The following is a 144179-nucleotide window of genomic DNA, read 5'->3' on the forward strand; positions in this document are numbered from 1 at the left end:
TTTATGGGTTCTGTGAATAGTGCATGGAACCCATTAATGTGCTGAAAGGTGGCTGAAAAGTCAAATATTACGGCTACTGTTCATGAACAGTAACTGTAATAGTGAAATTTGTCTCCTAAAACGCGTGCAAAAAAAAAAAAAAGAAGAAAGAGTAAAACGCTGAAAACGCAGACTTGGGTAGAAATAATTTCTACCCAAACGCACACTTAATAGTATTCAATTTGGAACTAAGCCTGCATCCTGTTTCAAATTTGGATAGAATGATGCCATTTGAATTAATAAGTAAACCATCCAACAAGGAACAATTTATGTTAATTTTTAAATTATTTATTTGAAGAGATAAGATTTTAACTTATGATATTCACTTTATAATGATAATTTTTTTATCATTTAGTTAAGATACAAATTGGAGTATGAGTGAAATACACTATATTACTTGTTTTTTATTACATGATTTAATAAATAATGTGATGGAAATATGGAATATACGAGAACAATCCTATGAACCAATATTATCTTTTATTTTGTCACAACATTTCATAAAAAGTATAAGTAGGGGTCTTCGCGATGCGATGCAGTGCGGTTTTGGGACATTTTTAGCACTACATTTTGCAGTGCGGTTTAGTCAAAATCATAACTGCACTGTATTTCATTTTTGCGGTCACATGTGCGGTGCGGTGTATAGTTTAGCCAAAATCATAGCCACACCACGCCTCATTTTTGCGGTCACAGGTGTGGTACGGTGCGGTGTATAAAAATTCACCGGCTATTATCCATGAAATTCTAAGCGATCAAACAACAAGAAGACATTATAAAACTCTCAAAAGTGAATGAAAGCAGTTCAAAGTATCCATAAGGCATTGTAGGTAACATAAATTAACTCTGAAATCCCAATAACACGTAGTACATATCTAAACCTAGATTTAGCACCAAACAAAAACAAAGAAAACCTACAAAAATTAAACTTAAATATCTAACATAGCTACTGAGTACTAAGTTGACCCATCACTTCCAAGTGCCAATATACCAACGGCAACAATCAATAAAAAAATAATATAATTAACAAGTTTGTCATATACAAGCGACCAATAGATTAACTTTAACAAAAGAAAAAAACTTGAATTGAACACGTATAGGGAGATAAATACCGTAATAGTAGAAGCAACTAGTGCAAGTGAGTAGTCTATTGGCAATTCAAGTGGAAGTGTGGTGGCTAGGGTCTGATTTCTAAGGGCTGAGAGAGTGATAAGATTTTTTATTTTATTTTTAATACTAATAGAACACTGAGATACGGTTAGAGTATTAAATTATTAATGTATTGATATTTTGTGCTTATTATATATATAATATAAAATAAATAAATAAATATATTAATATATATAGAGGGTACGGTGTGGTGTGATTTGTGCTATTTTCATATTATAAAACCGCAAACCGCACTACATCAAGCCTTGTGGTGCGGTACGATTATGCCATTTTGCGGATATTTTTGATGCGATTTTTGCGGTTTGGTGAACATTCCTAACCATTGTTATTATTATTGGAGTATCATATAATATTTATCAAATTTTATTACTTCAGTGGTACAAAAGGGTAAATATCATATATAGAAGTCATAATTTTTAAGTGAATCAATATGATAATTCTCGTAACCTTCCAAAAAAAAGAAAAAAAAAAAGAAAAAGAGAGATAATTTCTAACAAATTCTATTCCCCCGCGTAACTGAAAATCATGTAATGAACAAGTCATTGTCCAATTAGTTTTTTCAGCTTTAGCTGAAAAAAAAAAAAGTTTTTTCAGCTTAGCTGTTTGTTTTTCAGCTTTAGCTGTTTGTTGGATTTGCCGCTTCATGCTCTCTTAAATTCATCTCCTTTTTCCAGCTAACACCCATCATCATATATCCCATGTAGACGTGGCAAAACGGGCGGGTCGGGTCGGGTTCGGGTCGGGTCAATCGGGTTTGCGGGTTAAACGGGTCACGGGTCAAAACGGGTCATTTTTAAAACGGGTCAATCGGGTTGCGGGTCAAACGGGTCGCGGGTTGAGTCGGGTTGTGAGTCGGGTCGAGTTGACCCGTATTTTTCAAACAATTTTTTTTTTTTTTTTGAAATAGATGCAATCTGTCAATTGTTTATGAGTTCCTTAATTGTGATTAGATTCTCACTAGTGATATTGTTACCAATTACCACTAAACACTTGAATTGATACCCAAATTTGGTGCAACTCCTATTCCAGCTTTCTAGAAACTAATCTTGGTATAATCTTTAATTTATTTAAAGTAGGAAGAGAAAATAAAGGTGGCAAGTAAAAAATAACAAACTATAATGGAGTACATAACATATTAAGTAAAAAAGAATAAGTAAATATTTTATAAAAATTACACCTCAATCTAAATCTACTCAACATTGGTAAACGTGGCAAAATGTGCGGGTCGGGTTCGGGTTCGGGTCGGGTCGGGTCAATCGGGTCTCGGGTCAATCGGGTCGCGGGTCAAAACGGGTCACGGGTTAAAACGGGTCATTTTTAAACGGGTCAATCGGGTTACGGGTCAAACGGGTTGCAGGTCAAACGGGTCGGGTCAAAACGGGTCTGACCCGTTTTGCCATGTCTAATCCCATGCCAACCAGATCTCACAGTTTTCTTAAAAAAAAAAAGAAAAAACAGATCTCACAATAATAAAACAACCATTTTTCTTCTCAAAAAAAAAAAAAAAAAAAATAAAACAACCATTTTACTAATACCAATAATAATATCATCTTGATGATATTTCAACACCGTTTCTGTTTCCTTTTTTGACTCTTGCAAATCTTAATCCAAAAAAAGGAATAAAATAATAATTAAAGAAACAGATAAACGAAAGCTCTCAGAACGAGTCAGAACTCTCTCAGTGCCAAAGCACCCAACTCTCTCTCTACTCTCTACTATAAAAGAGATCAATAAAAATGACCCAACACCCTTAATTTTTTTTTTTCCTTCACTCAGATCACTCTCAGGGAAAAAGGGTACACTTCAAATCCTACTCTCTATATTTCTGTTTTGATTTTGCTTCATATATTTCTTGAACTATTTGGAGTTAAGTAGTGTTATAGTGTTTGAGATCTTTTCTGGGTTTAACTTTTTCTTTACGTTTTGTGCTTCTGATTTCGTTTGCTTGCGCTTCTGATTTCGTTTGCTTGCTCTGTAGTACTGATCTTGGGTGGTGAAAGTTTGGTCTTTTTTTTTTTTTATGAAAGATTGATTCTTGCATTGATGGGTGTTGCTCTCTTTTGTTAAAGTTGTAAGCTTTTTTGCTTTGGAGTCTTCCCTCTTACTGTTTCAATTTATGTTTTGAATCTCACTAGTCATACTATGGAAGTTGTTTATCCATTAGCATATTACCATCTTGAACCAAATCTGTGATTTTCTTTTCCACTATGAGGTTTCAGCATTTTTTCAAATAGTATTTACACAACTTATATTGATTCACATTTGGATGGATTATTGAAATTTATGATAAAAAATTCTTGGTCTTTTTGGTAAGACTGGTTGTTCTGGTTACTTGGATTTAACCATCAGAATTATGTTGAACTTCGGTTTTTGGGGGGAAAAAAGGAAAAAAAAAAGACTTAGAGATTCTGAAACAATTAAAGAGCTAAGTTGAAATTGAATTTCAGGAGGTTTGTTTTGTGGGTTTGCTTATTATTATTATTTTTTTGTTATTGCCCCTTCCAGGTCTATATCAGAAGGAAGTCTACACCTAGAAAACATGGCTCAGGCAAAGTACTCCCGAATTGATGGGAGGAAGTCTTCAAGTTACTGTTCGACTATATCTATAGTGGTGTTTGTTGCTTTTTGTCTAGTTGCGATTTGGACTTTAATGTCATCCATTGCTCCGGATCAAAATCCAGACTTGGCTTCTGAGGACGCTGGAAATGAGGTGAAACAAATGGTAACTGAAAATGGTTCTAGGAATTTCAAGGGCAGTTCAGGTGATTTGCTGGAGGATTCAACTAATGAAGATGGGAACACTGGGAATGAGCAAAACATAGTTGAAAGGGAGTCTGAGAATAGAGCTGAGGAAAATCAGGACGAAGGGGTGAAGGTGAACTCTGATGATAAGTCTGAGTCTGAAGAGGAGCCTAAGAGACAGGTTGAAAATGATGGGGAGGGAAAAACTGGAGACGGGGGAACAGACGGAGGAGTTGGTGAAGTGATGGATGCTAAGCAGACAGAATTTGATGATAATAAATCAGAGTTGGTTGAGGGTGAGAAAAAATTGGAAACAGAGGAAAGTAATCTGACTGAGGAGAAGAAAGTTGATCAGCCTGAGATCTTCCCTGCTGGTGCCCAGTCAGAACTATTGAATGAAGCTACTACTCAAAATGGGGCATTTTCAACCCAAGCAACAGAGTCACAGAATGAGAAGGAATCACAACTAGCTTCAATAACTAAGGACCAAAGTGGCTATAGCTGGAAAGTCTGTAATGTCACTGCTGGGCCAGACTACATCCCTTGCCTTGACAATTTGAAAGCAATTCGAAAGCTTCCAAGTACGGGCCACTATGAGCATCGAGAGAGGCACTGTCCGGATGAAGCTCCCACTTGTCTCGTTCCTCTACCTAAAGGATATAAAATCCCAATTCAGTGGCCTAAAAGCAGGGATAAGGTATACCCAACATCTAGTTGATCAATGAAAAACTATTTAAAGTTTACTTGGTGTTGAATATTGTTTTTCTGGTGTGTTATGCAGATATGGTATTATAACGTTCCCCACACCAAGCTTGCAGAGGTTAAGGGGCACCAAAATTGGGTTAAAGTTACTGGTGAATACCTCACTTTTCCTGGAGGTGGAACTCAGTTCGTAAAGGGCGCTCTTCATTACATTGATTTTGTTCAAAAAGTGAGCCCTTGTCACTTATATGTTCTGCTCTGGCCATGCTGTGAATAAAGCAGATTTGTTTATTCTGATTTCATATTAGTTCATATATAGGTGCATCAACAATATTAGGTTCAGGGAAGTAGAAAGCATTTTAATATACTGTGAATGAGGTACTTTTGTATCTCATTTCAACATATCCAAATGCTCCTTCCTTTGTCTTTTTATATTTGCGTTTCATGTGAAAAGATTTCGTGTTTTTCACTGATTTTAAACTAGTTCAGTTCTCTAAGCTCAGGACTGGATTAAACATGAACTGGAACCATACATCTTTTATTCTACACTACACCTGAGTGGTGAGTGCTCACCGGGGCAATTCTTATTTCTATGCATACACTGGTCTACTGCAGGAAGTACAGATCTGCTTTTAACTGTATATGAATCACAGCAGAATGAATAAAAGGAGAATATTCCTGCCCCTTTCCTTTTGTGATAGGCGAAAAGACTCATAAATTTACTTGATTTCTTGATGAGCACGCTGGAAGGTTCTTCTGTGTCCTCTTCTGGACTTACCAGGATCATCTTAATTTTGATTTTCCATTTTTGTTAACCGAACAAAGCTTCTGTTGAATTTATCAAATGCGCTGGTCTGTTCTCTTGATTTTCTGTTCTTGCTACTTTTGCTTATCATCAACCTCATTTTCCCTATTCATGTCATGTCATGTCCTGTTCTTTATTCACATTTCACCAATTTTATATAATGTTGACATGATCATACTTCTGTTATCCAGAAAATTTTCCAAACACAATCTACTTGTCTTTAGTTTTCCTATATTTTTATTATTATTTTTAGTTTGGCACTCTGATTTGCAAGGATAATCTGCTCGTGGGATTCTATTCCTTCTCTGACAAGTATAATTCATTATATTTCTATGGACAATGCAGTCTCTTCCTGATATTGCATGGGGAAAAAGAAGTCGTGTATTATTGGATGTTGGGTGTGGAGTGGCTAGCTTTGGAGGTTTTCTTTTCGATAGAGACGTTCTTGCAATGTCATTTGCTCCCAAGGATGAGCATGAAGCTCAAGTACAATTTGCACTTGAACGAGGAATCCCTGCCATATCATCAGTTATGGGCAGCAAAAGACTTCCTTTCCCTGGGGCTGTATTTGATGTTGTCCACTGTGCACGCTGTAGGGTCCCTTGGCATGTTGAAGGTAATGTTTACATCCTCTTCAACACCCCCCCCCCCCCCCCCCCCCCCCTCCTACTTCTCCCAGTTAATTTTTGTTAGAGATAAAATTTGAGGTACATTGCAGGTGGTAAGCTTCTCTTGGAGCTAAATCGTGTCTTGCGACCTGGAGGTTATTTTGTCTGGTCTGCCACTCCGGTTTATAGGAAGAATCCAGAAGATTCTGGCATTTGGAAAGGTAGAACTGTTTTCATTTAGATTCCTCTAAAAAAAGATGGACTTGAAGTTGACTTTTAGATGCCCTTCCATTTTTCTTTTTGTTGTAATTGATGGCAGCAATGTCTGAGCTAACAAAGTCAATGTGCTGGGATCTGGTGGTGATTAAAAAGGACAAATTCAATGAAGTGGGTGCAGCAATATACAGGAAACCAACTTCCAATGAGTGCTATGACAAAAGACCAAAAAATGAGCCTCCCCTCTGCAAAGAATCTGATGACCCAAATGCAGCCTGGTATTTTCTACTTTCCCCATGGTTTAATATAGTGGTTTAATAATGGTATCAGTGGTGTCTGGTACAAATATTGGCTGTTATAAGTTAAAATAGACACTTAACTGATTATTGGGCTATAAAATGTAAGGTTTACTGTGCACAAATCCAATTGACAAGTTCATTAAATAGATAGCCATATAGGATACAGATCTGTCACGTTTAGTGGGATTAAAGACATTTGTTACTGTTATAAAGCAGTTATAATTATCTTTTCACTAGGTAATGCTCACATACCCGATGGGATTTGAACCACCCTATTCACCTGACACCCCATACTTCAGGGGGGTAGAAGCCCCATTTGGCTCAAAGGCCATCTTAAGGAGTTCACAAAATATGAGATGCTTTACTGACTATCATTTTCTACTTTTAGTCTTAGAAGTATTAACGCATGCAAATTAAAGAAGTCTTGAATTTCTTATGTGAGGTAAAATAAGATCATGGTGCACCTTAGAAGAGAGTTTCTATTTCCTTGAAGTAACCTTCAGTTTCTTAGGGAAACTAATAATCTTTCATTAGTTTTACATGGAGATATTATAGTGACGCAGGACAAAAGCTTGAATCGGCTCTGATAAAAATTATTTAGGAGTTTACCACTAAATTTTATTTCTTGATGAGATCTTGAATTATTCTTGAATAAGTTTTGATGTTTGAGGGTTTACGTAATGAATGGATGGAATCTTGAATATGCTTGATATTAAAACAGTGGATAGAAGCTATAGAACAAGTAATAAAAAAAATAGCTTTTCCTAAGCAATCACACAGGTAGGAGATGGCAATCACACTCTCAAAGCTTAAATAAGTGGTTGGAATTCTATTAAAATTGTCACTATCAATTTTATTTATTACAATAAAGCCTTTATCTAGGATATTGCTAAAGTTTTACCAAGAAGAGACAAAGACTCAAACTAATTACTAATAGCAAAGAAAAAGTGTTATACGAACCTCTAAACCACATAGGAAAAGGATTCAAAAAACAAAATAAGACTCATGGGCCTTTGGTATGATCAAGGACAGACCACTTTAGAACATTTGGAATTTACCAAATTGCGCTTATTCTAATTTAACTTAATTAAAAATGAACCAGCAACTTTCTATCCTAAAGAAACTTAATACTAGACTCTGTAATAACCAAAGTAGCTTATGAAAGGTGCCAAGAAGATGCTTCATTAAAACTATCTTTGGATTTAATTCTTTTTCCTCGAATTCTTTACTCTGCATCTGTTCTGGAGTTTTGGAAGTTGCAGATTTTTGAATTAAGTGTCCATCATATTGTGCAACAAATATGCATTTTCTTTGTATTGGTAATGGGAAAAACAGAAAAATGACAATAGGAAATAGCTGAAGCACGGGTGTAATTTTTTTCTTCAAAAAATGAGTATCTTTATTTATATCTTATCTTCTTCTAAGCAAGTTCACCTGCTTCAGAATTTCTCGACTTACTATGGAAGCATCTCTCTGCTCTGGAAATGCTCCTCAAATATTTTTATTAGTGAAAATTTTCACTAAGTGTTTCTGTGAGTGTTTTTGTTCAGGAATGTACCACTGCAAGCATGCATGCACAAAGTACCGGTTGAAAAATCAGAGCGAGGGTCTCAGTGGCCTGAACAGTGGCCACTAAGGTTGGAGAAGCCACCTTACTGGCTTAATTCTCAAGTTGGAGTCTATGGTAAAGGTGCTGTGGAGGATTTCACTGCTGACTACCAGCACTGGAAAAATGTTGTCTCCCACTCATATTTGAATGGGATGGGAATCAACTGGTCTTCCGTGAGGAATGTTATGGACATGAGAGCTGTATATGGAGGGTAAGAAATCCTACATTTTTTAGTATATTTTTTTCTTTCTCTGATTGGTATGTTATGCACAAATATACTAGGTCTTATACCCATGAACTCATCCTAAACCTAGCACCACACTCACATAGTTGAGTTAGAGCTCATTGGCTTTTGAATACTTTCTTTCCATCATTGGTGCTAATGAGCTCTAGCTCAAATGACACTTTTTCTCCTATAAGAATGGAGGGTAAGGTCACAAATTCAAAACCCATTGGGGAGCATGTGTAACAACAAAAAAGCCTTAATCCCCAAACTATAGGGTTGTATCTCAACAGATTTATTGGGGTCACATATATTCTTCTTCCCCATTCTAATCACTTGGTGCATGTTTAATTTATACAAAAACAACCAAGCATTGGTTTCAAAAGTTTGGGGTCAGTTATGGATCCTCAATAAAGTAGTTATGTGGGACACATGTATTTTTTTTGTCATTATATTCCGTTTGAAGCCTACTCTCTATTGCATATTTAACTTATCAATTAAAAAAAAAAAAAAAAAAAAACTTGGCAGGCCCTAGAAAATGGGTAGATATCCTTTTGGTACTAAATATCTGATCATCTCTCATTAATTCGAGCAAAATGTGATTATTGTTGGTTAAATGATAAGTAGGCGGAGCTAGGGGGGGCCATGGGCCCTAGCTTTTGAAATTTTCCATTAATCTTCGTTTACATTTGGTAATAAATCTAAAAATTACACAAAAATGTATTCACCCCCTTGAGAAAATTTCCTGGCACCGCCTTAACATTCCTTTTTTCTTATGTAGTAAGAAGCTAAGCGAGGCTCATTTTCCTTTTGTTTTCTGTATCTTTTTGACTATTTCTTTATAATTTATATAATGGATGCTTCTTTTAGGTTTGCTGCGGCACTAAAAAACTTGAAAGTGTGGGTAATGAATGTAGTCCCAATTGACTCTCCAGACACACTCCCAATAATATATGAGCGTGGTTTATTTGGAATATATCACGACTGGTGTGAATCATTTAATACCTACCCCAGATCCTATGATCTTCTCCATGCAGATCATCTCTTCTCCGGTCTCAAAAAGAGGTTTGTTATCTTATATGTTACATTTCTTGCTGTTTTAGTCCTCAACACTGACCTCCAATGATTAGTTTGACTTAATGTGTTAATAATTATCTGGTCACAGGTGCAACTTAAAGGCAGTGGTTGCAGAAGTTGATAGGATCCTCAGGCCAGAAGGAAAGCTGATCGTACGGGACAGTGTTGAAACCATACGTGAAGTTGAGAACATGGCCAAATCTTTACAGTGGGAAATCCGATTAATTTATACGAATGACAAGGAGGGATTGATCTGTGCCCGGAAGACAATGTGGCGTCCCACAAAGGTCGAAACAATTATGTCGGCTATTTCTTAAGCATGATACTTAAGTTTAGTCTGTCCAAGGCTGCTGTGCTACTGATACTACTAGCACTCTAGCCCATTTAGGTATTATTATTCGTCCTCAAGCTTTTTCAGTCAATGAGGCCATACCTGCAGTTCTATATTTAGATGTAAATTATATACGGTTGATTATTCTTTTAGTCCCAGTAATGTACTTCACTATATTTATTCCTTCATCAATTATAGACAAGATTTAATGATAAAGAGCTATCATTAGAAATGGACGTCATAGGTTAAAACTCTTTTAAAAAAAAATTATAGACAAAATCGGACCATATTTTTTGATATCTGCATGTTGTCTTTAATATGAATGAAAGTTTAATACTTTTTAATGGTAATTAGGCACGTGTTTTTGGAATTGTATAGATTGGTATTAATACAGAATTTGTACCCGTCAGGGAGCAGTGTTGTGTCGGGAGGCTTGGGATGAGCTGTTGATCCAAACATCCTGGTTTTGAATCCCCACTAGGAATTTTTTTAGATTACTTGAGACATGGTTTGGCATCTGAGGTCATGTATCCGGGATTTAATTCCCAAGGATGGGTCCAAAGGGGCCTTGGTGAGGTTTTATGTTATAAAAGAAAAAAGTAAGAAAAACTTCATAATGTTCCTTGTTAGAATTTTTCTAGGTTCTTAAATATCATTTTGTGGATTATATATCCCCCAAAGACTTTGCATCTTCGTCTTGTCCTAAAATTGCTGTGGCATCTGAAATCAACCTATTCTCTATCTTAGTTGCTTTTTTCATTGGCAAGATAGGTGTGCCAGAATTTGATAACTATCATGTGTGGAAGCTAAATGTGGGTGCTAAAGCAAAATAGGCTGAATTTTCTTTTGATGAGAATCAAATTTAATGTTATGCAGCTTAGATCCCTTCAGTTATTGAACATAGAGCCTTTTCATTTGTGTAGGTCGGGGTCCACTTAAATATACTCATGGGTTTGTTTGGTATTAAAATAGAGCTAAGTAGAATTTTAGTTGTTGAGTTTTTGCGATAAAGAACTTTAATTGAAAGGGATTTAGGGTTTTTAATGGTCTATAATTAAAAGGTGGGTTGGGGGGGTGGTTAAAGCTCTCTTTTCTGAAAATTTTCAAAATCATAGAAAGTTAGGGGATTCTACTAGTTTTTCTTTGGAGTGGTTGAAAAGTGCTTTATGGGGGGAGAGGGGAGGGGGTTAAATTTTAAGGGGATTCTTAAAGCTGAAAACAACTTTTAAGGCCAAGCTTAGGGGTCCGTTCACTCCGTTGCAGAGCCATACAGTGCTTTTTGTACCGAAAAGGAGCCGAAAATAAATTGCAATGTGTAGAAAGCAACTAAAAAATTGCTTTAGGAGGGAGGGAGGTGTCCTTTAAGCTGAAAACAACTTGAGGGCTAAAGCTTAGATTTGGAGTTTTTAGGGGGGTGGGGAAAAATTATACAACTCATTGTTCATATTTTATAACTCTACAACTTTAAAGCATTAGGCCTGTCTGGTGGTAGATTTCAAGCATCGTTATTCAAAATAATGTGAAAATTGTGGTTTAAAAAGTGTTGTAGAAATATGTGTTTAAAGTATTCATAATGTAAAAAATGTGTTTGGTATCATGTTGCAAATAACATAGTTTAAAATGTGAAAAAACATAATTGTGTGTTTGGTATTTTTTTTTTTTTTTTAAGCTAACATATACAATTAAAATTATTTTATTTTATTTCAAGAGAGAGACAGAAAGAAACTCCCTCATTTTACCGTTACAAACCTCTCCTCTAGGACTGCAAATACCCAATTCACCATACTTTGCCAAACACTCAAAACACTAAGGAGCTTTTCAATTAAAGCTTTATATCACAAAAGCTCTATTTATAAAACTCCATCGTTATTGCCAAAGCTTTAAAACTTTACTTTCTATAATAATGCCAAAGGCGAAGTTAGTATTTATAATCTTTGGCAAATTACAGTGATAAAGTGTTTTAAAATTGTTATCCCTATAATTTGGTTATTGGGAACCATATAGATAAGAAGTTTTTGTTTTTGTTTTTGTTTTTTTTTTTTTGGTTGAGGAATATAGATAAGAAGTTTTTAAATGTGAGAAATGACAAGAGATGACTTAATAAAAATGTTTTGTATTTTCATACTTTAATAAAAAATGCTAAGATTCATTTTATTATTATTATTAACTCTCCATCCCTCTAAAAGTAGGTGGGCATTGAGTGTCAAATTAAAAAAATATAAAGAATTAATATTTATTTCAAAGAGAAATGCTAGGTCCACAACCTTCCACAAAAGGTTATAGACGTAGCATTTTTCGTGTCAAATCATTATCTATACTATCTATAATATGTGTTTTAGATTTTTGCTATTGTGTCTCCTTATGGATAAATTATAAGGTCCATATGGTAGATAAATGACGTGGACTATCATTCCATTAAAATATTCACACTTGTTTAAAATTGCTAAGTTAGATTTAAAAAAAAAAAATAGAAACTAATTACTGACTCAGCAATTTTAAACAAGTGGGAGTCTTTTAGTAGAATGGTGAACAAGTGACGTAGTCCACCAGAAGACTGTATAATTTCTCCTCCTTATGGCTTTTAAATAATTGTTAATTATTAAAATATCTAGGGTATTGCACCGGGTGCAATTCACCCTACCATCTCTCACCCAAAAAAAAAAAAAAAAATACTTTTTACTTTTTTTTACTTTTATTTTATTAACTTTTTTAATCAATGGTTGAGATGAAAAATTACTTTTTGCAACAATTAATTTCAACCATTAATAGGAATTGCATCAGGTGCAATACACTAGGTATTGCGCGTGATCTCAATCCAATATATTTCTTTCAAAAACAGTTAATCATAATATATACATATATAAAAAAGTTAATCATAATATATTTTCTTCAATAAAAGTTTGTGAATAAATTTTAATATACATCACATTACAAAATAATTATATAGCGTTTGGACTTTACGACATTTTCTTTCAAAAACCTAGAATGGTACATCGAAGAGCTTTAATGTTGAAAATTAGAATTACAGCTTTAACTTGAAGTTGTTTTTCAGTTTTCTTAAATGTGTAAGGATACCAAAAGTCTCGTAGCTTAGTAGGATTACTTGCTTTTCTTTATGAAAAGAACAAGGATTCAAGTCTCTTGTACCAATTGTTGACGCTATCGATTTTTTAATTTAACTTTATTTTTATACGGTCTAGCAGCATATGCAGTCATTCGTGTACTGTGCAGGCCTATCTAACTTTATTTTAATATATATTACGAATGTAGCCAATGTCAATTTCTTAGCAGAACAATCCCACCTTTGATAATGTAGCAGTTGTGCACATAATTATGGTGTATGAGCCCGTGTAAAATTTTCCGACAGCAAGACTTTCAAGGAAGATATGAGCATATCTTATATTTTTATTAAGTGAGCATTCCCATACCCAGGCTGACAAAATAATCTTAAACTACTTCATTCACAACTTCCCCATCATTCTCATCCTTTACCTTGTCTCTGTTACTTGGAATGTTGGAATAATTGTACTTAGTTCATTTTGAGTCCTTGATTTTGGAAGATCCTAGGTGGACCAAGGGATCTAGCGACATTGAGAGCAATGTCAAAGATGAATGACTTGTTGATGGAGACAGTAGTGACTTTTGGTGGAAAGTAAATATTTCCATTTGATATGGTTTAAATTAAATGTTACAAATATAAATATTTACCTAGCACCGCTTCATTAAAAAGAGGTAGTTAATGAAATGTTAGATTTAAGAAATAAAATCTTAATTGTGAAATGGGCTATTCCTATTTCAAATAAATTGAGAGGATTCTATAATTTTTGGGGAAGAAGTAAACTGCTTAAATATTCAGTTCTTTAACCTAGTACAGCAAAGTTTTTTCCTGTGCAAGAAAATTTACAGGGCAAAGTCTTACCGCAGGTTCCTTTAGTGTTACAAATTCTAGGATAGTTGGGTTGTATGCATGCATCTGTTATTGTTATTTCAACACTTGTGTGGCTTGCACAAGATTCCATGAATATTGAAATCACAAGAGCATGTGCATTGGGATAAATAGTACAAGAATTGCTCTAGTTAGTGATGATCACTAGCTCTGATGCAAGGACATAAAAGAGTACAAGTTGAGGCATAACAGATTCTACATCACAATAAGCGTAAGATGTTTTTCAAAGGTGAAAATGTTGTTTCTCAAACATTCTAATATAATTGAAGACTTTAATGGGACCTTTTTCATAGATCCACTTGAAAAAAAGTTAAAAATTAGTTTTTTGTGTGGTCGAGTTCTAGAACAGCAATGCATAGCTGAGAATTCAAACTAGGGGCAGATGACAAATTAACTCTACATTTGTCAGTTTAAGATTAAATATTTTATATGGACATTAAAGCATTTTGATTACTGAATTAGTAGTTAGTAAGACATGGAGCACTTTGAGCAAGAATGGACCCTACCACTTTGAGAAAGAAGTGCATTGTACACATTCCAACTCCTTTTGTCCCAGATTAGCCTGCACAAATGTTAAATATAGTCTTTCATCCGACATTCCTTCAGCTAACTGCAATTAAAAATTGTGAGCTCACAAGCACTTCAAGGTTTGGTGCAGCAGGCTTCTTCTTTAGTATATTGAAAAAGCTCAAATAGCCCCTTTTGACAGCATGGTAATGTTATATCATTTTCAATGGCTAAATTCTGGTTTGATCTTCTTCCGGGGTAGAATAAATATTCGCATGGATTGATTTAATTATTATTTCTTACATCTTAAGTTGGGAGGGAGATTTGATCCTTGGATATCTTTGTTGGAAACAAACAAAAGGAAAATATGTCAATTGACCTATAAGTCCTTCGTGAATAATTTCAGAAGTAATATTTTTTTAATATGTTGTAAGAGCGAGGATTTTGATTTTGTCTATTATAACTGACCTATGTTTTTCCTGAAGAAGAGAAAAGGACCATATACCTTGTATCTTAATTAAATTTTGTTGCTTCACTGACTCTACTTAGCTTTGGGGTGCCCCGATCACTAGTCTTTACACAAAATATTAATTGATTTCCCAGTGACAATGCTGATAAGTGATGACCATTATCCTTTTGAGGTAAAAGCATTTCTTTGTTGGCAAAATAGCATACAAAAGTGCCTAGATGCTTCTTTCGACTCCTTTAAATTTTTCTCAAGCTTTTCTTACTGAGGCTTGCTTGGCTTTTGAACTATCTAAAATTAGTGAAAAGGGTACTCTCCTCGTGTTTGCATGATTGAGAGATAATAATAATACCAGAGTTAGGTGGGGTTTCTATTTTCTAAACTGAAGGCTTATAGGGCTTTAGGGAACATTTTTTATTATTGACACATGCTTCATCAATTCTAGTGTAGAAGTGGATATTTACCCATGCATGATTCAATGCAGTCATGTAAAACCAAAGAGGATGCATTTGCAATGTATTGAAATGATTACCCTTGTATATGTCGAGACTCAGACAAAGCTTCAAGGCGATTTTGATTGAGTTTTAAAAACTCTGATACTGAACATGTTATGAGCACGCTAACCAATGCTATGTATTTTCATGCGCGACATGAAATCAATCTCATGGCATGCATTATATGTAGGGAATATGTATGCTTACAAAAAAGTGCAAACCAAAATGGTAAAATACTGTTTCATTAATGTCACATATTGTCTAAGTGGCATTACTAATTATATTGCTTGATTAAGTCTGACAGCAAAGATTTCTTACCAGACAGAAGATTAAACAATTGTAGTACTCAACCAATTTGGGGTACCGAATATTAAACTCCCTCAAATTCCTCAATCTCACACACACAGATTCTATTTCTATATTAGACAATGAGAGCAACAACATGAGCTGCTCAGAAGATTAGTATTATCAAATACCCCATTGTCTGCCATTAAGTCATCTTTTCTCAAACACACAAGTTGGCAGTCTCCATACATTACTCAACATGTCTGCTGCAACAGTCTATCTAAAGCTGCAAGCTTTGAAAGTTAAAGCAGAGCTCTGTTCATTTCCTGAGTATTCAACATGTTAGGTTCTTGGAGGCACAAGTGCTTGCTCTTTACTCTTCTTGCTTTCATTGTTCTTTCAGAAGCATCAAGATTGCCTAAGGAATACTGGGAACAGATGCTACCTAAGAAGCTCCCATGCCCTTCCTCCTCTCCCTCCAAAGGCACCAATTCTCTATCTAAATCATCTTCCAAAGCCTTGAAGGCCAACAGAAACCTTCCTTCATCAGATGGAAAGGTCTAGTTGTGATTTGAAGAACTCTAATTCGGCATTTCACTCTTAGTTGTAAGAAACGCAATTTTAGAGTTGCACTGATGAGAAGGAAGCATGCAGAGTTTTGTATACTAGCCTTTTACAACGATTTTGAATTGATCTGATGTGCTCATCATCAACAGACTCACACTCCTGTAGATTTGTTTCACTTGGTCAGCAGGTATAGTATAGTCTCTTGTAAAGATAGTTGAATTGGAGTCCTCATGAACAGAACGAGTTTACAAAAGATAATTTCAGGATGGGGAGGATAAAACAGCCAGATTTTAATCGATTTACTTCTCTTTGCTTGAGAGACATTGCTCGAAATGATGAAACTAAATCACCTTACCATGGTGATAATCATTATTATTCTTCAATTTAATGTCTCTTAGAATCTGTATTTTCCTCAAAAAATAATGATATAATAGTTAACAAAGTGTACTGTCTTGATTTTCATTTTCCCACCTTTTTGTGTCCCTGTAGTGTTTTAGATGATCTATATCGGATTTCTTGTGGTAGTTACAATTTTCCAAACTCTCGCAAGAGCATAACAATATGTAATAATAATATGAATTTGTGGAAAACTGATGCCCAACACCTATGATATGTTTCCAAAATTTTTTGTTACATCATGACCCTGACAAGTATGTTGTAGGATAATCATGCCAATATAAAGCTGGAAGATAGACCAGGAAGTGACAGAAGTGATGAATCTCATCAAAATATATTCTGATGAACTAGAGTAGATAAAATTCATCTTAGGTGATGGCAGTTGATTGTAATTTGGATTCTTACACGTTTTGTACATACCTATCAACAGCCTCTTAAGTAATCCAGTGATGTATTCCTTCACCATGTTAAAGTGAGGTGGAAAGTTCAATTCAGTAGTTGTAAACTTAACATGCTATCAGAGCCAAACTGACAAATATCTGTCTTAACCAAAATGGCCTCCTCCTCATCTACTTCAGCCAACATCATTGATTCTGACAAAATCTTCTTAACACTTCATTCACAACCATCACCTTCATACACCATTTGATAACTATTAAGTTCACAAGAGACAATTATCTCTGGTGGAAAGCGCAAGTGTTCCATGACCAAAGGATCAACATCTTTATGGATTTGTTGATAGATCAAACCCGAGTCCACCACAGGTTATCACCATTCAATCAAATTGTGAAACTAATGCCATATATCCTCAATCATACCTACACATAACGGTACCTACAAGACCAAATCGTCCTAATTTCACTCATCTCATTTCTTTCAAAAAACGTTATTGTGATTTTATATAATATCTAAAATCTGAAGTGTAGTATTTATTATTAATGCATCCTGTTGAGCCATATCAGTGTAGTATTTCGTTCCACTTCAGTTAATTTGATACATTTCAGTCCACTTTGGTCAATTTAGTCAATTTTGGTCCACTTTAGTTCATTTTAGTCCACTTCGATCTTTTCAGTTCACTTTGGTGATGCTTTGGGAGTAGAGGTTTGTGTAAAAAGAGGAGTTGCTTCATTGACAATTATGTCACATTTTTGTAATGAGATTAGTAGGTTTTTGATAAAATTACATTTTTCTGATGTTATTAAAGTCTTGTATTTTTTTTTTCCTTAGATAAATGGTGAATTTACTTATATATGCTTCTTTTTTAGGACATTTAAGATATATAGAGGATTCTTCTAAAAAAAGATATATAGAGGATAAATTGTTTATAAGGAATGTTAGAAATAAATTCTAACCACACATTACATTATTTATAAAATATCTCGCCTATATAATAATTGAATGTAAAATGCAATATGTTTCTTTGAAAGAAAAAAATTTACAAAATTTAAAATACTTTTAAATAACAAATATAGATAGCTTAATTTAGAAAATCTATATTGTATTAACCATTCTTTGTTAGAAAATAATTACATCATTTTAAAGGTTTTAAACTAATATTTATAAGTCTTGTCTACTATTTTTATTTTCAATTAACCAAAAAAAAATGTTAATTTTTTCCACGTCCCACAGGTCTGCAACTAGTGTAGTTAAATGTGTGACCTTGTGAGAGGTTTAGCTAACCGTAGAACTCATTGTCATCTCAATATCCAGTGCTCCAACTATGCAGATTTGATATCAGCTTGCCTCCTTTAAGAAAGAGAACCTCTCCATAGCTGATTATTTTTACAAATTCACTAGTCTTGTAAGAATTCTTACAGAAAATTATAGAGAAAGTAGAGTTTTGGGAATTTTCTTCTATTGTATGTTGCAATAATGAATCTATACAAGCATCTCTGTTATATACACTAAGAAAACAGAAAAACTAACTTTCCCTCTCTCTTTTTCCAAACTCTATGCTAAGTTAGTTACAACACGTGTGATAAAGCCACGTGTGTTTTACACGTGAATAGTTAGACTACTTAAACTACTTGCAATTTAGCTAACTCTTCTGTCGTTTAACTGCTGTGTTGATCTTCAGGTTCTTCTTTTCTTTTCTTCCCTTTTGATCTTTAGAACTTTGACACTCCCCTCAGGATGAGAACCAGAACTATGAATGTTTACAATGCTCATCTTGGAAAGTAGAGAAAAAAGTTGTTGAGAACTTAAGTGCTTTTGTAAGAAAATCTGCTAACTGAGAATGTGTTGGGTGTATAGAACAACCTGTTGATGTTGTCTTGTATCTTATCTCTGACTGCATGACAATCTACCTCTGTGTGCTTAGTTCTTTCATGGAACACTGAATTCTCACCTGTTAGAGTGTGATTGACATGACTTTATTCTGTGTCTTAATCCTGAGTTAGTGGTGCTTCCCAAATTTAAGTGTAAGATGGCATTCATGGGCTCAGGCGCTCATAGCACTCACCAACAAAGTCATAAACTCATCATTGGATGCCTAAACAATAGTTTGATGATGGAAAGCAAAGAAAAAAAAAATGAGAGTTGTATTTATTTTCATCTTTAAGGCTAATGTTATTTGGAAAATCCGTGCACATATAACAAAAGAAAAAATTGATGACTTAGGTTTTCAGCCGTGGCTTGAATCAAGGCGTGCTTTCAATTGAAGAATCTCCAAATTGAAATGGTACTATTTCAGAGGGTTTGGAAATTATAATTTTATCTGAGTAATGCTATACTCATAATATTTTTATAACAAATCTTAAATGTTAAATTATTATTAGTTATAATTTGACTCCACCATTAACATTATTTTGTTATTAACTAACTTATTATCTATGTCCCCCCAATAAAAAACTTATTATCTTTGTGAAATTATTTTAAAAATATTATGTACGTAGTACTATTCTTCTCATCAGGAGGATAAAAAATTAAATATGACAATGATTAGAATGTGATTTGCGTCAAGAAGGAAAGAGGATAGTTGAAGGGATTTTTCATCCCTTCGGTCTCGTAAGTCGGTAAGTCACAGGTGGGCCTATCTGTTGCCCAAGGAAGGAGAAGGAATGGTGGGCTTTAATGCCACCAATACTCCTTCGTGCAAGGCCCTTGGGTTTTAAATTTTTTTTAAAGATCATATCCAACAAAATTGACCTTGCAAGCAAGTTCCCTTTTTCCGTAAATTGATAGGATATTAATTTTATATATATATATATATATATTTTCTATTCTTTAATAATTGTTCTAAGATATCAATTATTTTTTAGTGTAAACATGATTAATTTGAATCTCATATTTTTTATTAAATGACAATATATTTTATTAGTTGAATTAATTGAAATCCATTTTATAGCGTTAGTTTATAGTGTAATTAAAACATTAAAACTATTGGGGTAACTGATCATTTACCATATTCTAGTTATTTTCAACCTCATTAACGGAATAAAAGTAGGGAGGAAAAAGTGTACCTCGCAATAAGTACTAGTTTAAAACATGTTCAAAAGCAATTTAGTGTCATACCAAAAAGTTCATTAGCACTTCCACTTCGATCATCTAGTCTAAGTCCAACTAATTATTGGCATCCAAAAGAGATATATCAATAACTCTAATGTCTGTGAAAGAGGGAGGAAGAGAGAATTAGAAAATTCATAGGTTTACTGGTGTAGCAATAGAAAGAAATAGATAATTGGAAACTACACTAAACCAAATGATCACAATCAATAAGAAATCAATATAAAAGACTTGATCTTGATCGGACTCCTACGTCTTCATCAAATATATAAACTTAAATACAATCACACTCTTAATTACTACATCTTCCAATATTCAAACTATAATTCACAAGACAAATACAATTGACAATACACACACGATAGTATATAATAAATACAAATATTATTTCAAGACAGACCCAAATGGCGTCAAACTTTCGAAACAATTTTTAACTTCCAAAGGTTGTTAGTTGATTGCTTACTTGGAAATAATTTTGCCCATCATAACACCATGTCAAATTCGATTGTCAATCGATACCAATATATTACCAAGGAGCAAGTAATTATCTCCCATTATCCACGAGTTTCAGTAACTGGTCATTCATGCTATCATATTCAGCAGTTGTACTGGTAGAACCACCAGTGCCAACATCAATATCGAAAGACTTATTAGTTGCACTGAGCAAGTATACAGTCTTGTTCGCATAGACATCAGTGTTTTCCGATGGCTTTTTTTCCATTTTTTTCAATCTCTCCAGCTCTGCTGCCACCTCTTTCATTGAAGGTCTATCATCCCCTCTCAACCTTAGGCACCTTTTTGCAAGATTAGCAACTTCCTTTAATTGCTCAATATTACCATCATTAACAATGTGAACTTCAACAATTTGAAGTAAGCGGTCCTCTTTTATGGCAGAAACAAAGGATGTTGCTAAATTTCTATCAATTTCAGGCCTATCAAATGAAAGTGCCTTCTTACCTGTGAGTAGCTCTGCTATAACAACACCAAAACTATAGACATCACTTTTTTCTGTTAGATTGCTAGTTTGTAAGTATTCTGGGTCCAAATACCCCAAAGTTCCTTGCACCAAAGTGGTCAATTGTGTTTGATCAAGAGGAACTAGCCTTGAAGCTCCAAAGTCAGCTACTTTTGCTGTATAGTTATCATCTAACAATATATTTGCGGTTTTAATATCTCTATGTATAATTGGCATAGAAGTTGCAGAATGCAAGTATGCAAGTGCTTCAGCAGTTTCTGTAGCAATCTTCAGACGTTTTTCCCAAGAAAGTAAGGATGATCGGCCTTTATCATGTATGTGGTCACAAAGAGTTCCGTTTGTGATGAATTCATAAACAAGTAAAGGCACTTCTGTTTCTAGACAACAACCAAACAACTTAACCACATTCCTATGGTTAATTTGGGTAAGCACAATCACTTCATTTATGAATTGCTCAATTTGACTCTGATCACCAATTTTAGACTTCTTAATGGCAACAACTTTGTTATCAGATAGTACTCCTTTATACACTGTTCCATAGCCTCCTTGGCCAAGGACTGTACTCTCGTCATAGTTGTTGGTGGCCTTTTTTAACTCTTTTGCAGTAAAGATTTTGGTTGTCATAGAACTTTCGTGATTAGAGACTTGTTGTCTTAACAATAAACCACCATTTTGCTGGAAGAATTTTTCTTTGAGCTTGAGGTGCTTTCTTCTTTTTAGACCCCAATATATCCAAGAACCTCCCAAAAGCAATATTAAGAGGCTTACGCTGATACCTGCACATATTCAAACTTGCATTTTCATTAAGTAGAACGTTTTAACTTCTTTAAATTTGTTAATACCACTGTCTCTGTAATGGCACAAATTTTGATACAGTAGAGAAGTATATTTAACATACGTATCGTATGAAGACGCAATCAAGATTGGAAGTAGAATAGTTTACGACTGCCACAAAAACATAAACTCCACTATGAGCGGCTCTCAAATCAGGTAAGGACAAATTATATCAAAATTAAAAATATACAATTGAAAGAGAACTGGTGAACCAGGTTTTGAATTGACATCCTTTTATAAAACCAAGTTGAGTTCCTTTGTTAATTATGAAGAAGACATTAGCGAAGCTAAGAATGCATAATTTTTTCTTCAAAAAAATCATGGCATTTATATCAAAGATTGGACCTCCCACGAGCAAGTATTAAGAGGCAATCTGTATGGTTTTTGAACTTGTTTGGATAGCGAACCTAGCTAGTTGAGAATCAAAAGCATCGTTTATATAACCAAATGCAGGAACTGTTTTTTTTTTTTGAATGTCTAAATTTCTTATTTTCATCAAAATATCTTATTTTTGCATAGTCTATGACAGTGAATTCAAAAAAAAAAAAAAAAAAAAAGCATAATAAACAAGAAGAAGAACATCGGATTGATAACATCTGTCGGTGAAGACCTCAACTTCTCACCAAGTCAATTGAAAAACAAAAAACCAACCCTCAAGTCTAACCTTAAGGGTCTGTTTTGATAGTAGAGTTTAAGTTTTATTTATTTTTTATTTTTAAATAAATAACTAAAAATAGTTTTAGCTTTTAGAGCGTTTGACAAATTATAAGATAAAATGCTTTGAAGTTGATACCTCAGTTAGGTAACGGATTGAAAAAAAAAAAAAAAAAAAAAAAAAAAAAAAATATATATATATATATATATATATAAAAGAGATGATATCAGAGGATATAATTGAGAAGTTTTGTATTTTCATGAACTCAATTAATTCAATTTAGTGCTAAAATTTATTTAATCACTGTTAATATTATGAATATCATCATCATTTATCATATTCATTTGAAATAAAGAGTTTTAAACGTTAAAACCCTGAATTTCAATATTGGTGTTTAGAACCACATAGATAAAACACAATAAAAGATATAATTATAATTGAACTATTACTTGAATCTCAACATTTAATTTAGTTGAAACCTCCTAATCCCCTCCAACATAGAGATCTAAGTCATTTTTCACACTAACGACGATGTCTGGTGAATAAAATTTGGGACATTTGCATTTATGTCATTTCACACTCTATCCGGATATTCTCATGGAAATATAAAATATTTTCGTTAGAGCATCAGCATCTGGGCTTCTATCTGGGTTTCAGTGGTTCCAAGTAGTTTTCAATTTTGGTGGTTCCAATTTTGTTGGATTTTGGTGGTTCTGATTTCAGTGATGTTCCTGGATTGGTGGCAGTAGCTTGGGTTTTGTTGGTCATTTGTGGGCTTTATGTTGGTGGTGGTGGGTGATGGGCAGTGAGGCAGTGGTGGTTTGTTTGAGTTTCATTAGCTTTTTTTGGGTTTGTTCATGGTGGTGGTGGTGGCAGTGATTGGTGGGTTTTATTTGGATTTTGGGATTTATTTGGGTATTGGCTTTGAGTTTTTGTTTGGGTAATTGGGTTTCACTTGGGTATAATGTTTGAGTTTGAACTGACAGCTGTGCTGGAGGTGGTTGAGATAAAGAAAGAAAGTAAGAGTCAATAAGGAAGAGAGACAAAAATTAGAGAGAGGAGAGAGATGGGAGAGAAGAGATGATTTTGGGTTATATTATTTTATAGCGTAGATATATTATTTTAATGTGTTTGCATGATAAAATAAAAATTGAGATATTGAGTGTATTGTAAAGTAAGATATTATAATTATTGTTTTTAAATTCGAATCAGACCGATTGGTTTGACTAGGTTAACTGGGAATTGGTCCTATAAGAACCCAATTCTGCTGGCAGGACTTAAACATGCTCTCAGCAAGTGAAATAACATGTCCATCATGCAAACTATTGGGCCACACATATCTTGTTGGTTAGGAATGAAAAATTAATAAATTTAAACCAATTTAAATATCAAATATATTAAAAAAATTAAATGACACATTACAGTTTGACTCTGACCTCAAAAATTTTGAACATCTTCAAATTTTTGTTTCATTAAATGGTCTGAGTTTCAAAATCAAGGTTATAATAGATAAAGTATATCTTTAAATGGTAAAATATGATATAATTTGCAATTGCATGCTCTTACACTTCATTCATTCTTAAAAGTTTTCTTTATTTATTTAATGGGCTGGCTGAGAAAAATCATATAGATTCTTTTATGGTAGATTAAATCATTACATCACAGAGGATAACTTTACTTAAAAAAAAATAAAAATTAGAGAGATGATAACGATGATTCTGGTGTCCAGCAGACAACGTGAGTTACGTGACCGGAGAAAGAGGCCAATGGGCAATGGCAATCCATAATAAGAATATAAAAAGTTTCGTGATATTTCTCTGTTTGGAATCTTTGGATCGATACATCGCAGACTTTGACTTGTGTAAATATGTCGTTTTGTTTAAAGAAGCGATACGTTTTGTCAAAAAAGAAGAAAAAAAGAAGCGGTACGTGACATATTGTCGGGTATTGTAGCAGGTGGGGACTAGGGAAGTCTGTGTTTCTCCTTTGGTTGAAACTTGAAAGAAAGTGACATGTAGTCATAGTGCATTATCAGAAAGAAAAAGTGAGAGAGCATGAAAAAAAAAAAAAAAGATCGATATTTTGTTGGCCAAATTATACTTTTTGTCAGTTTCAATTTGTATCTTTTATATTATCTCAATTTTAAATTAATTGATTTCAAATTTATCTTTTAACTAAAACAACTTCTATGCATAAAATTGAATTTATTTTAAAAGTTGAAGGATGAGTTTGACTATATAAAATTGAGTATTCTGTTAATAATAATAATAATAATAATAATAGTACAAGAGTAAATTCATTACCTTAGTCCTTAAGATAGAGAACAAAAAATGACTAACAAATGTTTAGGAACTAAGTTAATTTTAGAAACCAAATTAATCACTTTTGAAATTTATTGAACCTGATTGGTATCAATCTAAATTTGAGGGTAAGTTAATAATAATAATAAAACAATTCTTATATGTATTATTATACTTACACAGTGCAACGATAGATGTCTTAATAAGTTGGTTGCCAGGGATGCGTTGACAGCCTGTTCGTACTGTTCGGTCGCCCTTTCCATTCTCTTCGTGTATTGGTTCGTACCCCTCCCAACAAGTGCAATTGTGACCCCCATTAGTGTTATTGCATATTTGGTCCTGGTAGCATGGGTTTGATTTGCATTCATCAATATCTGAAACACAGTTGCAGACCATGTATCAGAACATGAACAACCTTTGTGCTCCTTTAGGTTTTTCTTTAGGGAAGAAATGGATAATATTGCTTTTTATTCTGATACTATATTAAATTGTTGATTGTCTCAAAAACTTAAATTATTGGAATATAGTTAATTTAACCAATTAACCACGTACTTTTAACAAGTTGCAATATTCATAGTTAGTCAATAACTAGTGTAATGCATGGAGAATTGGGAATATTAACAACTTTTTCCCTTTTTTGTTAATATGTTTTTATTATGATTAAGTTTTTATGAAACTATATATTATAATATTTTTAAAAAATATGATGTGACAAGATTCTGATGTGTTAGTACTTAAATATAAAATAGATTTCAACACTTAATTAAAAATATATATCAGAATAATGATATGTAAAATTATAAAAAATTAAAAGATAATGTGACAAACTATTATAAATTCAATTAAAAAATTCAAACGTTTTCAGTTTTATATATGCTAGTCGCTAACCTTTGCGTTGCATAAACTTTTTTTCCTTAAAGTTAACACTTATATATACATTATAACTAAAATTAATTTCTCTATTATCAAGATGAATATTTTATTTTCTCAAGAACTCTAAAAGAGAAAGAGATAAATAATCATTCCCAAACAATATTTAATTACGGAATTAAGTGCGTCATCAAAGTACATTTGAAAATTATAATTATTACCCAAAACAAACTTTCTTAAAATCCAAACTTCTTCAATCTATAACCAAAAAACATGTTGCAGATCGAAAATTTTATAAATTAAGGGGGGGTGGGGGGAATGAAACAAACACTTTGACACAAAATCTAATAAAACATGATTCAAAACCAAAATGAAAAAACCAAATCACATCAAAATCCAAAATTTCACTCTAATATCCAAAATAAAGAAAAGTATTTCAAAATTTATAACAAACCAAAATTAAAATGAGATTAAAGAAATAAAAGATAAAATTATCGAAATGGAAACATATATCTGTAAATTTTATTATATTAAAATAGCACAAATTAATTAAAATTTTTATATAAAATAAATATATATTTCAAAAATATTATTGAAACTTTAGTGAACCATTTGAAACTTTAATAGAGTTTGATCTAAATTAAATTACCAAAATGCAAATATATATTGAACCACTTGCCATATGGTAAGCAATGTGTAAATTTTACTATATTAAAATACAAAATTATAATTGATCAAAATAATTGAAATAAATTTTAAATTACATTTTAAAATTCTTGAATTTTTTTTGAAATATAATTTTAGTTGGAGTAAAATTTTAAACTTTTTAAAATTTAGCTAATAGAGTTTTACCTAAAATTAACTATAATTGAACTATATATATCCTAATTAATAATAATATATCCTAATCAATTGATGCGGTCACGAATTTTAGAATCAACTTTTACATTTTCAATTAATTTCATACTTATCAACCAAAAACAAAACAAAAAAGTCACAAGTTGAAACTTTGTTAAAAAAAAAACTAATATATATATTAGGTAGTACCTGTGCAAGCTTTATCGATGTATGCGTTCCCTTCAAAACCTGAGGGGCACCTGCAAAAATACCCAGGACCGTTGGTTGAATTGGAACATTCACTATTATTTGCCTTACATACATAGCCTTTTAGATTTCTAGGATCTTCGCATGTCTTATTTGCAATTGTCCAATCAAGCACCACAGGAACGGTTGATATATTTTGTAAATTTTGAAGATCTGAAGAGGTGTTAAATTCCTCTTTTTTCACTACAAAAGCGTAAACACATGAATTGTCGTGGGATTCCATGCCATTAAAGGGAGAGATATCCACATAGAAATTTACTACTCCTTGTGGTATAGAAGTCTCACAACAGCCCTTGCCAGAGCAAGGCCATTTAACGTCACTGCTACTACGGTCACAGCTTGATATGCATGCACTCGGATAGATACCTGAAGCTTTAACATACGCAAATATGTCACAACCAACAGCAATGAATATGTTCTTCCTGTCTGAGATGGGAAACTTTGACCATATGCTCTGCATCTGTGATAGTGAAGAACCATTGTTGAAACAAAGACGGGTTAAAGGGTTTGAGACTAGCAGCTCACCATCATCGAGTGATATGTTGAGGACTTCTATGTTAGTATTGGCCAGAACTGGTTTTGGAATCCCAGACATGTTTTTACAATCGATGTGAAAAGATTCATCAAGGTAGCAACCCCAGCTTGTTCCAAACGGGTAGGGGATTTTAACACTTCCACAATTCATTTGGCTTTGGCATCTCGGATCGAGTTGAAATGCTGCTGTTACTGCTGAAATTATCAACAAAAGTAGCAATCGTTGGTGCAAAAGCAGTCCATGTAAAGCCATGGTTTTGCCTTTTTCGGTGTCTCTGTTCTTTTGTAAAATTTAGACTGTCTTAATTTGTGCTATAGACAGCCTAGAATGGCCAACTTTATAGAAGGCAAGTAACTCTTTGGGGAGACTAGCTGGCACTGAATGTAGGTGTATACATGGGTCGCTTGGGTGATCAATTATTGGCCAAAAGCGAGAGAGAGAGAGAGAGAGGCATAAAGAATAGGAGTTAGAGGATCCTATGTTATCCGGAATAGTGATAGAATTATTGAGAAGCTCGTGCTAAATTACTAAATTTACCTTTTCAATTCAATTTAGAGCTCGTTTAGTTGTTCTTTAACAAAATCCAAAAAGAGCTTTAGGAGCGATAAAGTGTTTTTTTTTTTTTTTTTGGGAAAAGAAAAAAAAGAAAAAGAAAATAAAAGGGGGTGTCTGCTGGCAAGAACGTAGAGAGCTTTCTATGTCCCATAAAATTCTTCTCTATTTGGTTGGACTTACGGAAAAGTGGAAGGATAGAAAATGGTAGGAAGATAAAAAAGTGAGAGCACAGAAATTATTTTAATTTATCTAATTTTTATTTAGTTGGGAGTAGAAAAGTAGAGGGATGAAAAAAGTGAGTTTGTATAAATTTATTTATATACCCTTGTTAAAAAATGATGGCCAATTAAAACAAAAAAGTGACCCAAAAAAAAGAAGCAATCACCCAATTTATTAAAAAATAAAAATCATGTCCCTAAAAAAAATCATATCTTGTTAAACAAAAAAAAAAAAAAAAAACTATCACAGCCCAAGAAATTAAAAAAGAAAAAGAAAAAAAAGGCAATATTCAGGAAAGGGAAAAGAAAAAAAGAAAAAAAAGAAGAAGGAAGAAGTGCTCAGGAAAGCACAAAAATTTTTTAAAGATAAAATAAAAAATAAAATAAAATAAAAAAAAAAGAAGAAGAGAAAGAAGAAAGTAATTGGACGAATTGTCCATGTCCATTTGCATATGGGCATTTTCACCATTAAATAGTCTTATTTTCTCCCTTTAGTTCTCTCTATTTTGGTGAGAAAATTTTTTGATAGACTTAGAGAGAAAACACCTAAAACTCACAATTTATTTTTCTTCCTCTTCACCCAACCAAACACACTTCAAAAAAGTTTTTTCTTCCTATTTTTTCTCCAAAGTTTTCCATCCATTCTATTTCACCTCCAAATAAACACACCATTAATATAAACTAAAATTTGATTTTTTTTTAAAATTTAAAATTTATTGTTCATGCTCTATAAATCTAGAGCTTTAAACATTATTCACTATTATTTTAACAAACATTCAAAATATTGAAGACTTTTTCAATCAAAGCAGTATGTCGCAAAAATTTACTCATATACCCTTGTTAAAAATGATGGCCAATTAAAACAAAAAAGTGACCAAAAAATAAAAGCAATCACCCAATTTATTAAAAAATAAAAATCTTGTCCCAAAAAAACCAAAAAAAGAAAAGAAAAACAAAACAACTATCATAGCTCAAGAAATTAAAAAAGAAAAAAGAAAAAAAGAAAAGGCAACATTCAGGAAAAAAAGAAAAAAGAAAAAGAAAAAGGAAGAAGTGCTGAGGAAAGCACAAAAATTAAAAGAAGGTAATTGGACGAATTGCCCATGTGCACTTCATTTTTATCCATTAAATAGCCATATTTTCTTTCTTTAGTTTTATCCTTATTTTGGTGAGAAAACTTTTTGGTAAACTCGGAGAGAAAACACCTATGTTTCATCATTTATTTTCCTTTCTCTTCACCCAACCAAATACACTCTAAAATTTTTTTTTCTTCCTATTTTTTTCCAAAGTTTTTCATCCATAATTTATTTCACATTCAAACAAACACACCCTTAATGTAAGCTAAAATTTGAATTTTTTTTTTTTTTAAATCTGAAATTTATTGTTCACGCTCTATAAATCTAGAGCTTTAAACATTATTCACTATTATTTTAACAAACGTTCAAAATACTGAAGACTTTTTCAATTAAAGCAGTATGTCGCAAACATTCTATCACCGAAGTCTACACAACACTGACAACAGTGTCATTCGGATACTTTTGATATAGGTAGTCATTATTAAGTTGGAATCCATTAACATTTTAAAAATTGTTCTTTTATTGATATAAAAAATAATACCATGTCATGTAATTGATATTCTCACTGATGAGGGTAAAAGTTTGGCAGTAATAAGACATGGTCTTTTAACTGACAACCCCAAGACCTGGGGGTACATTACACCTATTCAATTTTCACACGATTCAGGGTGAATTCTTATGGGGTGTTAGGTGTGTTTACATATGCGCACGTTTTAGAATAAAATCGTCACTTAAAGTCACGATATCAGTTAAAAATGCATGTGTAAGTTATTTCCCAAAATTTTCACACAATATCGGTTCTTTCTATTTTTTTAGTTTAAAAGTTGAATTTATTTGCAAAACTCTCATAGAAGTTTAAAGTCGGATATTTAATTCTCTTTAAAATATGGGGGGTTACATGATTTCTCACCTATGCAGGGCCTTCGATGGTCTGCCTCAATCTCTGAAAGTAGAATTTCAAGTAGCATGAATTATCTGACTTGCTAAACATTGTCTCTAGCGATGCCTCTTCCTTTGTCCATGTGCTAGTCTGCCAGATGTCTATCCTTTTGTTAGCTTAATTGAATTAAAAGGGAAAAAAAGAGAGAGTAAACGGTACGTTTTAACAGAATGAACTTGTCTGCAACATGCTAAAATAACTCCAATTATTCTGTCATATAGTCTATATGGTCAAAGCTAAACAATATATACATTACTATCAATTAATGCAAATGTATTACGATGAATTAACTAATTATCTCCCTTCATGCATCTAAGGGTTTCAATACATAGTTTCTCCTGCTATTGTACCAAACACATTGAGATGATTTCTTAAGTAGTTAATATAATTTATAAAGATCATCAATTAACCCAAAGACATCAATAAAGACATCATAAACCAGTAAGAGAACTTTTGTTTTTAGACAACAACTTAATACCTTAAGCACACTCATATCAATTATAATTTTGATGAGAACAATTCTTTCATACCCCTATTTAATCAATTTTATTATTAAAGGTCTTGATTACAAGTTCTTAGAGTTTAGATAGTGAAAAGTCTATGTTAATTGACTTTATTTAGTGACAAATTTGTATGTATTTTTTTAATTATTTTAATATATATTTTTGGGACTTAGATGTATTTGAGGTAGATTGTACTTGAGCCCCTTTACTTTTGTGAAAGCTACATTCAAAGTTATCTTGTGACATCAGGCGACCTGATCTGCACACGAATGACACGTGACAAAAAGCCAGGATTAGAGTGTTGATTAGGCAAGTCGTGATCATCTCACGACTAGCCAGGCCACAACAAGGTCACGAGTTGCACAACTAGTGTACTCTGTTCTTTGAACTTTTTCTGTCCACTGTAATTCTGCCAATACACACGCTATGAGCTATTGTGTATGGTTGGGCCTTTAGAGAAGGGTTATAGCAAACTCTAGAACATAAGTTGAATATCCAAGGGGCCACATTTTTAAGAAAAGAGAGAGAGAGCTTTTAGTTTTTGAGCAAAAACACTCTACATCTCTTTTCCATCTCTTTTAATCTTTGATTGAGATATGTATTCCCTTCATCTCACACCAATACACAATGCCTTGTGAACTGTGAATGAAGTTTTTGGAAACTTAGGAAACCACCTTCAAAATCCAATTTATTTTATGATTTCTCCATTGGCGCTTCAATAGAGGGTCTCTGGTAAATTAGAAGGAGAAAGGGCTCAGTGAGGCTGTTTGCTAGCTGGAGTTTAGAGGGCTCAAGTACACTAGGTTTATGGGTTTGGAAGGTTCATAGTGTCCTATGTTCTGCAACTATATTGTCTAGTGGAGATTTCCAACAATATGGTTTGGAGAGAGGTTTTTCTGCTTCGAGATTTGAGTTTTCCTCAACACTTCTTGATATTTATCTTTGGTTTGCATACTTTTCCCTTATTTTCATATTTCCTTTTATATATTGTGCTTGTTATAGCTTAGTTATTGTTTTTATGTAAATTGGCTAATAATTTATATTAGATTAAGGGTCCGTTTGGATTGAACTTATTGTTACTGAAATTGAAAACTGAAAGTACTGTAGCAAAATAATTTTTATATATGTGAATAGTATCATGAGACCCATTTTTAATATTTTTTAATGCATGAACAGTGCTGGTTGTCCCTTGGAACGCATGAAGTGAGGGGGAAAAAAAAAAAAGTGGAAAAACGCAACTTTGGATTCAACAAAAAACGCTGAATCCAAACGGCACCTAAATTGTTAGTTTATCTTAAAAGTGATTAAGCTGTAAAAAAAGCATGGTTTAGGATTTTAAATATTTGTTTGGAGTAAATTAGCATTTTTCAGATAGCAAAATACAATGACCCCATACATCTTTAAGGTGAATTTCTACAATTAACCCTTTTTTCTTTTGTTGCTGAATGTATAGACAAGAATTATAAGTGTACAACATAGGATTGATGAGTCATAAAATTAAAAAAAGAAAAAAGAAAAAAGAAAAAAGAAAAAAAAAAAGAGGAGGATTGATGACTTTTTCTGCAAATGAAGACCTCGACTCCCCCCGCCTAGTAAAAGAAAAGAGAGGAAAGAAGACTTGAAGTCTAGCATAAAGTCATTGCTGACGTCCTTATAATCGAGTGTTTTAATACTTGCTGACGTTCTTTTAGCATATGGACTGTGACTGATAAAAATCAAATAAGGTATTCTAGCTTTTACCTCATAAATTTTAGTTTTTATGTATAATTTTTTAAAATCTTATTTTTTTTATATATTTTTTTACTTTTTAAAATTTTTAAAAATACAAGTATATTTTATTATATTTTTAGCAAATATTTTTTACTTTTTCAAAATTTTCAAAACTCAGGAATGTTTTACTATACTTTCAGCAAAATATTAAATAAGCTGTTTTTAATTCTTGCATTTAGTATTCAGTCATGTTGTTTAGCAGACACAAGTCACAACGTGACCAAAGGGACCAAGGGCAATTCCAAAAGCAAAAAAAGGTACGTGATATTTTTCCATTTTGATAGGGACCACAGTGTTTTTATTCCAAAAGCAAAAATAAAAGTGAAATGAATTGTGGAATGAACGATTGTGGTTCGGTTGGTGGGGACTACAATGTTTGTCATTTGGTTGAAAGAAAGTGATGTGTTATGGTGACGTGCGTATAATTTAGGGTAAGTTTGGTTTAGCTTTTTGATATTGTATTTTTTGAAAAAGTAAGAGTTTTAAAAAGTGATGTATGAAATTGAGTTTTTTGTAAAAACTGTAAAAATGTGTTTTTTTTTTTTTTTTTTTTAAATTGAGTGTATGACTAACACTTATAAAAGTGACAGTTTGAGAGGTAAATTACCAAAAATGATAATGTATATATAAAGAGAATTCTTTGTTTTAATTATCTCTCTTAATGAAAGTTATGGACACAATATTTTCACAAAATTTTACAATAAAGTCTATATGACAAGTTGTTAATGGTAGGAAAAAAAAATATCACTAGTAGGACTAAATGAGAACTAATAACAATTTACTATGTAAACTTTATTATGAAATTGTTATAAAAATATTCTGTCAATAGTACTTTTTTTTTTCTAAAGAAAAATAGTACTAATTTAAAAAGTTTAGAGATATAATAAAATGTCATAATATTTTTACAATACTAATTTAAAATTAATCTTTGTAAAATAAAATTTTATTAACACTTATTTTTTAAATGAGTTCTTTTAGGATTATACATGTACCCACAATTTTTTCTCTACTACATACTCTATAACATTACAATTATGAAAAAAAAATATTTGTGAAATAATCTATGTTCTTACTCTCTATATTTTCTTCCACATTGCTTTACCCAAACCCAAAAACTTTTTTTTTTCTTTCTTTCACTTTTTTCTTATCCCCTCGTCTTCCACATTGCTTTACCCAAAACCAAAAACTCTTTTTTTTTTTTTTTTTTTTTTTCATCCACTTGTTCACTTCTTCCTCATCTTTTTATTTTCCTTTTCTTTTACTTTCCTCCACACAAAGGCTCCCACACACACAACTCTCTCTCTCTCTCTCTCTCTCTCCTCCTCCTCCATATTTTCCATTTATCTTACCAAATTCAAAAGGTTTTTTTGAGATTAGATATGTAAGACGTAAAAATTAAAAAAAAAAAAAGAAGAGAGAGAGAGAGAGAGAAGAGAAGAAGAAAAAGCAACATAGAAAAAGAAGAAGAAGAAGAAGAAGACGAGATGCCACAGCACAACAGCATAGAGGAGAAGAAAAAATCATGAGCAATTTAGGAAAAAGAGAAACCCACTAATGGTAATATTTTTGTTTTGAGAAAACACGTTTGTGCGTTTTGCTAGAGGAAAGTGTAAACAAACGGGCACTTATATGGAGCAAACTGAGCATCGAAGAGCTCAGAGAGAATAACAAATAGATTCACTTTTTGTTTTTTGGAAAAGTAAAATGTAAAACACTTTTTTCTTAGACTAAATAAAAATAAAAGTAAATCTATTATAAATGTTAGCTGCTTATCAATGATTAGCAAATTTTTCACCATAGACAGTGTTGACACTACGCTTTGCAATTTGTATTTAACTTCACATAGAAGGTAAACGGGTAATTTCACATTGGAAAATAGGCATCATAATTGTGGACATTAGATCCTTAATTTCATTTCATCAAAATGATCTTGATGATGTAACGATCAAATCAGCTGGTCATAAACCCTAATCAGACCATCAGATTGAAAGTCAAATCAAGTTTTAATGACTGAGATGCACTATCATAAATTGAGTCCGACTATATGTGATTATGAATAGTTGATTCCAATTGGTTGTAATTATAATCAATTTGAGATTAATGACGTGTCATAATTTGATTGGCTAGGACTACATCTTATGGTAAGGTTGCATACACATGATTAATTAGATAATCAAACATTAATTATTCAATGAGTAATTTGTGTAATTATCTATTTAATTAGAGTAAATCTGGAACTGATTAGGTCTGAAATGGAAATGATTGGAGCCTATTAATGTTAATTGTAAAATAATTTGGGACCTATTAATGTTAATTATGCTGAAATTATTTTCCAACAAATGACATTTTCTCACGATTTTGTTGATATCTCTCAAAATATTTTGAATCTATGAGTGAGGTTAATTTTTCCAGAAACTAGACACTCGAGGCTTCAATTTGAGCACAAAAATGAGACAATTCCAATCAGAATTGAGTAAGATATAATTTTTTTTTAACTTGGCTCTGCGAGCTCTTACAAAAGCTACGAAAAAAAATCGAATTCTAGGTCATTTTGTTTATTCATCACTCCCACCAACCTCCACATTTAATGCACTAGATTTCTCTAAATACTGAAATAGGGTCTAGGTTCATTATTCTCTTTGATCCTTTGTCAACTCTCATTAAATGACCTTCTATTCATATTTTCTCCACCATAATTATATAAACCCTCCCTCTTCTCTATTCCAAGGCACACAAAAACACCATCTCTTCTTCTCTCTTGAGCTCTAGTGAAGTAGAGTAGTCTTGTTACATCTTGGTCTTTCTGAGACTCAAGGTATTGAGTGAGACTCACTCTCCCTCTCCTAGTTATTCTTCTTTACTCCACCCTTAGGACCTCCACCAAGAGTCCTCTCCTCCATTGTATGGATCTTGCATGCAAGTATAATTTATTTCCCTAACTTGTTTTTTTTTTTTTTTTTTTTTTTTTTTTTTTTTTTTTTTTTAAATTACTATGATGAAATTAAGATTATGATATGCTAGTATTTATTTAAATTTCATAAATATGTTTGAATGTTCTTAAATGTTCATATGCATTCTTCATATGTTTTTTGTTATTTATCACATGTTCATGCATAACACTAATTTTGATCTTAAATTCACATAAAAAAATATGGAAAATATGTTTGTTTCATAATTTTCTCAATTTCTTGAATCTAGGATATCACCATTTACACATATTCACTAGAATTTATATTTTTCAATTCAAATATAATGATTAATAAATGACATTCCATTCATATTTTCTTCACTACTACTATTTAAACCCCCTCTCCCATTTCAAGGCACACAGAAACACCATCTTTTCTCATCTCTTAAGTTCTAGTGAAGTAGAGTAGTCTTGTTATATCTTGGTCTTCCTAAGACTCAATGTATTAAGTGAGACTCACTCTCTTTCCCCTAGTTCTTCTTTTCTACTCCACCCTTAGAACCTCCACCAAAAGTCTCCTCCTCTATCATGTGGATCTTGCATACAAGTATAATTTCTTTCCCTAACTTGTTTTTTTATATTACTATGATGAAATTAAGATTTGAGCATGCTAGTATTTATTTAAATTCCTTGAATATGTTTGAATGTTCTTAAATGTTCATATGTGTTCTTCACATGTTCTTGGTTGTTCATCACATGTTCATGCATAACACTAACTTTGATCTTAAATCCACATCAAAAATATGAAAAACATGTTTGTTTCATAATTCTCTCAATTTCTTGAATCCAGGATATCACCATTCACATACATTCATTAGAATTTATATTTTTAATCCAAATGCAATGATTAATAAAGGGAATTAGGATTTATGTGCACACACATTAAATTCAACATGCAATTGATTGATTTGGATTATATGATATGAATGTTGGCCACCATAGTCTAGAATACCAGTTTCACTGGAAAAGGTGGGTGCCTAATACCTTCCTTTCTTATAACGTAGCCCTTAAGCTTAGATCAAGGGTTAGTAGATCAAATGCTTATCCATGTAGTTTTCAATCTCTAGATTTTAACTAGAAAACAAAGTCATGTACTTTATCTTAGATTGTATTTAGGACCAAAGCCATGTAACTTCCTATGATCAATGTACATTCATTCTCAAATCAATAAAATGGGGAATTTTTCAATTATTGTTTTCTAATTTTTTCCAATAATTAAATAAGTGGCAACTCTATTATAAAATCCTTAATCTAAAGGGGAAAATATAATAAATCGAACCTCCATTTTGAGAGGTTGTGGACACAAGGGGTGTTGGATCACCACCTAGTTTTTGCAATGGTTTAGGAATCATACATTTTGATCTTATTACCAGAGATATGAGTTTGGAGTTTAGGTATGCTTTTGGGAAGGTGTTAAACACCCAAGATTGCCTAACCCTAAGGTTTGCCTCCCATTATTGTGTCTTATGTTTTAACATTATTAAAAGTGAATTCAACACTTGTATTCTAACTCACACACACGCTAGGATGCATCTAACATACAACATGGCATCATTCATCCCATAACACATATCTATCCATAAAGTAATAAAGAGCCAAACACATATGAGAAACCTTATCATATATCAAACAAAGCAGCCACCTAAGCATGGCAACAAGCATATCATTATGAAATCATGGAAACCTTTATGTTCAACACCATACAAAGTTTATCACAAAAGATGTGTGTTCATGTCAAAACATGACTTACCTTTACTTACCTTGCAGCACCTCAGCACCTATGGCATCATGAATGGACATGTTGCATGTTCATGTCATCAAAGCAAGAAACAAATATAAAACCCTAATCTAAGCATGTTAAAGACAAACAAGCATATAAGACAGAGACTAAAATACGTATAAACATAAGAAAAAGATTTAAAAAGAGACAAAACATGTGAAACAAACAAAACAAACAACTTAAGAAATTTGAATTAGGGTTTCTAGGCAAACACCTGCGTACGTAGGGTTTAACTTGCGTACGCATGCTCACGACATGCGTGCATGGACTTGTTCAACAACCCTAACCCAGAAATGTGAAGCAAAAAACAAACCATAAACAAAAACCCCTAATTCTAGCAACCAAACATGCTATGAACATAAAAGAACTATAAAACTAACCTAAGAAAACATGCATAAACCTAAACTAAGCAAAGAAACAAGATTAAAATAGAAAATAAAAAAGAAAGGGTTGAAGCTTGATACCTCAAAAAGGAGTTCCCAAGTTTTGATTTTAACCGTTCCCCTCAATCAAATCTATTACAAGTCATTAAACAAGCGATTGGCAACGTTAAACTAAAAGGATTGGGGCCAAAAGAGATCCCAATAAAATAAAATTGACTTAAGGGTGTTTTGTAAAAAATTCCCTTTTGATTCACTATTTTTCTAGTGAATCTTAGGTTTTTTCCCGTGAGATTTCTATGTGTTATGAAAATATACCATGCAAGGCTTTTTATAGTGGAAAAAATGGGTTTGGAATGGTTCTTAGACGATATGAGATTCATTCCAAACCTCAGCCATTATTGTAGAAAACTTGCATTTTCCATGCTTCTAAAACCCTAGTTGTATACATAGGAATGCGCCTATGTATGTATGCTTTGGCCCACATACGTAGGCTGCTGCCCACGTACGTGGGCCGAGGGCCACTTTAGTATTTTATTTTCAAAAATAGATTTTTGTTTATTTAAATGGTTATATTTTTCATTTTAACATTCCTCAAATCAATTTGATATTTGATTGGGCTCTATACTAGCCTTGGGCCTTAGAGTTTGAGTATCATTAGGGAACAGGGGCCCGAGTCATAAGGGGTACAAAATGTGGGATCTACAGAGGCAATAACACGACTCCATCTATACACGTGGGTTTGACCCAATACCAAAAACGGACCGGGGGCGCGGTCTCTCACAAATAGTGGGTTATTAAAAAGTATAAAAGAAAAGTCTAAGAGTCCATTTGGGAATAACTTATTTAGTTGAAAATGAAAACTTTTTGTGGAAAGTATTGTAGATAAAGCTAAAAGGTAGTTGAAATAGTATAGTGAGACCCATAAATAGTACCAAAAAGTGTAATGGACCCATGAATAGTAGCAAAAATAAGCTAAATAGTAAAAAAAAAAAAAAGAAAAAAAAAAGAAAAAAAGAAAAAAGAAAAAAGAAAAGCTTTTTAAGCCAGTGCCAAACGCAACCTAAGTTAGCACCAAATGTAGCCAGTGCATCAGCACATTGATTAACTTCTCCATGCATGTGTTTAATCTAAGTTCTAGGAATGGCCATTAATAGGTTATTGCAATTAGAGAGTAAAACTTCCAATAGATGGTTAGCAGAGATATTTTTCATAAGTTGAAACGATAGAAAGTGTCACGCCCCAAACCCAAGCGGGTCCAAAGCATAAGAAAAAAAACCATCAAGATTAATGGTAAGGGATTTTTTTTTTTCTTTCTTATGATAAAGATAAGTAAACATTTTGAACTTTTCACAGTATAAGTTAGAGGTCTATAACACAATTACAAATGATACAATTGTGAATCATATGTCTCCAATTATACATAAACTATTTCAAAACTCAAATGAATTAACATAAGGTTACGATCCTTCCTAAAATATGCAACCTTAACCATAAAATCTAGACCTACTACACCCAAGGTTAACAAACCTCAAGGGCCCAACCTCCAATAGGATTAGATATGGCCCCGATAAATTAAGCTCCATGACCAAGGTATAGCTAATTGATCTATAAAACTGCATAGTGTACCTTTATACACTGCTCCATATCCTCCTTGGCCAAGGATTGTATTCTCATCGTAGTTGTTAGTGGCCTTTTTTAGCTCTTCTGATGTAAAGATTTTGGTTGTCTCGATAGACCATTGGTTACTAGAGAGTTGTTGTTTTAACAATAGGCCACTGTTTTGTTGAAAGAATTTTTCTTTGATTCTGATGTGCTTTCTTCTTTTCCATCCCCGAATTATCCAAGAACCTCTCAAAAGAACCACAAAGAGGCTTATTATGCTGATACTTGCACATTCTCAAACATGTATTTTCTCACCAAGTAGAACATTTTAACTTTATACTTTTGTTAATACCATTGCCTTCGTAATGGCAAACATTTTGACACAATAGAAAAATAAATATATAACATATGTATCATAAGAAGATGACACCATAAAATTTTTATTTACAGTGTAGTTTGCGGTTGCGATTGCTACAGTAACATATACTATGAGTGACTATCAAATTTCTTTCATCTCAAAAAAAGAAAAAAAAAAAAAAAAAGAAGCACAACTAAAAGAGAACTGGTGAACCAACTAACATCGATCCTTTCTAAAAAGGACAATATTCCTTTGCTAGTTGAGAATAAGAAAATTAGATAAGAATGTATAATTTCTTTAAAAATACCATGGCAAATTTTAAACAATATTTCAACGCAAAGAATATACATGGTTCAACATTGTTCTTATGTCTAAAGGAGCGAACAACTAATAAGTAATAACTCATTAAATGTGAACATAGGATTAAAACTATATTTACATAAAGCAAGACTTAGTTACAGTATTTAGGTGCTATTTCTTAGGAATTTAGGTGCTATTTCTTAAGAAGGGATCCTAAAAAATAGCACCAAAAATATTGTACATAAGTTTTGTCCATTTACATAACCTAACATTATCTGATGTTTTCAAAAAAAAAAAAAAAAAAAAAAAAAAAACCTATCATGTGTAAACTCCTAGAATGCCATTGTATCTTATAGAGCGGCGTTACTCGAACTCTCAAACGAACTATAATTAAGGCCCTTTGACTATAGATCCAAAGTCAAGTATGAGCCAACTTTAAAATGCATTGCCTTTGACCTGTTAGGGCAATGAACCTAGTTGAGAATCAATATCCTCGTTTATGTAACAAAATATTTTATTATTATTTTTAAACATTTTTTTTCTTTTATAATTTGATTGTTACGATAAAATGATTTGAACTATAAATAATAAATGTCTCTATTGTAAATATTAAAAATGTATACGTTGCTATAATGCTTTTGTCAAATTGTTTTTTTAAATATAAGAGATGTAAAAAAGGACATAAGATTTTTTTTTTCTCCTTGAACTCAACTAATTTGATTAATAACTAATATATTTATATAATAATAATTATTGTTATTATTATTTATATATAATGATCTTCATAATGACCATATATGGTTTTTTTCTTTTTGATACAAGATAAAATTCTACTCTAGAATAATCTAAGTGTATATGTGTGTGAAGCTATCTCCTGGAGACTTGAACCCTAGCCCTTGCCCCCCACATTCCACAAGCACTTATACTTGTAGAGTGACCATTGCACCAAGGGAGTGCGGTGGTAACCATATATGGTTATTATGAAGATCATTATTTTATTTTATTATTGCTATTATTTATCTATCATCATCCTCATTTAAATTGATATCTCTTTCCCCTACTTTCTTAAATTTCTCTTTCCCGAAATAATGAATTATAAAAAAAAGGGGGTTGGATATTGAATATCATATTGACAAATATATTAGGATTTTTATTTTAATTTATTAAATCTATTAAAAAGTGAAATAGTACACTAAAGAGTTTTAACATCAAAGTTCAGGATTCCAGCTTTAGTTTAGGATCATCTATTTAAAATTTCGTCCAAACTTGAAGAATTTGAAACCTATTTTTCATTTAAACAAACCAGTTTTTCAAATATACCCTTTTAAACAATGTCCTCATATTTTCTCTATTTTATTAAAATAATTTTTTTTATTTTTTATTTTTTAATTTTTTCTCCCTCAAAATTACTATATTTCATTACTTATTTCTCCCTACACTTAATCCATACCCAACCTGCTAAATTCAAGAGAACCTAGAGAGAGAATTTTCTTGAGGTTGTGTTTGTGACGGTTTGTTGGTATTGAGAAAAATTACAAAATAATTCAGGGTTTGGAGAGCTATAATGACTATTTAGATGTAGAAAATCACTATAGCAAATGATGTGTGTAAATTCGTAATCGTCCAGAATGAAGGAGCAACGTACAACCCTAACAGATGAATGACCGTTAAGGATAATAAATGTCTAGTACTTATGGAAAGTGTTTCTCAATTCCTAAATGAGAACATTCATTTCCAAAATGAAGATGAATGCTATAAAACCAATACCATATGGAAGAAAAAATAGACACTCTGATATCTACAAACTAGCCATATTATTTTCTCAAATTGTATTATTAATTGAGTTTTTTTCACTATTTTTAACTTGATCATTGGAGGGCCTTTGGTCAACATCATACTAGTGTTATTTTCCTCTTTTCTCTGACTTTATTTGTAAATCGATCGTTAAAGAAGCCCTAATATCGTCCATCAATATAGACGAGAATACAACTGACAATTTCTTACATCGTCAACAAATTTATTCTTTAGAGTGCTATAGGGACTCTTTGGGCACAACATTGATATGTAATACATCTTTCACATGGAATGAACTCATGTGAGAGGAATGTTATATATCATCGTTACATAAAAAAAATAAAAAATAAAAAATCATGTGAGAGGAATGTTATATATCATTGTTAAAAAAAAAATAAAAAAAAAAATAAAAATTCAACAGCAGCCATTGGAGCTTCAATTTTTTGTGATAGTCTCTAGAAAATAAAGAGGAACAGCTCTTTTTCAACTTTTAAATGTTTACCACCGAGCGCGTTGGTCAACTGGTAAGGGGTTGTCCTAGCTTAACCAAGGTCTCGTGTTCGAACCTTGAGCATGCAGCTGCGTTAAAACTCGGTTGGGAGAGCTTTGCCGCCCTTGTGGTCCTACCCGGCTCGAATCCGGATTTAGTCGGAGCCCCTGTGGTTCCGGATACCGGGTGGTTTAACCAAAAAAAAAAAAAAAAAACTTTTAAATGTTTAAAGCTAATTAAAGGTTGTGCCCTTTTAGTATATGACATATATGTCTCGGCTGAGAAAAATCATAACCATAAAGAATGTTTTATTATTCTAGCTTTTAAATCGAGTCCAACTGAAAAAACTAAACAGAGAAGATAGATAAAAAGAGGATAACGTTGATTCTTTCTTTTATTACCGTGTCACTTTCTCCAACAAAAGTGTGACAAACGTGACTAATAAAGTTGGTGATATTTCACCGTTTTGATCGATTCTACAGTTACATCACAGACTCTACTTTTGTCGTTTAGTTTAAAGAAGCGGGGCAATTCAGCAAAGAAAAGGAAAAAAGAAAAAAGAAAAAAAAAAAAAGAGAATAAGTGCGTTTGGTGGAGGAGTTTGTGTCACTTTAGGTTGAAAGAAAGTGACATATTTAATAGTTTTTGATGGTTTGATAGGAAGAAAATTTGAAAGAGCATGGAAGAGAGCAAAGGGAAGGTACTGGTTAAATGGATTGAGAGCATTATGTTGGCCATATTATACCTTACTAAGTTTCAATTTCTTTCTCAATCATATACTGTATTTTATCAATTTTATCTCTTTTTTATTAATTATGTAATTTCATCCCTCAATTTTAAAAATCAAATCAATTTTATCTTTAACTAAATCAACTTATAGGCATAAAAATGACTTCATATTGAGTTGAGGGAAAGAATTGAAAAATTAAAGGAACTTCTTTTGGAAGTTTTAAAGATGAGATTGACATAAATAAATGTATAAGACGAAAATTGAAACTAAAAATATATGAGGACCAAAAAATTGTAGTGTGTATTTGTCTCAAATTTTTTTTTTTTTTTTGCAAATTATTTAGCAATTAGCTTTTTTTATTTTATTTTATTTTATAGTTTTATTATATTTATTTTTATAAATAATCTAGCTTTTAGAATTCTATCTTCCCCTTTCTCCTCAAATTTTCATTTTCTTATCTTTCTATCGTGAAGGGGGGGGGGGGGGGGTGTTTGCGGGAGGAGCTACTAAGCTTTCTGATGGGAGTGATGAGAACACATTACCTTGACGAAGTCAATCTAGTGACGAGGTCATCCTTGGCGACGAACAGCCATCACTGACGAGGAAAGGAAAGTCATTCAATGATGCTAGCAAGTAACCTGGGTAGTTACGAAACCAGCAAAACAGACCGTTGGAGCCTAATAAAAGCCTCATAATTGGGCTGGAGGCGTTACTAAAGAGAGGCATTAACACCCCAACGGCTAGCAGTCAAGATCACATATATAAAGTCCTTACATTGGCAGCATAAGGTACATACATACTGATACTCTAAGAAAATATCTATTACTTTCGAGTTTGGCGAATTGCTTTATTGTTCTAACTTTGGCATCGAAGGCATTGTGGCAGGCACCATACCGGTGACCCCTTTTTGAGGATACATTGGTGCTGACAGAAAGTTCCATCTGCCTACTTCGACTGACGAATTTACATTTCATCACTTTCAATGTAAATTTATTAGTTGAATATATTTATTTGAAAGAGTTTATAGTTTTGTTTAATTAAAACTGAGTTATTTTTTAGCATATTTCTATTTGTTGAGTGACAAAGCTTATTGATTGTGATTCGGCATCATTAGGACTACAAATGATTTTCAAAAAGATAATTTTTTTTTGACATGTAAAAAAATTTTATTAAATGTATATTTTTTTGTTATTTTAATCCACGCATGATGCATCACACAAATATTCTGTTAATAATAAAAATAATAGTAGTCCTATATATAATTACACAATACAATAATGATATCCTTAGATTGGCTGACTCGATGGCAACCTGTTGTATCTCGTTCGTACCTCCTTACAATAGTAATTATGAAAGTTGATGCATCTTTCGTTTTTGTCGCAGGGTAAGGGAGAATTTTTGCGAGAAATGCTAGGAATACACACTTTTGCACAATTTTGTGCCACAACTCGCCATGTGGCGAGTTGTTATTGGTTAGAGTGTATTAGTGGATAATGTGAGGACACACTCCAACCAATCACAACTCGCCATGTGGTGAGTTGTGATCAAAATTGTGCAAAAGTGTGTGTCCTTAGCATTTCTCGAATTTTTGCACTCATCAATATCTGAACCACAGTGCAGACTATCAAAAGTTAGCAATACAATCTTTGTACCAGTGCATTCACAGGAAGGGAGCAAAAAAAATTTAGTTTTTACCAATTTAAAAAATTATTTTATCTATTTTAAAGCACAAGTATATTTTACTATATTTTTAGTAAAATATTAAATAAGCGGTTTTCAAACAAATACAAAAAAAAAAAAAAAAAAGGAAAGAAAAAGAAAAAGAAAAAGAAGAAGAAAGAGAGAAAAAAAGTAGCAAATGTATAACTATAATTCTTGCATTTAGTATTCAGTCATGTTGTTTAGCAGACACAACGTGACCAAAGGGGCCAAGGGCAATTCCAAAAGCCAAAAAAAGGGGTACGTGATACTTTTCCATTTTGATAGGGACCACAGTGTTTATATTCCAAAAGCAAAAATAAAAGTGAAATGAATTGTGGAATGCATGATTGTGGTTCGGTTGTTAGAGCATTAGTATTGATGATGCTAAAAAGTTAAATTGCTATTTTTAGCACCACCATATACAAAAAGTGTAACACATTGGTAGAGGTATAGGTAAAATTTTTACCTACTTAGCTACAGTAGCTCAAAAGCTAAAATCAAATAGTATATTTTATTATTTCTCTCATTAAAATAATATATATATATGTATTCCTTGGTTCTAGTTATTCTCTTCACCATCTCTCCCAAGCTCTCTCTTTCTCCACTCTCACCGACATGCCCAGTCCTCACCGCTCACCCAAGCTCTCTCGCTAACAAGCCCAGTCCTCCATCTCACCATTCACCTAACGCCGACAAGCCTAGTCCTCCATCTCACCGTTGACCCAAGCTCCATCGTTGACCCAAGCCCCCTCACCGACCCATCTCTCTCCTAGTCACCCTTTCGCCAACTCCACTGGCATCGCCTTTATCGAACTCAAGAGCATCGCGAGACAGATCAAGGTAGAAACGAGGTAGAGGAATTTGGCTTTGGTGGTGTGGTTGGATTTCATGGGTTTCTCTGGGGTTTCATGGTGGTGGTTTGGCTGGGTTTCATGGTGGTTGGGTTTCGTGGGTTAGTGGTGGTGTGGATGTGTTGGTGGTGATTTGTGTGGTGGTTTTTGGCTAATTTGGATTTTTGGCAGTGGTTTTGGGTAGTTGTTCTTGGCTTGCTAGTTGTTGTTGGGTGGTTGTTCCTAGTTGGCAGTGGTTGTGGATTGTGCCATTGATCGGTTTGAGTGGTGATTTTTTGGTAGTGGGTTGTACATGGTGGCAATCAGTGGCTGTTGGGTGTGATTGGGTTTAGGGTGCGGTGGTTGTTTAGTTTATTGTAATGGATCTATTATTTTATTGTAGTAAATATATTATTTTATTGTGATATTTATATTATTTTATTGTGTTGAAAGCTAAAATAGATCCATTGATGCTGGATGTTTTGTAAAGTGAGTAGGCAAAATAGATAAAGTAGTTTTTTGTGGTGCCAAATAGCTAAAAAAATAGCTCCACCAATGTGGATGCTCTTAGGGACTACAATGTTTGTCATTTTGTTGACGAGAAAGTGACGTGTTGTGGTGACTATTGAGTGTGTATAATTTAAACGGAGAAAATTGAGCATCGAAGAGCTCAAAGAGAATAACAAATCGATTCAGTTTTTGTTTTTTGGAAAAGTAAAAAGTAAAACACTTTTTTCTTAGACTAAATAAAAACAAAAACAAATCTATTATAAATTTTAGCTACTTATCAATGATTAGCAAATTTTCCACCACAGAAGGTGTTGACACCTCATTTTGCAACTCGTATTTGATTATCTAGGAGCTCGTCTCGCAAAGGCCTGGAAAATGACACTTTGAGCAAGGTGTTAAACCAAATTTCCAAGTCACCTTTTACATGTAGAATTGAAGAAGGAAAACATCCTCAGCAGTTTGCTCAGCCAACGTTCACCATGTATAATGGTCGAACAGACCCTGTAGAGCATGTAAGTCACTTCAACCAGAGAATGACTATCCATTCCAGGAATGAGGCCTTGATGTGCAAGGTGTTCTCCTCCCGTTTGGGGCCTGTGGCAATGAGATGGTTTGATAGCCTAGGGGTAGGTTCTATAAATTCCTTTAAGAAACTCACTCGGGCATTTGGATCTCGCTTTATCACGTGCAATAGGGTTCCTCGGCCCTTAGATTCCTTGCTGTCTATGACCATGCGAGAAGGGAGACCCTGAAAACGTACTCAAACAGGTACTAGGAGATGTTCAATAAGATAGACAGTGACTTTGATGATGTGGCTATAAGAACTTTCAAGGTCGGCCTACCTGCCGAGCATGGTTTAAGGAAGTCTTTGACTGGGAAACCCGCTAGCAGTGTACGTCAACTCAAGGATCGAATTGATAAGTATAAGCGGGTCGAGGAAGACCAACAACAAGGGAAGGGGAAGGCTAAGGATATCCCTCAAGAGATGAGGGATTTCAGGTCGGACCGATACAACAATAACTGGTCCTGGAGAGACTTTGCTGGGCAGTTGGGGTTTACCACCACTTGAATGGTTAACACTGTGTTCCGAGGACTAGTACACCAAGTCTTGGAGAAAATCAAGAACGAGCCATTCTTCAAATGGCCAAATAAGATGAGAGGTGACCTCATGAAGCGTAATCAAAGCCTTCATTGCCAATACCACCAGGACTAAAGGCACACCATAGAGGATTGTAAAACTTTGTGGAATCACCTGGAGCAGCTGGTCCGAGAGGGGAGGTTAAAGCAATTTTTGTATCATCCCAGTAGGCAAGGGGACCAGGTTGGGATTGTAGCTTGCTGGTCCCCCATCTTCTCACCCTCACTAGAGGACCTTGTCTAAGTGGTCCTAATCTGTTTAGCCCCCTTTTGGGGCTTAAGCTTTTGGGAGGGGTGGGTTTTTCCTACTTCCACCACCTCCTTGCCCTTCTGCTCCCTCTTCCTTTTATAATCGACGGGATCAACTCGGAGAGGTTGGTTGGGTGGAGGGGTGGGAAGCTTGGTCTGAGCTGCCTTCCCTGGCATGTTTCCCTCAACTTGGGACTCCAGCAGCTCTTGGAGAGTAGACCTAGCCTTGCACTGTATCCCCATAGCTTCTGGGGTAGAAGGGTCTTCTTGGGAGTGGCTTGCTTGGCGGAGAAAAGGTGGCCGACGGCACCAGTTGGGGTTTCAGGGGATAAAGGTAGGTTGAAGACTTCAAAGTCGTCTTCTGAATCAGAAACTTCAACAACCTCTTCCTCTTCCTTAATCATAGGCTGGGATAGGGTTTCCTCTTCCTCGGTAGCACGTTGGAATGACAATGCTACTTTTGGTATGCCTTCAGGGATAGGATCGGTGGTTAGAAAACCCAGAACAACAACACTTATTTGGTGCAGGCGGGGATCTTTTGCCTCTATCTGCCACTTTGGCACTTGAAAGCTGGACGAGATCAGGGTATAGTTTAGGATTAGGTGCGCTGCTCTTAGTTGGTCGTCCTTGTGAACGAACACCTTGGCCTTCAGTATTTTGTCCGAGCTCTCCTGGTTGACAAGATTGAAGTTGGGAATGGCAGTGTGCTTGTCTGTGAAACCATTAGAAAACAATAAAAACATCGTTAGCAAAAAAAAGGGGCACAAGGAAAAATTCAGTTGCAAGCATAATGTAGACTAACGGGGACAGAAGAAGAGGTGATTTTCAAGTAATTAGCCTAGACCTAAAACCCCACCTGATTGCCCCTCTCTCATCGGGCAGGGGAGGCCATCGTGCCACTCCCCCAAAATGATTAAGAAATCCTTGTTCATGCCTTTGTTGGAATTAGGAAGGCATGAGATAAGTCTGACCTCGGAGTACCTGGTTTTTAAGTAATACCCCTGCCCCTTTAGGTGGTGAAGCTTGTAAACCCAGTTAATGTCGTGGTGGGTAAGGTTTAAGCCCATTTTCACGCTAAGGGTGTCAACACTACCTAAGATCCTAAACATATTTGGGGCACATTGGGTAGAAGCTAATCTGTGAGCCCTTAGGAAATCCCTAGTGATTGTACCCATTAGGATTTTCATCCATTCCTCTATAAAGGCAATCATCGGGATTACTACTTACCCCTCTTGCCTATTGGTATGCCAGTCTCCTTCCTACAATACCTAATGAAGACTCTTGGCAGGATTCTATATTGAGCTTTAAAGCTCTATATTCTCCGCGGAGTCTACTAGGTAAGCAAATCTACCTATTCCTAAGAGAGGATTAAAGGTACTAAGAGGGTACTAAGAAGATAAAGAGAAAATAGAAGGGCCGAGGAGGAACAAAGGCTTTGTGAAGAGAAAAATAAAAGGAAAATTAAATAGAAAGGGTTAAAATGACTTACGTGAAGAAGAAAACTCTCCTTGGACTGGCTCTTGGTATTTGTGAGGGCACGAGTAAATCGAATAAGTGTGCAAGTTCAGTGTATGAGTGCTAAAGTGAGGAAAATGAAGTGTTTGGGCAGTATTCATATGAGAGAGAGAGAGTGATAAGCGGGAAAAGTCCCACCTGAGTTCCAACAAAATCCTCAGCAATTGGATCCGCATCTCACCATAGAACGTGGGGAACATGGAGCCACAAAAATTTAATGAGGGCGTGTCTCAGATGCCAAAGCATCAGGAGCGTGCGTTGGGTAGTTAAAAAGGTAGCTACAATGGCAAAGGTGATGTATGATAAGAATAGGGTACTTGTGGCGATATCGAAATCCTCCTTCCTTCCCTAGGAGCAAAATAGGAGAATTTTGAGGGGCTATTGTAAGGTTAATGGGCCCAATAGCATATATTGGGCCAGGGGCCCAGGTCCGAGGACACTTAGTAGCCTAAGGATAGGTAAATGTTGTTATAAAGGTTGGTGTTAATAAATAAAGGAAGGGATCTGGTCTTGATAATCAAAAAGGATGGTTCGAGGAGAGATGCTTCCTCGGCTAAGCAAGGCAGAGGTCAGAAAGTGTGGTCTACCATCCAGGACAACGTTCTGGGAGTTTCTATGGATAAGAATGCACATCATGGAGGCATGGGAGCTATAAAATATCTAAGAGAAAGCTGCTACCACCTCATTAAAGGCACTGTAGCTAACTCTCTGGTCGCATTAATGAGGAAGTGATACTTGAACAGTAATTTTCAGCCTTACAACTACTCCCCGAAGACTTCAGGAAAGTACTGATGGGACAAGGATCTACACCAACGATCTAATCTACATGTGGAAAGTAAAGATGAGAGGAAGAAGATAGTATAAAATAGAAAAAAGACCCTAAGAAAAGGGGATCGGAGGATTGTGAAAAGAAGACTATAGCATTAAGAACTATACTTGTAATCAAATTCAAGAGCTATATACAAGAACTGATCTCCTCGGACTGTACCGAGGATGATTTTCTTTAGATAAAACTAATCTATCTTTGTTTTCTTGTCATTTAGGCCAATTATAATTGTTGTTTAACGCATTAGAGTCTAATTTTCCAACCCATTCTCTACAAATTCATTGTATTGGGCTCTTTGGGCCTAGATGCTTTTATCTTTTGGGCTTAGGACTTAAACCACATCCCTACAATATATATATATATATATATATATATAACCAAATTTGATTAGGACTCCATAATCCTATATTATATTATAAATAGTTTTTTTGGGGGAATTATTCGTTACAATTTCAACTTAGCTTTTCATTTTAAATATATATTTCTTTTTGGATTATTCTTCCAACACCACTCTGTTGTACAGTCTCTTGCATTGATTTTGGTTCTTAGAGCGCCTTCAAAACAAAAGGTATGTAAAGTTTTCTTATTAGGTTTAATGTTAACATATATGAGAGATATTTTGGTTAATTAGAAAAAGTTTGATGAAACATAAACTAAAGAACGCACAATCTTAAAAAAAAAAAATAGTGACTGTATTAGGCAGAGGCTTTTGGAGATTGTTGTTTTCATTTTTGGAATTCTTTACGTTCATGTGTATGTACATATTGGGTTTAATTGAATTGGAATTATCTTTGAAACTTTGATTTTGATTGAATAATGAAAATAGCAAAAGAAATATGTTCCAATATTTGGAGTCTTCTGTATATGTGTTGTTGTAGTTTAAACTTGGTATTTGAATTGTTAAATTGTTAATTCACAATTTCATTGGTCATCTATTAATCATAAATAATAATATTGCTATTTGCAACTATTATGATATGGTATCAATGATGTGATAATTCCGAATGTTTTCCTTTAAAGTTTAGATAGAGTCTATTTTATGATTAAAAAAATTTATAATTAAAAGACTTTTGAAATTACATTTTTTTTAAAACAAAAATTATTTGATACGTTGGATCTTAAATGACTTCTATTAAACTCCATCCTTATGGCATCATTAAAAAGAAAACTTTTATAGATAGGTATTAGGATATTACACATGGTACGGACCTAATTGTAACATCCTATACTATAAAATAAAAATTGGGCCTATGGTTATCTTCTCTTTGCAAAAAAATGGTTAAATTCTCATTAATTGTGATATTTCACTTTTAGGGAAAATTGAAACTCTATTAACTAAGTTTTAAGAAATTTAAAATTCTATTTCAAAAAATTTCCAAAACATTAGATTTTATTTTAATTATTTTAAAAATTTTATATTGTAAAAGAATAAAATTTATACATTACGTACAATCATTACTTCAGTTACCTTCTAAATGATGAAGGATATGAGAATGCAATTTTTAGATCTATTACCAAGATAACATAGATTAGATTGGTAGTGGATAGTAGATTTAATTGCAGTTAAGTATTGTGTGAAGTCATCATCATAGAATAGCTCACGCTGAGATATGTTATGTAGAACCAATGATATGAAAGAAAAAGAATTTTCCTAAACCATTATATTGAACAAAAAATTACTTATTTTCATTCATTTTCAAGTTATAAATTTTTTTTAAGTCAAGTCATAGACCTTTAAGCAAAATAAATACTTTTAATTTTTATTTAACTATCCCGTGCATCGCACGGGTTAGCGACTAATGAGAACTATACAACAAAACCTCACTACATATCTCAAAATCATTCTCCCACTATCACTAGTCTAGCTCTCCCCCTCTTAGCAAGACTATTTTCTCATAACCAAAACTACTGCCCCTTTTTGTCACTTGGGTGAATCACTGAGAGACAGTCATCTCGTCATCATAATCAGAGCTAGAAGCATCATCATCATCATCATTTCCACTAGCCAAAGACTCTACAGAAGGATCATGCTCGGGAGAAGGGATGAAACCGCCGAGGCGAGACTATCGGTGAGCGATGCTACCAATTCTAGTGTTCATCTAACACATCTCATCAAAAAGATGGTCAAGAAGACTACCAAAATCAGCTCGCATATGCTGAAGCTACTCCAAGATAGCAGCAAGTGATGCCTCTACTCTAGAAGAAGAAGATGGAGCCGACAAAGAAGAGGATCGAGAAGCAAAGGCAGCATCCTCAGCAGCTCGGAAAGCAGCCTCCTCCTACTGGGTGGAAGTAGACTCCCGATGAGGCTGCTTGGCCTTGGCTACCAGCTATGCAGTGCTCCTCCACATAGATTCTTGACTAATAGCACCCGTGATCAGAAAGAAAGGGGTAGAAGGAATAGAAACATGTAGGTGTGTGAGAATGCGTGTGATACCTGAAGGAAAGATTAGCTTATCATGTGTGGTAGTGTCTTGATAGATATCTATCATAGATACTATCATGGGGAAGGAAAGTCTATAGAGAGACCTTCTAAGAGAGAATAATGAAAACAAGAACGGGGCTTAGTGATGGTGTTATAGTGAGACCGTGGAGTGAGTACTGTTGGGAAATTTAGACACCGGTTGATATAATTAACAAGTTTTAAACCCAAGTTGTTAATTAGATTTATTATGAATAAATCTTATTAAAATAAAAAAATATCAATATCATGCAAAGTGGAAAAGTAAATAAGACAAGATATGATGACTCAGGAAAACCATTGAAACAAACTAGTTTCACAGTGGAAACCTTCCCAAAAAGCAATCCACTATAGTAAAGAGAAGTTTTAGATCTAGTACAAAACCTTTGTCCCTAGACTCTACAGTCCCCGTAGATAAACTTACAGCAGAAACTTTCTACCGTTTCAGAATCTTTGAACTCTTCAATATATGAACGCCACCCTTTTTGTTGCATGGATCCCAAAACGTGACTAACTGCTTTGCACGAATCCCAGTACGTGACTCACTCACCAACTTGAAGAAGATTGTTGGCTGCAAAGTTCTTCACTTCATCACTTCATCAACAATGAAGATCAAGAAGCACTTGGTTACAAAACCTTAAGGCGCAAAGAGGTACTAGCTTGTTTTAGAGAGAATAAGGCATCGGTCACCTTTTGCATTCGTTCTCCTTGTATTCTCATATGTGACGGCCTCTAAAATAAGCCTTATATAGGTCTAGGGTTGTTTGAAAAGAAACCCTACACAAATACATAAGCTTGGGCCAAAAATCAGATCTGGAAATCTAAATTCTCATAACCTCGATAGATACCTCCATCGATTGAGAATCTGTTGAGCTTCATTCATTAAATCTCGATAGATAGCTATTTGTCAAGCAGTTGTCGAGCTATCTGTCCACAGATGTCGAGTTATCTGTCCAGATTTAATGAACAACTTTTCTTCACTTGTTTCTTGGTCCAATCTTCATGGTTTTAATACTAGACTTGAACAACATGTTTCTTGAAGTATTAAACACATTATAGATCTACCCAAATATAAGTAAAGTGTGTTTTTCAAAGGATTAACCAATTACACAAAATATGTCCTTAACAAGTACAAAGGTCATTACCATATTAAGGATCCTTGGACCCTTAGCGAAGTCATGGGTGGTGAAGTTGAGAGTATCACCCCATAACATAGGTTGCTCACAAAAGTGTGAGGCCAGCTCGTCTCAAGAGATAGAATGGAGATGAGGATGACTAGGATAGTTCGGATGAGCCACCCTAGGAACATGTTTGATATCGGTAATGAGGTCCGGTGTAACTACGATATGTGTTCCTCGGAATACCGAAGTAAACTGAGGAATAGAGGTATTAATTGCATGTATATTGAAGTAAAACTCCTGTATAAACACACGAGGACATCTAGAGGGTTTTTCGCAAAGAGATTCCTAACCTTGAGAGCTAAACGCACCGGGTAGAGGAGTGTTTGGAAAATCAAATAGAACAACCTAGTGTTCTGAGTAAATCGCCCGATCGCAGAATTTCTCCTCAAAATCATTTTGGGATTCTGAATCACGAAACCTATCTCTAATGGGAAGAGAAGAAGAAAATGAAGAACCACAACGAGATATCGGGTTCCTCAAAGGAGTAGATTTCTTCGGTGTCATAGCAGGAAACTAAAGAAGGAGAAACAAGAAAAACACAACAGGAAACGATGCTCAGGAATGAGAGAAAAAAGAAGAATAATACATGGCAATGCATATGCATATTATGTGCAAAAAAAAATGCATCATGGGCAAAAACCCAATCCAAACTACAACACTCACATTTGATAATCAGTCACACAATCCTAGAATGCATGAACATATGAATAGAATGTTGAAACATGCAATGCATGAGCATGTGAGATCATAGTAACAAAACCCAACCCAAATTTTTTTGCAAAAACTCAAAAACCCCAAATTTCCCAAAACTTTCAAAAAACCTAGGTCTAAAAGCATGAGAAAGGAAAGAAATAAGAGATTTAGAGCACATACCAATGAATTGAAGCTTGGAATAGGCCGAAATCTTGAAGGGAAGAAGGATTTTTGTGAAAAAGAAAGGTTTGGATCAAGAGAAAACAAAGAGGTATCAATGTTTGAGATAGAATGAAACCGGATGACTCTTGAGTATATATAGATTTGAACATCTCGACAAATCGAGATGATATCGAGAAGGTGTCGAGAACAAAATCTCAATAGATCGAGAGGTGTCGAGCTAGTATCAAGACTTCTATCAAGCTTGTATAGAGCAGCAAAGAAACATGATTTTTCAAGAGAGAAAAGACATGATATGAATGCAAGTAAGATAAATATAATAACAAACATCATGTAAGTATGTTAAGCACTCAAACACATCAAAAACTCTAAATGCTAAGCATTCCTAGATCCAAAAACTAAACAAATCTAACTGATTTTATTTTCAAAAACAAGTTAAGACAGTTTAGTAAACTTAAACTACCACATGTATTCCTTGTGATGACCAAATCACATTGTACTTGTACTATAGTATCAAAAGTAGCAAAGAATTGCGTGTTGTGTGTGAAACTTTTGCAAGAAAGCACAAGTTTTTCATCATTTGAGAGTAATGATATAGGAGAATCAAGATTCATTCACACATAATCATAACTATTTGAGGGCGACCATCACCTTTGAGGTACATTATATAGCTCCCACATTTCCTAAAAACACTCTTGCAACCATATATAAAAATATTTTGATTCTTTTTGCTTTTCATATTTTTGTATATTTTTCTTTTAAGTATAAAAGGCATATAATGCATGGGCATATAAGAGAGGGGAATAAATACCCATTTATGTTAGCCAAACATCTTTTTCTTGCTGTGCAAGTGCTACACCTTACTGAGCACGACTTTTATGAACTGCACACAGATGTTCTATGATTAACGAGTTTTAGTGGTGAGATTATTTATGCCTTTCTCTTAGTATTTTTTAGTTATTCCCATTAGAAAGAGTGATAAAGTTATGAATGATAAATGATTAACCAAATTATACAAATCACATAACGAGCCACAAAGCTCACATAACTTAGTTGTGCATGCTCATCTAAGTTATAAGAGATACAAAATTAAGAAACTTTGTTTCAATGGGCATCCAAAAGTACAAAAGTAATAGTATACACAAACACACATTTTTTTTTGTATTTTTTTTAAATTAAAAGTATTAAAAAAAAAACAAACAAACAAACAAGAAAAAAAAAAAAAAACAAAAAACAAAAGAAACAATCAAGCATATTAAAAAGCAATAAAACTAGATTGAGTCAAAACTACAAATGCACAACAGAGATGCAAGATAAGTGAAAGAATCACTTAGAGGAGTCTTTTTCCTTCCAAATAGAAGATTTGGATGAAGGAGAATTTTTTTTCCCCTAAGACCTCTACTTAGGTGGATAAGAGGGAGGATTAAACTCATTGAAATTAGATAGAAAAATATCAACTTTTAGAAGTTCTCCAAGATGAGCCAAGGAATTTTGGAATTGATTTTGGCTTCTAATGGATGAAACACTATTACTTTGTTGAGTGGTAAGCCACTTATATCAATTTGGACGAGTGTGTCCTGATGCTCCACAGTGATAATAGAAATGTGGTTTCTTCAGATGAGACTTCTTATTAGGTGAGTGACGATTATTATGCTTAGTCTATTTCTTAACAATTTTAGGAGGTACTCTTAGAATGGATTTGCACTTATCATTTTTGTCTTTACTAACTATTTCTATCTTAGGCTCATTTATCTCAGATTTGGCATTTGAAGCAGGAGGAACAAAAATGAAATTATGTAAAGTACTAGAGGAAGTACTACAAAAGGAGAGAGAGTTATCATACCCGAGACTAATTTTGTTAGATGCGGCCTTTTAGAAATTGAGCATTTCATCCAGCTTGGCATTTGAAGCTCTTTCTTGTTGAGCCTTTCCTTGGAACAATTTTGCATCCAATTTTTTAGTCTTCTCAGTCAGGAAGTTGTTTTGAAACTGTAGTGCTCCTGTGGTTTGATTTGTTTCTTCAACTTTAGTGGAGAGTTCTTTTCGTTCCAACTCCACTTCACTCAGTTTCTTTGTGGCTAGCCTATAAAGATTTTCATGCTTCTCAGAATTCTTGTATAGCTTTGAGTAGGCAGTATGGATGTCATCTTTTTCATCAATCTTCTCAAATTTTAACTCCATAAGTTCTTCTTCCTCATCCACTAGTTCTTCAGATTCCTTGGGGGATTTAATAGTTGTTGTGAAGGCCATGAATGTTCCTTCTTGATCACTGTCCTCCAAATCTGCTTCTAGTCCAATATCACTCAAGGTGGTAGCTAAGGCTTTGCTTTTGCCAGTTGAATTAAGATAAGTAGGACATTCTTGCTTCATATGTCTGTACCCTTGACACACAATACTTTGAATCAGCTGGAGTGTTGCTACTTTGTCCAACTTCTTTGGATTCTCTCTTGAATCCATCTTGAGACTTAGATTGAGAAAATATAGACTGTTTGTGATCCTTGTCACTTGCCTTGACATTCGCAATTTTGATGAACTTCTTGAATTGTCTAGTAATGTAAGATTTAAACTTTGAGTTCTCATCTGCAGACAACTCATCTCCTTCATCATTCTTTGTTTTTAGAGCCATATTCTTGCTCTTACCTCCCTTGCCAATCCTTGCTAAACCTAATTCATAGGTTTGCAGATTTCCAATCAACTATGTCAAAGGAATGGTTTCAATGTCCTTTGATTCTTCTATGGCGGTGATCTTAGCATGGAACCGCTCTAGAAGTGATCTGAGGATTTTTCTTACAATCTTTGGTTATGGAATCTTTTCACCTAAGTTGAAGGCAAAATTCACTGTCTTTGAGCTTGGCATAGAATTTATCAAACTTCTCATCGTCATCTATCCTTATTGTCCATGCTTCCTTAGCACTCTCAATGGATGAGATTTTCTTAAACTCCTCGTTAGTCACAGCATTAAACAAGGCATTCAACGCTTAACTATTGAAATTCATAACTTTGATCTTGTCATCATTCATGATGTTGGTTGTTCAGTTGGTTTTGTCCATCCAACTTCAATAGCTACCTGGACTTTTTCATCTAAGGACTGCAAAATAGCTCTCATGTCTACTTTCTAGTATGCATAGTTAGTACCATCAAATAAAGGAGGTATAATCAAAGATTGTCCATGATCCATAACAAAAGGGTCAATGAATCACACAGCAAAGATTAAAACCTAATCAGAGTGTGCTTGCTTCGATACCACTTGTTGGGTTAAAATAGACTGATCTTGGTTAATTAATTTAATTACCCAAGTTGATTAATTAGGTCAAATTACATGCAAGTTGACTAACTAATATGCAGCGGGCAAAAAAAAAAAAAAAAAAAAAAAAAAAAAAAAAAAAAAAACCTCGATGATTTTTTGACGAATGGGGAAAACCTCTCGCAAAGCAAAAACCCCACAAAGTAAATTCAAGGTCACCACTCCCAAGAATCCACTAATTGATAATCAAGTGGTTACAAGTATGAGGAATCTTACCACTACCTTAGTCTATCCCAAAATACCAACTTACAGTTGAACATTCGCTTTAATACCCAATTGAACTTGATCTTGTAGCAAACTTTTTGCTTTACACAAATCTCCAATCTGTGACTAATTTCTTTTCACGGATCCTAATACGTGACTGACTCTAGTGCCAAGTGAACTTTTTTGCTTGTTTGTTTCATAACATGCTTGTTTGCCCTTTTGTGTGCTATCCTTTGTTTGTTTGCCCTTTTGTGTGATATCTTTTGTTTGTTTTCCCTTTGTGTGCTGTTTTTGTTTCTTTGTCTTTTCTTTGGTTTGTCTGTTGACTTTGAGTTTCTTTTGTTGTTGCATGTACACGCTTGGAGTGAGGGTGAAATTTCCAAGACGCAAGCTAGGAAGGGCAAGAATACAAGCAAGAAGATGCAAGCCCAAAAAAGGCAATGTTTAGTAGATAGGAGGCTTAGCCTCCTCGAGTGGTTTTCTCTCTCTCCCTTTTAGCCTTTTCTTTAGAACCATGTAAAAAAAATGAGAAACAAAGCACAAACCATGCACAAAAATGGCAACAAACTTGATTAAATGCAAGTTAGTACAAAAAAGCTAAAAACTCTAAAAATAAAGTTAAAATAGTATAAACAAGAACACAAAGATATGTTATAGAAGCTAGAGGTCTAATTAGACTAAAATCATGAAATTATGCATGACATGTCAAGTGTGATAGGGTGTGTGTACCAAGGTTGTGTGTGCAATGCATGATCAAGGCATGAACAAGCATACATGGGGAAAAGTGTGTAAAACACACAAACAATGATAGAAACATGTTACAAATAAGTAAACATGGCAAACCCCAAAGTTTGGTACTCATCAGAGTCTAAACAAGTGCAAAAATGCCTAAAGGGCATTTTATCAAACACTTAATATGCACAAATTAACCCTATATGATGAAAAATGCATGAACATGTGAAAATATGCCTTAATACAATTTTAAAAAGCTACATGGGGCCAACTCATCATCAACAATAGAAATGGGACTTAGCCCAATCAACAAAATTGAAAAAATTTTGACATAAATGAAATTTCCCAACTCCCATTCAAAATAAACCCAACCCTAGGTTTTAAGCAATCTAAGGAATAGAAAGAGAAAAGATGTTTGAAATTATCTTAGAGAAGTCTTAGAGTAGAAATCCAAGGGGAAATGGCTGAGTTTTGAAGAAAATTTGAGGTTTGGGGAGAGGAAGTCGTAACGAGCAAAAAGACAATATTTTTGAAAACAGAAATTTCGAGCCCTTTAAAAACTATCTTTTCACGCATTTCATGAGTCAGTGACTTGCGAGCCACTCATGAGTTACTCAGGAAATGTGCAATTGCACAAGGCAAAGTTTCGCGAGTCAGGTCTAAGTCATGAAACTCTCTACTTGAATTTGTGAAGAAACTGAAATTTCCTCAACTATTTTCGTGACTTGGATGGGAGTGCATCCACTCGCGAAACGAGTTGCAAAACTGCCAAACAGCAAGTTTTTATATAAAATTTTTTTGAGATTTTGAGAAAAACTATTAAAACAAGAGTGACAAAAATCACTTCCAAAAACAAATAAAACACTCAAAAATCTTTTTAGGTTTGATCAATAAGCAATTAAGCATACAAACATCATATTTAAACACGTACAATCACATAAATGAAATAGATATTCATTGAACATTAGACTTGTGTGTTGTGTATGAGTATCAAATATGAATTAGTCCATAGTCTAGCATGAAGCCTCAATGATCAATTCAATCAAGTCATACACATATAACAAAAAGTCAAGTGACCTATCTCACTAGTAGAAATGAACTTATATGACGCCTCACAAAGGTGTTTACATTAATTGAAAGCTTTTCATTTGGCTTCCATATTTCATACTTTTTGAGCAATACAACTCAATTTTTTAGCATTGATGCCATGGAATTTTTTATATTTTTTTGAAGAATAAGCCTTTTGCTTTGGCATTATACATTTTGAATACATTTTGCTCCACCTTTTCCTAGTCTAACTAGTTTTTGAAGCAAGACTTTTTCAACTCTTTCTCCTTTTTGGAGATTGACGTTTAAAGAGCTTTTTGATAGAAAAATTAAATGTGAGGAGATATATAAGATCAAGTCTATGCATGTATCAAGATCAATCAAGGCTATTGGCTAGACATTCATGACAAGCTTAAAGATCTATTTACAAAAATCAAACATAGATTTCTAAATATCACTCACATTCAATATGTGCATACATAACAAGTTAAGCTCGTAAATACACTACGCCATAAGTACGTACATACTAGGCCAAACTTTACATGTGATATGACATAATACAAGCGATCAAACTTTCTGGATTTTTAACTTTTTAAGTAGTTTTGGATTTTTACTCACACAAAACAAAAACAATAAAGTAAGATCAACAACTAACAAGATTTTAAATAAAAAAGCAATTAAAAGAAACATCACATGATGAAATGATTGTACCCTTCTATATGAATGAACAAAAGTTAACTATGTAAGGGCCACACCAACTAAAAGAGTTAAGGAATGATACCGACACCGATGGTCTTACGGAGTGACTCAAATCGTGGACCATCAAGTAGTTTAGTGAAGATGTCAGCTTTTTTATTTTTGGTATTGATGAATTCAAGATGCACCACTTTCTCCTCTACCAAGTCACGAATGAAGTGATATCGAATTTCGATATGTTTTGACTTTGAGTATTGCACAAGGTTCTTTAATAGATTAATGGTGCTTGTATTATCACAGAAATTGCACATGGTGTCTTGAGAGATTCCATAATCATGAAGGAGCTTCTTCATCTGTAGGAGTTGAGCACAACAACTACCTATAGCAATGTACTCTGCTTTAGCAGTTGATAAAGACACTGAATTTTACTTTTTGCTCATCCATTACACCAAATTATTACTGAGATAAAAACATCCTCCTAAGGTACTTTTTCTATCATCCATATGTCTGGCCTAATCAACGTTTGAGTAGTTGGCTAAGCAATCTTTGAGTCTCTTGAATACCAAATGCCATAATCAGATGTTCCATTGACATATTGAATGACTCTTTTGACAGCAATCATATGGGATTCTTTTGGTGCTGTGTAAAATCGTGCACAAACTCGAACACCAAAGGATATGTCCGGTCTACTAGTAGTGAGATACAAGATGTTGCCAATAATGCTCCTATATAATGTTGATGAAGTTAATTAAACTATTGGAGCATTGAGGCTTGAGAACAACCTTCTTGTTGAAAAGACCAAGAAACTGGATGCTGAACTGTTTTAGGTAAGAGCACAATTGGAAAGGACTTCAAGTACCAAGCTAGATGAAATGCTCAACTTCTAGAAATCTGCATTTGACAAAATAGGTCTCAGGTATGATCATTCTCTCTCTTCTTGCAGTACCTCTTCTAATACTTTAAATAGAGTGATAAGGGAAAATCCTTTCTAGGAGCACCTCCTAAGGTTGGTAAGAAAGAGACCAAGTAGAATAATCATCGCTCTACCAACAAGAAGACTCAACCAAAGAAACCTCATTTCTGCCATTACTGTGGAGTATCTGGGCACACTTGTCCAAATTGCTATAAGTGGTTAGTCACTTAACAAAGTAATAGTGTGTCATTTTTTGGGAACCAAAATCAACTCCAACTTTCTTTAGCCCCTCTTGAAGAACTTCTTAAGGAGGTCATGTTATTCTTTAATTTCAATGGTTTCAACTCTCCTTCTTATCCATCTGAACAAAGGTTCATGCAAAAGAAAGGCTCTCCATCTAGGTCTCCCATTTGGAAGGAAAAAGATTCCAAATGATTCCATCTCTTTCCTGATCTTATGCATGGTGTGAGTTGTGGTTTGAGTCAGTTTTTTTTATGATACTTTGTTCATTTCCTTGTTTGTTTTCTTTATATTTTGTTTTAAGTTTTTTTTAATAAAAAAGGGGGAAATTTTGAAAAATACAAAAACAATGTGTGTTTGTGTATATTGGTATTTGTGTACCTTGGATGGCCTTTGAAACAAAGTTCTTAACTTTGTATCTCTTGTAACTTAGATGAGCATCTTCAAGCACAACTAAGCAATGTGAGCTTTGTGGCTCTTTCATGTGATTTGTATGATTTGATTGATCTTTTATCTTTTATATCTTAAATCACTCTTTTTGACGGGAAGGACTAGAAAATCCTAAGAGAAATGCATAAATAACCATCTCACCCCTAAAACTCGTCAATCATATAACATCTGTGTGCAATTCTTAAAAGTCGTACTCGGTAAGGTGTAGCACTTGCACAACAAAAACATGATGTTTGGCTTACATAATTGGGTAATTCCTTTCTTCTTATATACCTATGCATGTTATGTCATTTTATGCTTAAAAGAAAAAAATATGCAAAGATCATGTAAGGCAAAAAGAATCAGAATGATTTCAATATAGTTGCAAGCATGTTTCTAAGAGATGTGGGAGTTATATGATGTACCTCGAACATGATCGTCCCTATCTAACAATTATGATTGTGTGTGAATGCATTTGATCCTCCTATATCATTACTCTTCATATAATGATTTACTTTTGCTCTCTTACAAAAGTTTCACACAAGAGAGCAAAAGTTTCACACACAACATGCATACTTTTTGCTACTCTTGATATTATTGTACATGTACAATGTGATTTGGCCATTACAAGGAATACATGTGGTAGTATATGCTCTCTAAACTGTCTAAACTTGTTTTTAAAATGAAATTGGTTAGACGTGTTTAGTGTGTTTCTTTGATCTAGGAATTCTTTGCATCTAGAATTGTTGATGTGTTTGAGTTCTTAACATGCTCTTTGATTGCTTGTTATGGTGTCTATCTTGAGTGTTTCATCTCATGCTGTTTTCCTTTCTGAAAAACACATTTTCTGAACTCTCAATAAAAGCTCGATAGCAGCTCGACACCTCTGTGATCTATCGAGATTCTGTGGGTTTTCTCGATACCTCTCGATAGATAGCCTGATCCATCGAGCCTCTTCTCTGAAGTCTCTATCTCGTTGATAGCTTCTCGACACCTCCTCGATATTGAGCTTGGTTTACCGTCGATACCTCCTCGATTTGTCAAGATATAGTTCTCGACACCTCCTTAATACCTTCTTAATCTATCGAGCTGTGCTTTTCTATATATATCTGAGGTTCGATCAGAAATCATTTCAAACCCAAGTATCTCGATACCTCTCTCCTCTCTCTTGATCCAAACCTCTTCCTTTCACAAAAATCCTTCTTCCTTTCTCAATTTCTGCCTTCTTCAAGCCTTAATTTGTTGGTAAGTCTCTCTATTCCTTCTTTCTCTCAATATTTCATGCATTCATGCATTTTGTGACCTAACTTTTAGGTTTTGGGAAATTTTTGGGGTTTTTGTGGTTTTGCTAAGTTTTTTAGGGTTGGGTTCTGTTAAGATGATCTCACATGCTCATGCATTGCATTCTATGCTCATTATAACAATGTTTCAAGCATTCTAGGATTGTGTGACTGATTATACCTTGTGAGTGCTATAGCTTGGATTGAGTTCTACCCATGGTGCAATGTTATTTATCATGTAACATCTTCATGCATTATCGTGCATTGCACGTTGTTCTTTTCTTCTTTCTTGTGCCTTATTCTCCTGCTGTGTTTCTCTGTTTCTCTTCTCTCTCTTGGTTTAGTTTCCTTCTTATGGCACCTAAAAAGTCTATTCTAAGAACCAGATAAGACGTCATGGTTCTTCTTCTTCTTCTTCTGTTGCTCCCTCTCTTCCTGATTCTGTAAGGTTCCGTGATGAGAAGGCACAAGATGACTTCTTTGAGAACTTTTTTGACCGAGCAATTCATTTGAAACACTAGGTCATTCTGTCTGACTTTCCAAACACTCTTCTACCCGGTGTGTTTAGCAGTCGGGGTTGGGCTTTTCTATGTAAGATGCCCAAGAGGTGTCCTAGTGTGTACATTCCAAAGTTTTACTCCAACATGCATGCCATTGATACCTTTGTACCTAGGTTTACTACAATATTCCGAGGTACACGTATCGTAGTCACTTCAGAGTTCATTTTTGAGGTACTACATGTTCCTAGGGTTGATCGTCCTAATTGCCCTAGTCACCGTCGTCTCAGTTCTATTTCTCAAGATGAGATGGCCTCACTCTTCTGTGAGAAGGCCTTGGTGTAGGGAGAAACTCTAAATTTCTCCACCACTAAGTTTGCTAAGGGTCTAAGGATCCTTAATATAGTGATGACCTTTGTACTCACTCCACAGTCTCACTATAACACTATCACCGAGCCTCATGCTTGATTTCTTCTTTCTCTCATGGAAGATCTTTCTAGAGATTTTCCTTCACATATGATAGAATCTATGATAGATTGCTATCGAGACACCACCACACGTGATAAGCTAATCTTTTCTTTAGCTATCACTTGTATCCTTTGACATGTGCACGTCACTATTCTTCTCTCTTCTCCTTTCTTCCTCATCTGCTCCCCTTTCTTTTTCTTCTAGAGCTAAGGTCTCTCTCGTTGCTATCATGGATCAGCTTCAGCTCATATGTGCTGACTTTGGTAGTCGTCTTGACCATCTTTTTAATGAGATGTGTCAGATGAACACCAAGATTAATCGCATCGCTCGCTGCCAGTCTTGCCTTGGTGGTTTTGCTCCTTCTCGCTTACTCGAGCCAGCTGGGTCTTCTTCGGATGGTGGAGATGATGATGATGCTTCTTTCTCCAAGACTGATGATGAGATGACTCCCTCTTAGTGATTCACCCTTTGTCACATGTGACAAAAAGGGGAAGTAGTTTTGTATATGAAAGTAGTCTTTTTGTTAGGGGGAGAGATAGCATAGAGACAAACTAGTAAGGGGAGTGTGTTTTGAGTGATGTAGTGAGGTTTTGTTGTATCTTTCCTCTCTACATGTACCATGGTCTTGTGACCTTTTTACTCATACATTGTATTGCTTCTTTCTATATATATATATGATGTATGTTCTTCACCTTATCTCACATATGTTGTTTCTTTTCTCTCTTTATACACGTGTTTCTTCTTGTATACAACTTGTCTATGTTTCATACCTGATGCCTTGATGAATCTTGTTTAAGTGTTTCAGATAAGATAGATTGCAAGTTTATCATGCATGATCTATTTTCTTGCAAAGTTTTTCAAGAATTCATTGTATTAGTTAGGCTTATGTACTTTTGGCTTTTTGGCTTTTGTAATAGTTATGGAGTTGTTGTTTTATACTTCTCTCATAATTATGCTTGTGGTTTTGTCACGGATTGCCAAAGGGGGAGATTGTTAGGGTCATATTTTATGTAATTGGCTAATCATTTGACAAAATGCACTTTACTTGTAATTAGATATATCTATGATGGGTTTAATACATTAAGAAATATGTTGTTCAAAGCATATCAAGTGTTCGTATTGAAATTCATGAAGATTGGTCCAAGAAACAAGTGAAGAAAAGCTTTTCATTAAGTCTTAACAGATAGTGCGATAGATGCTTGCTATCGACACTTAATGTGAAGCTTGACAATAGATAGATCTATTGAGACTTACGGTTAGGGGTGTGCTTGGTTCGGTTCAGTCAGTTTTGTATGTGTATGGCCAACCGAAATTGAATATTTCAGTTTGTGAAATTCTCAACCGAAACCGACCGAAATGGTTGGAAACCGTTGGTTTCGGTGGTATTTCGATTTTAGTCGGTTTCAGTCGGGTTTTGGTTTTCCAAAGAGAGGGTCATTGAGATTTTCAAAACCCTAACTTTAATCACATAAAAAAAAAAAAAAATACAAAAAGCAATTAAGCAATAGAGTAATTGAACAAAGCTAATGAATGAAGTTGATACAAAAGCTGATGAACGAAGTTGATACAAAGCGACAGAGAAAGAAAAGAGAAGAGAGAAAGAAAAAACAAGAATCTTACCAAGATTGCCGAACAAACTGGTGCATGTTGTCTCATTGTCTCGGACCCATCTCAACGAGGCATTTCTCACACGCCAGACCCGTCTCTTATCAAGGAAATCAAGCACGTTGTTTCGATCCCCATAATGGTCAAAGCCCATGTCGGCCATTTCGTCGAGGCCCAGATTCTTGAAGCCATTAGGGTCAATTACATTGACGAGAGCGAAGCTATTGCTCTTGCAGATGAGGACAATTTCATCAACAAGCACAAATTTTGTTGCCCATTTGTTTCTGTGCATGAGAACCTTGGAGAAGCATTGAGTAGAGTAAGAGAAGGTGCAGCTATGACTGTGGAGGTTGTGTTCAGTGTGTGAGAGTGAGAATGAGATGAGAGTGAAACGTGTGCTAGGGTTTTTAACTTTTTGTTTTAGTTTAATTAGTTTACCTAATTAATTTAAGTTTAATTAGATATTTAATTAGTTTAATGGGTTAATGGGCTTGATTATTTGCAAGGCCCAAGGCCTAATGCCTTAATGTATTTGAAAGGCCTAGTTGCAGGTTGCCTAATATATTTGCAAGGCCAGCCCAATCTGATTTTATATTATATATATAATATTATAATATAAAATATATTATATATTATTCGGTTCGGTTTCGGCCGGTTCGGTACATACATACCGGAAATCGAAACCGAAACCGAAACTTTGGTTTGTGAGAAATAGAAATCGAAACCGAACCAAATTGAAACCAAACAGAAATTTTGGACATGGTTCGTCCAGTTTCATTCGGTTTTTTCGATTCTTTGGTTTTGTGCACACCCCTACTTACAATTTTCAGTTTTCTAGATCTGAAATTTGGCCTAAGCTTTTGTATTTGTTTAGAGTTTCTTTTCTCACAACCCTAGACATATATAAGGATTATTTTAAAAGCCGTTATATATGGATACAGAGACCAAGAGACTTATTTTCTCTGTGAGAAACTACTGTGTTTGTACGTCATAGGGTTTTGTAACCAAGTGCTTCTAGATCTTCACTGTTGATGAAGCGAAGAACTTTACAGCCAACAACATCTGTTCAAGTTGCTAGAGTTAGTCATATACTGGGATCCGTGCAAAGGGTTAGTCACAGATTGGAGATTTGTACATCAAAGGAAAGAAGATTATTACAAGATTAAGCCCATTTAGGTATTAAAGCGAAGGTTCAATTGTAGGTTGGTATTTCGGGATAGACTAGGGTAGTTAGTAAGATTTCTTATACTTGTAACCGCTTGATTTTTGATTAGTGGATTCTTGGGAGTGGTAACCTTAAAATCACCTAATGGAGTTTTTGCCTTTCGAGAGGTTTTCCCTATTTGTCAACAAATCATCGTGTCAATTTAATTTCCGCTACATTTAGTTTAATTGGTGATTTGTTAGTGCCTTCACGATTTGCATGTAATTGAACCTAATTAATCAACTTGGGTAATTGAATTAATTAATCGAGGTCAAGCTATCTTAACCCAACAGAGGTTATCAAGCTTATCACACAAGTGTCTATTCCTTCTCTTATATTTCTCAATCAAGGAATTAAACTCACACAAGCTATTATGTAACATGTGATTCCTATGCTCTAAACATTTTAGCATGTGTATGAAGATTCTAGCATGTTTCTTTGATTTTAACAATTCTATGAGCTCATTACTAGGACATTCTCTAAAAATGCTAATAGAGTCATTATCACAAACACATGAACAGCAATTCATGTTTGCCTTTTTCATAGCTAAAGGAGGGTCTAGGATCACACAAAGACAATCAAATCTTAATATGTTTACCCACTCTGATACCAATTGAAAGCTCAAATAGGGTGAAGCCACTATTGCTTGTTTAGACCCCCAAATTAAAACTTACGGCTAGATTGCTTTTACCCTATTTAACTAAGTGCGGAACAAGAGTAAGTGTAACACAATGTAACTGGAACAGCTCTCTAAGGCATAAGCAAATACTATAGATAATAAAAGTAAAGCTTAAAGAGTAAGGGAAGAGAGATGAAAACACTATATAATACTGAGACGTGTTATTAAAGAGGAAACCAAAGTACTTGGTGAAAAACCTCTCCATGACCCTCCAAGTCAGATTGATCCACTAGCGAATAAAGTTGGAGTATACGAATATCAAAAAGACCTTCCAAGCCTAATCTACCCAATGTACTTGAACCCTCTAAGTTCTAGCTACCAACGGGCTTCACCGAGCCATGTCTTCACTAGTTATCTGGATCCCGCAATTAGTTTCAAATTGCATCCGCCAATCGATGGCTTCTTCCAATGCTTCCCACACGTACCAACACTTCCCTTAACACTTAGATTGGGTGAGGTAAGTGTTTGGGCTAAGAACCTTTCAATGATTTGTAATTGGAGAGGTAGGAGAAGAGGAAAATTAAGAGAAATTGTGTAGATGATTGTGGGTTTACAATCTCTAACTCTCAAGTGTATTGCTAGGGTTTTTTTATCTGAAAGTCTCTTTACAATTTTGTGGGTAATGTGGGCTTATATAGTGTTGGTAAAGCAATGAGAAAAACACACTTAAAAATGTTCTAAGAAGAGAGTTTCGTGGGTCACTCGTGAAATACAGCCTGGCAAAAGACTATTCAAATTCCAGCATGTGCTTCTCATTGTGGCCTTTCGCGGGTTTTCCACTCGTGATCCAGTCATGAACTTCACTATCTTCACAATTCTTCACCAAACTCTCACACTCAACCTTTACATTAAATCCCACAAACATATAGAGAAATGATTGAACAAAATTTAATCAAATTTAACACGGAATAAAAGCTAACATAAAACATAGTTGTAAATCACAACTTTACAAATCCGATTTCAAGTTGAGAGGTAACTATTCTCTCGCCATTGACAACTTCATTTTCAAATTGTTTATGAGGTTTAAGTTTTTTCTACTTTATCGCTGTTTCTTCTTACATTGTGTTTCTATTTTATCAATTTCATTTTTGTGAACTAATCTATAACGTATTCAAAAGCAAGATAGTGTCATACATAATTTTCTTTTTCACTTCTACTTCCACCATCTAGTCCAACTAATTTTTGGTAACCAAAAGAGATACAGTATATGATTAACTATAAATTGTGTAAAAAGGGAGGAAGAGGAAATTAGAAAATTCATAGGTGCAGCAACAAAAAGAAATGGATAAATGGAAAATGCACTGAACCAAATGATTACAATCAATATAAAAGACTTAATCAGAATCCTACGTCTCCATCATACATATAACCTAATGATACAAGTACTCCCTTAATTACTACAAATTTTAATAGTCAGAACCTAACTGACAAAATACATACAAGTTACAAGGCACACATGATAATATTCAATAAATACTCATCTTATTTTAAGACAGACCCATAGGCTAAGTCCAACTTTCCAAACAACTTTTGAACTTCCAAGATTCTCAGTTGATTGCTTACTTGGTAATAACACCACAGCAAATTCAATTATCAATTGATACCAATATATTAGCGAAAAGTAAGTAATTATCTCCCATTATCTACGAGTTTCAATAATTGTTCTTTCATGCTATCATACTCGGCAGTTGTACTGGTAGAACAACCTTCAATTTCAAAAGAGTGACTAGTTGCACTGAGCAAGTACTCAGTCTTTTTTGTATTGACATCAGTGCTTCCCAATGAATGTTTTTCCATACTCTTCAATCCCTCTAGCTCTGTTGCCACCTCTTTCATAGAAGGCCTATCCTCCCCTCTCAACTTTAGGCACCTTTTTGCAACATTAGAAACTTCCTTTAGTTGCTCAATATTACCCTCATTAACAATGTGAGTTTCAAGAATTTGAAGTAGGCGATCCTCTTTTATAGCAGAAACAAAGGATATTGCTAGATTTCTATCAATTTCAGGCCTATCAAAAGAAAGGGCCTTCTTACTTGTCAGCAGCTCTGCCATAACAACGCCAAAGCTATATACATCACTTTTTTCTGTTAGTTGGCTAGTTTGCAAGTATTCTGTGTCCAAGTACCCCAAAGTTCCTTGCACCAAAGTGGTCAATTGTGTTTGATCAAGAGGTACCAACCTTGAAGCTCCAAAGTCAGCTACTTTTGCTGTGTAATTATCATCTAATAGTATATTTGCAGTTTTCACATCTCTGTGTATAATTGGCATAGAAGTTGCTGAATGCAAGTATGCAAGTGCTTCAGCAGTTTCTGTTGCAATCTTCAGACGTTTTTCCCATGAAAGTAAGGATGACCGGCCTTTATCATGAATGTGCTCACTAAGAGTCCCATTTGTAATGAATTCATAAACCAGTAAGGGCACTTCTGTTTCTAGGCAACAACCAAATAACTTAACCACATTCCTATGGCTAATTTGGGTAAGCACAATCACTTCATTTATGAATTGCTGAATTTGGCTTTGATCACCAATTTTTGACTTTTTAATGGCAACGACTCTGTTATCAGATAGTGTTCCTTTATACACTGTTCCATAGCCTCCTTGGCCAAGGATTGTATTCTCATCGTAGTTGTTGGTGGCCTTTTTCAACTCTTCTGATGTAAAGATTTTGGTTGTCTCGATAGACCATTGGTTACTAGAAAGTTGTTGTTTTAACAATAGGCCACCATTTTGTTGAAAGAATTTTTCTTTGATTCTGATGTGCTTTCTTCTTTTCCATCCCCAAAGTATCCAAGAACCTCCCAAAAGAACTACTAAGAGGCTTATTATGCTGATACCTGCACATCCTCAAACATGCATTTTCTCAGCAAGTAGAACATTTTAACTTTATACTTTTGTTAATATCATTGCCTTCGTAATGGCAAACATTTTGACACAATAGAAATATATATATAAAACATATGTATCATATGAAGATGACACCATCAAAATTTTATTTACAGTGTAGTTTGCAGTTGTGACTGCTACAGTAACATATACTATGAGTGACTATCAAATTTCTTTCATCTCAAAAAAAAAAAAAAAAAAAAAAAAAAAAAAAAAAAAAAAAGAAGCACAACTAAAAAAGAACTGGTGAACCAAGTTTGACTGGACATCGATCCTTTCTAAAAAAGACAATGTCCCTTTGTTGGTTGAGAATAAGAAAATTAGCTAAGAATGTATAATTTCTTTGAAAATACCATGGCAAATTTAAAACAATATTTCAACACAGAATATACGTGGCTCAACATTGTTCTTACGTCCAAAGGAGTGAACAACTAATAAGTAATAACTCATTAAATGTGAAAATAGGATTAAAACAGTATTTACATAACCTAACACTAACACTATCCGGTGTTTTCTCTGAGCAAAAAAAAAAAATCAGGTCTAAATTCCTAAAATGCCATTGTATCTTATAGTGCGGCGTTATTCGAACTATCAAACCAACCATAATTAAGGCCCTTTGACTATTGGCCCAAAGTCAAATATGAGCCAACTTTAAAATGCATTGCCTCTGACTTGTTTATGTAAGAAAATATTTTATTATTTTTTTAAACATTTTTTTTCTTTTATAATTTGATTGTTACAGTGAAAAAATTTGAACTATGTGTCTCTATTATAAGCATTAAAAATGTATAAGTTGTTATAATACTTTTGTCAAATAGTTTTTTAAATATAAGAGATGTAAAGGACATAAGAAGATTATTTTGTTTTTTTTTTTTTTTTCTCCTTGAACTCAACTAATTCAATTAATTGTTAATATTTATATAATAATAATTATTGTTATTATTATTTATATATAATGATCTTCATAATAACCATATATGTTTATTACGAAGATCATTATTTTATTTTATTATTGCTATTATTTATCTATCATCATCCTCATTCATTCATTTATATTGATATCTCTTTCCCCTACTTTCTTAATTTCTCTTTCCCAAAGTAATGAATTATAAAAAAAAAGGGGGGGTGGGGGTTGGATATTGAATATCATTTTGACAAATAAATTAGGATTTTTATTTTAATTTATTAAATCTATTAAAAAGTGAAATAGTACACTAAAGAGTTTTAACATCGAAGTTCAGGATTCCAGCTTTAGTTTAGGATCATCTATTTAAATTTTCGTCCAAACTTGAAGAATTTGAAACGTATTTTCCATTTAAACAAACTAGTTTTTCAAACACACCCTTAAACAACGTCCTCATCTTTTCTCTATTTCATTAAAATATTATTCTTATTCTTTTTTATTTTTCTCCCTCAAAATTTCTATATTTCATTAACTTATTTCTCCCTACACTTAATCCGTACCCAACCTACTAAATTCAAGAGAACCTAGAGAGAGAATTTTCTTGAGGTTGTGTTTGTGACGGTTTGTTGGTATTGAGAACAATTACAAAATAATTAAGGGTTTGGAGAGCTATAATGACTATTTAGATGTAGAAAATCACTATAGCAAATGATGTGTGTAAATTCTTAATCGTCCATAATAAAGGAGTTACGTACAAACCTAACAGATGAATGACCGTTGAAGATAATAAATGTCTAGTACTTATGGAAAGTGTTTCCCAATTCATAAATGAGAACATTCATTACCAAAATGAAGATGAATGCTATAAAACCAATAACATATGGAAGAAAAAAAGTAGGCATTTCGATATCTACAAACTAGCCATATTATTCTCTCAAATTATATTATTAATTGAATTTTTTTCATTATTTTTAACTTGATCATTGGAGGGCCTTTGGCCAACGCCATACTAGTGTTCTTTCCCTTTTTTTTCTTTGACTTTATTTGTAGATCGATCGTTAAAGAAGCCCTAACATCATCCATCAATATAGATGAGAATACAATTGACAATTTCTTGCATTATCAACAAATTTATTTTTTAGAGTGCTATAGTGATTCTCTGGCCACAATACTGATATGTAATACATCTTTCACATGGAATGAACTCATGTGAGAGGAATACTACATATCATCATTACATTAAAAAAAATTTACTCAACGGCAGCCATTGGAGCTTCAATTTTTTGTGATAGTCTCTAGAAAATAAAGAGGAACAGCTCTTTTTCAACTTTTAAATGTTTAAAGCTAATTAAAGGTGGTGCCCTTTTGATTCTCAAAAAAAGGTGGTGCCCTTTTAGTATATGACGTATATGTCTTGGCTGAGAAAAATCATAAAAGAATGTTTTATTATTGTAGCTTTTATATCGAGTCCAACTGAAAAAACTAAACAGAGAAGATAGATAAAAAGAGGATAACGTTGATTCTTTCTTTTATTACCGTGTCACTTTCTCCAACAAAAGTGTGACTAACGTGACTAATAAAGTTGGTGATATTTCTCCGTTTTGATCTATTCTACAGTTACATCACAGACTTTACGTTTGTCGTTTAGTTTAAAGAAGCGGAGCAATTCAACCAAAAAAAAAAGAGGATAAGTGCGTTTGGTAGGGGGAGTTTGTGTCACTTTAGGTTAAAAGAAAGTGACATATTTAATAGTTTTTGATGCGTTTGATAGGAAGAAAATTTGAAAGAGCATGGAAGAGAGCAAAGGGAAGGTACTGATTAAATGGATATAGAGCATTATGTTGGCCATATTATACCTTACTAAGTTTCAATTTCTTTCTCGACCATATACTGTATTTTATCAATTTTATCTCTTTTTATTAATTATGTCAATTTCATCCCTCAATTTTAAAAATCAAATCAATTTTACCTTTAACTAAATCAACTTATAGGCATAAAAATGACTTCATATTGAGTTGAGGGAAAGAATTGAAAAATTAAAGGAACTTCTTTTGGAAGTTTTAAAGATGAAATTGACATAATTAAATGTATAAGACGAAAATTGAAGCTAAAATTATATGAGGACCAAAACATTGTAGTGTGTAATTGTCTCAATTTTTTTTTGCAAATAATTTAGCAATTAGCTTTTTTTAATTTTATTTTTATAAATAAACTAGCTTTTAGAATTCTTTCCTCCCCCTTTCTCCTCATATTTTCATTTTCTTACCTTTCTATTGTTCTTATAAAAAAAAGGGAAAAAAAGAAAAGAAAAGACTAAATCAGTATGCATTTTGATTTCACTTATGTATAAGACCAATAATTAATTTAACAAAGTTTATTAATTAGTAAATCTTTGTGTTTTTTTTTTTTTTTTTTTGGTGGGGGAGGGGGAGCTGCTAAGCTTTCAATGTAAATTTATTAGTGTAATATATTTATTTGAAAGAGTTTATAGCTTTATTTAATTAAAACTGAGTTATTTTTTAGGATATTTCTATTTGTTGAGTGACAAAGCTTATTGATTGGGATTCCGCATCATTAGGACTACAAATGATTTTCAAAGAGATAATACTTTTTTGACAGGTAAAAAAAAAACATATTTAGTTAAATGTATATTTTTTTGTTATTTTAATCCATGTATGATGCATCACACAAATATTCTGTTGATAATAAAAATAATAGTAGTCCAATATATACTTACACAATGCAATAATGATATCCTTAGATTGGCTGATTCGATGGCAACCTGTTGTATCTCGTTCGTATCCCTCCTTACAAGAGCAATTATGACTCCCAAGAAGGTTGTTGCATATTTCGTTTTTGTCGCAGGGAGAGGGAGAATTTTGGCACTCATCAATATCTGAACCACAGTGCAGACTATCAAAAGTTAGCAATACAATCTCTATACTTATGCAGCAACAAACAACTCAAAATAAGAAGAGATTCTTTTTCATGCAACAAATGGGTAATATCTTGTTTACTAAAACTCCAAAAAAGAAAAAAATCAAATCCAAATGTTTGTTAGCTAATACCTTTGCAACCATGAACGAGGTATGGGTTTCCTTCAAAACCTGAGGAACAATTGCAACGGTACCCAGGACCGTTAGTGGAATTGTAACATGTACTGTTTTCTGCCTTACATGCATAGCTTTCTGAATTTCCTTTTGCATCTTCGCATGTCTCGTCTCCAACTGCCCAATCAAGTACCATTGGAAAAGTTCTATTTTGTAAAATTTCCTGATATAGAAGCGAAATGTTGTATGGCTCTTCTGCAACTAAACCGTAATCACATAAATTGAAGTTGGTTTGTACGACATTGTTTTGTTCAACGTCCCAAAAGTTCACTGAAAAACCTGAAACTCCTTTTGGGATAGGAGCCTGACAGCAGCCAATGCCAGAGCATTCAGAATTGTCCACTACACTGTCGTTGTTACAGAGTGCTGCACATCCAGTAGGATATTTCTTTCCCTGTGATGAATAGCCATCAAAAAACCCAAAAATGTTACAACCCACTGCAATGAACTTGTTCCTCGTATACGAGATATGAAAGTTTGACAGAGTGTTGTCTGCTCTAAACTCCGACGTGTTTTCGGGGACACCTTTGGAACAACGGCGGGCTACGGAGATTGAGACTTGCAATTCACCATCCAGTGATATGTTGAGCACAGGTACTTTAGTATAAGACAGAAATGGTTTTGGTGTAGTCTCAGAAGTGTTGTCACAGGTGATGAGGAAAGATTCATTAAGGTAGCAACCCTTTTCTGTTCCAAACGGGAAGGGGATGCTAACATTTCCACAGCTTACGTTTCCACAGCTCGAATTGGGTTGAGATGCTTTTGTTGCTGCTAAAACTATCAACCCAAGCAAAAGCAGTATCTGTTGCTTTAAGAGCACTCCACACAAAGCCATGGTTGTCCTTTTTCTTTGTCTCTGTTTTGTTTTGTGCTATCAACAGCCGTGAATGGCAAACTTTACCTTTTCGAGAGACAAATCACTAGATATAAGTCTGTATTTGGTCGCTTGGGTGAGCAATATTAATTGGCCAAAATCATTAGAGAGAAAGAGAGAAGAATAACAAATAATAGAAATGAGAGGATCCTATGATATCCGGAACAGTAATGGAATTGTTAAACTTATTTTATTAAATGAGTTCATTTTAATCCTAGAAATTTGAGGATCCTATGATACATGAGTGTTAAATAATTAAATTCATCATTTTAATTCAAATTAAAATTCATTTAGTTGTGCATTAACACAATCACAAAAGAATTTTAAGCATTTTAAAGTATTTTACTTAAAAAAATTATGTCTGTTATGAAGAATGAAAACAGCTTTTAACTAGTCCTATAAAACTCTTTTGTAGTTGGATTTGGATCTTTTAAATTTTATAAGGTATTCTACCAATTATATTTCTTTAAATCTTAAAAATTCTTTGGTGATTTAATAGTCTAGATTTTGTTATGTTAGCATTCTATTAATAATATCCTTAATTATTTTGTTTACAACATTATTTTATTATTTTAAGAATATTATCAGTGGAATGTTAACATGGCACAATTTAGACCATTAAATTATTAAAATATGGTTAGAATTTAAGGAAATCTATTGATAGAGTTCCTTAAAAATTTAGAAGATCTAAATCTCTTGTAGTTAAAAAAAAAAAATGAAATCTGAAACTTTTAGGAAAAAATCCACAATATGCTATTCATGCTCTATAATTGAGTTTATAAATCATTGCTGACGTCCGTTTAGCATATGGATTGACTGGGAAAAATCATATAAAATATTTTTATTTTATTTTATTTTTTATTGAAAAAAAACGATAAGCAAATGGATAACGATGATTCTTGTTTTTAGTATCTGCTCGTGCTGTCCAGCAGACACAACGTGACTTACGTGACCAAAGGAACCAATGGCATTACAAAATCCTTAAACCAAGTGGGCATTCCAAAAGCATAGAAAAGGTTCGTGATGTTTCGACATTTTGACAATTGATAACAAAACTTTTTTTGGGTAATGTGTTTGTGGTGTAGTTTAAAGAAGCTGTGCAACTCAGAAAAGAAAAAGGTGAAAGGAAGTGTTGAATACTTGATCGCACTACAGTGTTTGTCGGTTGGTTGAAAGAAAGTGATGTATAGACTATAGACGTAAAACGTCAGTGCGTTAGATTAAATATGGAGAAAAACTGAAAGGGCATGGCAGACAGCGAAGTAGCGAAGAGATGCTAGATTGTGGTCCATCTCATGAAAAATTCTATGAACAACCAATCACTGGAACCTTTGCTAACTGATTACAGGAAACATCTGACATTTCCTAGCAATCGAGTTGATCACATCTACCGTGGAAGCTGATTGTTGCGCGGATGCTCTTGTAAAATTTGGTGCCACCATCTCTCTAGCACTTTCGTTGTATTTTTCTAACCCGCCTCCTGTTGTGGTGGAGTTAATAGCCCTTGATAAAAGGGCATAACTATTGTTTAACTTAAAAACATTTTATAAAGATAGTTTTTCCACGTTTTTTAGTGTTTGGTAGCAATAAAAAAAAAAAAACAAAAAAACAAAAAACAAACAGGTTAACCGAAAGTTATTTTTAGTCAACTGAAAATCCTAATAGTGCTTATTTTTTATAGGTTGTTTTTCAAAAAAATTTCTTGGAAAACAATCTCTCTAACTTTTTCTCTCTTTCCTTTATTTTTTCTCTCTTCACACCCACATTGTCACTAAATTTGCTCTCTTTTCTTCCATAGATCTCTCTCTCTCTCTCTCTCTCTCTCTCTCCATGTTTCTCTTCCCCTTTATAACACAGTTCTTTGATTTGATTTTCCCCCCCCTTACTAATCACTCAATAGCTTCGACTTGCAAAGGAGAAGAGATTTGCAGAAGTAATTATTTCATTCATCTCTACCAAAATCTCAATTCTTTACTTTGAATTTCTAACTTGATTTTCTTTTTTCTCTAAGAAATTTTCGGTTCGATGGATTCCAGACAGAAGTTGCTTCTTTTTTGCACATAAAAGTTCAAAAGAAAAAAAAAAAAAAAAAAGAAGACGAAAGAATGAATGAAGTAAAAGACAAAAATTTTAAACATAGTGCCTATATGGCTCTAAATTGCTTTTACATAAGACAATCTTTATGGTAAATTAATAATATTGTTATCTCTATATATTAAGAGCATTCAAAAAAGTTAGTTATGGCTTCAGAAAATGTCAAAAATTCCCCTAATCTAATTAGATAATCTTTATTCTTTAAAAAAATGGGGTTAAAATTGTAATTCAACAAAATTAAAAAAAAAAAAATACTAGAGAAACCTTTTTCCTAAAAATTAGCACTCTCTATTTAAATATATCTCACGCGTGATATATTTTTTCCTAAAAGCTAGCACACACTAAACCCAGCAGCTTACTTCATTTCAAATTCTAAATTTTAATTTCTTAAAAATTCATTCATGTGTTACCTCACTAACTATAGATAAATTCAAATTGAAAAATTACATTAAACTCAAAAAAAAAAAAAAAAAAAAAACCTCATCGCACGTACGGATATTATGTAAGGGAATTTTTGTTGGCAAATTCATTGTGTAGATATTATGTAGTGATAATATATTATGCAGATACATTATGTTATTACATAATTTAGAGTAATATTGAAGACTTGTGATTGACCATAGTAAACAATTAATGTACCAGTAAAAAGAGTAGACAATTAAAAGTTATTGTTATTTGTACTTGTAAGGACCAGATTTGAATTCTTAGCCCAAGGTATGAATGGACTTAGGCCCAAAAAGCCCAAAACAATGAATTTGTAAAGAATGGGTTAGAAAACTGGGTTTTAGTTAATCAAATAACAAGTTAGGTGGGCTTGATGACAAAAGAGTGAAAATATACAAGTTTAAACTGAAGAAAAAATGTCCTCGGCAAAGTTTGAGGAGACTGGTTCTTATATAATACTCTTAAGTATGGTTACAAGTCTAGTTCTAAATTGCTACAGTGTTTCTTTCTTGATTTTCCAATCCCCTTCTTTCGTTGCTTCCTCCTTCTTTTATACTCTCTTCTCCTTTCATCTTTTTTGCTCCACGTGCATGACAAATAGTTGGTGTTGATTCTTGTCCCATCAGCACCTCTCATAAGTCTTCATGTTGTAGCTGTAAGGCTGAAATCCACTGTTTAGATATCATCTCCATATTAATGAGGCCAGAGAGTTAGTTGCAGTGCATTTAATGCGGAGGTAGTAGCTTTCTCTTTAGATATTTTAGGACTTCTCCCTGTCTGATGTCTCTACAATGCTTATCCACACCAACAGAACTTCCTGGAACGTTACCTTGGTCGATAGACTACCTCTTTGGACCTCAGCTTTGGCAAGTCGAGGAGGCATTTATTCTCGACCCATCCTGTTGAGCCATTATGACCAAAACTAACTTCTTTATTTACTAACATAGTCTCTTCTGACAAATATTCATTCTCTTCGGATAAACCCTCATCATCGGCTTGGGCCACAGGCCCAATATACAAATAGGTAATGAACTCCTGGGCCCAATATCCCTACAATACTTATTGAAGATGTATTTCCCTGTCAATTTTATAATTTATATATATATATATATGTACATTACTGTCCATATATATGAGCAAGATAAATGGTAGAGATCATAAAAATTTGACAACTAATTTTGATTGTATCTATTGTCAAAATTTTAGTATAAAAACCAAATTTATTCATTTTTTTTTAAATTTTTTTTAATATTGATTACATTAGTTGGTTTACATGATACACATTTTTTAAATTATACAATAAATATTGTGGGGCCAGAGAATTTGCGACCCTGACCCACTTTACATTAAGGCCCAAAGCCTAAGCCGAGGAGAGCAATTGTCAAGGACGCATAATAAAAATCCAAAAAAAGGGAGCTAAAGATCTGGCCGAGGACGATCTTATGCTCGGCGCCCCACAGAACGCCTGAAGGAAAGGGCGAGCTCAGTGCAGGGGCAGGACAAGTGAAAAGGCTGCCAATACTGTAATAAAGAACTCTGCGTCTGACAGGCCCATGCTTTTCGCCATGCTATTCAACTTTTATGTCTACTCCCAACCACTCTAGGTATGGGCTGATAGGACAAGTCTCCATCCCAGAAAGTGAAACTTACATGTGGACATTGAAAGGAAAGTAACTACTAGTATAAAAGGGAAGAAGAACCAAGGGGGAAGGGGATCCCCCCAGAGGAAGAAGTCCTAAAAGAGGGAGAATGAGAGGAACACTAAGCTCCTCGGACGGGGTCCGAGGACAAAAACTTCCATAAAAACCATGACTAGACCGTTGTCCAGTGACCAAGGTCAAGCCTTTCAAGTCCACACTCTACAAATTATATTGTTCGGGCCTTTTACGTACGAGTCCAATGTCATTCTTGGGTCGTTATCAATCGTGTCCTTACAAATATAATAAAAAAAATTGCATACCCAACACTAGAAAACATTCTCGAACTCATTTTCAAGGTTGTTACCAAACACCGAAAAACAAGATAATTTTCTAGAAAATACTCTTTAGAAAATGAACTATTTTCCAAAAAACGTTAATACTGAAACAAACAAATTGTTATTGCTTCTTAGTGACACCTGAATGTCCCAAGTTCTAACTAGTTCAATATGATGCTAAAACCCAACCAAGATGTTTTTGAAGTCCAACAAATAAAACCCATTATTTTGAATGAATTTTCCCTCAAAATTAAGAAGATTAATGTGTAGTTTCTCCAATAAGTCAAATAGCATTTAATGAGGATTTTCTAGGTATGTTTGGTAATTGTTTTTGTTTTCTATTTTCAAAAACTTGTTTTTGGGAATATAAAGAAAAAACAATTTTCTTGTATTTTTGAAATCAAAAACATGTTTGGTAAGTTGAAATTAAAAAAAAAAAATTTTGAAGAAAAAAATAGAAAATACTAAAATATGTTATTATTAGGATTTGAACTCTAATACTAACTTATTAAATGAGACAGATTCATTAAATTAAATGTATGTTTTTATTGACTTTTGAAAATTAGAAACTGAAAACAGCCTTTTGCATGTTTTCAGTTTCCTTTACAAATTGAGTTTTGAAAACAGTTTTTGTTTTCTGTCTATTTTAGGTTGCCAAACAAGTTTTTATTCTAAAAAATAGAAAATTATTTTTGGAAACAGAAAATAAAGAGAAAAAATAGTTACCAAACATACCCTTAGCTTTTATGTTTAGCAATCCTAGGCAGACAAGTCTTTTAATTTGTTTCTAGTTTCTATGAGTCTTATTCGACTATGGTCTTGAAAAGGTAATATTTTAATTACTATTTTCATTTTCCTATCCTTTGGTGGCAAGTTTCGGTTTCTATATATGTTTGGGTGATGATAATTTGTATCTCATTGAGTGGCGAGTCATTTCAATCCTGTATCCTTAGTAGAACTCCGTTGGTTGGGAATGCATGTATCTCATTGGTCTTTTTGCTTTGGTAGTGGGCTATTTATTCATTTTTGTTATTGAGTTTTTGACTTATTCCATCTATCCAAATAATTTGTGATCCATCATTCATCATATTAGTTTGGGTTCCTCCATACTTCTCCAGTATCACTTAGTTTAATGAATATCCCTTTTCTACCCAAAAATAGAAAACAAAAAAAGAGACTCATATTTTGTTTTTTGATAAATTAAAATTAAAAATATTGTTTTATTTTCTTAAGATGGGAGAACAAAAATGAAAGAAAACAAATTATAAAAGAAAATGATTATATATCTCCTTCAATGTATAATCTCCTTAAAGTCAAGTCTCCAGATGGTAAAAATCATTAAAATATAAAATCAATTATACAAAAGAATAATTATCCGAAGAGATCAAGTGATTGGTTCCTTTTATAGGTTCCAATAGTAATGATGGTTGACAAAGACTACATTTGGTATATTGGGACTGGTTGCATGCATGAAAGATATTGTGTGATTGCTTCCTTAGAATGACCCAATATTAAAGATGGTTGATTAGAGTTAGATATTGTAATATTGGGATTGACTTGATTCGGTATCTTGTCTTAATTTCCACTAATACACCCTCGCAAGCTGTTGGATTGATAAAGAACAAATCATGAGCTTGTCAGCCTGAATTGAGCACTAGTAAGGTCCTTGCCGAACACATAAGCAATTTGATCCACAGTGTGAATGTAGAACACCCAAAGCTCGTTATGCACAACCTTCTCACGAACATAGTGATAATATCAAAATAAACTTTGAGATGTTTCATACAAGCATAAAAAAAGGGGACTGGAGGATTTGGAGCAGAGGAAAATGGAGCTATAATATTATCACACCATATTAATGGAGGTTGTAAAAAATGGAGATTTCGGAAGAGTTGACAGAACCAAGAGAGGTCAGTGGCAGTTTGAGCCAATTAACGGTAGTTCGTTTTGGTGCTACAACAAGAAATGATGGCCTATCTCTTGGCGCTCGACAAGATAGATGAGAACTCAAAATAAATGCAATAACCACGAGTGGAACAACGATAAATAGGCCTCAAGGCGAAGAGGACTTGGTTTAAAAAAAAGCCTATTATCGAGATTCTAGAGTGCCTTTGAGACGCAGACTAATGAGATGTCCTAGGTTGATGCATGAATTGGCACACCTAGTTGAAGGCAAATGGAAGGTCAAGATGGGTGAGAGTAAGGTTTGGAAAGCACCAAAATGCTATGGTAGGAGATGGGATTAAGACCATAGGGAAGAGTATGGTTTGGCAGAGTCCATGCATGTAAGCATACATTAGCAAAATTAGTGGCTTACATAGTTTGTGTGAGATGGAGATTGTCACCAAGTTAAAGAGATTTCATCAATAACCAAGGAAATAGTGTAGGAACTTGAGATCTTTTATACCAAAGTGGGAACCCAACTATCGAAGTACCGCACTATTGAACGAGATGAGTAAATAGACTACAAAATACTTCACTTGTTTTGACCCACTAAATTCGAGGATCCAAACAAACACTGAAAATAGGTCTGAATGAATAAGTAGGGACAACTTTATTTCAAGGGACATTAAAACCCTTGAAATAAGCCAATACAACCGTTTGAAAAAAGGCGGACCGGTCTTAGTAGCATTCCCGCGAGAGTTTTGGCTCCAAGTATTACATTTTTCTGCACCATTTTAACGTAACCCTCAAAATAAAGATATCCCAAAATTTTCAACCCACAAAATAAAGCCCATAATTTGAAAAATAAAAGGTGCAACGACGATCTGAGGTGCGGTGATTGGCAATATCATCTCCTCTACTTCTTCGTTTGATTACAGGCCTCTCTCTATCTAACTCTTTGTTTGTTTCCCGAGAAAAAAAAAAGTTGAAGTTGTCCCGATCTCTCTTCCACTTCTTCGTTCGACTACAAAGTATTCGTCCAATTTTGGGTTAGTCCTGGTGTTTTAGGGGCTTAGAGAGAGAGAGAGAGAGAGAGTAGTAGTACAAATTGGGGGCTAGGGTTTGTATACTTTGGAATTGGAATCACGCCAAACCGGTTTTGATTCAAAATAGATCCGTGGCTTAAAAAAGCAGAAGGTTTGGATTTCGTTGTTTCTCATTTTCTTGATTTTGCTCTGCATTTCCTGGTTTATTTGTGTTTTTAGGTCTGATCTGAAGCTTTAGCCTGATTCAATTTTGTATATAAAATCTTTTTATTTTTATTTTATTTTATTTTTTGTAAGTTTGAATTTTTTTAAAAATCAAATTGATGCCCTGGAATTCACAAATTATTTAATTATATTAAATAATTTGGCAATGGTGGCAATTAAAAATATATTAATTATATTAAATATATTGGCAATGGGGCATAGAATGTGGGGTGGACTTAAATAGAATCTGCTAAGCTCAATTATCTTAAAGGTTTGGCCATTTTTAGAGTTTGCTTTACTGCACAGAGAACTATAGGAATGCTATACAAATGTTATAGAGGACCTTGTTTGTTGGTAACGTGTTATGGTACTAAGGGCATGTTTGGTAGACTGTAATAAGTATTGTAATGTAATAATTATTCTTATGGTTTAGTTATTCTTTAGTTTGGTTATGTTTTTATTACAAGGAATAATCATTCTTTATGAATAGTTATTCTTCAAAATGGGGAATAATTATTCCTCTTTAAAAGATTGTATTAGCTATTCCTTAATAAGTGCAATAATTTCAAAATTTAATATATTTCCAAGTAAACAAATTTTCCATATACATCTAACAATTATAAAAATAAAAAATCATAAAAAATAAGACATATCTCTCTTAAATTTAAAAATAACAATTTTTAAGGAAATATAATTGTATGAGCAAGAACTTTCCTAAAAGAACTGTTAAGTTTCACTTTAATATTATAACTCACAACCAAACTAATGAATAGGTTTAGTTATTACATTACAATATATTTTATTCTTAATAATAAAGATTACAATTCCTGTCGTAATTCTCATTCAGTGTACCAAACGAATCTTAAGGTTTCAAATTTCACTAGAAATTTAAAAAATACAAAGATCTATTTTCTATCTATTGTATTATATAATGCTCAAGTCAGGTTTTTCACTCTATCAAATTTCACTAGTGATAGCAACTAGTTTATATGTGTGGCTGATTTTTAGGATTTATGCTGGCTGGATCAATACTCATGGTTGGTGGCAATAATGCTCAACTTAAGTTGTTGCATAACTGATGCTAGTGCTGCTTAAGTTGCTGCATAATTGCTGGTGCTGTTGTTGGAGGCATGATGGATGCTTTGACTGATTTGGTATGTCATTACCAAGCACAAATATACATTATACAAGTTTACTTTATCCTAGTTTTTTAATTTTTTTTTCCACAACATTGTCTGATGAGATTATTTTGGCAAGAGTTACTCTATAGTTCTGCCTTTTGTTACTACCATCATATGTTGTATGTTTGCTTTCTTGAATATTGACTAATAATATGCAATAGGGAACAATCTAGTGGAAGTTGCCCTCACCATATACTTAAGCTTTGTTACTCAAAGCACTAAATAATGGTATCCGGTAGTATAATTGGTTCATTGACACTTTTTGTTTTTTGTTAACCATGTTTTGGATAGAAAATTTACTACTAACCCGGCTATTCATGGCAGCCTCCTTGGATCACCTTTCTGGGAGCATGAGAAGGAGATATTTAACCCTGAAACTTCTCTTGATGCAGATCCTTGGGTTTGCCATACAATATATACATTTTTTGTCTTCTTATTTAATATATTTGACATTGTAAGTTTTTTCTTAACTTTATGTTCTACTATCCATTTATGTGCTGCTAGACAGTATTTCTATAATATATTTTTTTCATGATTTTCCTCTCATCCAGGATACTAATCTTCTTTGGCAACCACTACTTAGTTACATGACACAAAAATATAAAGCATGATGGTCCATTTTTATTTTGTGCTAAAATTTGTGATGGACTCCCTCTTGATGCAGCTACAAAAAATACCCTTGTCTTGTTTCCAAGATTCTCAGTTACACTGGCAAAGATGATTTTGAAATCTCAATGCAAGTATTTTAAAGTTTTGTTTAATCATTTAATCCCGCACAATCGATGTGGGCTGCATTCTTGAAGTTACCCACTATTCTCTCTTTTCGGCACCTTCTTCTCACTTCGCTGTTCATATATCATAGCTTTATATTCCTTGTTGATTATAATCTTGTCTTCTAGTTGTTGTAGAGATAGAAACTTAGCTGAAAGAATTGCAGATGCTACTGCATTGAAATCATGGTGATGCTGCTGATCAAAGATCTTTTGGTTGTTTCTGTCATCTTCAAAAGAAAGAAGCCTCTACATTCCATTATATATGAATATAAAATTTGTATAATATAATCTTCATGTATCGAATCCATCCTTGTAAATGTTTGACTCAGTATGCAGTTTGATTAAATTATACTTCTGCTTTTGTTTGATATACACCAATGTGTTTTTTTTTACATGTAAGGATGTTTCCTAATTTTTCTAGCAAGTGGTTATGTAATTAATTTGCATTGATTGAATATTTTTATAGTTTAAGATTTGTGTCTTTGATGAGGTACTTGTCATTGAGGTATAGATCTCTCTGTTTCTTCCACCCACCTTCAAATCTACCTTTTTGTTTTTGTTTGTTTACTTTCACATCTTCCTCTAGATTTTTCTCAACAGAATTCCTGAGAAACTTTTGGGTCTTTAATTGCTTCTAATAGTCTTTATTTGTGAGAAAATTCTGGTTGTTTTTAAATTTGCAAGTTCTGCTTTGCAGATCTTTGATGGATTTTGACTTAAGTTATTGAGCTCTGCTTTGATTGGTCTTGGCTTCCTTTCCAAGTTTGTTTTCGCACAGTTTCTTACTTTTTTTTCTTTGGGTATATCTAGATGCAAGTCAAGTATTGTTTTTTGGAATTTGTTGGAGTGAGATGGGAGTACCTTTTCTTTTTTTTTTTTTTTTTTTTTTTTTTTTTGTGTGGAATTAGTAAATTTATGTTTATCTAGCAAAAGTTGGGTTAAATAGAAATGATGAAGCTGTGCGATTCTCTTGGTGCTCGATATCCTAGCTCTATAATGAAAGTTATGACTCTAATGCTAATAATGATTAATTGTGCTAACTTATGTTTATGCATCCTATGGATAAATGAATGCATCCTAGGCAGTTGACATTCAGTACTACTTGAACTACCTTGGGAAAATGGTGACTCTCTTAGTGGAACTGGATGGAGCATGAGTGAGTTCTGTTAGGATGTCAAATATGATGGGGTTCAGACACTTATGGTCAAGGTAGTAATTCATGAATTGAAATATGTTACATGTCAACATGGACTTCATTATATGACAATTTGTCAATCAAACACCTCAACCATGTAACAAGTGCATTACCACATGAATAGGTTGTGGTTAGTTTGGCTGCTTTTGTCATCATTAATCCGAGTTTATTTTTATACCATGATGATTTGTTCAATTTCATAATTTGTATTCCATTGAGTTTTGGAAAACACTACTCTTAAGATTTGAAAATTCCATCAGTTTATGTGAATTTGAAAACTATCTACGTCAGCTATTTGAAGCCTAGATGTTGTATGTGTTCACTAGTAACTTTATTTTATTCATTATTCACAAGCCACCACTTCTATTTCTCTAATGCCCCCATTCATGAATGTAAGATTTTTAAAGGGCTTTACATCTTTACATGTGTAACCAACTACATGATTTATATGTTATACATAGTATCAAGTGGATGATTACTCTCCATGTTGTAGGGGAATATCTTTGGTTGTAGATTACTGACAAGATGAAAGCATGTGCATCCTTAGAAGTAATTGGCAACAATGTTGGAATATTCGACCCAAGGACTTACAAGACTAATGGGAACTTCTGATTGAAGCATCTTCTAATCTCTTGGAATAGCCTTGAGAAATTGTTTTTGGCCCAACACTCTCAGCATGCTATTAAAGATGGTGGGTATAATAGTTTATTGGTTTCAAAATTCTGTAGTTAAAAATATTAAATTCCTTTAAGTTAATGTAAAAGTGTCTCCATAAACTTTAAGAATGAAGGATTTAGTAATTTGGAAAGCTAATTGAATTTTGTTTGATATTTGTGCTTTGGTATAATATAGATTTTGTAATATGTGGTTCTTTAAAGTGTATGTGCACGGCAGTGAGTTATTTATTTATTTTTTTAGAAAAAGAGAAAAACCTTATTTTGGTTGGGAGACTCAAAAAAAAGTTATTGTACTTTTATTTATTTTTGAATTTTTTGAGGTTCGTCGATTCTCTGTAAAGATAAAACATTTCTTCAGCTGTTAAAGTCAAAGTTTGCCAAGAAGGCATGGAATTTTAAGTGACCACCATGGGGCCTGAGGGTAAATTCGACCTATTTAATTTTCATATGACTCGGAAGAAAATTTTTATTGTTGAATTTTAAGCTCGCATTTCAGCCCTTGTTATACATTTTTCTATTTTCTTTGTTAAATTTATAATTTCATAGCTCCCACGGAAGTTTATAGCCATGTATTTAAATCTCTTTAAAATATGACAACTGTAGGCAACATGATTGCTCACCTATACAAGGCCTTCGATGGGATCTGTCAAAGTAGACTATCGATTAGTATGAATTAGATGATATTGAATACCACCTAGACATTTATGGGGAAATGCATGTTCCTTTGTTCATGTGCCAGATTTTATTCAGTCTACATGTGTATAATGTCAAACACAGCATGAACCAGTCTACAACATGTTCAAATACATTGTCATACATAAATTCAATTGCATAATAGATACATCAATAATTTAGCCTCAATCGATGCAAGAATATTACGGTGGATTAACTAATTATCTCCCATCATCCAACGAATTCAATGCTTCGTTTCTCATGCTATCATAACCAGCAACTGTACTGGAAGAACAACTTGGACCAACATCAATACTAAATGATTGAGTAGGTGCACCAAGCAAGTACTCAGTCTCTTCTATATAGACAGTAGCATTTCTCCAAGGATGTTTTTCCATGATAACAAACCCCTCCAATTCCATTGCCACTTCCTTCATAGAAGGCCTATCCTTGCCTGTCACTTTTAAGCACCTTTTTGCAAGATTAGCAACCTCCTTTGGTTGCTCAATATTACCCTCATTAACAATATGATCTTCAAGAATTTAAACTAGGCGATCATCTTTCACAGCAGAAATAAAGAACATTGCTAGATTTCTGTCAATTTCAGGCCTATCGAACGAAAGTGCCCTCTTACCAGTCAGAAGCTTTGCCAAAACAACACCAAAACTGTACACATCACTTTTCTCTGTTAGTTGGCTAGTATGGAAGTATTCTGGGTCCAAGTATCCAAAAGTTCCTTGCACCAAAGTGTTTAATTGTGTTTGATCTAGAAGAACCAATCTGGAAGCTCCAAAGTCAGACACTTTTGCTGTGAAATTATCATCTAACAATATATTTGTAGTTTTGACATCTCTATGTATAATTGGCACAGAAGTTGCAGAATGCAAATACGCAAGTGCTCCTGTAGTTTCTACAGCAATCTTCAAACGTTTTTCCCAAGAAAGTAAGGATGATAAACGTTTATCATGAATGTGTTCAGAAAGGGTCCCTTTTGTAATGAATTCATAAACTAGTAGGGGCACTTCTGTTTCTAAACAATAGCCTAATAGGTTAACCACATTCCTATGGTTAATATGGGTAAGCACAATTATCTCATTTACGAATTGCTCGATTTGGGTTTGATTACCAATTTTGGACTTCTTAATAGCAATCACTTTGTTATCTGGTAATATTCCTTTATAAACTGTTCCATAGCCACCTTGACCAAGGACTCTACTTTCATTGTAGTTGTTGGTGGCCTTTTTGAGCTCTTCTGCACTATAAATCTTGCCTGTTTCTATAGACCCTTTACGATTAGATAGTTTCTGTTGTAACAATAAGCCACCATTTTGTTGGAAGAATTTTTCTCTGAGCTTGATCAACTTTCTTTTTTGCAGTCCCCAATATATCCAAGAGCCTCCCACAAACAATAGTAAAAGGCCAACGCTGATACCTGCACACATTGAAACATGCATTTTCACCTTGAACAACTTTCTAACCTTTTATATTTGTCAATCCCATTGTCTTTAAGTTTGTAATGGCAAATACTTTGACATGGTATAAACTAAATATTTAACATATCTATTATACAAAGATGACAAAATCAATATGTGAATTACAAATTTACAACGTAATTTGTGACTACTGAATAAGCATATAAGATGTGTAGAGGATCGTGATCAATGTGAAACGGAACATGCAAAGCAAATGTCAACAACACTAGACAACAGCTATCTACGATGGATAATTATTGGAAAATTGCTATTATGACATTGACTATCGATGGCTACACCAGTGTTCGAAACGATGACATTGGCAATATGAAATGGTAATTAGTGGTTTGTAACTTAGTATGAGGAATAACTATAATGTAATATTTAAACTTATATAATTGATAAATATAAATTTTGATTTCACATAATCGGCTTTGCATATAACTTTAGGTAATTCTATACTCAAGACCTTTTTAATTAATTAATTAATTATTTTTATTTTTATTTTTATTTTTATTTTTATTTTTTATTTTTAAGGAAGCAAGTGAGTTCAAAGTCCAAACAACACACTAGGATAAAATATAATCAGTTGGGTCAAGGGTGTTAGACAAATGTAGTAATGTCAAGGGAGTCATTTTATACCAAAAGTCATTTTGGTTTAGTATGGAAAACGAAATATTTTGACACTAATTGATACCGATGTACCATTTTAGGAGTTACTATATATATATATATATATATATATATATTTGCTTTTTTTAAAAAAAACATACTATTTAAAATCCACACATTTTATAAGCTTAAATATTATCCTAACTACATTAACCAAATGTATTAACTTAAAAAACATGGTTTATAACTCTCTCTCAAAAAAAAAAAAAAAAATTATAACATTTGTTTTATAAATATTTCACCAACATAAACATCAATTCCAACTAAAATACCCAAAAAATTCCCGGTATAATTGGTATATGTCAATACAACCTTATACTTAATTCAGAACATTTTAGAAGAGTACGATACTGATTTTATGGCCGGTACAATAATATATACAACCAGTACTGATACAATGTCGAATTCCTTGAATAAAGCATTATCATCATCTTGGGCCAATTACAAACAATACATCTAGTTCCGATAAAAACTAGTTTTTCATTAAGTTCTTTTTAAATGCTTACCTCTATAAAAATGAGTTTTTAATTTTTTTGTGGTTTTATATGTATCTTTTCATTAAAAAAGAAAAGGCAAAACCTTAGTACAATTTTTCTTTTTTTCTTTTTGTTGTTGTTGTTGTTGATAATATGATAGTTACAACCTGAAATGGAGGGGATTTGAAATTTATATGTCTCCCTTAGAAACACCAAACAGTGTCAATCAGCTAAGCTAGAAAGCTCTTGACAATGAACTACACCTAAAGAAACTATACTTAAGTTTTGTCTCATAATAGATAGTGATTTTAGCATTTTCATATACATAATCCCGCTAAAAAATTGTTCTAACATAAGTTTATACAAATTAAATATAAAATAAAACCATGTTAATTTTAATTGATTAATTTTTTTTAAAGAATATATTTTATTCAGTTTTGAATTAGGTTTTTTGCTCTTAAAGTTTTCCTAAATTGAAATAATTATAATTTGGTTATATTGTTTCTTGTTTATCAGGTTCTATAACGTGCAAAATACCCTCTAAAATTTATCTAGGCATTAAAGTACTTATTATATGAACCGAACGATAGTTCAGTACAAAGCAGAAACTAGAAAATGATACTGTTTTTTGTTAAATTGATTTTATCTATTAAAATTTATTTTCGCATAAATAATCTGTTTAATCAAATTTCCTAAAGAAATTTTGAAGTTCAAAATGGATATTAAAGTATAATTTAGGTGACAAATTATAAACAATGGGATTGATATGCGATTTAGAATTCCTAATTTAGTTTGGCTTTAGGGTTTATTTGTTTTCTTTTATTTTTTAATTTTTTTACTAGACAGTTTTGAATTTTCACTTTTTTTTGACATAGAATACATTTAAATAATTTATTTTCTAAATAAAATAATTTTTAAAAAATAAGTTAAAAAAACCTGACAGATTCTCCATGGTATTACACCCCTTTCTTTCTAGTTCAAAATAAGAAAAGGAGAGGGAAAAAAATAAAAAAAAATAGAAGAAGAAAAAAAGGAATGCTATGGGTGGGCTTTGGTTCTGGTCCGAACTCAACATGGGCCTTTCCAATTGTGCAACTCTATTTATATTGGAATTATGGCAGGTTGACTTTGAGCTTAGGTCACAAATTTGGGGGGTAAATATGGGCCCAAGATTGAGAAAACATCAGAAATTCAGGATGATTGCCTGCTCATTGTGGTCCCGGATCGCACCGAATTGATCTATGGCTAATACAACAGGTCTCCCAAAGTTTTGTTATGACATATGGGACCCAAGAGATTTACACTAAATTTTTTGAAAAAGAGTGATTTATATTGATTTATTGGTATTTTGTTTTTTTTTTTTACAAAACAAAATTTCACGATTTTTTTTTTTGAGATATTTACAATATACTATTAATTCTACAGCTAAAAGCTTTTCTCCCTTAAATCTCTAAACACTTTGTACATAAAGAGGTCAATTAAAGTACAAAATTTCACGTACTTTATTCACAAGTTGTATATGAAATCTTAAGGGTCTGTTTAGTAAGAGATGTATAGTAACATTGTTGTTGTTTTGTGGAAATACGTGTAAATAAAAAAGTGTGTGAAAATATGTGTAATATTATTTAAACACTAAAAACTGTTATTTAAACTACGGTAATAAACACCTCCTAAGTCTCTCTATTATAAAACAAAAGCTTCTATTTTATCCCAATAAATATGCATTTTAATAAAGAATATTTTATTCTACGTTTTAGTATCTATTCATGTTTTCCACTAGACAACATTGATCAACGAGGCTAATGACATATCAAAAGCATTTAAAAGGGTTTGTGGGTCTTGCAAGAAAGATTTCATAATTACAAAACAATCATTAGTGTACCAAATTTATCTTAAAATTTCCTTTATTTTTCCCAAACCAATCATGGCTCTTTTTGTTTTTTGGAACAATGACGGCTAGTCATTCTATATATGATCTTACATTTAAAAGTTAAAACTCAATCTATCTGTATTTCTAATAACTTATTTATATAGTGGTTATATATATTTGCTTTTTTGCTAAATAGCCTAAATGTGTGCCAAACAAATATTAAAAGCTAATTAATTTTCAAAAGAGCTAATTTTGTAAAATTAAGAAGAAAAAAAAAAAAAAATAAAGCAAAAAGTTTGCCAAAGAGCAACTAAATAACTTACCAATAGTGAGGCTAATTGCTAGTGATAATTTAGGAGCAGCTTGATTGGGGACACATGCCTCCCGGTCCAGGTGGTACCCCTCCAAGCACGAGCAATGGTATAATCCAACATCATTAACACAAAATTGATTGCTTGTGCAGTTATTGGGCTCTTTAACATCACATTCGTTAATGTCTGCAATTGAAGAAAAAAAAAAAAAAAAAACCATTTTTTATGAAACTTAGAAGAACCACAATCAAAAGCAATCACAAACTATTGAAACGAAAATGAAACTTGAAACGTATTGCCACATAATATATATTAGAAATTCGTTGAAATGTGTTTCATTATTTTTCTTTCTTTGATCAAAAAAATTGTAGTAGATATATAGATATATTGAATACCTTGGCAATCGTCTTTGAGGTATGGGTTCCCGCGGTAACCGTCCCTGCATTGGCAACGGTACCCAGACCCGTTCTTGAGATCAATACAGTTGCTATTCCCTCCACATATGTAATTTTCTGTGTTCTGAGCAACTTCACAGGTCTCGGCACCAATTGCCCAATCAAGAACCATGGGAAGGGTTTCATTGTTTCGTAGACTGATAAGATAATCTGAGGAGAAATTGAACTTGTCTTCTTTGATAATAAAGGCAAAGCTGCATGGATTGAACTTCCAGACTTGTGTGTGGTTTTTAAAGCTATAGGCTTGAAAACTAATATCTGTCAAATCTCGAGGAATATCCATTTGGCAACACCCAATCCCAGAGCATGCCCCACTGACTACACTCAGTGTGTTATTACATGTGGACTGGCAGCCTACGAGTGAGGGTTGATCATTCAACAAACCATTAAGGTATGCGTAAGTGTCACACCCGACTGCCACAAACTTGTTTTTGGTGACAGAAAGTGTGAAACTGGGGACCTGGAGCCGCCATGGTCCCGTGTTGATCATTTCCAGAGGCGTACCCGACTGGTTGTAACAGTCAATGGCGTTATACATCAGGATATCCATCTCTCCTTCGATGGAAATGTTTGTGACGTTGAGATTTCCGGTCATTGGTTGAGGTTGGCCGTACGAGTTGTTACAGTTGATAAAAAAGTCTCTACTACTTTCTTGCCGGTAACAACCTTCAGTTGTGCCAAAGGGATATGGAATTCTTACATTTCCACAACTGTCGGGGCAGTTAGGTAGGGCTAATGGAAATGTTGTTGCTGTGGCTGCCATTATCGCTGATAATATCACACCAGCCCAGATGACTTGCATAAGCATCCTATGGAACACCATAGCCCCACTATGTGCCCGTTTGTTTCCACTTTTTGAGTCCAAAAAGCGCTTTTTGAAAAAAGTCAGGTCTAAAATTGCGTTTGGTTAAGCCAAAATGCAACTTTTTGATAAAAGTTAAGTTTTGGGCATAGGCCAAAAACGCAGACAGAATGAAATTACAGAAATACCCATGAACAAACACAGAACAAACACTACAAATCATAACAATAAACAATCTTTCTCTCAAACATCTCTAAACTCAAGCATAATCAGATTACCAGAATACAAACTCAAAAACACAGTTTTAAAATTAATCAAATCATAACAATAAAAGCAAAAAAAAAAAAAAAAAGACAAAGGACTGAAGCCAACTGACCCATCTGGATTGGGTTGGGGACGAAGATGAGAGCTCCCTAGAATGTTCTTGAATGAGGGAGAAAAAGAAAATTTTCTTATCACAAAGAGAGTTTTGGAATCAAGTAAAAAAAAAAAAAAAAAAAAGAGAGAGAGGGAGCTGGAGAAAGAAGAAGCTCCTGGAACGTTCCGATGAATGAGGGAGAATGAGGGAGAAAAGGAGAGTAAAAAGAGGGGTAGAGATAGTGGAGAACGTGCGGAGGAGAAAAAAAAAAGAAAAAGAAATAAAACTAAAACGTATGGTTGAAAGTGAAATGGAAAAAGAAAAAATAATATAAAAAATAAAAAATCCTAATTGAGAAATGCTACAGTAATATTTTCGTAATAAATTTTAAGTAACAGATTGTTATTAGTTAATATTGGTTAGTAAAAAAATAATTTTAGTTGTGGGTTCAAATTAGAACTAGTAACAACTTTCCACATAAATTTTGTTGTGAAAATATTGCGAAAAATATTGTGAATGTAACATTTCTCATAATAAATTTTATACAGTAATTTGTTATTGGTTCTCATTTGAACCTACTAATGACATTATTATTTTTCTTATCTATCATTAACAACTTGTCATATAGACTTTATTGTGAAATTTTTGTAAAAATATTGTGTCCATAATTTGCATTAAGAGAGATAATTAAAACAAAAAATTCACTTATATATATATCTTGTCATTTTTGGTAATTTATAACTCAAACCTCCACTTTTATAAGTGCTAGCCAAACACTCAGTTTTTTCAAAAAACACTTTTTAACAGTTTTTACCAAACACTCAGCTTTTTAAAAATGTATTTTTTCATTATGCACTTTTACAAAAAACTAAACCCAACTCACCCTATATGTCTAAGATTAACGTTTTGGTGTATTGAAACTTCGTAAAGATGATGGACTATTTAAAAGCATACGCAAAGATAAGGCAAGTTAAATGCACGAGTCTTAAAGTGCATGTTTGTGGTGGAATTGTGTTTATACTTTACATCCTTGACTTTGACTTACTGGATGGAAAATGTCAAATTTAGTACGCATTTGGATTGTGTCCAAGTCCCTAACTGATCCCGTGACTGATCCATAAATTTCTTTTTTCAACAAAATTTTCATTAAAAATGGGTTCTAAGATACTGTTTACATATTTAAAAATTATTTTATTACAGTGTTTTTAGTTTTCAATTTTTAGCATAAGCTGTATCTAAACAGATAGTGTGCATTTGATGAAAACAAGTTGTGTCTGACGTCTGTATTTTTTGTGTGGATCTTGTGCACTGTTCACATGACCCATAAATATAGATTTTAGCAAATTTTTCTTTAAAATTGGGTCTCACGGTACTATTCATATATTTAAATTTATTTTGCTACAGTATTTTCAGTTTTTAGCAATAAGTGGTATCCAAATACACCCTAATTATTAAGGTCTCATTTAGAGATGTGAAATCAAAATAGGCTTAATTTCAACCAAACGACAAACACAAAAGTCGTATAGTCAATAGTCTTATGTAACTGTGGAATCAATCAAAGTGGAGAAATTTCAAACCTTTTGCAATGATAGTGGCTTGTGCAACGATAGCGGAGAAATTAAAGTGATTATGATCCCATCATTGCAAAACCGGAACGGTAACCAGTTAACAATCTTGGGCCCATATTTTAAAGAATCCGAAACTGTCAAATACAGCCAAATCCCAAATTTGTAAACAAAGGTCACAAACTCAACCTGCTATTAAGTCCAATATAAAGAGAGATGCACCATAGGAAACTCCCCTATTGTGTCAAGACTTAAACACGAACCAAAGCCCAACCATAACATGATTCCATTCCTTCTTGAACATCCATCACACACATCACGCCTGGCCCATATATCTTGAAAATTTTGGTAGGTTATGCCTGAATGAACTTATTTTCATTAATATATTTAAAATAAAATTGTATCTTTATTAAATAAGTAAAATAAACAAACCCTAAAGCCCCAAAATAAACTTGGAAGTTTCAATAGCATATCAACTCATATATAATATATTATAATGTGTTCACCTAAATTATACTTTCAAATCTATCTGAACTTCCAAATTTATTTAGGAAATTTGATAAAATAGATTATTTACGCAAAAATAACATATAATAGATAGACTCAATTTAACAAAAATCTCTATCATTTTTCTAGATTTTTTTTTTTTTGGGTACAAATTTGTCTTTTCCTTCTTTTCTTTTTATAGAAAATGTACTAAATTGTCTTTTGGTTCATATAAAAAGTATTTTAATGCCCAGATAATTTTAGAGGGTATTTTAATTTCGACACCTTTTTTTTATTTTTTTATTTATACTAGATAGAAATTTCACTTTAATCTAATCTAAATGTATATGTGTGTGAAGTTCCCTCCTAGAGACTTGAATTCCGGCCCTTGCCTCCCATATCTCACAAATACTTATACTTGTGGAATGATCATCACTTTAATCCTCGTAGAACCTGACAAACTAGAAAAAAATATAATTGATTTATAGTTTTTTTCAATTTAGGAAAAATTTTAGTGCAAAAAAGTGAAAAACTAGTTCAAAGTTTTTTTTTTTTTTTTTTTTGAGCAAAACTAGTTCAAAGTTGAATAAGATATATTCCCCGTATTACATTTGTTTCTTTTAATAATTTTCCGTAAAAGACTTTTGGAGTTAAGTTGTAATTCACACTGTCTCTAAAAGGGTTTTTTGATAAATTACAGAATTGCTTTGATTATGACACAAGTTAAAAAAAAAAAAAAAAAAAAAAAAAAAAAAAAAAAAAAAAAAAAACTAACAAGGTTTTTTTTTTAATTACAATTAAAGTAATTATCACAACTAGCCCTTTGAGTAAGTAATGTACATATATTGCACAGGACAAGAACATATGTCATCTTCATATTGTTTGTTGTGGTTTAATTTATAGCCAAATCCTTTTTTTTTTTTTTTTATATTTATTTTAAGAAATTAAAAAACAAGCAAAATTTCTGTTGACTAGTCTCTCATAAGCAAATATTAACAATTCCAATTGGCTAATATTTCAATAGTTAAATGAAATTTCCTAGACTATTACAACCGGCAGAAAAGTGAAAATTTCAAATCTTCCAATAGTCACTAACATTAGTATCAAACCCTACTACTCTTCTCATGGGCACCACCTCTTCGATAACGCAAACCTATTACTACTTAAATTTTGAAAATAGAGAAAGAAAGTGGTGAGTTTCACAGCTCAACAAGTAGCCACAATCCCATCTAGTTACATTAAGCATATATACAAGTAAATAAATAAAAAATTTTAGGATAAACTCATAGGCTTAGAAATTGTATCTCATTAGTTTGAAAATTAACATATAATTTGCAATGAATTCCAAAACATAAAAAATTTAATTGGACTTGAAATGATGTGAAATCTAATAAGATTTTATGTACTTAATAATCTTTATAACTATGGTTATACTATATCTCTATGACAAGATCCATAACTACACGTAAGTCGGGGGTAAGCCCTTCAAAAAATTTACCAATGTATACCCCATGGATGGGATCCAAAGTATGGTCAAATTGTATTATTAACTTCCAAAATATATCCAATATCCAAAAATCATATATCAACATATCATAAAATTACAATTCAAATAAACATTACGTTCATTTAAATCTTTGGTTCATTTCACAAAATTTATGCAATACTTGAACCATGTTTGAAGTAAATAGAAACTTTATAAATAACCAACTAACTAGCTAACTATATATACACAATAAGGAAAAAATTGTGGTTCTTTTCTTTAAATCAACAATGCTAAAATAATTAAATATAAGTTGATAATGAAATACAAGTGAATGTTTAATAAATAAAATATTGTATTTTAAGAAAAATATAACCAGCCAAGAATTGTTACATATCAATCAATGTCTACTCAAAAACCATTGCAACTTCTCAAGAACACTCCAACAAAACCAAAAATCCATTATAATCAATATAGCTACTAAATAGACACTGGTGTAACCATCATCATTTAAACCATAGCAGCCATTTCTTGATATCTATCCGTTGTTGATCATGTTGTCTAACGCTGTTGACATTTGTTTCGTGTATTCCATTCCATATTGATATTGGTCATCTACACATCTTACTTGGTCCAATCTAGTCAGATATTCTTTACAAGTCCAAATTCTAAACTTAAGTTATCTTTAAGATATCATCTGGAGTTTGAGGGGGAAAATACTAAACTACAATAAGATATACTGTAAATATATTAAATTGTGGTTTCGTAGAATTTCACGGACTACCACGGTGATTTTAGGATAAGGTACCAACTTAGGCCTAACGTTTTCATATAGATACTCTTTATTAGGTTTTTTTGTATAAATAGTTTAATATAGAAAATGATGATGCTGTAAATATCACCAGTGAGCTACATGATCCTTGCACGCTTGTAACGAGATCTACAAAGAAAAGAGAGAAGACCTAACAGAGAGCACCGGTGTGGTGCCGGCCGAATAACCTCCGAAGGTCAAGTTAGAACTATTCTCACAACTCTAGAGTGCTACAAAGGGGTAAATTATGCATACCTTGATTTGTGAGAGTATTAGGGTTTTTATAGTAATAGAAGGTTGGCATCTCTTCCTTGGTGAAGAAGTCTTTTCCTTATAGGAATCCTCTTGAATAGTCTCAAACGTGATGGACAAGACATTTCCTTGTAGGGAAGATCTTCATTAACGTGCGTATCTTCCAGAATTCTCTTTGTGCTAGGATTCCTATTTTCCCTGGGATTCTATGATGATTAAAGTGTGTGTCTCAAGTATTTCCCATCTAGGGTTTTTGCTGTGCCTTAGGCTTGCCCTCTATCGGCCCATGGACTAGGATCCGTTAGGCCCAATTTAACGAAGGTCCGTCATACCATATTTTTACCCCTTCAGTTGCCCCCTTCACCCTATGGGTCCGTCATGCTTGAGTGGAAGGACCAACGGGGTGACGGTTCAATATTCTGGGGTTGACGGTTCAAAGGCCTGTGGGTCGATGGATTTCAAAGAGGACGCCATGAACTGCGCCCATTCTTGACAAGTTGTTTGAAGCAATTATGATACATGACACGTGTTGCTCTTCGATTAGATTTTTCCCCGGATTGAAGCGTCGCTTCGTCTTCCGTGCACTTCCTATATATATATATATATCACACTCCACCTTTCTCATTTCTCCATTTTCAGCTGAAACACATTGTCAGAGTGCTACTGTCATCCTTGTCAGAGAGCGATCCGTTCAGTAGCTGTATTCGTCATCAACACAACTCCTTTGCTCATTCACAAATTTGGTGAGTATTCTCTTTTCACAAGTCCTGCAAATATACTTTTTATTTTCCTAGACTTTATACACACCCGTCATCACTTCTAGATTCGTCAGAGTCTTGGGTTTTGTCGTCACCTGTAGGCAATGTCTAGTGCGTCAAGTAATCAGTCAGTCGTTCGTGATGGGGCGGATTACGAGGAAGTATACCCGTCCGGTCACAAAGACCAAGAGAGTCCAGGCGAAGAGAGGAGTCCATCCGCCTCTTCCTCGTCCTTAACAAATGAGGGTATATGGTTGAACCAGAGGATGTTTTTGATGACGGCGAGGAATAACCAATAAGATCTGTCGTAGATGCTGATGGACTTAGGGAGTTCATCATACTACCAGAGTGGACGGTGCATAACTTCACATCCACCATCAAGGAGAAACACTTCAACACCCTTAGAGCTAATTTTCAAATTCTAGATAATATCCCAATCTGTTTACCCTATGTATCAGAGAAATGTTATTATAAAGGGGTAGAAGGTATCGGGGTGTACGAACAGATGCTGAAGGCGGGACTTAGGTTCCCATTAAGTACCCTTCATCGTGAGCTTCTTAAGTATCTGGGTCTGTCCATCACCCAAATATCTCCGAACGCTAGGAGGGTCTTCATAGCAATGGAGATCCTGTATGGTGCTATGACAGATAATGCTAGAAGGCTAATGGTGCGAGAATTCCTCCATTGCTACCATCCAGATGAAATAGAAAAATCAAGGGGGATGTATAGTTTTGCTAGTAGGAGTTCGTTGTTGAAGGTTGTATTTGAAACCCCCGACTCCAATAGAGACTGGAAGAGTCGTTATTTCTTCTTAGAGGGTGACGAGTGGATGGGTCATCCAGGGGACACGGAACATATACTCGTCGACATGACTTGGGGCGTATTGAATCCGTCCAGTATGCACCCGTCCTAGTTTGTAAATTCTTTACATTTGTTCGGTTATAATTTCTCCATCACTTTTTAACCTTCGTCCTCTTTTGCAGTTAGACGGCGTCCACAAGTTAGTCTTGAGGAGTTCAGTTTTCTTGAGAAGATTTTTCCAAGACCAAGCCGGAGGAAAGGACTTGGGCAAAGTTAGTGACACCTGATACTATCCACTAGTATTGTGACAGTCCTGAACCAACGCTAGAAGCCGTCAGATATAACGCCAAAATTCGCAGACGTAAGTCCGTCAACCTCATTTTGCTTAAATGGCTTTTACTTTTGTTAGTTAATAACTTCATCCGTCCTCCTTTACAGAAATGGATGATGCCAAGAGGAAGGCACTGATTAAATCACATGCCGCCAAGAAAAAGGAGTTCGGCGATGTGGCTCATAAGGGGACGGGCTTAAGTATTCCATCGATAAAAAGGAAGCAACTGTCCAAAGGGGATCGTCCACTCAAGAAACCTAAGGTCCCATTGGAACCAATCGTAGGGTTAATGGTTGAGGGTGCGAAGACGGTGACCCCAACAAAGCATAGGTCTAGCAAAGGCTTTATGAAGGCCTCGTACAGTAGCCAGGAGAAGCCACCTTCCCTCCTCCGTGACAACTCCAAATATGTCTTGGAGCAACTTTCGTCCATCATCACGTCGGAGGACTACGAGGATCTAGGCAATCACTCCACGGTGGCAATGGGGGAGACGGGGCTTTTCGCGATTGCTCAGGTAATCCTTGTCCGTCGGCTTTCCACTCGTCCATTCCACATAGTTTTTTATCTAACCCTTTCTTCTAACTTTTTGTTTCAGTCAATGATTATGATGAAGGGGCTAAAGGATCGGTGCCTTAACCGTGAGACGGCTTTGGAATGTGTTCGAGCAAAGGCAGAGCAAACGGAGGATGAGCTGGGTCAACTTAACAAATGGAAATCCACAATGGAGAAAAAGTTTGAGCTTTCAGAGTAAGTGAGGAAGGAGCTTGAGAAAAGGATGGACGAGGCGAGGAAGGCTATGGAGGCAAGAGACAAGGAGGTCCAAGACCTAAAGGAAAAGCTCTGTCAAGCTAAGAAGGTGGCGATACGAGAGTATCGTGACTCCGATGCCTTGCTGTCCGAGCTGGGAGACTCATTCCTACAAGGTTTTGATGACGTGCTCCGTCAAGTTAAGAAGGCCTACCCTGACCTGGATGTGTCTATGATTAAAGTTGACGACTAAGCCCAGATGTCTACTCTGCCCGTCGCCTCAGAGAACACAGATGATCTTTTTGCTGAGGATGCAGCCCAAGGCGACAAAGAGTCAGCTCAAGCACAGAATGTTCAAGGCCAAGAAAAAGATGCAGACCCTGAAGAATAGAGTTTTTTTTTTTTTTTTTTTTTTTTTTTTTTTTGGCTAAGTTTAAGAACAATCCATTATTAAATTTGTGTATTGAACAGCTGCCCTTCGTGGGTTTTATCCGTCAATGGTATTTATTTTGCTTTATTCTGCAGTTTTATGCCTGTCTTATTTGGTCTTTTGTGTGACGGTTATGATCTCTATTATTTGAACGAGATGTATAAGTCTCCGTCCTTTTCAGGTGTCCACTTCCTGGGCTAAGATTTTCATCCTTAACGGATGACCCGTCCTCTTTTTATCAAGGATAGGCTTATCATTCAAGGATGGTCCGTCTACTTTCATGACTAAAATCTATCTTTTTAGACAATCCGTCCAATTTATGGACTAAATTTTTACCATTTTGGACGTTCCGTCCACTTTTGAACTGTCCACCTTTATGGACTTGTACATAATTTTAGATCTTGTATGGATGAACTGTCCACCTCAAATACTAAGTAGTTTATCCCGTCTTTTCTTGTGGACTTCGAATTTTCACCTTATGGGATGATCCGTGCTTTTTGTGGTTTTTGGCTTATGTCCATCCACGTTTTTGGACATTGGAACTTTTCATTCTCATGGGACGATCCGTCCAGTTTGTATCCGTCCACTTATATGAACTTAAGAAATTCCATCCGCCTGGGATGATCCGTCCATCTTGTGGACTTTGTTTATATCCGTCCACATTTATGACTTTGGATTTTCATCCTTCTTGGGATGACCTATCCAGCTTATGGACTTTATTTATATTCGTCCACATTTATGGACTTAAGAAATTTCACCCATCTGGGATGATCCGTCCATCTTGTGGACTTTGTTTATATCCGTCCATTTTTATGGATTTAAGAAATTTCACCCATATGGGATGATCCCTCTAGCTTGTGGACTTTGTTCATATCCGTCCACATTTATGGACTTTGAATTTTCATCCTTCTTAGGATGATCCGTCCAGCTTGTGGACTTTGTTCATATCCGTCCACATTTATGGACTTTGAATTTTCATCCTTCTTGGGATAACCCGTCCAGCTTATGGACTTTATTTAAATCTGTCCATTGTTGTGGACTTAGGTTAAAAAGGCAGTTATGTCTTAATATTCTTCTTAAAAAATCATATGTTTGTAGAAAAGTACTTGCCCCCTTGGGCTTAAAAAGATACTTGAAGTATTGTAGCAAAAAGTTGTAAGTAAAACTAATAATTGTAGTAAAAACTAAAAAGAAAAACTGGAAATAGTGTCTTTAACTAAAAAGAAAAGGAAATAGCGTCGTTGCTCTCTATGCTGTCTTTACTGATTGTATTTCCGTAGGTGCTCCGTGTTCCATGGGTGCTGAAGTTTTTGTCCGTCCAGTGTCTTGAGGTGGTAGGTACCCTTCCTCTATCATGATGCGATCCTATAGGGTCCTTCCTAGTTGGGGCCGAGCTTTCCTTGTGAAGGATCTCTAGTAGCGCCCATTATCTTTCGTAGTACAAGATCTTCGACCTGAAAGTCTCTACACCTGTGTTGGAGTTGTAGCGTTTCGCCATGAGATTCTGATACCGTGCTATCCTTTACTCCGCTGTCATTCGTACTTCATCCACTAGGTCGAGCTGAAGTTGCATGGCCTCTTCGTTCTTATTCCCATCGTAGTTTTCCACACGAAAGCCTGTTAGCCCTACCTCTGCCTATAGGACGCTTGGTAGCTCATCCAACCAGATGCCCTTCGCCCCCTCGAGCTGGGTCTTGAAGATCTTGAGTAAGGACCAGTTCGTGACTTCAACTTGCCCGTTTACCTGTAGGTGTGCTGGCGACGAGTAGTGATTCTTGATACCTAGCTCCGAGCAAAAGTCCCTAAATGCACTGTTGTCGAATGGCTTTCCGTTGTCGGAGACAAGCACTCTGGGTATCCTGTACCTGCATATGATATTCCTCTAAACAAAACTTCAAATATTTCTCTTCGTGATAGTGGCTAGGGCTTCTGCTTCCACCCCTTAGTGAAGTTGTCAATACCGACTACCAGAAATTTTAACTGCCTAACTGCTACTGGGAAGGGGCCCATGATATTTAGCTCCCACTGAGCAAAGGGCCAAGGGGCCGTCATGGGGGTTAGTTCCTCGGATGGTTGCCTGGTGAGATTACTGAACCTTTGACACTTGTCGCAGGCCTTGACATAGGTTTGTGCGTCCTTCATCATTGTAAGCCAATAGTATCCTGCTCGGATTAACTTGTGCACTAATGATCGTGCCCCCGAGTGGTTTCCGCAGATACCCTCGTGGACTTCCCTCATGACGTAATCTGCTTCCTTGTGGCATAGACACCTCAGGTACGGCCGAGAGAACCCTCTTTTGTATAAAACATCTTTTATTAGCACAAATCGTGATGCTTGGACCTTTACCTTTCTAGCGGCGTCATTCCCATCTGGTAAAACGCCAGTCTTCAGGTATGATATCAAAGACGTAGTCCAATTGCTTTTAGAATTTACTTCCTGCACATTTGTTCCGTCATCAATAAGTGAGGAGTTTTGGACAAATGACAATACCTATTCGAGGACAAGCATAAATTTTGCCGAGGTTGCTTTTGCTAGTCGGTTGGTGCACTCGTTTTCCCCCCTCGGGATTTGAACGAATTTGACTTCGAGGCTATTGATTCGATTCTTTACCTCTTCTAGATACCTCTTCCTCCTTTCATTCTTACACTCGTAGCTGCCATTAATCTGACTTGTTACTACCTGTGAGTCGCAATGTACGACCACGTTTTCAGCACCTACAGCCTTTGCGAGGTCTAGCCCTACCACCAAGGCTTCATATTCTGCCTCGTTGTTGGTTGTGGGGAAATCTAATCAAATCATGCACTCGATCTTATCCCCTTCCGGGGTTTGGATCACTACGCCAGCCACTCCTGCTCGTCTATTTGAAGATCCGTCTGTATAAATATTCCATTGTTGTGTATCCTCTGCCCCCTGGCCGTCTCTAAGAGTGAATTCGGCGATGAAATCAGCCACCACTTGCCCTTTTATAGTTGTTCGTGGATGGTACTGTATGTTAAACTCGCTGAGCTCTACTACCTATAAAGCCATTCTTCCTATTGCCTCGGGGCTACTCATGGCTCTTTTCAAGGGCTTGTCCGTTAGGACAACGATGGTGTGTGCTTGAAAGTACGGTTTGAGTTTTTGCACAGCAGTTATCAACGCGAAGGCCAACTTCTCCATCTAAGGGTACCGCTCTTCTGCTCCTCAGAGCACTCGGCTTGTGAAGTAGACTGGTCTCTGAGATTCATCTTCCTCTCTCACCAGAGTTGCGTTAACAACGGCTTATGAAACAGCTAAATATAGATAAAGCTCTTCTCTCGGCTTGGATGGACTAAGCAATAGTGGGGATGAGAGATATGCCTTTAAGTTGTCAAACGCCATCTGGCATTCATCTGTCCATTCAAACGATTTCCTCAGGGTGCGGAAGAAAGGTAGACATTTGTCCATCGCTTTCGAGATGAACCTATTCAGGGTTGCGATTTTGCCATTCAGACTTTGCACTTCCTTGACCGTCCTTGGCGGTTCTAATTCTATTATGGCCCGTACCTTCTCCGGGTTAACCTCTATACCTCTTTGGGATACCATGAAGCCCAAGAATTTCCCAGTCGTCACTCCGAACGCGCACTTGCCTAGGTTCAGCTTCATGTTATATAACCAGAAGGTGTCGAAGGTCTCACGGAGGTCGCCTAGATGATCTTCTTCGTGTAGGCTCTTTACCAGCATGTCATCAACATAAACTTGTACGTTCCTCCCAATCTGGTGCGCAAACATCTTGTTCATTAATCTTTGGTATGTTGCTCCAGTATTTTTAAGTCCGAACGGCATCACCTTGTAGCAGAACAGTCTCTAGCGGGTGACAAAAGAAGTCTTCTCTTGATCGACTTCTTCCATCTTAATTTGGTTATAGCCCGAGAAAGCGTCCATGAAACTCAAAAGCTAGTGTCTTGCAGTTGAGTCTACCAGACTATCTATCCGAGGGAGTGGATAGCTGTCTTTGGGGCAGGCCTTATTGAGGTCCATGAAGTCTATGCACATCCTCCATTTTCCATTGGCCTTCTTAACCATGATGACATTTGCCAACCAATCAGGGTAGTACACTTCTCAGATGAAATCTGCCTCAAGCAACTTTCGTACTTCCTCGGCAATGGCTTTGTCCCGCTCCTGAGTGAATACTCATTTCTTCTGCTGGATTAGGGAGGATGTGGGTGATACATTCAGTTTGTGAATCATGATTGTAGGGTCGATCCCTAGCATATCCTCGTGACTCCAGGCGAATATGTCTTGATTATCTCTCAAGAATGCCGTAAGCTACTAGCGCACCAGCCAGCTTGCCAATGTACCCACTCCAGTCGTCCGTTCTGGCCTTGAGTCATCAAGGATTATTTCTTCTAACTCTTCAACTGGCTCTGCTACTGTTCGTTGTTCTTCTATGCACATTGTTTTCTGTTGATCGTCCATTTCTAGCATAACAATATAGCATTCTCATGTTGCCACCTGATTTCCACGCAATTCTCCTACTCCATAATCCGTTGGGAACTTGATCATTAAATGGTAGGTTGAAGTTACAGCCTTCCATGAGTTAAGGATGGGTCGTCTGAGAATGGCATTGTAAACGAACAATCAACCACCAGGAATGTTACTTCCTTAGTGATTTGTTGGGGGTAATCTCCCACTGTTACTATCAATGTGATGGCACCGATGGGGAACACTCTCATCCCCCCGAAGCCAACTAGAGGGGCATTAACTGGGACCAACTGTTCTCTGTCAATTCTCATATGCTGAAAAGCCAGGTAATACAGGATGTCTGTCGAATTGCCGTTGTTGACCAGAACCCGGTGCATGTTGTATTCTCCTACCCTTAGGCTGATAACAAGCGCGTCATCATACGGGTGGTGCAGCCTTCAAGCATCTTCTTCTAAGAATCCAATGACGAGGTTGTCGATCTGTGCCATCTTGGGTACAGTGCCCGTGAGTTGGACGTTTTGGACCATTCTTAGGTAGGTCTTCCTGGCTTTTTTGGATGACCCAAAAGTTGTCGTACCCCCTATGATCATTCTTATGTCTCCAATGGGCGGCCTTAAGTGCTTATTCTCCTGTCGTAGGGTCTGCTCTTGGGGCGGATCCGCTTTCTCCTTTCTCACGAACCTCTGTAATTTCCCCTGTCTTATAAGGGCCTCTATCTGCTGTTTCAGATCGTAGCAGTTAGCCGTGTCGTGCCCGTGGTCTCGATGGAAGCGGCAGTACTTGTCCCTTGGTCTCTTGCTGGGATCTCCCTTCAACTTGCCTAGGAATATCAGGGTTCCTTCGTCTTTGATTTGTATCAAGACCTGATCTATTGGGGTAGTTAATGGGGTGAAGCTTGTGAATCTCCCAGTGGGGGGTTTGGAGCGTCTATTATCCTGTCGTTCTTCGGTCCTAGCCACTTTGCGCCCTCTATCCTGTCTTGTGTCCTCCTGTCTTTCTCTTTTTCTAGGCTTATCCTCGTGGGCCAGCAGTGCAGCTTCCGCGTTCATATACTTGGTAGCCCTGTAAAGCACTTGTGACATAGTCTTTGGATCGTTCTTGTATAGAAAAAATAGGAACTTACCCTTTCGTAGCCCATTAGTGAATGTTGCCACGAGTATCTTGTCGTCCGCCTCGTCAATTGAGAGGGCCTCCTTGTTGAAACGAGTTATGTAGGACCTCAGCGTCTTGTCCTCCCGCTGCTTGATGTTCATCAAGCATGCAGTTGACTTTTTGTATCTGTGTCCTCCGATGAAGTGCGAAGTGAACTAAGCGCTCAGCTCCTTGAAAGTACTGATAGAGCCAGGCGTTAACCGACTGAACCAAATTCTCGCAGCACCCTTCAGTGTTGTAGGGAAGGCCCTACACATGATTTAATCTGCAACTCCTTGAAGGTGCATCAAGGTCTTGAAGGTCTCCCGGTGATCTAAAGGATCCTTGACTTCGTCGTAACTGTCTATATGTAGCATGCGGAATTTATGCAGTAGAGGGAAGCAATTGATGGAGGCAGTGAACGGTGAGTCGGTTCGGTTGACTAGGTTGTCAAGATCGCTGGATACTCGTCCCTTGAGGGCGTTCATCATAACTTCCATCTGCTCCTTCATTGCGGAGCCACATCCATGAGGGTTGGGAGGCTTATGTTTTGTCACTCCGATCTGCTTGAGGCGTTACTACCCTCCGATCTCTCCTGGTTCCTGCGATCAACACCAGCACCTTCTTGATTTTCTTCTTGGTTTCCCGTCGCCATGTTCTTTTGTCGCAGCTGTTCTTCTAGAGTCTGGTTTTGTTTGGCGAGGCACTCCACTGCCGTTGTGAGGGTTAAAACCTGTCTCTCTAGGGCAGTAGGTTGTGGCTCGTCTTCCTGAACGGTGTTGGTAGTCGCCATCGAGCGTGTAAGTACCATGCATCCCTCTGTCCAGGTAGCATTTGTATGGCCTACAAGCTGCAATTACGATGCTACTAATCCCCACAAACGGTGCCAACTAATGATGCTGTAAATATCACCAGTGAGCTACACGATCCTTGCACGCTTGTAACTAGATCTGCAAAGAAAAGAGAGAAGACCTAACAGAGAGCACCGGTGTGGTACCGGCCGAATACCCTCCGAAGGTCAAGTTAGAACTATTCTCACAACTCTAGAGTGTTAGAGAGGGGCAAATTATGCGTACCTTAATTTGTGAGAGTATTGGAGCTTTTATAGTAATAGAAGGTTGGCCTCTCTTCCTTGGTGAAGAAGTCTTTTCCTTGGTGAAGAAGTCTTTTCCTTATAGGAATCCTCTTGAATAGTCCTAAATGTGATGGACAAGACATTTCCTTGTAGGGAAGATCTTCATTAACGCGCGTATCTTCTGGAATTCTCTTTGTGCTAGGATTCCTATTTTCCTTGGGATTCTATGATGATTCAAGCGTGTGTCACAAGTATTTCCCATCTAGGGTTTCTACTGTGCCTTGGGCTTGCCTATCGGCCCATGGACTAGGATCCATCAGGTCCAATTTAATGAAGGTCCGTCATACCATATTTTTACACCTTCAGAAAAGATAGTTAATCCGTTGTAGAGGAATTTGTTAAATAGGCCGAACCAACTTAAACATTGCTTCCATTCTCTATTTCTTAATTGTTATAATTTTAAGATTCATGTAAATTGGCATGAACTGGTGAACCACAATCGAGAGTCGATGGAAAATATATTCTGATGCGGTAGTCATTAACTACATTGTAATTCAAATATTAACTGAGTCATTTTCATATGATACATATGTTAAATATTTAGTTCTTAAAGGTATCGAGATATATAAAAATGTTAAAAACTTCTGCAACGTTAAAATGCATGTTTGAATGTGTGCAGGTATTAGTGTTGGCCTTTTAGTATTACTTGTGGGAGGTTCATGGATATATTGGGGACTGAAAAAAGAAAAAGAAAAAAAAGGCTCATCAAGCTCAAAGAAAAATTCTTCCAACAAAATGGTGGCTTACTACTACAACAAAAACTATCTAGTCATAGTGGGTCTATGGAGACAGCCAGAATTTATAGTGCAGAAGAGCTTGAAAAGGTCACCAACAACTATGATGAGAAAAAAGTCCTTGGACAAGGAGGTTATGGAACAGTTTAGAGAGGAATATTACCAGATAACAAAGTGATTGCTATTAAGAAGTTTGTTGATGGCCATTTTGGGAGTCCAAGTGGAACGGAGAAGCCCAGTAACGCGAACAAAAAAGAGTTGGTAAATAGATAGAAAACCCATTAAGCCCAAGCGGCAGGAATAGTGGATAACAGGACCATGAGATAAACAAATGGGCCTTGAAGGAGTAAATGGACTTAAAGGAGCCTGAAAAGAAAGAAAAAAGCAAACCATGGGCAGTATATGATGTGGGAAAGTGAGAATGGGCCACAGCAGGCTCAAAGTAATGAAAGCAAAGAAAGTGAGGGGTTAATGGCAAGCCCATGAGCCCTAAGGATGAGGGATAATGCAATTGGGCCGGGGAAGCCCAAAGAACTCAGTAAAAGCCCATGGGAATGCAAAGTTAAGAAAAGGGTCAAGGAAGCCCAAGAAAAGCAAATGGGCCAAGGACACCCAAAAGAAAGCAAATGGGACACAGGAGCCCGCTAGTGATGTAATAAAAGAACCAATAGTCGTACTGGGCCATTGGGAGAAGAATAAACGGCAGGCCCAAAGAGGCCCAGCAGGATTGAGGCAAACAACTTCACAGTAGGAATAATGGAGTGGCATGGCAGGAGATGGTAGCAGAAAAAAGGGTGGGCTGAGGAAAGGCAAAGCCCATCATCAAGCAAGGCCCAGCCCCTAAGTGGGGCAAGCCATAAAAGAAAGGGGAACCAGAAAATAGCCAAGAATAGATGACAGACTATGCGGGCCAATCACGACAAACGCATGAGCTGCAGGCAGATTTTGGACATACATGGAAGAGAGGCACGAGCAAGGCCCAGATCTCACTAGCCTGTATCCAGCCAATACAGAACATGGTGAGGTCATGGGTCAGAGGTAAGAGGGCATGGTTTGGCAGTGGGGAGAGGGGAAAAACTGATTCTGAGGTTCCCACTCGGGCTCTTTTGGGGGAAGTGTCTTGCTAGGATAACATACCACCCAAAAAAAGCAAAGCTGAGTTGGAACCACTAGATGCATGCCATGATGGATAAGGAGAGAGAAGACACCCACACCATAGCAGGGAAGGGTGCCACGACAGACAAACAAACAAAATAGTTTTCTTTTATATGGTGATTGGGAGTGGCACACAGACGGACCAGTGGTGATCGGCAAGTACACCCAAAACAGACAAAGGTGGTTAAGGGCTAAAATAGTAAAACCCGGTCACGGTAGGCACTATAAAAAGAAGCCCTTTGTCATGTACATGGAGGGGACACCGGCACCACGAGATAGGAAATTGAAAAACCGAGGAATAGAAAACAAGGATTGAGAAAAAGAGATAAGAAAGGGGAATATTAGAAGGGAAGGAAGGAAAAAAGATAGAGAGAGTTAGAGTGGTAGGTATGCACCAATAGGTTGATTCCCTCTCTCCCTCTCAATGTCCCGCTCTCTGCCAGAAACAAAGAATTCTCTTGTACACTAGCCATTCAAGTTCGTTTCCCTCAAAGTGATTAATTTCCACGGCAGGATTTCCCTAGGAAATTATTCACGTTGAGAAGATACATTCTTCCCTCTCTGGTTTTGGTCCTGTGGATCCGATTTGATCTGATTTCTTTCTTCTTTTGATTAACCCATATATTACCCGCTTATTTCCCTAGCTTTTTCTTTATAAAAGTAATTGTTGTTAAATTGTGATTATCTTTTCTTGATTAGGGATTATCTATTCACTTTAATTAAGAAGTCAAAGTACTTTCTCTTGTCTTATTATTATCAAATTTGCCTGCCATGATTCATCTAAAACAGCTCTGCCTGTCGTAAGCGCGCTCTTGGCGAACGAGGCATAGTTTACGCACAAGCCGGACCAAATTGAGTTGCAGCTGGACCGGTCTTAACTCCCTTACTCAGAATATTTGGACCCAGTACCACAGGAGGTAGCCTAGCCCGATATAACCAAAACGGCCCCCCTACAAAGTCTAAAATTGGTAGTCGGTGCCAGGTTGAACAATTCGTAAATGAGATAATTGTGCTTACTCAAATTATCCATTAGATTGTGGTTAAAATATTTGGTTATTGTCTGGAAATAGAAGTACCCTTACTAGTTTATATATTCATCACAAACGGGACTCTTTCTAAGCACATTCATGATAATGGTCGGTCATTATTACTTTCATGGGAAAAGTGTTTGAAGATTGTAGCAAAAACTGCAAGAGCACTTGCATACTTGCATTTTGTAACTTTTGTGCCAATCATACACAGAGATGTTAAAACTGCAAATATATTATTAGATGATAACTTCATAGCAAAAGTGTATGAGTTTGGAGCCTCTAGGTTGATTCCTCTTGATAAAACAAAATTAAACACACTGGTGCAAAGAACTTTCGGATACATGGACCCAGAATACTTCCATACTAGTCAACTAACAGAAAAAAGTGATGTCTACAGATTTGGTGTTATTTTGGCAGAGCTTCTAACTGGTAGGATAGCACTTTCTTTCAATATGCCAGAAAGTGACAGAAATCTAGCAAAGTACTTTGTTTCTGCAATAAAAGATGACCGTCTACTTCAAATTCTTGAGGATAACATTGTCAATGAGGGTAATATTAAGCTACTAAAGGAAGTTGCTAATTTCAGGGGCGTAGCTATGTGTAAGGGTGTAGGGGCCATGGCCCCTCAAAATTTTGAAATTAAAAAAAAAAATATATATATATATATAATTATTTTAATATTTTCAAAATTTAGTCTAAAAAATAAGAGTGGCCCCCCAAATATTTGATTTAGACCAATGATGCTCTTAAAAAAAAAAAAATTTGGTCTAATAATTACAGAGACATGACATTATTTTTCATAATTCTATTTTTTATTGTAAAATTTGCTCTTATCTATACTATTATTTAAGGGGCTTCCCTTATTTAGATTTCTCATTTTTTAGTTCAAAAATACCCCTACACCCCTATGTTTAAGTAGAGACAAAACTAATGGACAATTCGGTAAAAATGCAACTCTAACTCCCACTAAAATATTGCCTAAAAAATAAGACCACTCTGTTGTTAATTTCCAAATTATTTTATCCACTTATAAATTAGATTTTCAAAATAAAAATTATATATATAAAATAAAAACACAGTTTTTTTTTTGGGCTAAAAAAAAAAAGCCTCATCGCATGCGCGAAGTGCGTGTGATGAGGCTAGTATCTGTTAAATATTTGATAAAGTTTGGCACCAAACATATTTGAATCTATATCTTTTTTAACCAGTTATGTGGCAATTAACAAGTCATTGACTCATTAAAAAAATAATGTCACTAAAACTATACATGAAATGTCTCTTTAGTTACTACATAATGGATTAGAGCAAGATAGCTTCAAATATGTTTGAAACCTAACTTATTCCTCCAAGTTTTGGATCATTCATGTTTTTGAAAATTTCATTAGTTCAATTGAAAGATTTTTTTTACTTACTTTAGTATAAAATTTGATAATTTGTATTGAGAATTAAATTTTTTAAGAATTTCACTATAAAATAGTAAAAATGAATTTTATTTTATGTAAGATCGCCACCAAACATAATTTTGATTGAAATTACTAAGCTCTTTTTGTTGTTGTTTGGTGTGTGTATATATATAACTTATCAGATACAAAAGTGTGCATATAATAAAAAAGCGTATGTATATGTGTATGTAAGATTGTCTTGATAAATATATTAGAATTGCAACTTGGCCCCCCAAACAAAAATTCCTGACTCCACCCCTGGCTAATATTGTAAAAAGGTGCTTAAATGTGAGATGCGAGGATAGGCCTTCTATGAGGGAAGTGGCAATGGAACTAGAGGGCTTGGTTATCATGGAAAAACATCCTTGGGGAAATGCTAATGTCTATACAGAAGAGACTAAACCACAGGTCTTGGTTCGTAGAATGGTTCTTTGTTTTTGTTTTGGTAGATTGTATTTAGGACCAAAGCTTTATATTTTTTACATAGATTGTATTTAGGAACAAAGCCTTGTAACGATATTCTACCAAGTTGTATTCATATGTTCAATTAATGAAACTTGAGGTATTTCAGATATGTAAATTGTATATTGTAATTATTTTTTTGTAATATAAAAAATAAGTGGCGACTCCACAAAACCCCAAAAGAGAGGTGCCGATGCCTATCTCTTTTTGAGAGAGGGCACCAAAAAGTCCCAGTCTCTCACAATAAGGTAGGTCAAAATTTTAGTAACAAATAAATTGTATGAAGCTTTTTTTCTTTTTCTTTTTTAATTCTAAACAAAATTACAACAAACTTATCATAAGGCAAAACCTTTTAGGTGGGTTCAGTAAGGACAGTATAGAAACCCACACATATTGTAGGAGAGAGATTTCATGAGAATCTCTCATAAGATAATTTTCCTCTTTTCTCATTTATTCATTACATATAACCTTACAAAATTTATTAGCACAAAATAAATATATAATTAACAAAAAAGAAAAAAGAAAAAAGAAAAGCCTCTGAACATAACAGGTTAATTGCAAATGTTGTTGTAAAATAATTGGAAGGCTCAATAAAAGACGTTGAATCATAATCTTCTCTGTCATACACTATCATATATGAGTGATGGATGGAATTTTTAGAATACATTTTTATTATCCAAATATTGTTTACTTTACCAGATCATTATATATGGTGGTCATGACTCATCACATTGAAAAAAAACAAAAGTTTCGAATGTGACTAAAAACAAGTAACTAGAAAATTTACCCAATAAAAATAAAAGATTGAGCACACCCATAATGTAGAAACATTCAATTTGACTTATGTTTTACCAATTCTAATTCTAATTATATTAATGTTTCAAAAATTAATCAATTAACAAATTTTAGTAGCACTAATTTGACTAATTTCATATTTGTGATAATTTGTTAAATAAATACTAGCCTCTGAGCAGCTCTTCTATTTTTTTGGGTAAAAGTTAATGATTTGTATCTATTATAATTTGAGATTACTATATTTTTCAATCACAACAATATTTAGGGGTGTGATGAAAAATTAATGCACTCATCATGCCCAAAGCTATTTTTGTGATTGAAAAATATAGTAATCTTAAATTATAATGAATGCAAATCGTTAACCTTTACCCCAAAAAAATAGAAGAGGCTAATGTGTATGTGTATATATATATATAAAGAGTTTTTCAAATATATTTTGGAGTCTAATAGAAATTATGAAATCAAGATATAAAGGGTTACATAAGCTAGGAACATGACAATGATATTAATCTAGTCCTAGTGGCTTATGGGAATATAGTGTGGTTGAAGGACAAATATATAAAATTGTAAGTAATGGGACCTTATATATAATTCTCTAATCTTCAGGGGTCAATTGCAATGTGTTAATGGAAATTATTGTAATATGTAGAAGTTCAAATATTTTCTTGATATGGTTGAGAAGATTAAGGAATAATTTTAAAAGAGTTTTAAGCTAAGTCAATAACGTTCAAAAAGTTAGAATATCAAGTAGTATGACTAAGATGATATTAAATACTACCAAAATATCAAGAGTCTTGTAACTCAATTTGTACTTAATGTTTTCAGTAAAAACGTTCTAGATTCAAATTTTCCTCTTCTAATTATTAAATTTTCAAAAAAAGAAAAAAAAAATACCACAAAGACATTTCGGTTGGAATGCATGTTCCTTTCACCATGTGCCAAAATTTTATCTGGTCTACAATGTGTGTATAATGTCATACACAAAATTAACGAACCAATCTACATATTCAAATATAATGTCATACATAAGTTCAATTGCATCTCCAATTCTATCATTTAATCTATAATGATTGTAGCTAAATATTACATATATAAATAATTTAGTTTCAATTGATGCAAGTATACTACGGTGGACTAACTAATCATCTCCCGCCATCCAACGGTTTCAATACTTGGTTTATCATGCTATCATACCTTGTAGTTGTACTGCTGGAACAATTTGTGCGAACATCAATGTTGAATGATTGCGTAGGTGCATTGAGCAAGTTCTCAATCTCTTCTGTATTGACATTAGCATTTCCCCAAGGATGTTTTTCCATGATAACCAGGCCCTCCAGTTCCATTGCCACTTCCTTCATAGAAGGCCTATCCTCACCTCTCACACTTAAGCAACATTTTGCAATATTAGCAACTTCCTTTAGTAGCTTAATATTACCCTCATTGACAATGTGATCCTCAAGAATTTGAAATAGGCGATCGTCTTTTACTGCAGAAACAAAGCACTTTGCTAGATTTCTTTCACTTTCAGGCATACTGAAAGAAAATGCCATTCTACCAGTCAGAAGCTCTGCCAAAACAACACCAAAGCTATAGACATCACTTTTTTCTGTTAGTTGACTAGTATGGAAGTATTCTGGGTCCATGTACCCAAAAGTTCCTTGCACCAATGTGTTTAATTCTGTTTGATCAAGAGGAATCAACCTAGAAGCTCCGAAGTCAGACACTTTTGCTGTGAAGTGATCATCTAATAATATATTTGCGGTTTTAACATCTCTGTGTATGATCGGCACAGAAGTTGCAGAATGCAAGTATGCAAGTGCTCCTGCAGTTTCTGCTGCAATTTTTAAACGCTTTTCCCATGAAAGTAAGAATGACCGACCTTTATCATGAATGTGGTCAGAAAGAGTCCCATTTGTGATGAATTCATAAACTAGTAAGGGTACTTCTGTTTCCAAACAACAACCTAATAGCTTAACCACATTCCGATGGATAATTTGAGTAAGCACAGTTATCTCATTTATAAATTGTTCAACTTGATGCTGACTACCAATTTTGGACTTCTTAATAGCAATCACTTTTTTATTTGGTAATATTCCTCTATAAACTGTACCATAACCTCCTTGTCCAAGAATTCTGCTCTCATTATAGTTGTTGGTGGCCTTTTCAAGCTCTTTTGCACTATAAATTTTGGCTGTCTCCACAGAACCTCGATGATTAGATAGTTTCTGCTGTAATAGTAAGCCACCATTTTGTTGGAAGAATTTTTCTTTTAGCTCAATAAGCTTTCTTTTTTTCAGTCCCCAATATATCCAAGAACCTCCCACAAGCAAGACTAAAAGGCCAACACCGATACCTACACATATTCACACATGCATTTTCACCTTGTAGAACTTTTTAAGCCTTTTATATTTCTCAATACCTTTAAGAACTAAATATTTAACATATGTATCATATAAAAATGAGTCAGTTAATATTTGAATTACAATGTAGTTAATGACTACTGCATCAGAATATAAATTTGCCATCGATTCTAACTGTGGTTCATGCCAACTTACATGAATATTAAAATTATAACAATTAAAATAGAACTAGTAAACCAAAATTTTGAATTGGACTCCTTTGTTAAAACCTTAACATTCTTTCTTAGTAAGAAGAAGCCAATTAACCTTGAATTTTGATGTTATCCTTGCTATTAATTTTCCTTTCAGAAAGGTAGTATAGCATGACTGACTGTCAAAATTTTCTTATTGAATAGGAGTGTAACTTTTTTTCCCCTTCATCATTGATGTCAATAGAATTTATTTTTGAGATTGTGACTAGTAGAGAAAAAAAAGAAATAGAGCGTGGAAGCAATGATTTACTTGATTTGGCCTATTTAATGGCATTCCTTCACCGTGGAAAGACTTCAGTAACTATAAAGTTACAACTAAGTGTTTTGTTGGCTTTATTCCATGCCAAATTTGATTATAATTTCATTCAATTTGTTGTACCCTGTATTTTTTGTGGTATTTAATTGTAAGGGTTATGTAATAGAGAGAGAGAGTGTGAAGACTCAAGCTATTGAAGACAAAAGGGTTTTCGCGGGTAGCTCGCAACTAAGCATCTCGCGAAATGATGCATGTGCCTTTCACATGACTGAAATGTGAAGAGTCAGGACAGATGGAGACAGCTGTGTTTCGCGAGTAGCTCGCGGGTAAGACCTTCCTGCGAGACACCCGTGAAACTTTCTGTTCTGCCAGTCTGTACTATCTGATACACACTTTCTGTACCCACACTATATATACCCACATTACCCACAATTGTTAAGGAGTGCTTCTAAGAAAAAACCCTAGCCAAAAACCTTGAGAGTTAGAGATTGCTATACCCACATATCTCTACACATTTGCTTGTGGATTTTCTCAACTCCTACCTCTCCATTTCCATATCATTGAGAGGTTGATAGCCCAAACACTTACCACACCCTTTCAGAGTGTCAAGTGAGAATTTGGTGCTGTTGGGAAGCATTGGAAGAAGCCAAGGATGGCAAATGCAACATGAAGCTTGTTGTGGGATCTAGAGAGCTAGACAAGACATGGTTCCGAGTAGCCTTATTGGTGTAGGAGCTTGGAGGGCTTAGGTACATCGGGTAGATTAGGCTTGTAGGGTCTCTTGCTAACTCATGTATCCCAACTGATTGTCTAGTGGATCGATTACTGCTTGGAGGGTGGCGGAGAGGTTTTACGCCAATGATTTCGGTTTCCTCTTCGATAACACATCATTGTGTTGTCTTTGTGTTTGCATCCTTCTTCCCTACTCATTTAGCTTTCATATTACTACTGTGTTATATTGTTTATGGCTCAGAATAGTTTATTTGGTCATCTGCTCGCTTTTACTCTTTTCCGCACTTAGTATAAGTTAGAGTAAAATCTATCGAGCTGTAATTTTTATCTTGGGGCCTGAATAGCTCTTGTGTTTTCACACAATTTAGAGCATTCAATTGGTATCAGAGTGGGTGTACTTGCTGTAGTTTAATTACCTAAGTGCGATCCTAGACCCCTTAGCTATGGATGAAGCTATGGAAAAGGCTATGCTGAATTATGGCTTAAATGTTTGTGATAATGACTCTATGAGTATGTTTGAAGGGTGTCCTAACAATGAACTTCTAGAGTTATTAAAAACAAAGAAACATGTGAGAATGTTTGTTCACATGCTGAAATATTTTGAAAATGAGAAGCACATATTACACAATAGTCTATGTGAGTCTAATTCTGTAATTAAGAAGTATAAAAGAAGAAATAGAATATTGTGTGATAAGATTAAGAATCTGAAAAAGAAAATTCATTCTAACAAGTGCATGGAAAATGAAGACAAGTTTCTGTTTGAAGGTCAAGAGTGCTTGTCTCATGCTTGCTTGTTTGTACACACTTCTTTGAAAGTTTTCAATTCATGTTTATGGTATCTTGATAGTGGCTGTTCTCGTCACATGACAGGGGATAAATCACTGTTTAAGTCTTTCAAAGAGAAAGTTGGTGCCTATGTGACATTTGGCGATGAAATTCATGCTCAAGTTCTTGGCAAAGGGACTGTTGAGATACCAGGATTACCTCTGTTGAAAGATGTCTTATACATCAAAGGGCTAAAGGCGAATCTCTTAAGCATCACTCAAATATGTGATGAGGACTTCATTGTTCAATTCTCAAAGAAGGGGTGCATAATCATTGATGAAGAAGGGATTCGAATCTTGGAGGGAAATAGGACTGCCGACAATTGCTACAGAGTAGTTCCTACGGCACCCATTTCGTGTAGAAGTGCTCGTGTTGACATGTTGGAACTTTAGCATCACTGATTTGGGCATGCAAATCTCAAACAAGTAGCTAAAGTATCTAAACTTGAAGCGGTTGAGGGGCTTCCAAAGTTTGGAAAGGTGGAGAAGTCTATTTGTGGTGCATGCCAAATGGGAAAGCAAACAAAGGCAAGTCATCCCAAGGTGAATGTGATTGCTACCTTACGGTGTTTAGAGCTTCTTCACGTTGATCTAATGGGGCCTACAAAAACTGAAAGTCTAGGAGGAAAAAGGTACATTATGGTCATTGTTGATGATTTCTTAAGATACACTTGGGTTGAATTTCTTAGAGAAAAATCAGAAGCATGTGAGAAATTGGAAATACTTTTCAAAAGACTACAAAACGAGAAAGAGGTTCCCATTGTCAAGATAAGGAGTGATCATGGCATGGAGTTTGAGAATGCTAGATTTGAGTCGTTTTTTGAGAAGAATGGAATCAAAAAGGAATTCTCAGCTCCCAAAACTCCTCAACAAAATGGGGTGGTTGAGAGGAAGAATCGGGTGATTCAAGAAATGGCAAAAGTTATGCTACTCAACAAGGAAACTCCTCAAAAGTTTTGGGGAGAAGCCGTGAGCACCTTATGTCACATTGGTAATAGAATATTCTTTTGAGTAGGAACAAAGAAGACTACTTATGAAATTTGGAATGGAAAGAAGCCGAGGGTGAAGTACTTCTGAGTGTTTGGAAGCAAGTGTTACATTCTAAATGATCGGGAGAATCGTGGAAAATTTGATGCAAAAAGTGATGAAGGCATTTTCCTTGGATATTCTACTACTAGCCGGGCATATAGAGTTTTCAACAAGAGAACAAAGACGGTAATGGAATCCATCAATGTAGAAATTGATGATGCCATAACAAAGGTAGAAATGGTTAATGATGAAGAAGGACCAAGCATCAAAGAACCCATAATTGAGGTTGAAGCTCTTGATATAGAAGTTAAAGGTCCTACACCGGAAAAGGAATCAACTCCCGTGAACTCAAGAATGGAAACAAGATCCATGTCTAGAACAGCAAGTCCTCTCACTCCTCCAGAAGTTCATCCTCCTATCTCCCGAAATGATGAAGTGTCCACATCAAAGAAGCCATCATCAAGAGTGATTAAAAAGCATCCGGATAGTAACATTATTGGGTCTTTAGATGAAGGTCTTCGACTTAGAAAAGGAAACATTCTTCTAGCCAATCATGTAAGGTTGAGTCAATGCATGAAGTGCTGAATCAATTTGTGAGAAATGATGTATGGGAATTTGATCCTAGGCTTGAAAATGTTCATGTCATCGGCACCAAATGGATCTTCAAAAACAAGACCGATGAAGATGGAGAGATCATCCGAAATAAATCTCGACTAGTGGCTTAAGATACACTCAAGTAGAAGGAGTAGATTTTGATGAATCCTTTGCTCCTGTGGCAAGACTTGAGTCTATTCGAATTCTTATGTCAATTGCATGCACTATGAACTTCAAACTCTACCAAATGGATGTAAAATGTTTTTTTCTAAATGGATACCTGAATGAAGAAGTGTTTGTTGAACAATCAAAAGGCTTTGAAGATCCTCACTTCCTAGACCATGTGCTGAGATTGAAGAAAGCCCTTTATGGCTTGAAACAAGCTCCTAGAGCTTGGTATGATCGGCTTACCCATTACCTCCTGGATAGAGGATTTAAAAGGGGGTATGTTGACCGGACTTTATTTGTCAAGAACGATGAAGATTATCTTCTCGTGGCTCAAGTATATGTTGATGATATAATATTTGGAGCTACCATTGATGCTTAGGATATAGAGTTCTCTAAGGAGATGAAGAAAGAATTTGAGATAAGTATGGTGGGGGAGCTTACATTTTTCATGGGCCTTCAAGTCAAACAAAAGAAGGAAAGCATATTCATTTCACAAGAAAAATATGCTAGAAATATTGTCAAGAAGTTTGGATTAGACTCCAAAAAACATGCCTCTACTCCCATGAGTTTGTCTACAAAGCTGAATGTTGACTTTTCCGGGGTAGAAGTGAGTCCAACCTTGTATAGGAGTATCATTAGGAGTTTACTCTACCTTACAACTAGTAGACTAGATATCACATTTAGCGTGGGTATTTGTGCTAGATATCAAGCTACTCCAAAGGAATCCCACCTGACTGCGGTGAAGCAAATCATACGATATATCAATGGAACTCCAAGTTATGGGTTGTGGTATTCAAAGGACTCAAATGCTTGCCTTGCCGGTTATTTAGATGTAGACTGGGCTGGAAGTGTGGATGATCGAAAGAGTACTTCAGGTGGCTGCTTCTATCTTGGTAACAATCTTGTCTCTTGGATGAGCAAGAAACAAAACTCCATGTCTCTCTCTATGGCAGAAGCTGAGTACATAGTAGCTGGAAGTTGTTGCACACAACTCCTTTTGATGAAGAAGCTACTCGATGACTACGAGATTCCTCAAGATTCAATGTGTGTTTTCTGTGATAACACCAGTGCTATAAATCTCTCCAAGAACCTAGTTCAGCATTCAAAGTTCAAACACATTGAGATACGTTACCACTTCATCCGGGATTTGGTGGAAGATAAAGTTGTATGTCTTGAATTCATACACATAGACAATCAAAAGGCGGACATCTTCACCAAGCCTCTCAATGGTCCACGGTCTGAATCACTCCGTAAGACCATTGGTGTTCGTACAATTCCTTAAATCTCATGTGTGATGTGTGCTCTATCTCTTTATCTTGCTTGAATTTATCTTTTGTAGGGCACACACTATTTTGTTTTGCGTGTTATGTTTGCTTGGTATTATTTTCAAGTTATGTTTTGTACTTGTTTTTATTGATCTTACTTTTCTTGTTCTGTTTTTGAGTGTGTTAAAAAATTCAAAAACCATAAAAATTAAAAAATCTTCAAAAAGTTTGATCTCTTGTTTTGTGTATATTACATGTGAGTTTGGCCTAGTACCTTCGTACTTATGGCATAGTGCATTTACGAGATTAGCTTGTTTTGTATGCACATATATCTTTGTAGGAGAAATCTTGAAATCTATGGGTGACTGTTGTAAATAGATTTTCGAGCTTGTCATGAATGATTGGTCAATAGTCTTAATGGTCTTGATACTTGCATAGACTTGTGTTTATATATCTTCCCACCTTTACTTTTATGTTTTTGCTATAAGAGCTCTCCAAATGTAAATCTCACAATGAAAAAGAGATTATGAGCTGCAAAAGCCTGTCGCACATACTAGTATTTGACTAAGGACTATTCCACATTTGATACTCATCCCCAACACACAAGACTTTGATTCTTTTAATGCTTATCTCATTTGTGTGATTGTACATGGTCAAATATGATGTGTATGCTCAAATACTTGTTGATCAAACCCAAAAAGATTTTTGAGTGTTTTATATGTTTTTGAAAGTGATTTTTTACTTTCGTGTCTTTAGTTTTTTATCAAAATGCATTTTTGTGTTTTTCTCCAAAAACTGGTTCAGTGGCAATTTCGCGAGAATCTCGCGACTTAGAGCTTCTTGTGAAAACTAATTAAGGGAAATAAATTTTTTTGTCAATTCATACAGAGAGTCTCGCTATCGTCTCACGAGTATTTCGCGACTAACCACTTCTTGCAAAATGTTTTTAGGCAAAAACTGGAAATTTTTTCAATTCATACAAAGGCTATTGCGACTGTCTCGCGACTTCTTCGCTATTAACAGCTTCTCGCGAAAGCTTTTGAGCTTCAGTGGCCATTCTCGCGACTGGCTTGCTACTACCTAACCCGCGAAAAACATGTGATTTCAGTTTTGTAATGCAGATGTTACAAGTTTTCAAAACACTCTCATTTCCCTTGCTTAGACTCTCTTGAACCCCCTTCAACCCAAAACCACTTTTCACTCAAACCCCATCACTCTCAAGCTTATTTTCTGCATTTCCAACTTCAAGGTATGTTTTCTAAAATTTTGGGGATTTTTTGAAAATGGGTTGGGGTTCTTAAATTTGTGAAATTTTTTCCAAAATTTTGATTAGGCTGAGCCCCATTTGATGTTTGTGTATCTGTGTTGGCCCCTTGAGGCATTCTAAGCATGTATTGAGGCAGTTTTCACCAAGTTCATGCATTGTTCATAGTTGGAATTCACTATTGCATGCTAGGTGTTTGACAGAATGTCCTAGTGACATTCTTGTGTTGAATCGGACTTAATTTAGTTCCAATGTTTGGGTTTACTCTTGATTGATCATGTTTACCATGTTTTGGTCTGTGTTTGTGTGTTTTACACACTTGGTCCATTTTGTGCCTCAATGCCATGCCATGTACACACTAGGCAGACACCTAGGCACCCTCTAGGCACACCACATGCATCACATGCTGCACACACATGCATCATCACATGCATAGAACAAACACACACATGCATAGTGATTCACTTCATGCATTTTGCTTCTGTTTACATGTTTCTACACTTATTGCATGTTGTTTTGAGTTTGTTTTGCTCTGTTGTAGGTTGTTCTACCTCTATTTTGAACTAACATGTATCTAATCATGTTTTTGTGTTTGTTCACTTGTATCTTTTCTTTGTTATCTGCTTATGCAGATGTCTCTATTTAAAAGCTCAGCTGTGAAAGGAGGCAGCAGCAAAGGGAAAGAGCTGGTGATTGATGTTGATGACCCTTCACCGAGGTCAAAGAGGACTTGATTTTCAACAGGAGTGTATGACCCTGACTTGTTCAGATCTTATGCTGCATTTCAGTCCCATACGAACTACTTTCGAGATGCTCCATTGCTGGTTGAAAGAGTCGTTGATTAATCATTTCTTCTAGACACCAATATCCACATTTGGTTTGCCACCAAAGATTAGAATTTTCTTCTCTCAAATCTTGAGGATGCATACGAAAAATTGGTGAAAGAATTTTATGCCAATGCCAGCATGAGTCACACCAAGCAAGCATGAGTCACACCAAGAAGACTACCAAGCAAGAAAGTCATGCTACTCAAGGAAGCTCAAGCTCTACCTCTCATGTTTATGATGAGTAGTTAGACAACATCATGGCTACTCTCCAAGAGATCACTACCAAAATATCCAGACTAGCTACCATCATGCACTCCCAACACATTCGTTTTGACACCAAGTTCACATCTCTCCAGACTTAAATGGACCAAATTCAAAGGGAGCTAGAGGAAAGTGAAGACTAGCTATTCCATGACAAAAAGGGGGAGATGGCATCGTTGATAGGGGGAGGAGAAGCTAGTGTAGTGATAGGGGGAGGAGAAGCTAGTAGCTGTTGTTTGGTTTATATTTTTTTATGCTTTACTTTATGCTCAAGTACTTTGTTCTAAAATTTCAGTCTTATATTCAGTGTTTGTGTTTATCTCAATGCTTTGTAGCATTTTTTTTTTGTACTTTTAAGATATTGCTATTATGTCTTAAGTACTTCACACTTGTACCCTAGTAGGATCTTGTTCCTAGATGCAAATACTTCGTGTATTTTGCATTGGTTGTGTGTTGGACATACAATTGATCATTGTGGTTGGTCTTTATTGCATTGCATGTCCGGATGAGTATTTACTTGATAAATGTTCATTGTGGTCATTCTTTAATGACTAAACTTGTTTGATCAAGCTATGTTTAGTGTTTACAAACTTGATCGCACTTTACTTGCTCATGTACGTTACCATGTATTCAACTTGTCATAAGCTTAATGAAAGTTTTGTTTGTGTGTGAGTGTTTCAGGTTACAGGTATATACGTGCAAGTGCTTCACAGTTTCTAGATTAGGTGTGAGTGAATTTTGCCACTGTTCCCAAACTTACGTTTAAATCTAGAGTTTGTTTTAGGGGTTTTGTCATAGAATAGCCAAAGGGGGAGATTGTAAAGTTGTAATTTACAACTATGTGTTTTGTTGGCTTTATTTCGTGCCAAATTTGATTGTAATTTCATTCAATCTATTGTACCTTGTATTTATTGTGGGATTTAATTATAAGGGTTGGTGATAAAGAGAGAGAGTGTGAAGAGTTAAGCTATTGAAGACAAAAGGGTTTTCGCGGGTAGTGCACAACTAAGCATCCCGCGAAATGATGCATATGCCCTGCACATGACTGGAATGCGAAGAGTCAGGACAGATGGAGGCATTTGTGTTTTACGAGTATTTCGTGGGTAAGGCCTTCCCGCGAGACACCCAAGAAACATTCTGTTTTTCCAGTCTATACTATCTAATACACACTTTTTGTACCCACACTATATATACCCACATTACCCACAATTGTTGAGGAGTGCTTCTAAGATAAAACCCTAGCAAAAAACCTTGAGAATTAAAGATTGCTATACCCACATATCTCTACACATTTGCTTGTGGATTTCCTTAACTCCTACCTCCCCATTTCCATATCATTGAGAGGTTGATAGCCCATACACTTACTACACCCTTTTAGAGTGTCAAGTGAGAATTTGGTGCTACTAGGAAGCATTGGGAGAAGACAAGGATGGCAGATGCAACATGGAGCTTGTTGCGGGATCCAAAGAGCTAGACAAGACACGGTTCCGAGTAACCTTGTTGGAGTAGAAGCTTGGATGGCTTAAGTACATCGGGTAAATTAGGCTTGGAGGGTCTTTTGCTAACTCATGTATCCCAACTGATTGTCTAGTGGATCGATTACCACTTGGAGGGCAGCGGAGAGGTTTTACACTGAGGACTTCGGTTTTCTCTTCGATAACACATCGCTGTGTTGTCTTTGTGTTTTTGCATCCTTCTTCCCTACTCTTTTAGCTTTCATATTACTGCTATGTTATATTATTTATGGCTTAGAGTAGTTTATTTGTTCATCCGCTCGCTTTTACTCTTTTTCGCACTTAGTATAAGTTAGAGTAAAATCTATCGAGACGTAATTTTTATCTTGGGATCTGAACAACTCTTGTATTTTCACACAATTTAGAGCATTTAATATATTTATTATATTGAATTATTTATAAGAAACCCAACAAAGAGTATTTATAAGAATAAATTACGCCTAATATGGACTTTACCCACGGTAGTCCATGGTATTTTACAAAACCACAATTTAATGTATTTACCATATATCTTTTTGTATTTTAGCGTTTCCCCCTCAACCTCAAGGTGAAATCTCAAAGTCAAATTAAGTTTAGAGTTATTTATTTATTTTGGTTGAGAAGAAAGTTTAGAATGTAAGACTTGTCAAGAATATATGACTAGATTGGACCAAATAAGATGTGTAGAGGACCAATATCAATATGGAATGGAACACACAACACAATTGTCAACAACATTAGACATAAAGATCAACGACGGATAGATATAAAAAAATTTTAAAAAAAAATTGGTTGTTACGGTTAAAGGTGTTAGGGTTTATGCCCTAAAATTCAATTTATTGACATGTTATAAATAATTAAATTGTTTAATTATATGAGACTATTTGTAAATGAACTAATTGGATATTATCATAGTCTTTGAGATGCATTGTATGTGGTTTATGTGATTTAGTTACAAAAGATATAAATTACAAGTTTCTTATAAACTCAAAATGTAGTTCGTAGTCGGTGACGAAATTAGGTGTTTCATCTACAAAGAATATAACACATCAACTAAGATGGTTTGTCTTGATCATGGAAGTAGAGACTTCTAGTTGATGTGTTGATGTGTCTCAAGTGTGTAAGACATATTGAAGTAGACTACTATGAAATTAATTATTCAATTAACAACGTCACCTGCATAATAAATCTCATGACTTCTAATTTCATACTCTCATTCCTAAAAGGATAGTGAACCCGATCATGAAATATAAGTTACTTTGATATATTAGGAGTGAGATCTAATTTAATGGTTAAAATCTCAGTATGTTGGGTAACCGCACGTAGTGTTGAGGGAACACATATTCTCAAGATGGAATCCATAATCTCTTTCTATAAAGACATGAAATATCCCCTTGAGATAAGCTTAATAGGAACTTGTTATTTAGGGTCAGCCACTTTAGTAAAGAATTACTAAAGTTTATGTTTAATGAAATTAGATTTCATAAATATGAATAACTAAAAGATTAAACTGGGGACTTAAGGAATAAAATAGTTGTTTACAAGGTAAAAGTTTATTAGGACTTTGTTCACCATGGATATTTCACAAAGGGATCAAATGATATCATATTAGAGTTTTGGGATATAATTTATTAATAAGGCCTAATATGCAATTATATTTTCATAGTGGTACTTGTTATATAATTAATGGTAACTTTAAGCTTCTCAAGAGTTGACAGATAAGTTTGAAGCCCATTAGAGCTAGAGCCTTATTAGTCCATTTGGTCACATCCCAAGCCACACACTTAGGCCCAATTAGGTTGGCTCAGAAGGCTAACCCAATTAGATAATCAGTTATTTATTTAATAAGAGTAATTAAATAAAGTAACTACTTAGGCAGTTAAAAACGTATGTATGATTAAAAGAAGAGAAAACAGTTTTTCTTTGTAGTATCTTTTGAATACACTTTTCTTTTGGAAAATAAACGTACTTAAGAACTGATTGAGAGACCACTCATCTTAGGTATTATGTGGAATTGGGATGAAGATTGAAGGTCTTCTCATGTCTTGTTTTTGAATTTTACTACATCAAGGTACACTTTCTCTTCTTTGTTCTAGAATTCAAGGTTATATGTTATCTCCCATGAATGAAGTACGTCCTTGTATTGCTTTTGCTGTTTGTTTTGTATGAGAAGCAAAACCAGTTTTTCTAACAAAATGATAGTCACACTAGTGTCTGAAATGATGAAATTGGCATAGGAAAGAGTCATGGGTGGTTGTATGGTGGCAACACCAATAGCCAGAATAATGATATAAACTATGGACATTGATATTGGTGGGTGGTCAAAAATTGGTTTTAGGGTCACAAATACCCCCTAAAAGGCAAATGAACACATGATGGTAGCTTTTGGGGAAACTCTAAATAGATTGAACTCCACAAATGGGAGCCTCAAATGGGAAGATGGCCCCAAAAATCAAAATCTGTGCAAAAATAAAAGTAGGAAAATGATTTGTCATAATAGAAAATGGTCTTTGAAAAATGGCCAGTGTTGGTCAATGTTGATCAAAATTGACATGACGGTTAGACAAGTATGTACTGAGTCACCCATGGGATGTTACTAGGAGTCACCCATGGGATGTTACTAAGTAAATCCTAGCTATATAAGTGATTAAAAAAAAAAAAAAAGTCTTATTTGTAACCTTTTTTTTTTTTTTTTTTTTTTTTTTTTTTTTTAGAAAGAAGAATCCATTCATTCAACCAAAAGATCAACAGGACAGACTGTCAAACATTACAAGATTGTGGGCATCACAATGGATGTCACCAAACCAGATTTGGGGGGATTGGGACTGTCTGGCTATCTTTGCCAATTTATCAGCTACCCCGTTCCCTTTTCGTTTAACATGAGCGAAAGAAACAGCATGAAAACCAGAGGCCAGGTGCCGAGCATCTTCAATCAGGTGGCCAAAGGGAGCAAAGCACGCGTCGCATGAGTTGAGAGAGTTGGTTATGATTTCGGAATCCCCTTCAAAAATCACTGACAGAATATTAAGCTCCAAAGCCAACAAAATCGCCCTCCTACAGGCAAGAGCCTCCACGTCTTCGACATATGGGGGTAAGGCAACACGTTCGGAGAGAGCTCCAATAACTTTACCTTCATGCTCCCTGATCACCACACCCAACCCCGCAGCTGGTTGCTCCTGGAAGATGGCTCCATCGTAGTTTGCTTTACACCAAGAATTGGGAGGAGGGGACCAACAAACCGGATTTGGAGGATGGGGAGGAGCCAGGGGCGTATCTTGGGCCTGTTGGAATTCCTGAAGCCGTTCAATGGCATCCGAGTGGATCTGGGAAAAAGGCAGAGAAGGCGAACCAGTCCGGGACGAATTTCTCTTAAACCAAATGCACCAGGCAATCATAGCTATTCTTTCAACCAGCTGGGAGTCCATCCTCTTAAGGATGCCCAAGAAAAGGTCCTGGAAATTGACAAATCTCTCCGAAATGTAAGGCCTACATGAATCTTCCATCCACCAAATTTCTTTGACCAAATAACACTCCCAAAGAGCATGGATGCCATCTTCAGGACAGTCCCGGCATAGATCACAGATGTCATTTGTAATTATTTTCCTTCGGCAAAGATTCTTTTTTGTTGGAAGAGACTCGGAGGAAGCTCTCCAAAGAAAGTGCTTAGCTTTATTTGGAATATTCAGTTTCCAAATGTTAGACCAGAGCTCTTTGTTGGCAGAAGAACATGAAGGACCAGGAAAGTTATTGCTTGCAGTCATGGCCAAGAGACGATAGGCCGACTTGGTGGAGTAAACGCCATTCTTTGTTTCATTCCAGAATCTAACATCAGGGGACTGCCGAGAGCTTAGAGGGATGCTCAGGATTTCCCTAGCCTCAAAAGGGAGGAATTCACCCCTGACCCGATCTTCATCCCAGCCAGCACCATTCTCGGACAACAGAGCACAAACTTTGGTGTTCATTGGGAGAGATTTTTGGGGAGAAAGGATTTTTCTGGGCTGTCTACCAGGCAGCCACTTATCTCCTCTGATCCGGACAGTGTGACCATCACCAATGCGCCAGGCCGAACCCAATTCAAGAACATGGCGCGCCTTGAGAATGCTCTGCCAAGCATAGGATCCAGAGGTTTTTACACCTTCATCCATGATTGAGCACGAGGGAAAGAATCTCGCTTTAAAGACCTTAAAGAATAAGGAATCCCTATTATGTAAAAGCCTCCACACCTGCTTCCCAAGAAGAGCAAGATTGAAATTTTCAATATCACGAAACCCCAAACCCCCAAGGCTTTTAGGGAGACAAAGCTTATTCCACGCCACCCAATGGGTTTTTCGTTGCTCACCGCTGTAACCCCACCAGAACTTGCGAATTAGCGATTCTATGTCTTTGCATAAGCTTTTTGGTAACTTGAAACAATTCATCGTGAAGGTAGGCAAGGCTTGAAGGATAGACTTGATCAGCACCTCTCTGCCTGCCTGGGAGAGGAGTTTCTCCTTCCACCCCTGAATTTTATTCCAAACCCTTTCACGGATGTAGCTGAAGCTATGTTTTTTACTTCTTCCCACAAAAGAAGGGAGCCCAAGATATTTTTCGATATGATGAGAGTCTGAGACCCCCAATCTGGTTTTAATGGAGTTTCGGACCTGCTGCCTTGTGTTTGTACTAAAGAAGAGTTGGGTTTTGGCGCGGTTGATCCTCTGCCCCGAAGCCCTTTCATACTTATCCAACAAATCCAAAATAGCGGAGCATTCATGATTGTTTGCCCGACAGAATAGCAGGCTGTCATCCGCGAAGAAAAGATGAGTCACCTTGGGACCTTCACGGCACAAGGATGCACCAGTGATTGCACCAATGTCCGCAGCTTGCTGGATAAGCGAATGCAAACCTTCTGCACACAAGATGAACAGATATGGAGACAACGGGTCCCCTTGTCGGAGACCACGTTGGGGATGGATAAGACCATGAGGGACACCATTAATAAGAATTGAAAAAGAAGCAGAACTTATACAAGATATAATCAGATTGATCCAATTCCTATCAAATCCTAACTTCTCCATCAATTTGTCCATGAATTTCCACTTAACCCGGTCATAAGCCTTACTCATGTCGAGTTTTAAGGCCATGGAACCAGATTTCCCTAATCTCTTTTGTTTGAGGTGGTGTAAGGTTTCAATGGCAATTAGCAAGTTGTCTGTGATGAGGCGGTTGGATAGGAAAGCGCTTTGGGAATCAGAGACGATTTTTGGGAGACATTTTTTAAGACGGTTGGCTATGGTTTTTGAAATGAGTTTGTAAATGACGTTGCAGAGGCTTATGGGCCTGAAGTCTTTTGCTGTTTCAGGGGATTTAATTTTTGGTATCAGGCAGATAAAGGTATGGTTTATATCAGATGGCACGGTTCCGGAGTTTAGGACAGAAAGAGTAGCAGATAAAACATCATGACCAACAATATTCCAGTAATGTTTAAAGAAGATAGGAGGCATACCGTCAGGGCCGGGGGCTGATACGGATTTCATTTGTTTCAAGGCTACCTCAACCTCCTCTGCTGTGTACTGCTTTGTCAACTCCATGTTCATCAGAGGCGTCACTTTTCTCTCGATTCCCTGGAGGATGGGATCGAAATTGGATGGAGCTTCCGAAGTAAACAGCTCCCTAAAATACGTAACCAACTCTTGACCAATTTCTTGTTCTTCCTCAATGACACGGCCATCCTCACGGGTCAGCTTGGAAATAAAATTTCTTCGGTTTCGCTGGCTTGCACGGCTGTGAAAATAGCTTGTATTGAGGTCCCCCGCCTTAAGCCAATCCACCCTAGAGCGTTGATGCCACATACAATCTTCCTTAACCATTAACTCATAAACTTCCCCCTTTAAGGACCTTACTAGCTCATGATTCTGACCAGCCATTGACAATGCTTCTGCCTGAGCTAACAATTTCTTTTTCTTCACCAAAAGATTCCGAATGTGCCCAAAAGTACATTTGTTCCAAGTTTTTAACTTAGAGCCGCAAGCCTCAACCTTGGAAACGACCTTATTCATGGGGTTGCCTGGGAAAGGATCATCCCACACGTTTTTTATCACCCCTTCACATCCAGAGTCCCTCATCCACATCACTTCGAAGCGAAACGGTCTGCCACTTTTATAGAAACGAACATTTTCGTCATCAGAGCAAATCCACAGAGGGCAGTGGTCAGATAGCGAACCCGAGATGTGATGAATTCGAACCGTAGGAAATCGCTGCAGCCAGGAAGCCGTTGCCACTCCCCTATCCAATCTGATCCAAGTAACAACTCCGTCGAATTGATTGTTGCACCATGTAAACGGTGCACCCACAAATCCGATATCCCTAAAGCCGCAAAAGTCAAGAGCCCCTCTAAAATCAATCATTTGGCGCTCAGGCCGAGGAGCACCGCCCCTTTTTTCCCCCGCCTTCACAATCTCGTTAAAATCACCTACACAGAGCCACGGCAGATTAAATTGAAGACCAAGATGCTTGAGTAGCGCCCAAGAGTGTTCCCGGTTGGCGGTTACCGGATTTCCGTAGAAACCGGTGAGTCGCCAAGCGTCATCCACTCCTGGGGCGACTACTGCATCGATGTGCGACGGAGAAGAGCTCTGAACCTTTAAGTTCAGGTCATCTTTCCAGTACAGAGCTAAACCCCCACCAGTATTGAGTCTAGGAACAATAAACAAATTCTGTAACTTGAATTTACGGCAAAGGCTTTTGAGAAACTTATCTTTTGATCTGGTTTCCATCAGGAAGACGAAGCTTGGGGAATGCTGTTTCACCATCTCGGTGAGTTCCAGGACTGCGGAGCAGTTCCAGCTGATGCCGTTAATGGCTTTCGGCGTGGCTGGACAACAGCCACCGCCGCTGGGGTTGAGCAGAGGACATCATCTTCTGAGGTCTTTTGGATTTTGCTCAGTCGTGGATCAGCCTTCTGTATTGCTTCTCTTCTGGTTTCAGCGACCCCAACCTCTGTTTCTTTAATTGGGATTTTTGTTGCGCGAAGGATTCTCGTCCATGTTCCCTGACTTTTTGGTATTTGGTTATTGGGTTTTTCTTTCTTTTCTGCTAATGGGCTCCCCATTGAATCAGGTATTAAGATGGGTCCGTTGGGCTGGGCCTTCCCTTCGGGCTTTCCAAGCCAGGTTGGTTCAAATTTTTTTGTAGCATCACTAGCTGTGAGAGTTTGGGCTGGGACAGTATTGGGTTCGACAACTTCAGTCTTGTGGGCCCGTGACTGAGAGTGTGTCTTCACAGCCCCCGCATTTTCAGCATGGCTATCTGACTCTTCAGCAAGCCTATCTGTTGCTCTAAGGGTAGGCTCATCAACTTTCCTTAGTTGCTTTAGTTCCTTCATTCCCGCCTTTTCCGTTTCTAGTTTGTCCCCTGTAAGTTTGTTTCCAACCTTGTCAAATCTTTCCAATTCCGTGTCTATTTCTTTCAGCCGTTCCTCGAAAATTTCCCTCGAATCTTGGCCATTCGATCTCCCCAAATCATCCAACGTATCCTTTGATTCGGCCTGAACTGATCTTTCATTAAATGCCACTTGGAAACTTGCACCAGCCTCGGTTTGAGCATGCGCCATTGTCCAAGGTTGGTCGCCATTCAGTCCTACCGGAGCGTACGTCCCACGCTCCATAGCACTCTGTTTCTGTTGAGCTTTTTTGGCTGCATAGAAGCCCGGGACTTTTATCACAGAGTTTCTACTCTTCACGAATGGGGCAGCACGTATCCATGCTCCATATGCTTGGCTCTCCTTAGTGAGCTTGCCTTCACTTTCTACCCATAGATCACAGTCCCTATCCCCATGACTCAGGCATCCACACCAGTAGCAAATATTGGGTAGTCTTTCATATTTGAAAGACACCCAACTTTGCTCACCATGGGGCAGAGATATTAACCTCCCCCTGCACAGAGGTTTATTGATATCAATGGTGACCTTCATCCTTAGGAAACTCCCACCATCCATTTCATCCTCATCGATGTTTGGCCAAATCGTTCCAACTACTGCACAGAGTTTTTCAGCCACTATTTTATTCATGAACCTTACTGGTATGTCATGAAGCTGGACCCATAGTGGTATTTTATCAAATCTTAATTCCTTGAAAGGGGTTTCCTTGTCACATCGCTGCAATACAACAAGGTGTTTGTCGAAACTCCACGGAGCATTGTTCATGATCCTTTCGATCTCTTCCTTATTGTCAAATGTAAATAATAGAACATGATCACTGCTTCTTCTGACCTCAAAACCCTTCACAGACCTCCACAGGGGATTGAAAGTTCTTGTTATTGCCTCTACATTCAGTGCCCTCCTCGTGAAGAACTTTGCTGCCATAGTGAACTTTCTGTTTGATAGCTCGTCTTCCAATCCGAGTTCTTCTCCCTCCCTAGCATTTAAAGACATTCTTTGCCAATGCGTTGCAAGGTTATCCATATGTTCAGTTTCTACTCACCTCTTGTGTTTCTCCTCAAACACCACCAAGATAAGAACTTGATGACTAACCCACTCCAAGCACAGGGGTGCTTGAGTTACAGGGACTCCTCTATTCAGGAACGACTCTTCTACAGCCCTTAGCTGAGAAAACTATTAAAAGTTTGAAAGTGAACAAATAGTATTTTATGTTTGAACTTTGAACTTTGAACTTTCTTATTTGTAACCTAATTACTCTTTTTGGTTTGTAGCGTATATGTGACTTGTATTTTTCTTTGGATTGTGAAAAATGGTATTAGAGTTAACTTGGTAATGTCACATAGCTCGAGTGCACCTTTGCACAACACAAGTCCTAACAAGAATGTTTGAGATTTTAACATGGAAGATTGTGATATCCTAAATTGTGTGGGGTTTGATTGGGGTGGATTGGATTGTATATGCGTATTGTGCAGCCTTATGCTAAGTCCACACCCAATGTTCACTAGCTAGGTAGATTCTGGCTATATAAACATTTTATTGCTTTAATATATTTTCTTTGCTGTTGGCCTGTCATATAACTTGACAAACTAGAAACCATATAGCCAGATTTTAATTATTTTCAATTCAGAAAAACTTTTGGTATTAAAAAAAAAAAACAAAAATCAAAATTGAACAAGATATATCATATACTGTGATACTATGTTCCAAAGCAAATAATAATAATAAAACAAACAAAGAAAAGAAATAATCAAACTTTTTTTAAGGAGAAAACTTAATAATTTTTACATTGGGGCTAGTTTTATATATACTTTAGGTTAAAAATCCTACCCACCCTAAGACTTATTAGTCGTTTTTTACTCAAATAACCCCCAAGAGAAGACTACATATAGATTTTAAGAAGAGGAGGTTTGAAGATTCCTAAGTTTATCGAGGTAAGCATCTTATAAATCTCACCCCAGGAAAACTGATTTTAGCTTCTTCATTTTCACACCTTTTTAGTAGTTATATTGATTATAATGGATTTTAGGTTATGTTGGAGTGTTCTTGAGAAGTTGCAAGGGTTTTTTTTTTTTTTTTTTTGAAACCGGGACCAACACTACTTTTCTAGTACTCATTTTTTGGTTTGTTTGTTTGTTTTTTGCTATTTTTTTTTTTTTAAACTAATTGAGTCTAAAGTCTAAACAACAGACCGGGATAGACGACAAATGCACCGTCATTTTGTTGGGCCAATTATAAACAATAGGCGTAGATTTACCAAAAAGATAAAATAATAATAATAATAATAATAATAATAATAATAATAATAGCTATAGTTCCTGTAAAAACTGATTTTTCATTTGGTTCTTTTATAACACAGTACCTCTAAAAATGAGTTTTTAAATTTTGGTGTATTTTTCATTTAAAAAAGGCAAAATTGAGATACAATTTCTTAAATAAAGTACATTATTCTCCAATTAAATTCAAAACACAAGTTTGCAATGATCAATATAGTATAAAAAAATATTATCTTTCTAAGAAAAATTAAATTCACTCTAGTATAAATAAGCTGTTTTATGAAATTTCCTAAATAAATTTGGAAGTTCAAATATATTTTAAAATATAATATAGGTGAACAAATTATAATATTTGGGTTGATATGCTATTGAGACTTCCAAGTTTAGTTTGGAGCTTTAGGGTTTGTTTATTTTATTTATGTAATTAGATACAGTTTTAAATTTTTTTTTTCTATATACAAGTATAATTTATATAACATGTTTATTAATGAAAATAAGTTCATTAAAGCATACCCTACCAACATTTTCAAGGTATAGAAGACCAGGGTTGCGTGAAGCGAGTGACGGATCTATATCTTGTTCGATCAAGAAGGAATAGTATAGGTGGGCTTTAGTTTGGATACTAAGTCCTAACTCAACATGGGCGTTTGCTGTGGTGTATCTTTATTTCTATTGGACTTAAAGCAGGTTCAGTTTGTGATCTTTGGTTACAAATTTGGGAATGCGCTGTATTGGACAGTTTCGACTTCTTCAAAATATGGGCCAAGATCGTTAAAACATTTTGCCATATCTACCAATTACAAACAAAAGCGCTAATTTTATCTTTATCCCAATATGTGGGCATTATTATAAAGTATATTTTATTCTTCTTTTTAGTATCTTCTTCTTCTTCTTCTTTTTTTTATTTTTTTATATTTATTTTTTAGAAAACTTCTTTTTAGTATCTAGTCATGTTTTCAAGCAGATAACGTTGACAAATGAGGCTAATGATATTCCAAAAGTATTTAAAGCGTTTGTGAGCCTTATATAACTTCGAGGAATCTACACAGTATCGTGAGATTACAATATTATGAGTAGGAGGCAATGCATTCCAAAAAGTTTGAAATTTCTCCGCTTTGATTGATTCCACAGTTACCTCTATGAGTATTGAATTTGTAGTTTGGTTGACCTGGCAAAATGGGTCAGAAAATTCTGACCTGTCCCGACCCGACCTAAAAAATGCAAGACTCAAACCCCATTTTTTTTACCTGAAGCAAAAACGGGTTGACCCGTACAGGGGCGGCTCAACAGTAGAAGCAACTAATGCCATTGCCTAAGGCCCCAAGTAATAGAAGGCCCCCAAAATCAAGCTCCAGGTCAACAAAATTTAAAAATATAATCTCAAATATTAGTCAATATTTATCCAATACTATATTTAAAAAACAAAGACCGGTAGAAGAAAATTTTGGATTATTAATTATCTTGAAGAGTATTAATTATGCCCCAAAAGAGTATTAATACATGAAATTTCAATCTCAATATGTGTGTATTTTGTTTGACTCTCACTTTCAAATAGTTAGAATTATTCCGAATTTTAGACTAAATTGAGTCTCCTTGACACACTAAAAAGTAAAAACATAGACCAAACTCTCTCAATCTCTCCAAAACTCCTAAACTAAAGTTGAATACCTGAAGAGGTTGAAATATTCTCCCAGATAATCAAAAATTGCCGCTAGATCTTCCGTCTCTACCTAAAATGGTAGTTAGTTACAAGCAGCTCCCTCGGCAATCGACAGTCCCTTGAAGAAGTAAAACAAAGCCAATATTTTACCTTTTTGTGACATAGCTTTCTTATTTTACTTTCTCTGGGTTATTTAGAAAAGAATGGGAGAAAGAAGACAATTTTTTTTTTGCTTTTTAAAGAACACGGTAGAGGTTCTCTGGGTTTTTGAGGCAAATGTTTGGTAAAGAGTAAAGACTCCTCTAGTGGTTGTATTACAGTGACTACGCTCTTCTAGATTTATCATTTTGTTCTTTTTTATTTTTTTTAATTCATAAATTCTTATTTTAAAATATAAAGAATAGTCTAACACTAGCTACTTAATTCGTTGTTTCTTGGTCCAATTAGACGTTATTTAATCTTTATTTTTTGAAAGGTATTTATTCTATTTGATTTTATTAAATAAATCTGTGAATTTGGTATAAAAAAATTTAAAAAACTTTTTAAATCAAATCTCAAAACAGATCTCTAGATTAATTTGTCACTAGCAATAAAAAAATATAACTAAAAATTCAGTTAAAAATCTTACAAATGAACAATAAATTTATAAAACAGAGTAAGAAGATAACAATGAAATAATTGCAATTATTATCAGTTAAAAAGAATATTTTAAAAGAAGTTGAATACAAAAACTTAATTTATAATTTTGCATCTTAACAAGCAAGAAAAATAAAATTTAAATAAAAATATTTTATATAAAGTTAATAATATAAAGTAAATATTTAAACAGTAAAAAAAGCCCAATTTAAAAGTTTCGCTTAAGGCCCCAAAATACCTTAGGCCGGCCCTGGACCCGTAACCCAACCCGTGTTTTTTGTGGGTCAACGCGACCTAACCCGTGATCCGAATAATAAAATTAAGACAATATTGGTTTAATTGTTTGTTGTAAGTTTTAAGGAAACAATGGAGACATTTACATAACTGTATACAAATTAATTGAAAGATGAATGATTGAGCATTCTATAATGAGTAAAACTTTTTAGATATCAAATAGCAAAGTATATGCCAAAATAATCTGATTATAGTACAATTAAAAACATAGATTTAAAATTGCAGACATGTGTAAGAAACATTCACAAGTGTGAAAATAGTGAAGCCAAAGTATCAAAATAACATAAATTATGAATGCTTAGACTTATTTTTTAACAATTTATGTCCAAAATAAACGGCTTTTCAAAATAAATTATGATATTTCCTAAAGTGCGCATTGCTTAACAATGATATGATATTCATAAAAGAGATCATCTATAAATAAATAAACAATCAAACTTTAATATATATCTCAAATTGAAATAGAGTGCCAACCACAATTGACAATAGATTATAAAATTAATTTTCAAGATTGTAAATTTCTTATATGTCTTTATTCTTTGTCAAATGAATTATCCAATAAGTCATTTGTAATTTTGTTTTATATTTTGGGATGTTGATATTGTGTAGAAAAAAAACTTGTGTATTTGTTTTACTTTTGTGTTATTTTGTTTTTGGTAGCAATGTTAAGATTTGTATAATTTTAAATTTATTGAATAAGTATTAATAAGTATAATTCATTATTGATATAAATGGTGAATTCAAAGTAATACATTTTACATCAAGTAATTTGTTGCATGACTTTCTAAATAGCAAATACATGTTGTTTTCTTAAAATTAAAAAAATTTAAAAATCATGTGAAAAATACGGGTCAACCCGACTCGCAACCCGATTGACCCGACCCGAACTCGACCCGACCCGTCCATTTTGCCATGTCTAGAAAGGAGTGATGGTATATTCTACTTAAGTCTATTTTGACTCTCTGAGTTCACATCTCTAAATAAGACTTCAATAATTAATTTAACAATGTTCATTAATAAATCTTTTTCTAGGGTGGGCTTGCAAGTTTCAAAGAATTAGCTTTTTGTTAATGAATTAATATAATTTTTAGAATTATGTTATTTTTTTTGTTTAACAAAAATAGACTAATTATTGTGCACTTTTGTTTTATTGTTGACTAATAAACTAATAAAAAATAAGCTCTATCTAAAATCCAAACATACTCTTAATAGTGCAAAAAGCAAATTAGTACTAATCAGTATTTTAGTCAATTCCAGTGATACTTTTTTTTTTTTTTTATTAATAAGAATTTTTTCGAATGCTTATGTGACATACTCGGATTAGATGCCGTAAAATATAATTATTACATCACATCCTTATTAAATTTAAAATTTTTTTGTATTCACTAAATTTAGCCAATGAATTTTTTATTTTTTTAATATTTTTTTTTATGTTGAATCAGTAAAGTTTCAATTACCCATGAACTTGGAGAACGGAGACAATAGTTTGTTACACATTTATTATTGCACACTTTGTACATACACACTCCCTTGAAAACATGATTTCATTTATAAAAAAGAAAAAGAAAAAGATTTTAACTAAAATTAAACATGATTTTAATCCACATGACAGATATTGATGAGTATGCAATGACAAGTGTGTTATAATCATTACCCTACAATAAATATACTTACCAATTGTGAGTATAATTGCTAGTGATGATTTATTAGGAGCAAATTGATCGAGAACACATGCCTCCCCATCCGAATGGTACCCTTTGATGCACGAACAATGATAACTTCCAAGTTTATTGACGCAATATTGGTGGCTTGTGCAGTTATTGAGTTTTTTAGCATCACACTCATCAATATCTGTAATTGTAAAATAATAATTAAACAAAAAAAGTATAATTTTTAAGTATCGTAAAAGAAGTACTATTGCAATCAAAAGCATTAAAATGAAACGTGAAACGTATTGCCACATGATATATACTGTATGTTAGAAAATCGTTATGGTGTTTGTTTCCTTAATTTTTGCTGTAGAGATTTGTAAGTAAATTGAATATATACCTTGGCAACCGTGTTTGAGGTAAGGGTTCCCTTCGTAACCATCTTTGCACTTGCAACGGTACCCAGACTCGTTGTTGAGATCAGAACATATGGTTTTCTCTCCACATATGTAATTCGCTTTGTTCCGAGCAACTTTACATGTCTTGTTACCAACTGTCCAATTGAGAACCATCGGAAGGGTTCTATTGTTTCGCAGACTGGCGAGATAACCTGAGGAGAAATTGAACTTGTCTTCTTGGATAATAAAGGCAAAGCTGCATGGATTGAATTTCCAGACTTCTTCGTGTTCATTAAAGCTAGAAGCTGTAAAATTAACATTTTTCATTCCTTCAGGAATTTGCACCTTGCAACACCCAATTCCAGAACACGTCCCATTGACTACATTGTTTATGGTTTGACATTTGGACTGGCAGCCCAAGGAGAAGTATTGACCATTCAGATCACCATTAAGATCTGCGTAAGTGTCACAGCCAACTGCCACGAACTTGTTTTTTGTGGCGGAAACTGTGAAACTGGGAAGGGTGAGAGATGGTGAGTTATTTTCCAGAGGCGCGCCTGACTCGTCGTAACAGTCAAGGGAGTTAAACATCTGGACCTCAATCTCACCTTCAATGGAAATGCTTGTAACGTTAAAATCTCCAATCATTGGTTGAGGTTGGCCGTACGCGTTGGTAGTACAATTGATAAAATAATACCCAAAAATAGCAGTGTCATTGAGGTAACAACCTTTAGTTGTGCCATATGGATATGGAATTTTAACATTTCCACATATGTCGGGGCATTTAGGCAGGGCTATTGGAAACTCTATTGCTGCGGCTGCCATTGTTGCTGATAATATCACACCAACCCAGATGACTTGGATAAGCATCCCAAGGAAACCCATAACCCCACTATTTTCCCAGAAGAGTGTCTAAGATTAATTGATGTTTTGGTGTATGGAAACTTCGTAGAGATGCTGGACTACTTAAAGCATGCAGACGAAAAGATAAGGCCCGTCTATTACGCTAGACTTGAAGTGAATGTTTATGGTGGATTTGTGTTTATTTTACTTCTTGATCAAGTGGATGGGGGCATGGGTAGACCTTGACTTTCACAATGACTAGATTCATTTATAGTAAGACCTATTGTAATAATATCCTAATTTAAAATTTATCACTTTATCCTATGTAATTTCCTGTTAAAAATGAAAGTAAATATATATTTTTGTTCTTTTTTTATTTATGTCCCGTTCCTTCATTTCACTTTTTTTTAGATAAATAAATAAATAAATAAATAAAACTAAAGAAAACAAGATAAAAAAGTGCTATTGGTAAAAAATTTATGCAATGCATTAAAAACTTAGGTATCGTTTGGCATAAGAGTTCAAAAATACATTTTTAATATTTAAATAATATTATACATATTTTATATATTTTTTAACTCATATATTTTTTAAAAATACAAATAACATTATTAAAACAACATTACTAAATGACCCTTAAAATTTAAACATTTACAAATCCCGGGTCTAATAATAATTGTATTTATCTATTTATTTGTCTCACCCTTTTAACCCCGCTCTTTTCCCATTGTTTTCTAAAACTTTTTTTATCCAAACCCAAGAGTCTCACCCACGTGTACCTGTCAGCAAGGAGCAAGAACCAAGAAAGGTGGTGGTGGGTCCCATACTCTTGTTATGTGAACTATTCCAAAGTGTGTTATGGTGACTGAACAGTGAACACCTCCCCGTCAAAGTTGATAGGAGCGCAACATTTTCTATGCATAAAAATCAAGTACAGTCCTCATCAACCTTTTTTTTTTTTTTTTTTTTTGATACGAAGTCCTCGTCAAAGTTTTTTTTTTTTTTGCTAAACAAGTCCTCGTCAAAGTTGATAGGAACACAACATTTCCTACGCATAAAAATCAAAGTTTTTTTTTTTTTAATTTACGAAGGTAATCAAAGTTATTAATTTATCTTAGTCTTTCAAATAAATCTATAAAACGTGAGATTTATAACTTTTAAAATTTTCATGGATTAGTGAAGTATAATGATTGATATTTAAGGCTTCAAAAACAAAACTAATTAAAATACTTACTCTTTAGATCCCAAAATGTTTATTTTGTTTAGAAAATTAAAATTTTTGAGGAATTATCATTTAATGTATTGTTCATCCCTATCAATTAAAAAGATACAAATTTCTAGTACCATAATGTATTGAACAAATCTTCCCTTTTTTTTTTTTTTGGTCAGTGTATAGTTGTATAGATGTTTTCTCTTAATGCTAATAAAAAATGCATTGTCTATACTACTATTTAAAGGACTTTCCTTTATTAGAATTCTCAATTTAGATGCTCAAAATATCCTCAAAGTCATTGTTTAAAAAGTTTAAATAATAGGGTTAAATATGTAAAATTATTAATTAAAAAACTCGAAATTTTTAAGTACACAGTTTGCACATTTCTCCCTCCCGTCTTTTTTTTTTTTTTTTTTTTCCTAATGTGAATGGATAAAACTGCTTCCCCCCTCCCCCCCTCCCCCTCCCGTTTTTTAATGAGTTTTCCAAAACAAATGGCCACAAGTTTTTACTTTTTATTTTTTAGCCCCATTAGTGTTTTTGTTTTTTTACCATCTAAAAAATGCACCATTAGTAGACTACTTTAAAAATATTATTTCAAAAACACATCTTTTTTTTCCCTAAAAATTAGCAGACATTATCTCATCTTACACACTTTTGATGCATCTTTTTCCTAAAAATAAGCACATACTATCTCTATTTAAAAATATCTCAAACATCCCTTTTTTGATTTCTTTGCAGTTTGCATAGACTTTTATATTGCCTCAATTTCTTAGTCACTTATAGGCTTGTACATAGTGCGATGCGGCTGGTTTTTAGGGGGGGTAGGGTGGCGATTTTGCACCACACCTATAGGGTGCGGTTTCCCCTCATGCTTGACCACCCCTCACATGTGGAGGGTAAGAACTGGTCTACACCAAGTTCAAATTGACCATAGTGAGGTGGTGCGGTTAATTTGGTGCAAAAATAAAACAAAAAGAAAAAAAAAAAAAAAAAGAATCATCAAGCAACCCACATAGAAATATCAAACAACCCAAATATTCAAAAAAACAAACAGACAAACATGTTCAAAATCTTTTACAAAATTTTCAAATAAATTCTCCATCTTTCTAAAAAGTATTGCAAGGAGAAGCAAGTATATATTGAGCATTATATAAATTTTCATACCTGGAAGAAAAGCATAGAAAGGAGAACCATAGTAGCTAGGTATTAAGCATCAAAACATTCTCTTGAAATTTCTAGATAATAATTGTGACAAAGAGGAGAGATGAGAGGGGAAACCTTGGAAACGGTGGCATCTAGTGGATGACGATGGTGGGCCTGGTGGCAAAGGTAAGGGCTGAGGAATGATAGAGAGAGAGGGGGGAAAGGGGGAGAGGTGGACAAGAGATAAGAGAAGACAAAATTTAAAAGAGATTCAGAAATTTAACCTAAGTTCTAACTAAAACGATGTCGTTTTGAACCTATTATTAAAATTAATATCAGTACCAAAACGATGTCGTCTTATATCAAATTTAAAAATAAAAATAAAAAATTAAATGGAACGACGTAATTTTAAATCACTAAACTTAACCCTTTTTTTTTCTTTTCTTCCTTCCTTCTCCTTTCTCACTTTCATGCCTCTCTTCTCTACTGCACTGGTACTCTCTCTCTCTCTCTAGAAATTTCTTTTATTTTAAAACTGAAACATGATTACATATACATATATGTGTATGTGTGTATATATATATTTACAAATATTTATATATATATATACACACACTCACACACATACATATACATGCAGTCGGTTCAGTTACACATTGGAATGCAAAACCCACAACTGCTCACCGCACTGGCTGTCATCAAAACTTGTAATTCATCTCCTACCACCATGCCATACACCTCCAGTGAAGCTCAAATGGGTGTGGTTCAGATCGATGTAGACTGGTTTTGTCGACTATAGACGGAATTTGAACAGGCCTAGTCATTTCATCACAATCTCCAATTTCAAAAAGGTTTGTTTCCTTTGACATTGTTGAAATTATTAATTTATTAGTTTGTGTATTTTTGTTTCGTAATGTTTTACTAATCTCACAAGTTTTTTAATCTCTTTTTCTTTATCTTTTCCATAGGTTTATTCTTCTGAATTTGTGTGCATTATTTCTTTATCTTTTATCTTTTTCTCCATTAGCCATGGAAATCTATTACCAATCAGGCATTCTTTATCTGAATAACTTTCATATGCAGAAAGAAGCCATGGGTAGAAACAAAATATAGATCCCTTTTCCCCCACCGCCAAACTTCACCTTCTAAATTCCTGAACTGTGGGCCTACCTCCCTTGTATTGGCTAGCTATAGGTTGGTGGTGCTCTAGCCCTTATGTGTTTGCTCCACTATCTTCTATTTTTATCTTCTTTCATTCCCACATCGTTTCTACTATAGCAGATTGGTTTTGTTTCATCCTGCTACATGTCTCTTCTGCCCGTGTTTGTCCTTTGTGGAAGAGGATATGGGCTCTTGGGCTTGCCTTGTTTTCTTTTGTCTTTTCTCTGATTTTGTTTTCTTTCTCATCCACGCATTTTCTGCTACTGTCTTTGTCTTATTTCTTCATGTGTTTCTTGGTATGTTTGTCATTTCCTTTGGTTTGGCTTTTCTTTTCTTCACGCAGTTCCTGCTGCTGACACTTTCTGTTGTTCCTTGTTTCTTTTCATCGTGTTTTTTCATATTAGTTTTCACTCTTATCCTTTTATACAAAAGGATTTGAGCCTTTATGGGCCAAATAGTGTTTACTAGATCAAAGGGTATTAAACCCGATTGGCCTTATTCTGCCAAAGCCATTCCCCTCAGGAAGCAGTTAAGTCAGT

General features: G+C 34.8%; 6 protein-coding genes and 1 long non-coding RNA gene across 9 annotated transcripts; 2 read left to right on the plus strand and 5 right to left on the minus strand.

Moving 5' to 3' along the window:
• Nucleotides 1–2758: 2758 nt before the first annotated feature.
• Nucleotides 2759–10034, plus strand: LOC126700505 (probable methyltransferase PMT25). Its single transcript, XM_050398680.1, has 9 exons — nucleotides 2759–3002; nucleotides 3712–4645; nucleotides 4730–4879; nucleotides 5801–6071; nucleotides 6174–6284; nucleotides 6383–6557; nucleotides 8129–8398; nucleotides 9281–9475; nucleotides 9576–10034. Exons 2-9 carry the CDS (start codon nucleotides 3746–3748, stop codon nucleotides 9802–9804), a joined length of 2301 nt encoding a protein of 766 aa, XP_050254637.1. The 5' UTR covers nucleotides 2759–3002; nucleotides 3712–3745; the 3' UTR covers nucleotides 9805–10034.
• Nucleotides 10035–20171: 10137 nt separating this feature from the next.
• LOC126700506 (putative wall-associated receptor kinase-like 16) lies at nucleotides 20172–75229 on the minus strand. Of its 2 annotated transcripts, XM_050398681.1 has the most exons (4): nucleotides 74161–75229; nucleotides 73830–73988; nucleotides 69133–70139; nucleotides 20172–20734 (listed from the first exon to the last, which is right to left on the minus strand). In XM_050398681.1, exons 1-4 carry the CDS (start codon nucleotides 75035–75037, stop codon nucleotides 20528–20530), a joined length of 2250 nt encoding a protein of 749 aa, XP_050254638.1. In that variant the 5' UTR covers nucleotides 75038–75229; the 3' UTR covers nucleotides 20172–20527. The 2 variants fall into 2 exon arrangements, with proteins under 2 accessions (XP_050254638.1, XP_050254639.1); XM_050398682.1 differs by lacking the exons at nucleotides 69133–70139; nucleotides 73830–73988; nucleotides 74161–75229 and adding exons at nucleotides 24928–25122; nucleotides 26666–27862 and having other exon boundaries at nucleotides 20172–21735.
• A 7124-nt stretch (nucleotides 75230–82353) lies between these two features.
• LOC126700509 (uncharacterized) lies at nucleotides 82354–85134 on the plus strand. 2 transcript variants are annotated; one of them, XR_007647200.1, is made up of 3 exons: nucleotides 82354–82670; nucleotides 83732–83877; nucleotides 84804–85134. It is a non-coding gene; the product is annotated as an uncharacterized LOC126700509 (long non-coding RNA). The 2 variants fall into 2 exon arrangements; XR_007647201.1 differs by having other exon boundaries at nucleotides 84842–85134.
• Nucleotides 85135–87250: 2116 nt separating this feature from the next.
• LOC126700508 (wall-associated receptor kinase 2-like) lies at nucleotides 87251–93305 on the minus strand. The gene is made up of 3 exons (XM_050398683.1): nucleotides 92418–93305; nucleotides 92035–92208; nucleotides 87251–88653 (listed from the first exon to the last, which is right to left on the minus strand). Exons 1-3 carry the CDS (start codon nucleotides 93298–93300, stop codon nucleotides 87764–87766), a joined length of 1947 nt encoding a protein of 648 aa, XP_050254640.1. The 5' UTR covers nucleotides 93301–93305; the 3' UTR covers nucleotides 87251–87763.
• A 21371-nt stretch (nucleotides 93306–114676) lies between these two features.
• Nucleotides 114677–116154, minus strand: LOC126700951 (wall-associated receptor kinase 2-like). The gene is made up of 2 exons (XM_050399113.1): nucleotides 116049–116154; nucleotides 114677–115982 (listed from the first exon to the last, which is right to left on the minus strand). Exons 1-2 carry the CDS (start codon nucleotides 116152–116154, stop codon nucleotides 114772–114774), a joined length of 1317 nt encoding a protein of 438 aa, XP_050255070.1. The 3' UTR covers nucleotides 114677–114771.
• An 11543-nt stretch (nucleotides 116155–127697) lies between these two features.
• Nucleotides 127698–131705, minus strand: LOC126700952 (uncharacterized). Its single transcript, XM_050399115.1, has one exon. The coding sequence runs from the start codon at nucleotides 131703–131705 to the stop codon at nucleotides 127698–127700; it is 4008 nt and encodes a 1335-aa protein (XP_050255072.1).
• A 5680-nt stretch (nucleotides 131706–137385) lies between these two features.
• Nucleotides 137386–140102, minus strand: LOC126700953 (wall-associated receptor kinase 2-like). Its single transcript, XM_050399116.1, has 3 exons — nucleotides 139280–140102; nucleotides 138905–139081; nucleotides 137386–137414 (listed from the first exon to the last, which is right to left on the minus strand). The coding sequence occupies exons 1-3, from the start codon at nucleotides 140100–140102 to the stop codon at nucleotides 137386–137388; spliced, it is 1029 nt and encodes a 342-aa protein (XP_050255073.1).
• Nucleotides 140103–144179: the final 4077 nt, after the last annotated feature.

The sequence above is a fragment of the Quercus robur genome, chromosome 9 (genome assembly GCF_932294415.1).
Source record: "Quercus robur chromosome 9, dhQueRobu3.1, whole genome shotgun sequence".
Taxonomy (NCBI): Eukaryota; Viridiplantae; Streptophyta; class Magnoliopsida; order Fagales; family Fagaceae; genus Quercus; species Quercus robur.

Excerpts from the sequence above, each read along its gene's own strand:
- LOC126700508 (XM_050398683.1), bottom strand. The coding sequence starts at position 93,300 with ATGGTGTTCCATAGGATGCTTATGCAAGTCATCTGGGCTGGTGTGATA. Across the intron at positions 92,209-92,417 it reads CCTCAAAGACGATTGCCAAG|ACATTAACGAATGTGATGTT; the intron begins GTATTCAATATA and ends CTTCAATTGCAG. Across the intron at positions 88,654-92,034 it reads AGCAATTAGCCTCACTATTG|GTATCAGCGTTGGCCTTTTA; the intron begins GTAAGTTATTTA and ends CAATGTGTGCAG.
- LOC126700951 (XM_050399113.1), bottom strand. The coding sequence starts at position 116,154 with ATGGCAAATTTATATTCTGATGCAGTAGTCATTAACTACATTGTAATT. Across the intron at positions 115,983-116,048 it reads TAAATATTTAGTTCTTAAAG|GTATCGGTGTTGGCCTTTTA; the intron begins GTATTGAGAAAT and ends GAATATGTGTAG.
- LOC126700505 (XM_050398680.1), top strand. The coding sequence starts at position 3,746 with ATGGCTCAGGCAAAGTACTCCCGAATTGATGGGAGGAAGTCTTCAAGT. Across the intron at positions 6,285-6,382 it reads AGATTCTGGCATTTGGAAAG|CAATGTCTGAGCTAACAAAG; the intron begins GTAGAACTGTTT and ends AATTGATGGCAG. Across the intron at positions 8,399-9,280 it reads ATGAGAGCTGTATATGGAGG|GTTTGCTGCGGCACTAAAAA; the intron begins GTAAGAAATCCT and ends TGCTTCTTTTAG.
- LOC126700953 (XM_050399116.1), bottom strand. The coding sequence starts at position 140,102 with ATGGCAGCCGCAGCAATAGAGTTTCCAATAGCCCTGCCTAAATGCCCC. Across the intron at positions 139,082-139,279 it reads CCTCAAACACGGTTGCCAAG|ATATTGATGAGTGTGATGCT; the intron begins GTATATATTCAA and ends TTACAATTACAG. Across the intron at positions 137,415-138,904 it reads AGCAATTATACTCACAATTG|ATTATTTTGGCATATACTTT; the intron begins GTAAGTATATTT and ends TACTATAATCAG.
- LOC126700952 (XM_050399115.1), bottom strand. The coding sequence starts at position 131,705 with ATGGAAACCAGATCAAAAGATAAGTTTCTCAAAAGCCTTTGCCGTAAA.
- LOC126700506 (XM_050398681.1), bottom strand. The coding sequence starts at position 75,037 with ATGGCTTTGTGTGGAGTGCTCTTAAAGCAACAGATACTGCTTTTGCTT. Across the intron at positions 70,140-73,829 it reads GGATATCATTATTGCATTGT|GTATCAGCATAATAAGCCTC; the intron begins GTAAGTATATAT and ends GAGGATGTGCAG. Across the intron at positions 20,735-69,132 it reads ATAGGCCTTCTATGAAAGAG|GTGGCAGCAGAGCTGGAGAG; the intron begins GTGGCAACAGAG and ends TCAATGAAAGAG.